Genomic DNA, 142116 nt, shown 5'->3' with positions numbered 1-142116 from the left:
CCGGTTCCCCAGCCGGACCCCCAAACACAGCCCCGTCCAGTTGCCAGCAGGGGAGGGGAGGGGAGGATGGAGCAGTAGATTTTTTTTAAAAAAGGGAAGTGCCAATAGTATTTAGATAGCCCCCCCCCCGCCCCTCCACTGTAGCAGAGAATCCCCTTCCTTCTACAAGAGCATCTCCGAAGTACACGCTGGTTGCATCCAAAGGGGGGGGGGGTTCTGCCTCTTATGGACAGCCTCCCCTGATTAAACAGTATAACAATGAGCCGTGTTCCCTTCCTGCCAATCCAACGAGTGCTCAAGATCTCTTGTTCTCGCTACGCAGAGATCATGGGAAGCGTGACCGACCATGAGGAGCAGTAAAAGGCGAGTGAGAGCAGATCAAAACCTAAAAATCTGTGCACGCAACTCCATTTCAGTAGTGGCTTCTGATTGGCTAGGTCGAATTGCATCAGCGCTTAGGGGGGCATGTTGAAAATGGAGCAGCACCAAGGTACAACACACTAGCCTGGCACATCTGGAGAAAAACCATGTTTTTTGAAAAAAGTGTACATACATCCAGGGGCAGGGACAAAGTGAGGTAAACGGTCTCATGTGGAGTAAAGTAGAAAGTGAACCGAACTGATCTGCGTTATGGGGCTCGATAGTGTGGAAAACTCATAGAATAGAGAGTAGCCTCAAATATTTATTCTGGAATAAACCTGTAGTGTGGAAAGGCCCATAGACTCTCAACAGCCCACCATGTCTCTGTACCTTCCATCATGTCTCTGTATCAAGTGTAACTGAAGCATTCAGTCACCCACTCTCAAACAGAGACACACTAGCACTTCCAAATTGCCTGTTGCATCTCTGCATGTCATGGCTCTTCTAATTTGTCCATCCATCCAAATCATGCCGCACATATAAATGGATTGTTCAGAGGGTACACAATGATTTCACATCGCTTGCTAAATAAAACTAAATTAGTGTAAGAGTAAAGTGGGCTTAACTCAGGGGCGTATCTGTCAGGGGACAAGGGGCGCAACTGTTGCCCTGTCACCCAGCACAACTAATCTGGTCACGGGGGGGGCCGCAAAATCGCCCTCCCCCACGGTAACCAGATGCCTTTGCGAAGCTGACGAGGCAGCAGGAAGTCCTGCTGCTTCGTCAACTTCGGGCTCTGTCAGCACCGCCCACTTTCTGGGAGCAACAACGTGGGCGGGGCCAAGGGAGCCTGAAGATGACGAGGAAACGGTGGTGCTCTGCCCCCCTCCCAACCGGCTTCTGCCCTTCCCAGGCCTTGAAGCGAGCAGGAGCTGGCCTCCAGGGACCCGTGGGGGGAGTGCCACCCCTCTTGCCCTCTCCCCCTTCCAGCCCCCCCGCAGTCGGGCCTCAGAACCTGCGGAGAGCAGAAGCCACTGCCAGCCTCCAGAGCACATCTGCAGAGGCAGGCAGGTGGCTTTTAAAAGCACATCTCCAGATGCTGGCTATGGCTTCTGCTCTCCCCAGGCTCTGGGGAGGGCAGAAGCTGGGCTGCAGGGAGCCCGGGGGGGGGGGGGCTTGGGGGTGGGCCCCCAGGAGAAGACTAGTCTCCGGGCGCCATTTTCTCCCCATACACCTCTGGCTTAACTCCCACTAGCCCGGTGGTGTCTTACATGAGGTCTCTAGCCACTGATCTTGTTCAATCTTCCCATCAGAAATTTGGAAGGAGAGATGCTAGGGACTGAACCTAGGAATGTCACGCGCAAATAATTTGTGGTGCTGCTAAACCACAGCGCCTCCTACACTCAAGCTGATGATGGTGCTCTTTTTCAGAAGAGCTTTGGCCCAGCAGTAGAAAATCCACTTTGCACGCTGAAAGTCCTCAGTTCAATTCTAACATCTCCCATTGGAATTATCAGGTGAGGAGGAGGAGGAGTTTGGGTTTATATCCCCCCTTTCTCTCCTGCAGGAGACTCAAAGGGGCTTACAATCTCCTTGCCCTTCCCCCCTCACAACAAACACCCTGTGAGGTAGGTGGGGCTGAGAGAGCTCCGAGAAGCTGTGACTAGCCCAAGGTCACCCAGCTGGTGTGTGGGGGAGTGTATAGGCTAATCTGAATTCCCCAGATAAGCCTCCACAGCTCAGTCGGCAGAGCTGGGAATCAAACCCGGTTCCTCCAGATTAGATACATGAGCTCTTAACCTCCTACGCCTACATTCTTGACTTGAGACCTGCTGCTGTTCCAGCCAGGCAGTTTTGACCTCAATAGACCAGTGGCATTTCATAAGGCAGGGTTTTATGTTCATTTGGTGCATGACACAAACACAGCCCAATTATTCAATGGTCTTAGTTGATAGTTCCATGGGAATGTCAACTCAATGCATGGCAGCTGTGAAAAAGACAAACTCTATGCTGGGGATAATTAGGAAAGGAATTGATAATAAAACTAGAAAGATTGTCATACCCTCATATAAAGCAGTGGTGCGGCCGCACTTGGAGTACTGTGTTCAGTTCTGGTCACCACAGATATCGAAGAGATAGAAAAAGTGCAGAGAAAGGCAACGAGGATGATTGAGGGACTGGAGCACCTTCTTTATGAGGAGAGGCTGCAACGTTTGGGACTCTTTAGTTTGGAGAGGAGACGTCTGAGGGGGGATATGATTGAAGTCCATAAAATGATGCATGGGGTAGAAAATATTGACAGAGAGAGATTTTTCTCTCTTTCTCACAATACTAGAACCAGGGGGCATCCATTGAAAATGCTGGGGGGAAGAATTAGGACTAATAAAAGGAAACACTTCTTCACACAACATATGATTGGTGTTTGGAATAGGCTGCCACAGGAGGTGGTGATGGCCACTAACCTGGATAGCTTTAAAAAGGGCTTGGACAGATTTATGGAGGAGAAGTCAATCTATGGCTACCAATCTTGATCCTCCTTGATCTGAGATTGCAAATGCCTCAGCAGACCAGGTGCTCAGGAGCAGCAGCAGCAGCAGCAGAAGGCCCTTGCTTTCACCTCCTGCAGGTGAGCTCCCAAAGGCATCTGGTGGGCCACTGTGAGTAGCAGAGTGCTGGGCTAGATGGACTCGGGTCTGGTCCAGCAGGGCTCTTTCTTATGTTCTTATATGTCCCAATGAAAAATATGCCATCTTTGATGGTGCGTCTTCAGCACGAAGGAGATGTTTTGCACTTCCAAAGTATGGTGCCTTTCAATCTCAACTCTCCACTCAAGAGCTCAGCCATTGCCAAACTGAGAGGTCATAAGAATATAAGCGAAGCCCTTTTGTATTGGACCAAAGGGCCTTCTATCTGCACAGACACTTTAATAACACATTTTGAAGCAGGAAATAAAATGTTTCTTCCTTGGACTTCCATATAGTTTTTACCCCAAAACGTTTTATTTGCTGCCTTGGAAAAATTTTAAATGAATGCCTTTTACAAAAAGGATTCCGTAGTTGAAATGTTTTCAAAATGTCTTCATCTGCCTGTGCCATCATTTTCAGATGTTTCCCATGCCTCTCTGCCTTCCTTGCACTTCCTCCTTGGCGCCATTTTCTTAGCTCATGCCTTGCTTCTCACCAGTTTCTCCTGCTAGGTTTTCCTGTTTTTCCTGCAGGTTTCTTTATTGGGGGCGGGGGGGGGGGGGGGGCTATTCAGTGGTGGGATCCAAAAATTTTAATAGACTGTACTTTCTGAGACTTTTAAGGAAGCAACAACTAGATGGAAAACTCCTGGTGTCCTTTTACCGCTGTGCTATAGAGAGTGTCTTAACCTACTGCATCTGTGTATGGTTCTCCAGTTGCACAGTGGCGAATAGGAAGGCGCTCCAAAGGGTGATCACTACTGCACAAAGGATTATCGGCTGCCCTCTTCCCTCCTTGGAAGAAATCTATAATTCCCGAAGCCTAAATAAAGCCCAAAATATTCTGAGGGACCCGTCTCATCCAGCACACTCTCTTTTCAAACTGTTACCATCTGGCAGACGATACAGGGCTCTCAGAACTAGGACAAAGAGGCTTAGAGACAGCTTCTACTCTAGAGCTGTGGCTATGCTAAACTCCGCTGCTTCATATTGATGTATTTGGGGCTGTGTAGGGATGGGTGGAGGAAGGGGAAGTGAGGATGATGTATGAGTCTGAAATTGTGTGCATCGAGGAATGCTGCTGTAAATTTCGTTGTGCGTGCACAATGACAATAAAATGCTTATGCTTATGCTTATGCTTATGCTTATGCTTAATAACAGGTTCCCATGGTGGTGGGATTCAAACAGTGGCGTAGCGCCAATGGGGCTGGGCGGGGCACGACGGGGGCGTGGCCGGGCATTCCGGGGGCGGGGCATTAATAATTTCTCTGTGACTGTAAAAAACTCTTACTGTAAAAAAAAAGTTCCTAATTTCCAGCTGGTATCTTTCTGTCCATAATTTAAACTCATCATAGCAAGTCCTATCGTCTACTGCCAACAGAAACAACTACTTCTCCTCTAATTGACTGCCTGTCAAATACTTAATACCTTCAAATACTTAATTTTGTTTCTAGAAATCAAAAGAAGGAGACTTTCCTTAAACCAGGAACTTGACCATATTTCTAAAATATGTTTTTAAAACAGCCCAACAGGGAGAATTATCACGTTTTCTACCTTCGCTAACCAGCCGCATAGGAAACAACAGGACTTTATGATTTTTGGACCCAATGGAATTTCTAACGGAAAAGCAGACCCACTTAGTAACCCCCTCTCGGCACACACAAATAATTAGTAACCCCCTCTCGGGAACTGGTGAGAACCTGCTGGATCCCACCTCTGGGGCTATTCATTGAAGGATGGATTGCAGAAGTTGCAGAGAACTGCAGCACTCTGCTGTGAAGCATATAAGCAACGTTCTCAAGCAAAAAGAGATGGGGGAAAGGGAGAAATCACAACATGGCAGCCAGGAATTGTTTGCAGGGCATGAATGCAGGCACACATCATGGCAAAGGGCGGCCGGGGGGGGGGGGGGGTTGATAACATTTTAGAAATGTTTGGGGGGAATCTGTGCAGAAAGGGCCCTGGTCTAATGTTGTGTCTTCCACAGCGGCCGTCCCGATTCTTCCCAGAAGCTGACTGCCAGGCGATGAAAGCAATCTCTGGCCCAGTCAATTGGACCCCACTGGAGGTTCCTTTTCACCAGAAGGCACAAGAAATGGATCGATACCTTCCTTCAAAGGATGATAATGGCAGACATGAGAATGCGCCTCAAATGCGAAGCATGGTTACTTTTTAAAAAGCTCTTCTTCTGAACTGCATATCCTGAATCCAAAATTTCAACTTGCATATATGTCATCATCGATGTGGGCAGGGCCAAGAAAGCCTGAGGACACCACCACCCAAACCTTGACCCCCTGGCTCCCGGCTCCCGGCTTCCAGCCGGCAGCCCCTTCTTCAGTGGCGTAGTGGCTAAGAGCAGGTGCACTCTGATCTGGAGGAACCAGGTTTGATTCCCAGCTCTGCCACTTGAGTTGCGGAGGCTTATCTGGGGAATTCAGATTAGCCTGTGCACTCCCACACACGCCAGCTGGGTGACCTTGGGCTAGTCACAGCTTCTCGGAGCTCTCTCAGCCCCACCCACCTCACAGGGTGTTTGTTGTGGGGGGGGAAGGGCAAGGAGATTGTCAGCCCCTTTGAGTCTCCTACAGGAGAGAAAGGGGGGATATAAATCCAAACTCTTCTTCTTCTTCTTCTTCTTCTTCTTCCCCTCTATTGTTGCTGGACCAAAGATATGGGGGACAGAGTTGGCATTGCAATTGGAAGTCCTTATCAGTTGTGATTTCTCAGGATTATCCAGAGGCATATGGTGGGAAAATGGCACCATTCTCCGGGTGCCCCCCCACTACACACCAGGGTGCGGGGCTCAGAGGGGTGGAGCCCTATCCCCCTGAGCCCCGCCCACCAGGCCTCGCCCCCCCTTCTGGCTCCCAGCCGGCAGCCGGCAGTCCCTCCCCTCTGGGGAGGGCAGAAGGGACTGAAAGGCTCCACCCTTGGCTCCTTTGCTTTTATAAGCATGGGGGTGGGGTTTGGGGGCAGGGCTCTGCCCCTCAGGGCCCCGCCCCAAGCCCTGTGCTTATAAAAGCAAAGTTGCCAAGGACAGAGCCTTTCAGTCCCTTCTGCCCTCCCCAGAGGGGAGGGACTGCCGGCTGCCGGCTGGGAGCCAGAAGGGGGGGCGAGGCCTGGTGGGCGGGGCTCAGGGGGATAGGGCTACACCACCCCCGAGCCCCGCACCCTGGTGTGTAGTAGGGGGGGCACCCAGAGAATGGCTGTCTCCGGGTGCCATTTTTCCACCATATGCCTCCAGATACTCCTGAGAAATCACAACTGATAAGGACTTCCAATTGCAATGCCAACTCTGTCCCCCATATCTATGGTCCAGCAACAACAGTCCTTTCTGCATGAACCTTTTTTAAAAAGGCAAGAAATAAAATGTTTCCGCCATGTTCAAAACATTTTATTTCCGTCCTCAAAGCATTAAAAAGATTCCAGCCACCGATGCAGATGAAACATTAGGAACAAGATCTACCCGACCACGGCCACATAGCCGAGAAAGCCCACAACAAGCAGTTGAGTCCGGCCATGAAAGCCTTCAACAATACATGAACCCAGATCCACCCTTCTACGAGTAACTTCTCCTGACCACTTTAGTTTGCATTCTGTGCCTCGTGGGGCCTTTCCCCACTCTCGTCGTTCCCCTCTATGCCGCGCGCTGCTCCCAGCGCGCAGCATCCCAGGCGCGCGCCCGGCCGTCCCCACGACCCCGCGCTCTGCGCGGGGCCATCAAAAGGCGCCGTTAAGAAGAGCGCCTGGGATGCTGCGCGCTGAGGGGCGCGACAGCAGCAGCTTCGGGGCGGCTGCGCTGTCGCCGCCCCTCTCAGTGGGGAGTGCCGAGGGACCCCGCGCTACTCTCCTCGAGTAGCGCGGGGCTTAAGTTAAGTGGGGAAAGGGCCTAATAACAAGCGATATTTGATCCAGACTAAATTTTCCATCCATACAACAGAGGTTCTTTCCGCACAGACACTTTAAAACGTTTTGAGGCAGGAGATGAAACGTTTTCTCCATGGATTTCTGCATTGTTTTTGCTCCAAAACATTTTATTTGCAGCCTCAACATCTGTTTTTTTTTAAGGCTTCATTTGCTGTGGGGTGTTCTTAAGACGTTTCCCACGCCTCTCTGCAGTCCCGGGACTTCCTCCTCGGAGCTTTTTTCTGTGCTCAGTCTCCTTTCCCCTTCTCCTGTTTTTGGAGGCTTTCCGTGGTTTCTGTTGTTTGTTTGCCATGTGGCAGGGGGGACAGTTCTTCAACAGACACAACACAAAGTTGTGAAGCATAAAAGGCAAGAATCGACAACATACTAAAAAAAGGGGGGTAAAAATCACAAAAAAAGTGGCCAGGATTTGTTTTGAGGGGATGAGTGCCAACAGAAATTATGGTAAAGGAGCAGCAGTGGCGTAGGAGGTTAACAGCTCGTGTATCTAATCTGGAGGAACAGGGTTTGATTCCCAGCTCTGCCGCCTGAGCTGTGGAGGCTTATCTGGGGAATTCAGATTAGCCTGTACACTCCCCCACACGCCAGCTGGGTGACCTTGGGCTAGTCACAGCTTCTCGGAGCTCTCTCAGCCCCACCTACCTCACAGGGTGTTTGTTGTGAGGGGAGGAGGGAAAGGAGATTGTAAGCCCCTTTGAGTCTCCTGCAGGAGAGAAAGGGGGGATATAAATCCAAACTCTTCTTCTTCTTCTTCTTCTTCTTCTTCTTCTTCTTCTTCTTCTTCTTCTTCTTCTTCTTCTTCTTCTTCTTCTAAAGTGGGATTGAAAATGTTTTACAAATGTTTGGGAGGTTTTGGGCAGAAAGGGCTAGAGTTTTCCTGCTTGCCCCTTTCTACTGCAGCCTTCTAATCTGGCGCAGCCTTCTGATCCCCAAGAGGGGTACTGGGGACCATGAGGAATGACATGGGGGAGGTTCTAATATGCCAGTTTAGCCCAGATGCAACCTGTGGGGAGACCAAAGAATGATAATTCCTTATTTACTCCCATTTTACAGAGAGGGAAACTGTTAATATGCTGCAAGATAATATGTTCAAAATCAGGCCCTTGAGTTCCCGGGGAATCACCCTTCTTGTTTGGAAATGAATTTGGATGCAGCAAAATTGACAGGTGCCTAAGAAACCCCTCCCCACAGTTTTTTGGGTACTCCGTTGGCACACTCTGTCTCTGTGAGCTGCCCTTCTGAGTAGCCAGGTGCTCAACCGAGAGAGGAAACCAGTCTCCGCAAACCTGCGTCCTCTTTTGTTCTGTGAACGTTTTTGTTGGGCTGACTTCCGTCCCTGGTGACCAGCCACCTGAGCTGAACCTGGAGGCTCCCAACTAAAGCAAAGATCTTGGGAGAGAACTGGGTTGAACGGCTCCCATTTCACCAATGCTGTGTCTTTGGGGTAAAAAGTGATGATGCTCATTTCCTGTATCGAGGGAGACAGGGAGGAGGAAAAGCAGCAGGCAGGTCAGCCCAAGGCAAAGACACGTTCCTGAAAAGACTGCACCGTAGACCCTGTGGAGCTACTGGACTGGAGGGACACCGGGATCGCCTTTGGCTTCTAATCAGGTCAGCACAGATTTCTCTTCTTTCCTTTCACCTAGAACGTCTCACTTTCAGCTGCGTCCTGGAGACAGGCATGTATAGGAGCACTAGTATTAAGGATACCCCCGTTTCCTTCTGCTTCAGAACTTTCTCTTCCCTCCTCCAGATGCTCGGGAGAAAGTACACACTTTCTTCCCTGTCTGTGGATGACGAAACGCTTTTTCGTTGCCACAGCCTGAAATATCTCAGTTGTGCTTTTGCCCAGGCCTATCCCAAGGCAGGTTTTTTTAAAAAGCATGAGACAGTTGGAGCCTCGCCCTGGTGCACAGATTGGGAAGGTTTTGGTCCCGCTTCAAAAACCTGGGGAGTCAACTTGGCCACAGATGATATTGTAAAAAGTGAGACTGTAAAATATACGTGCCGTCATTCAGTCTTTTCCAGTCTGTGGGTCAGGTCCCAACACTGGGTTGCAAAACCTCTGCAAGTGGGTCACAAGACAACCTCCCCTGCCATTGGCTTCCCCTGCCCTTTCCATTGCTCCGTTTTGTATCTTAAAAACCAAGATCTGATCCTGGAAAAGGTATACACAGTGGTGGGATTCAGCAGGTTCGCACCACTTGGGCAGAACCGGTTGTTAAAATGGTGCTTGTAAACAAACAGTTGTTAAATTATTTGAATCCCACCACCGGAACCGGTTCCACAATCTGGAAATCCGCATTAAAAAATGTGTCCGTCTCTTCATACCAGAGAAGAAATCTGCCTTCCGCCCCCCTTTTTTTTAATTGTAATTTTTTAAAAAGAAATTGTGTATATTTATGATATTAAAAGAAAAAAATAAGTTGACATTATACAATGCCGTACATATATTTTATGCATTTCTGAGTTTCTAAATTTTTTATGTGTTGTCTGATGGTCTGTGGTTTCCGCAAAACTCCCCCCAAATCCCCATTTAATTTCTTATGCCGACCCATGATAGATCAAAACCACAATGGGGAAAGTCGCAACTGCATTCAGTTTTTTCTTCACTGCCTGTGCATGTTGATTGAGTGAAACTCAGGGTCTCATGAATGCCACTAGAGTGAGATGGAATCCGGGGGGGGGGGGCAGCATTAGGGTGAGCAATGGAGAATAAAAGGTGTGTGTGTCAAAGGCTAGAATGTATCCTCCATATGCAAAGGCTGTGTGTGCTGGAATGGCACTTGGGATTGTGGAGTAGCTGCATCCTTTCAGTGATATTTGTTGATGGATCAAAAAAACACCCGGTTAGCCACTGTGGAAAATGGAATGCTGAACTAGATGGGTGCCAAAACACCTTGGGACAGGTGGATGCATCACCACCCCGACTAAATTTGGACTTGTGGGCAGTGGTGGGATGCAAAAATTTTAGTAACAGGTTCCCATGGTGGTGGGATTCAAACTGTGGCGTAACGCCAATGGGGCTGGGCGGGGCACGACGGGGGCGTGGCCGGGCATTCCGGGGGCGGGGCATTCCTGGGCGGGGCTGTGGCAAGGACGCAGCCGCTGCGCCGGTCCTTGGGCAGGAAACGAACGCACGCAGGCACAGGCTGCCACGCACGCCGGTGCACCTCCTGCTAGACTGCTTCAAGTTCTGCGCGCTACTGCTGAGAGGAGGGGCGTAACTAAGGCAAAAATCACGTGGCAAAATCACCCATTAGTAACCCCCTCTCGGCACACGCAAATAATTAGCAACCTACTCTCGGGAACCTGTGAGAACCTGCTGGATCCCACCTCTGCTTGTGGGCCACCATATCAAAAGGTGGAGGACCCTTGTCACAGTGGGAAGCAAAGTTCCCTTCTAAACATTTGCAGCTATTGTTTGCTTGCAGCCTGCATTGACAATACCTTGTATTCGTTAGGGTAAGTTATCTTTTTATATATATATATATAGAATTCTCCGTTCAGGGAGCTGCAACTGCGCTAGAGGCTTTTAATTCCTACTTGGAGGAAGTGTTCCCTGCCACTCAAAAGTTTGCCACACATTTCAAGAGACAGGGCAATTAGATTGTCAAGTCACGACCTAAGAATAGCAACTTCCCCAAAAGCTTTCCAGGCAATTGAGAAGCAAAAGTGATCCCTTGCCCTTCATGTGGTCTCTCATCCTAGTAGCAGCCCTGCTTAGCTTCTAAGATCGGGCTATACCACGCCGCCGTGCCTTCCCTCCCAACCTCTGTACAGCTTCAGATATTAAATCTTTCTCTCATCATCATCAATAACCTTTATTAGGCATACAAAGTAAAGAATACATAAAATAATGCAGTAATATAAGCAGGTCATGTTCCTTTCTGTTTTCCTTGATTCCATTCCATACAGCAATCACTTGCAGTAGAAATTCAGCCGTCTTTTCCAGTGTCTCCTGTTTCTTGCTGTTGAGAAGGAAGTTCATTTGCAAGTCAGTTGGACAAGTTAGTGCTTTGTGGTAGATGGACTGTGGTAATAAGTATCTGATGTTTGAATACTTAGGACAGAAGAAAATCATGTGGTTTAAGGTTTCTACTTGGTTCAGACAACGGGGACAAAATCTTTCATTGGATGGGATCTCTCTTCAACTATTCCTTTATTATTATTATTATTATTATTATTATTATTATTATTATTATTATTATTATTATTATTATTATTATTTAGCAGCAGTGGCGTAGTGGCGAAGAGCAGTGGCTAAGAGCAGGTGCATTCTGATCTGGAGGAACCAGGTTTGATTCCCAGCTCTGCCGCTTGAGTTGTGGAGGCTTATCTGGGGAATTCAGATTAGCCTGTACACTCCCACACACACCAGCTGGGTGACCTTGGGCTAGTCACAGCTTTCTGGAGCTCTCACAGCCCCACCCACCTCCCAGGGTGTTTGTTGTGAGGGGGGAAGGGCAAGGAGATTGTCAGCCCCTTTGAGTCTCCTACAGGAGAGAAAGGGGGGATATAAATCCAAACTCTTCTTATTATTATTATTCGGTTTGATAAACCGCCCTACCCCCAAAGGGCTCAGGGCGGTGTACAACAAAACAAGAACAACCATAATAAAACAAATAGAATAACCCCCAGTTAAAATACAAATCTTAAAACTATAGCAGCAGCAATCCACAATAAATAGTTAATAATTAATAATAAGGGGCGTCTGGCATCACACCCTGGCGATCAAGACCTGGGAGTGGGCGAATTCTGGGAGGGGGCTGGCAGATGGTCAGATGGTCAGGTGCACAGCCAGTAAACAGGGCAATAAGAAGGGGGCGGAATCAGCGGCCGGTCCCCCCCAAAGCCCGGTGGAACAGCTCAGTTTTACCTAGGCAAACTGGAGCCCTGGGCAAAACCTGAGTTTGATGCCCCCCCATGGGCAGCCACCCTCCCCCCACCGTGACCCCAAACAGGTCGTTTCAAAGTCACCATCACATTATAGAACATGCCCCAACTCACAAATCTGAACACAGCAGAAATATTTTTTGAAAACATTTTCAAAATGCTTCCAAAATAGTAATAATAACCTTTATTAGGCATTGAATAAAAGAAATAAAGAAAACAAGCATTGGCAGGAAGGAGGTGGATTAAAAGTAAAATCTGGGGAAATGCCTTCTGTCAGGGGGTGCCTGCTGTCAGGGGTGAAATTATTAAGATAGCAGCACCAAAATTTCCAAGTATCTTCATGAGACCCTACTCATGATACCACCCAGGTTTGGTGAAGTTTGGTTCAGGGGGTCCAAAGTTATCGACTCTCAAAGGTGTAGCCCCCATCTCCCATTAGCTCCCATTGGAAACAATGGGGGATGAGGCACTCCCTTTGGGAGTCCATAACTTTGGACTCCCTGAACCAAACCTCACCAAACCTGGGTGATATCATCTGGATAGTCTCCCAAACAATCCCTGAAATTTTGGTGCTGCTAGCCTAAAAACTGCGCCATCTGCAGGCCAAAAATTCCACAGACGAACCTGTAGTTTTTGCACCCCCCACCAGGCAGCGCCCAGGGCAACTGCCCACTTTGCCCAATGGGAGGAACACCTCTGCTGGTATTCCTTGGAGGTCTCCCATCCAAATACTTGCTGGGCCGACCCTGCTTAGCTTCTGAGATTTGACAAGGTCAGTCTAGCCTGGAGCTATCCAGGTCAGGGCAAGGATAACATAATGTGTAGCTAGTCCTTGAGAAACAGCTATTTCATCAAGATAGCCCAAATTGTTTCCAAACAGAACAGGGACACGAGGCCTGATCTCCCAGATCCAAGTCCAGTGATAGCGAACCTTTTCGAGGCCGAGTGCCCAAACTGCCACCCAAAACCCACTTATTTATCGCAAAGGGCCAATACGGCCATTAACCTGAATACTGAGTTTTTCGTTTTAGAAAAAAACAGTTGGCTCTGAGGTGTGCCTTACTCGGGAGTAAGCTTGGGGGTAGTTAGTGGCTTTGCTTTGAAGCAACCATGCAACTCTTCCAGCGGGTGAATCATGACCCTAGGAGGGTTTACTCAGAAGCAAGCCCTATTGCCAGCAACTGAGCTTACTCCCAGGTAAAGGATCCCTCTTTAGTACTTCGCATGAAAATCAGTGGGGTTTAACGGCGCTTAACAGGGTTACCTACACTGCTTCCCCAAAACTAGGTCTTAGTTTAATGCTAATAATCGAGCCCAGCGGCCCAGGCCAGCCTAGATGTGTGTGGGGGGGGGACGTGACTCTGTTTGCACGTGCCCACAGAGAGGGCTCTGAGTGCCACCTCTGGCACCCATGCCATAGGTTCGCCGCCATTGTCCTACCAGGGGTAGGGAACCTGCGGCTCTCCAGATGTTCAGGAACTACATGGGGGGGGGGTGGGGGGGGGGGGGGGTGGGGGGGGGGGGGGGTGGGGGGGGGGGGGGGTGGGGGGGGGGGGGGGTGGGGGGGGGGGGGGGTGGGGGGGGGGGGGGGTGGGGGGGGGGGGGGGTGGGGGGGGGGGGGGGTGGGGGGGGGGGGGGGTGGGGGGGGGGGGGGGTGGGGGGGGGGGGGGGTGGGGGGGGGGGGGGGTGGGGGGGGGGGGGGGTGGGGGGGGGGGGGGGTGGGGGGGGGGGGGGGTGGGGGGGGGGGGGGGTGGGGGGGGGGGGGGGTGGGGGGGGGGGGGGGTGGGGGGGGGGGGGGGTGGGGGGGGGGGGGGGTGGGGGGGGGGGGGGGTGGGGGGGGGGGGGGGTGGGGGGGGGGGGGGGTGGGGGGGGGGGGGGGTGGGGGGGGGGGGGGGTGGGGGGGGGGGGGGGTGGGGGGGGGGGGGGGTGGGGGGGGGGGGGGGTGGGGGGGGGGGGGGGTGGGGGGGGGGGGGGGTGGGGGGGGGGGGGGGTGGGGGGGGGGGGGGGTGGGGGGGGGGGGGGGTGGGGGGGGGGGGGGGTGGGGGGGGGGGGGGGTGGGGGGGGGGGGGGGTGGGGGGGGGGGGGGGTGGGGGGGGGGGGGGGTGGGGGGGGGGGGGGGTGGGGGGGGGGGGGGGTGGGGGGGGGGGGGGGTGGGGGGGGGGGGGGGTGGGGGGGGGGGGGGGTGGGGGGGGGGGGGGGTGGGGGGGGGGGGGGGTGGGGGGGGGGGGGGGTGGGGGGGGGGGGGGGTGGGGGGGGGGGGGGGTGGGGGGGGGGGGGGGTGGGGGGGGGGGGGGGTGGGGGGGGGGGGGGGTGGGGGGGGGGGGGGGTGGGGGGGGGGGGGGGTGGGGGGGGGGGGGGGTGGGGGGGGGGGGGGGTGGGGGGGGGGGGGGGTGGGGGGGGGGGGGGGTGGGGGGGGGGGGGGGTGGGGGGGGGGGGGGGTGGGGGGGGGGGGGGGTGGGGGGGGGGGGGGGTGGGGGGGGGGGGGGGTGGGGGGGGGGGGGGGTGGGGGGGGGGGGGGGTGGGGGGGGGGGGGGGTGGGGGGGGGGGGGGGTGGGGGGGGGGGGGGGTGGGGGGGGGGGGGGGTGGGGGGGGGGGGGGGTGGGGGGGGGGGGGGGTGGGGGGGGGGGGGGGTGGGGGGGGGGGGGGGTGGGGGGGGGGGGGGGTGGGGGGGGGGGGGGGTGGGGGGGGGGGGGGGTGGGGGGGGGGGGGGGTGGGGGGGGGGGGGGGTGGGGGGGGGGGGGGGTGGGGGGGGGGGGGGGTGGGGGGGGGGGGGGGTGGGGGGGGGGGGGGGTGGGGGGGGGGGGGGGTGGGGGGGGGGGGGGGTGGGGGGGGGGGGGGGTGGGGGGGGGGGGGGGTGGGGGGGGGGGGGGGTGGGGGGGGGGGGGGGTGGGGGGGGGGGGGGGTGGGGGGGGGGGGGGGTGGGGGGGGGGGGGGGTGGGGGGGGGGGGGGGTGGGGGGGGGGGGGGGTGGGGGGGGGGGGGGGTGGGGGGGGGGGGGGGTGGGGGGGGGGGGGGGTGGGGGGGGGGGGGGGTGGGGGGGGGGGGGGGTGGGGGGGGGGGGGGGTGGGGGGGGGGGGGGGTGGGGGGGGGGGGGGGTGGGGGGGGGGGGGGGTGGGGGGGGGGGGGGGTGGGGGGGGGGGGGGGTGGGGGGGGGGGGGGGTGGGGGGGGGGGGGGGTGGGGGGGGGGGGGGGTGGGGGGGGGGGGGGGTGGGGGGGGGGGGGGGTGGGGGGGGGGGGGGGTGGGGGGGGGGGGGGGTGGGGGGGGGGGGGGGTGGGGGGGGGGGGGGGTGGGGGGGGGGGGGGGTGGGGGGGGGGGGGGGTGGGGGGGGGGGGGGGTGGGGGGGGGGGGGGGTGGGGGGGGGGGGGGGTGGGGGGGGGGGGGGGTGGGGGGGGGGGGGGGTGGGGGGGGGGGGGGGTGGGGGGGGGGGGGGGTGGGGGGGGGGGGGGGTGGGGGGGGGGGGGGGTGGGGGGGGGGGGGGGTGGGGGGGGGGGGGGGTGGGGGGGGGGGGGGGTGGGGGGGGGGGGGGGTGGGGGGGGGGGGGGGTGGGGGGGGGGGGGGGTGGGGGGGGGGGGGGGTGGGGGGGGGGGGGGGTGGGGGGGGGGGGGGGTGGGGGGGGGGGGGGGTGGGGGGGGGGGGGGGTGGGGGGGGGGGGGGGTGGGGGGGGGGGGGGGTGGGGGGGGGGGGGGGTGGGGGGGGGGGGGGGTGGGGGGGGGGGGGGGTGGGGGGGGGGGGGGGTGGGGGGGGGGGGGGGTGGGGGGGGGGGGGGGTGGGGGGGGGGGGGGGTGGGGGGGGGGGGGGGTGGGGGGGGGGGGGGGTGGGGGGGGGGGGGGGTGGGGGGGGGGGGGGGTGGGGGGGGGGGGGGGTGGGGGGGGGGGGGGGTGGGGGGGGGGGGGGGTGGGGGGGGGGGGGGGTGGGGGGGGGGGGGGGTGGGGGGGGGGGGGGGTGGGGGGGGGGGGGGGTGGGGGGGGGGGGGGGTGGGGGGGGGGGGGGGTGGGGGGGGGGGGGGGTGGGGGGGGGGGGGGGTGGGGGGGGGGGGGGGTGGGGGGGGGGGGGGGTGGGGGGGGGGGGGGGTGGGGGGGGGGGGGGGTGGGGGGGGGGGGGGGTGGGGGGGGGGGGGGGTGGGGGGGGGGGGGGGTGGGGGGGGGGGGGGGTGGGGGGGGGGGGGGGTGGGGGGGGGGGGGGGTGGGGGGGGGGGGGGGTGGGGGGGGGGGGGGGTGGGGGGGGGGGGGGGTGGGGGGGGGGGGGGGTGGGGGGGGGGGGGGGTGGGGGGGGGGGGGGGTGGGGGGGGGGGGGGGTGGGGGGGGGGGGGGGTGGGGGGGGGGGGGGGTGGGGGGGGGGGGGGGTGGGGGGGGGGGGGGGTGGGGGGGGGGGGGGGTGGGGGGGGGGGGGGGTGGGGGGGGGGGGGGGTGGGGGGGGGGGGGGGTGGGGGGGGGGGGGGGTGGGGGGGGGGGGGGGTGGGGGGGGGGGGGGGTGGGGGGGGGGGGGGGTGGGGGGGGGGGGGGGTGGGGGGGGGGGGGGGTGGGGGGGGGGGGGGGTGGGGGGGGGGGGGGGTGGGGGGGGGGGGGGGTGGGGGGGGGGGGGGGTGGGGGGGGGGGGGGGTGGGGGGGGGGGGGGGTGGGGGGGGGGGGGGGTGGGGGGGGGGGGGGGTGGGGGGGGGGGGGGGTGGGGGGGGGGGGGGGTGGGGGGGGGGGGGGGTGGGGGGGGGGGGGGGTGGGGGGGGGGGGGGGTGGGGGGGGGGGGGGGTGGGGGGGGGGGGGGGTGGGGGGGGGGGGGGGTGGGGGGGGGGGGGGGTGGGGGGGGGGGGGGGTGGGGGGGGGGGGGGGTGGGGGGGGGGGGGGGTGGGGGGGGGGGGGGGTGGGGGGGGGGGGGGGTGGGGGGGGGGGGGGGTGGGGGGGGGGGGGGGTGGGGGGGGGGGGGGGTGGGGGGGGGGGGGGGTGGGGGGGGGGGGGGGTGGGGGGGGGGGGGGGTGGGGGGGGGGGGGGGTGGGGGGGGGGGGGGGTGGGGGGGGGGGGGGGTGGGGGGGGGGGGGGGTGGGGGGGGGGGGGGGTGGGGGGGGGGGGGGGTGGGGGGGGGGGGGGGTGGGGGGGGGGGGGGGTGGGGGGGGGGGGGGGTGGGGGGGGGGGGGGGTGGGGGGGGGGGGGGGTGGGGGGGGGGGGGGGTGGGGGGGGGGGGGGGTGGGGGGGGGGGGGGGTGGGGGGGGGGGGGGGTGGGGGGGGGGGGGGGTGGGGGGGGGGGGGGGTGGGGGGGGGGGGGGGTGGGGGGGGGGGGGGGTGGGGGGGGGGGGGGGTGGGGGGGGGGGGGGGTGGGGGGGGGGGGGGGTGGGGGGGGGGGGGGGTGGGGGGGGGGGGGGGTGGGGGGGGGGGGGGGTGGGGGGGGGGGGGGGTGGGGGGGGGGGGGGGTGGGGGGGGGGGGGGGTGGGGGGGGGGGGGGGTGGGGGGGGGGGGGGGTGGGGGGGGGGGGGGGTGGGGGGGGGGGGGGGTGGGGGGGGGGGGGGGTGGGGGGGGGGGGGGGTGGGGGGGGGGGGGGGTGGGGGGGGGGGGGGGTGGGGGGGGGGGGGGGTGGGGGGGGGGGGGGGTGGGGGGGGGGGGGGGTGGGGGGGGGGGGGGGTGGGGGGGGGGGGGGGTGGGGGGGGGGGGGGGTGGGGGGGGGGGGGGGTGGGGGGGGGGGGGGGTGGGGGGGGGGGGGGGTGGGGGGGGGGGGGGGTGGGGGGGGGGGGGGGTGGGGGGGGGGGGGGGTGGGGGGGGGGGGGGGTGGGGGGGGGGGGGGGTGGGGGGGGGGGGGGGTGGGGGGGGGGGGGGGTGGGGGGGGGGGGGGGTGGGGGGGGGGGGGGGTGGGGGGGGGGGGGGGTGGGGGGGGGGGGGGGTGGGGGGGGGGGGGGGTGGGGGGGGGGGGGGGTGGGGGGGGGGGGGGGTGGGGGGGGGGGGGGGTGGGGGGGGGGGGGGGTGGGGGGGGGGGGGGGTGGGGGGGGGGGGGGGTGGGGGGGGGGGGGGGTGGGGGGGGGGGGGGGTGGGGGGGGGGGGGGGTGGGGGGGGGGGGGGGTGGGGGGGGGGGGGGGTGGGGGGGGGGGGGGGTGGGGGGGGGGGGGGGTGGGGGGGGGGGGGGGTGGGGGGGGGGGGGGGTGGGGGGGGGGGGGGGTGGGGGGGGGGGGGGGTGGGGGGGGGGGGGGGTGGGGGGGGGGGGGGGTGGGGGGGGGGGGGGGTGGGGGGGGGGGGGGGTGGGGGGGGGGGGGGGTGGGGGGGGGGGGGGGTGGGGGGGGGGGGGGGTGGGGGGGGGGGGGGGTGGGGGGGGGGGGGGGTGGGGGGGGGGGGGGGTGGGGGGGGGGGGGGGTGGGGGGGGGGGGGGGTGGGGGGGGGGGGGGGTGGGGGGGGGGGGGGGTGGGGGGGGGGGGGGGTGGGGGGGGGGGGGGGTGGGGGGGGGGGGGGGTGGGGGGGGGGGGGGGTGGGGGGGGGGGGGGGTGGGGGGGGGGGGGGGTGGGGGGGGGGGGGGGTGGGGGGGGGGGGGGGTGGGGGGGGGGGGGGGTGGGGGGGGGGGGGGGTGGGGGGGGGGGGGGGTGGGGGGGGGGGGGGGTGGGGGGGGGGGGGGGTGGGGGGGGGGGGGGGTGGGGGGGGGGGGGGGTGGGGGGGGGGGGGGGTGGGGGGGGGGGGGGGTGGGGGGGGGGGGGGGTGGGGGGGGGGGGGGGTGGGGGGGGGGGGGGGTGGGGGGGGGGGGGGGTGGGGGGGGGGGGGGGTGGGGGGGGGGGGGGGTGGGGGGGGGGGGGGGTGGGGGGGGGGGGGGGTGGGGGGGGGGGGGGGTGGGGGGGGGGGGGGGTGGGGGGGGGGGGGGGTGGGGGGGGGGGGGGGTGGGGGGGGGGGGGGGTGGGGGGGGGGGGGGGTGGGGGGGGGGGGGGGTGGGGGGGGGGGGGGGTGGGGGGGGGGGGGGGTGGGGGGGGGGGGGGGTGGGGGGGGGGGGGGGTGGGGGGGGGGGGGGGTGGGGGGGGGGGGGGGTGGGGGGGGGGGGGGGTGGGGGGGGGGGGGGGTGGGGGGGGGGGGGGGTGGGGGGGGGGGGGGGTGGGGGGGGGGGGGGGTGGGGGGGGGGGGGGGTGGGGGGGGGGGGGGGTGGGGGGGGGGGGGGGTGGGGGGGGGGGGGGGTGGGGGGGGGGGGGGGTGGGGGGGGGGGGGGGTGGGGGGGGGGGGGGGTGGGGGGGGGGGGGGGTGGGGGGGGGGGGGGGTGGGGGGGGGGGGGGGTGGGGGGGGGGGGGGGTGGGGGGGGGGGGGGGTGGGGGGGGGGGGGGGTGGGGGGGGGGGGGGGTGGGGGGGGGGGGGGGTGGGGGGGGGGGGGGGTGGGGGGGGGGGGGGGTGGGGGGGGGGGGGGGTGGGGGGGGGGGGGGGTGGGGGGGGGGGGGGGTGGGGGGGGGGGGGGGTGGGGGGGGGGGGGGGTGGGGGGGGGGGGGGGTGGGGGGGGGGGGGGGTGGGGGGGGGGGGGGGTGGGGGGGGGGGGGGGTGGGGGGGGGGGGGGGTGGGGGGGGGGGGGGGTGGGGGGGGGGGGGGGTGGGGGGGGGGGGGGGTGGGGGGGGGGGGGGGTGGGGGGGGGGGGGGGTGGGGGGGGGGGGGGGTGGGGGGGGGGGGGGGTGGGGGGGGGGGGGGGTGGGGGGGGGGGGGGGTGGGGGGGGGGGGGGGTGGGGGGGGGGGGGGGTGGGGGGGGGGGGGGGTGGGGGGGGGGGGGGGTGGGGGGGGGGGGGGGTGGGGGGGGGGGGGGGTGGGGGGGGGGGGGGGTGGGGGGGGGGGGGGGTGGGGGGGGGGGGGGGTGGGGGGGGGGGGGGGTGGGGGGGGGGGGGGGTGGGGGGGGGGGGGGGTGGGGGGGGGGGGGGGTGGGGGGGGGGGGGGGTGGGGGGGGGGGGGGGTGGGGGGGGGGGGGGGTGGGGGGGGGGGGGGGTGGGGGGGGGGGGGGGTGGGGGGGGGGGGGGGTGGGGGGGGGGGGGGGTGGGGGGGGGGGGGGGTGGGGGGGGGGGGGGGTGGGGGGGGGGGGGGGTGGGGGGGGGGGGGGGTGGGGGGGGGGGGGGGTGGGGGGGGGGGGGGGTGGGGGGGGGGGGGGGTGGGGGGGGGGGGGGGTGGGGGGGGGGGGGGGTGGGGGGGGGGGGGGGTGGGGGGGGGGGGGGGTGGGGGGGGGGGGGGGTGGGGGGGGGGGGGGGTGGGGGGGGGGGGGGGTGGGGGGGGGGGGGGGTGGGGGGGGGGGGGGGTGGGGGGGGGGGGGGGTGGGGGGGGGGGGGGGTGGGGGGGGGGGGGGGTGGGGGGGGGGGGGGGTGGGGGGGGGGGGGGGTGGGGGGGGGGGGGGGTGGGGGGGGGGGGGGGTGGGGGGGGGGGGGGGTGGGGGGGGGGGGGGGTGGGGGGGGGGGGGGGTGGGGGGGGGGGGGGGTGGGGGGGGGGGGGGGTGGGGGGGGGGGGGGGTGGGGGGGGGGGGGGGTGGGGGGGGGGGGGGGTGGGGGGGGGGGGGGGTGGGGGGGGGGGGGGGTGGGGGGGGGGGGGGGTGGGGGGGGGGGGGGGTGGGGGGGGGGGGGGGTGGGGGGGGGGGGGGGTGGGGGGGGGGGGGGGTGGGGGGGGGGGGGGGTGGGGGGGGGGGGGGGTGGGGGGGGGGGGGGGTGGGGGGGGGGGGGGGTGGGGGGGGGGGGGGGTGGGGGGGGGGGGGGGTGGGGGGGGGGGGGGGTGGGGGGGGGGGGGGGTGGGGGGGGGGGGGGGTGGGGGGGGGGGGGGGTGGGGGGGGGGGGGGGTGGGGGGGGGGGGGGGTGGGGGGGGGGGGGGGTGGGGGGGGGGGGGGGTGGGGGGGGGGGGGGGTGGGGGGGGGGGGGGGTGGGGGGGGGGGGGGGTGGGGGGGGGGGGGGGTGGGGGGGGGGGGGGGTGGGGGGGGGGGGGGGTGGGGGGGGGGGGGGGTGGGGGGGGGGGGGGGTGGGGGGGGGGGGGGGTGGGGGGGGGGGGGGGTGGGGGGGGGGGGGGGTGGGGGGGGGGGGGGGTGGGGGGGGGGGGGGGTGGGGGGGGGGGGGGGTGGGGGGGGGGGGGGGTGGGGGGGGGGGGGGGTGGGGGGGGGGGGGGGTGGGGGGGGGGGGGGGTGGGGGGGGGGGGGGGTGGGGGGGGGGGGGGGTGGGGGGGGGGGGGGGTGGGGGGGGGGGGGGGTGGGGGGGGGGGGGGGTGGGGGGGGGGGGGGGTGGGGGGGGGGGGGGGTGGGGGGGGGGGGGGGTGGGGGGGGGGGGGGGTGGGGGGGGGGGGGGGTGGGGGGGGGGGGGGGTGGGGGGGGGGGGGGGTGGGGGGGGGGGGGGGTGGGGGGGGGGGGGGGTGGGGGGGGGGGGGGGTGGGGGGGGGGGGGGGTGGGGGGGGGGGGGGGTGGGGGGGGGGGGGGGTGGGGGGGGGGGGGGGTGGGGGGGGGGGGGGGTGGGGGGGGGGGGGGGTGGGGGGGGGGGGGGGTGGGGGGGGGGGGGGGTGGGGGGGGGGGGGGGTGGGGGGGGGGGGGGGTGGGGGGGGGGGGGGGTGGGGGGGGGGGGGGGTGGGGGGGGGGGGGGGTGGGGGGGGGGGGGGGTGGGGGGGGGGGGGGGTGGGGGGGGGGGGGGGTGGGGGGGGGGGGGGGTGGGGGGGGGGGGGGGTGGGGGGGGGGGGGGGTGGGGGGGGGGGGGGGTGGGGGGGGGGGGGGGTGGGGGGGGGGGGGGGTGGGGGGGGGGGGGGGTGGGGGGGGGGGGGGGTGGGGGGGGGGGGGGGTGGGGGGGGGGGGGGGTGGGGGGGGGGGGGGGTGGGGGGGGGGGGGGGTGGGGGGGGGGGGGGGTGGGGGGGGGGGGGGGTGGGGGGGGGGGGGGGTGGGGGGGGGGGGGGGTGGGGGGGGGGGGGGGTGGGGGGGGGGGGGGGTGGGGGGGGGGGGGGGTGGGGGGGGGGGGGGGTGGGGGGGGGGGGGGGTGGGGGGGGGGGGGGGTGGGGGGGGGGGGGGGTGGGGGGGGGGGGGGGTGGGGGGGGGGGGGGGTGGGGGGGGGGGGGGGTGGGGGGGGGGGGGGGTGGGGGGGGGGGGGGGTGGGGGGGGGGGGGGGTGGGGGGGGGGGGGGGTGGGGGGGGGGGGGGGTGGGGGGGGGGGGGGGTGGGGGGGGGGGGGGGTGGGGGGGGGGGGGGGTGGGGGGGGGGGGGGGTGGGGGGGGGGGGGGGTGGGGGGGGGGGGGGGTGGGGGGGGGGGGGGGTGGGGGGGGGGGGGGGTGGGGGGGGGGGGGGGTGGGGGGGGGGGGGGGTGGGGGGGGGGGGGGGTGGGGGGGGGGGGGGGTGGGGGGGGGGGGGGGTGGGGGGGGGGGGGGGTGGGGGGGGGGGGGGGTGGGGGGGGGGGGGGGTGGGGGGGGGGGGGGGTGGGGGGGGGGGGGGGTGGGGGGGGGGGGGGGTGGGGGGGGGGGGGGGTGGGGGGGGGGGGGGGTGGGGGGGGGGGGGGGTGGGGGGGGGGGGGGGTGGGGGGGGGGGGGGGTGGGGGGGGGGGGGGGTGGGGGGGGGGGGGGGTGGGGGGGGGGGGGGGTGGGGGGGGGGGGGGGTGGGGGGGGGGGGGGGTGGGGGGGGGGGGGGGTGGGGGGGGGGGGGGGTGGGGGGGGGGGGGGGTGGGGGGGGGGGGGGGTGGGGGGGGGGGGGGGTGGGGGGGGGGGGGGGTGGGGGGGGGGGGGGGTGGGGGGGGGGGGGGGTGGGGGGGGGGGGGGGTGGGGGGGGGGGGGGGTGGGGGGGGGGGGGGGTGGGGGGGGGGGGGGGTGGGGGGGGGGGGGGGTGGGGGGGGGGGGGGGTGGGGGGGGGGGGGGGTGGGGGGGGGGGGGGGTGGGGGGGGGGGGGGGTGGGGGGGGGGGGGGGTGGGGGGGGGGGGGGGTGGGGGGGGGGGGGGGTGGGGGGGGGGGGGGGTGGGGGGGGGGGGGGGTGGGGGGGGGGGGGGGTGGGGGGGGGGGGGGGTGGGGGGGGGGGGGGGTGGGGGGGGGGGGGGGTGGGGGGGGGGGGGGGTGGGGGGGGGGGGGGGTGGGGGGGGGGGGGGGTGGGGGGGGGGGGGGGTGGGGGGGGGGGGGGGTGGGGGGGGGGGGGGGTGGGGGGGGGGGGGGGTGGGGGGGGGGGGGGGTGGGGGGGGGGGGGGGTGGGGGGGGGGGGGGGTGGGGGGGGGGGGGGGTGGGGGGGGGGGGGGGTGGGGGGGGGGGGGGGTGGGGGGGGGGGGGGGTGGGGGGGGGGGGGGGTGGGGGGGGGGGGGGGTGGGGGGGGGGGGGGGTGGGGGGGGGGGGGGGTGGGGGGGGGGGGGGGTGGGGGGGGGGGGGGGTGGGGGGGGGGGGGGGTGGGGGGGGGGGGGGGTGGGGGGGGGGGGGGGTGGGGGGGGGGGGGGGTGGGGGGGGGGGGGGGTGGGGGGGGGGGGGGGTGGGGGGGGGGGGGGGTGGGGGGGGGGGGGGGTGGGGGGGGGGGGGGGTGGGGGGGGGGGGGGGTGGGGGGGGGGGGGGGTGGGGGGGGGGGGGGGTGGGGGGGGGGGGGGGTGGGGGGGGGGGGGGGTGGGGGGGGGGGGGGGTGGGGGGGGGGGGGGGTGGGGGGGGGGGGGGGTGGGGGGGGGGGGGGGTGGGGGGGGGGGGGGGTGGGGGGGGGGGGGGGTGGGGGGGGGGGGGGGTGGGGGGGGGGGGGGGTGGGGGGGGGGGGGGGTGGGGGGGGGGGGGGGTGGGGGGGGGGGGGGGTGGGGGGGGGGGGGGGTGGGGGGGGGGGGGGGTGGGGGGGGGGGGGGGTGGGGGGGGGGGGGGGTGGGGGGGGGGGGGGGTGGGGGGGGGGGGGGGTGGGGGGGGGGGGGGGTGGGGGGGGGGGGGGGTGGGGGGGGGGGGGGGTGGGGGGGGGGGGGGGTGGGGGGGGGGGGGGGTGGGGGGGGGGGGGGGTGGGGGGGGGGGGGGGTGGGGGGGGGGGGGGGTGGGGGGGGGGGGGGGTGGGGGGGGGGGGGGGTGGGGGGGGGGGGGGGTGGGGGGGGGGGGGGGTGGGGGGGGGGGGGGGTGGGGGGGGGGGGGGGTGGGGGGGGGGGGGGGTGGGGGGGGGGGGGGGTGGGGGGGGGGGGGGGTGGGGGGGGGGGGGGGTGGGGGGGGGGGGGGGTGGGGGGGGGGGGGGGTGGGGGGGGGGGGGGGTGGGGGGGGGGGGGGGTGGGGGGGGGGGGGGGTGGGGGGGGGGGGGGGTGGGGGGGGGGGGGGGTGGGGGGGGGGGGGGGTGGGGGGGGGGGGGGGTGGGGGGGGGGGGGGGTGGGGGGGGGGGGGGGTGGGGGGGGGGGGGGGTGGGGGGGGGGGGGGGTGGGGGGGGGGGGGGGTGGGGGGGGGGGGGGGTGGGGGGGGGGGGGGGTGGGGGGGGGGGGGGGTGGGGGGGGGGGGGGGTGGGGGGGGGGGGGGGTGGGGGGGGGGGGGGGTGGGGGGGGGGGGGGGTGGGGGGGGGGGGGGGTGGGGGGGGGGGGGGGTGGGGGGGGGGGGGGGTGGGGGGGGGGGGGGGTGGGGGGGGGGGGGGGTGGGGGGGGGGGGGGGTGGGGGGGGGGGGGGGTGGGGGGGGGGGGGGGTGGGGGGGGGGGGGGGTGGGGGGGGGGGGGGGTGGGGGGGGGGGGGGGTGGGGGGGGGGGGGGGTGGGGGGGGGGGGGGGTGGGGGGGGGGGGGGGTGGGGGGGGGGGGGGGTGGGGGGGGGGGGGGGTGGGGGGGGGGGGGGGTGGGGGGGGGGGGGGGTGGGGGGGGGGGGGGGTGGGGGGGGGGGGGGGTGGGGGGGGGGGGGGGTGGGGGGGGGGGGGGGTGGGGGGGGGGGGGGGTGGGGGGGGGGGGGGGTGGGGGGGGGGGGGGGTGGGGGGGGGGGGGGGTGGGGGGGGGGGGGGGTGGGGGGGGGGGGGGGTGGGGGGGGGGGGGGGTGGGGGGGGGGGGGGGTGGGGGGGGGGGGGGGTGGGGGGGGGGGGGGGTGGGGGGGGGGGGGGGTGGGGGGGGGGGGGGGTGGGGGGGGGGGGGGGTGGGGGGGGGGGGGGGTGGGGGGGGGGGGGGGTGGGGGGGGGGGGGGGTGGGGGGGGGGGGGGGTGGGGGGGGGGGGGGGTGGGGGGGGGGGGGGGTGGGGGGGGGGGGGGGTGGGGGGGGGGGGGGGTGGGGGGGGGGGGGGGTGGGGGGGGGGGGGGGTGGGGGGGGGGGGGGGTGGGGGGGGGGGGGGGTGGGGGGGGGGGGGGGTGGGGGGGGGGGGGGGTGGGGGGGGGGGGGGGTGGGGGGGGGGGGGGGTGGGGGGGGGGGGGGGTGGGGGGGGGGGGGGGTGGGGGGGGGGGGGGGTGGGGGGGGGGGGGGGTGGGGGGGGGGGGGGGTGGGGGGGGGGGGGGGTGGGGGGGGGGGGGGGTGGGGGGGGGGGGGGGTGGGGGGGGGGGGGGGTGGGGGGGGGGGGGGGTGGGGGGGGGGGGGGGTGGGGGGGGGGGGGGGTGGGGGGGGGGGGGGGTGGGGGGGGGGGGGGGTGGGGGGGGGGGGGGGTGGGGGGGGGGGGGGGTGGGGGGGGGGGGGGGTGGGGGGGGGGGGGGGTGGGGGGGGGGGGGGGTGGGGGGGGGGGGGGGTGGGGGGGGGGGGGGGTGGGGGGGGGGGGGGGTGGGGGGGGGGGGGGGTGGGGGGGGGGGGGGGTGGGGGGGGGGGGGGGTGGGGGGGGGGGGGGGTGGGGGGGGGGGGGGGTGGGGGGGGGGGGGGGTGGGGGGGGGGGGGGGTGGGGGGGGGGGGGGGTGGGGGGGGGGGGGGGTGGGGGGGGGGGGGGGTGGGGGGGGGGGGGGGTGGGGGGGGGGGGGGGTGGGGGGGGGGGGGGGTGGGGGGGGGGGGGGGTGGGGGGGGGGGGGGGTGGGGGGGGGGGGGGGTGGGGGGGGGGGGGGGTGGGGGGGGGGGGGGGTGGGGGGGGGGGGGGGTGGGGGGGGGGGGGGGTGGGGGGGGGGGGGGGTGGGGGGGGGGGGGGGTGGGGGGGGGGGGGGGTGGGGGGGGGGGGGGGTGGGGGGGGGGGGGGGTGGGGGGGGGGGGGGGTGGGGGGGGGGGGGGGTGGGGGGGGGGGGGGGTGGGGGGGGGGGGGGGTGGGGGGGGGGGGGGGTGGGGGGGGGGGGGGGTGGGGGGGGGGGGGGGTGGGGGGGGGGGGGGGTGGGGGGGGGGGGGGGTGGGGGGGGGGGGGGGTGGGGGGGGGGGGGGGTGGGGGGGGGGGGGGGTGGGGGGGGGGGGGGGTGGGGGGGGGGGGGGGTGGGGGGGGGGGGGGGTGGGGGGGGGGGGGGGTGGGGGGGGGGGGGGGTGGGGGGGGGGGGGGGTGGGGGGGGGGGGGGGTGGGGGGGGGGGGGGGTGGGGGGGGGGGGGGGTGGGGGGGGGGGGGGGTGGGGGGGGGGGGGGGTGGGGGGGGGGGGGGGTGGGGGGGGGGGGGGGTGGGGGGGGGGGGGGGTGGGGGGGGGGGGGGGTGGGGGGGGGGGGGGGTGGGGGGGGGGGGGGGTGGGGGGGGGGGGGGGTGGGGGGGGGGGGGGGTGGGGGGGGGGGGGGGTGGGGGGGGGGGGGGGTGGGGGGGGGGGGGGGTGGGGGGGGGGGGGGGTGGGGGGGGGGGGGGGTGGGGGGGGGGGGGGGTGGGGGGGGGGGGGGGTGGGGGGGGGGGGGGGTGGGGGGGGGGGGGGGTGGGGGGGGGGGGGGGTGGGGGGGGGGGGGGGTGGGGGGGGGGGGGGGTGGGGGGGGGGGGGGGTGGGGGGGGGGGGGGGTGGGGGGGGGGGGGGGTGGGGGGGGGGGGGGGTGGGGGGGGGGGGGGGTGGGGGGGGGGGGGGGTGGGGGGGGGGGGGGGTGGGGGGGGGGGGGGGTGGGGGGGGGGGGGGGTGGGGGGGGGGGGGGGTGGGGGGGGGGGGGGGTGGGGGGGGGGGGGGGTGGGGGGGGGGGGGGGTGGGGGGGGGGGGGGGTGGGGGGGGGGGGGGGTGGGGGGGGGGGGGGGTGGGGGGGGGGGGGGGTGGGGGGGGGGGGGGGTGGGGGGGGGGGGGGGTGGGGGGGGGGGGGGGTGGGGGGGGGGGGGGGTGGGGGGGGGGGGGGGTGGGGGGGGGGGGGGGTGGGGGGGGGGGGGGGTGGGGGGGGGGGGGGGTGGGGGGGGGGGGGGGTGGGGGGGGGGGGGGGTGGGGGGGGGGGGGGGTGGGGGGGGGGGGGGGTGGGGGGGGGGGGGGGTGGGGGGGGGGGGGGGTGGGGGGGGGGGGGGGTGGGGGGGGGGGGGGGTGGGGGGGGGGGGGGGTGGGGGGGGGGGGGGGTGGGGGGGGGGGGGGGTGGGGGGGGGGGGGGGTGGGGGGGGGGGGGGGTGGGGGGGGGGGGGGGTGGGGGGGGGGGGGGGTGGGGGGGGGGGGGGGTGGGGGGGGGGGGGGGTGGGGGGGGGGGGGGGTGGGGGGGGGGGGGGGTGGGGGGGGGGGGGGGTGGGGGGGGGGGGGGGTGGGGGGGGGGGGGGGTGGGGGGGGGGGGGGGTGGGGGGGGGGGGGGGTGGGGGGGGGGGGGGGTGGGGGGGGGGGGGGGTGGGGGGGGGGGGGGGTGGGGGGGGGGGGGGGTGGGGGGGGGGGGGGGTGGGGGGGGGGGGGGGTGGGGGGGGGGGGGGGTGGGGGGGGGGGGGGGTGGGGGGGGGGGGGGGTGGGGGGGGGGGGGGGTGGGGGGGGGGGGGGGTGGGGGGGGGGGGGGGTGGGGGGGGGGGGGGGTGGGGGGGGGGGGGGGTGGGGGGGGGGGGGGGTGGGGGGGGGGGGGGGTGGGGGGGGGGGGGGGTGGGGGGGGGGGGGGGTGGGGGGGGGGGGGGGTGGGGGGGGGGGGGGGTGGGGGGGGGGGGGGGTGGGGGGGGGGGGGGGTGGGGGGGGGGGGGGGTGGGGGGGGGGGGGGGTGGGGGGGGGGGGGGGTGGGGGGGGGGGGGGGTGGGGGGGGGGGGGGGTGGGGGGGGGGGGGGGTGGGGGGGGGGGGGGGTGGGGGGGGGGGGGGGTGGGGGGGGGGGGGGGTGGGGGGGGGGGGGGGTGGGGGGGGGGGGGGGTGGGGGGGGGGGGGGGTGGGGGGGGGGGGGGGTGGGGGGGGGGGGGGGTGGGGGGGGGGGGGGGTGGGGGGGGGGGGGGGTGGGGGGGGGGGGGGGTGGGGGGGGGGGGGGGTGGGGGGGGGGGGGGGTGGGGGGGGGGGGGGGTGGGGGGGGGGGGGGGTGGGGGGGGGGGGGGGTGGGGGGGGGGGGGGGTGGGGGGGGGGGGGGGTGGGGGGGGGGGGGGGTGGGGGGGGGGGGGGGTGGGGGGGGGGGGGGGTGGGGGGGGGGGGGGGGGGGGGGGGGGGGGGGTGGGGGGGGAGGGGGGTGGGGGGGGGGGGGGGGTGGTGGGGGGGGGGGGGCGTGGGGGGGGGGGGGGGTGGGGGGGGGGGGGGGGGGGGGGGGGGGGGGGTGGGGGGGGGGGGGGGGGGGGGGGGGGGTGGGGGTGGGGGGGGGGGGGGGGGGGGGGGGGGGGGTGGGGGGGGGGGGGGGTGGGGGGGGGGGGGGTTGGGGGGGGGGGGGGGGGGGGGGGGGGGGGGGTGGGGGGGGGGGGGCTGTCCTCCGACCCCTGGAGGTCGGAGGGCAGCGTGGGCGGGGCTTAGGAAGACAGCAGGGCGACGACGGCGACAAGGCAAGTAAGAGAGGGACAGGGAAGAGGCGGCTCCATGCGGAGCCGCCTCTCCTGCGCCGGCCTCTGCTGGGGCCGCTCGCACGCTTGCGTGCGAATGGCCTCCACCCCCACGCCGGCAGAATTCTTGCCGGCGTGAGGGCGCCCGGAGGCCTGTGCGGAAAGGGCCTCTGAGAAAGTAGACAGACATAACATATAAAGCTAGATTTGAGTCCAGTAGCACTTTCAAGAGCAATACGATTTCCAACATGTAAGCATTCAAGAGTCGAAGCTTCCTTCGAAAGATATCTGACGCATTTCTGGTACCTCTCTGCCCCGCTCTGCTGCCTGAGCTGTGGAGGCTTATCTGGGGAATTCAGATTAGCCTGTGCACTCCAACACACGCCAGCTGGGTGACCTTGGGCTAGCCAGTGGTTCTCAACCTTCCTAATGCCGCAACCCTTTCATACAGTTCCTCATGTTGTGGTGACCCCCCAACCCTAACATTTATCCATTTTACAGATGGAGAACACTGATGCAGAGAATCTTAGGCGACCCCCAGGTTGAGAACCACTGGGCTAGTCACAGTTCTTCACAGCTCTCTCAGCCCCACTCACCTCACAGGGTGCTCGTTGTGGGGGGGGGAAGGGCAAGGAGATTGTCAGCCCCTTTGTGTCTCCTACAGAAGAGAAAAGGGTGATATAAATCCAAACTCTTCTTCGTTTTCTACCTGGGAAGGGAGCTTTGACTCTTGAAATCTTATACCCCGGAAATTTTATTGGTCTCTCGCTGGCTACTGGACTTGAACCCGGCTCTTCCCCTGCAGACCAGAAACTGGCATATATAATGTTGTCAAACATGGTCCTTTATCTAGCTGTGTGGACCCAACCTCCATCCAGCGTCTCAGAAATAAAATCTAACACAGGATTTACCACCAGTCTTCCCTTTTCCCCATGCTTAGGCCAAGCTATGTGCCATTCCCATTTAAACAGCATGTGTATGCTCAATCATTTATTCATTTATCAGGTGCCATTCAAGAGGAGGGCACAGTAAAATCCATCCGCCAAGTGGATTGGAAGTGGATTGAAAGTGCATTATTCTGCATGTGCGGAAGGGGCCTAAAAGCTGAAAAGTTGTTTTGGGGATTGAAAAAGCATATGTCTTGGCACGCATTAGCGAACTGATGCTATCCACGGCCATTTTTCGCTGAAAATGTAGGGCTCTATTATACCATCTTTACTAGATCATCTTTCATTTAAAAGCAGTGACGTTTTATTTGGACTGTGGCCATGGTCTGGAGTTACCCCTTGCCCACAGTTCTGTTTCCCAAAGAGAAATTCATTTCACCCATTCAGCTATTTGGGTGCTGTGTGGTTTCCAGGCTGTATGGCCGTGTTCTAGCAGCATTCTCTCCTGACGTTTCGCCTGCATCTGTGACTGGCATCGCTAGGATCTGATGTTTAAGGAAGAAGCAAGAGTGGAGTATATATATCTGTTAAGGTGTCCAGGGTGGGTGGGAGAAACATTGGCGTCTGTGAGGAAGTAACAAAGAGCGAAACCAGGTCAATAGTTGAGGGCATCTGAATAGAAGTATGAGTAACAATGAAGACTATAGCATGGGAGTAACAATGGAGATAGCAAGGTCACTGGTGGGAGCATCTGAATAGAAGTATCCTGGCCTTTGTTTCCTTTGTCTATAGTCATCCTTTCTGTGTTTACAATATTAGACTGGTTAGACACTGTTTTGTTTCTAGTATTTTTACCCACTGGCATCCAATTTCTCTTCATTTTCACAGTTTCTTCCTTTCTGTTAAAATTGTCCATGTGTTTATGGATTTCAATGGCTTCTCTGTGTAGTCTGACGTAGTGGCTTTCAGAGTGGTCCAGAATTTCTGTTTTTTTTCAAATAATATTCTATGTCCAGGTTGGTTTATCATGTGTTCTGCTATTGCTGGTTTCTTCACCCACCCTGGACACTCCAACAGATATATATATACTCCACTTGCTTTCCCAACATCAGATCCTCTGAAGATGCCAGCCACAGATGCAGGCGAAACGTCAGGAGAGAATGCTGCTAGAACACGGCCATACAGCCCGGAAACCACATAGCACCCAAGTGATTCCGGCCGTGAAAGCCTTCGACAATACATTCAGCTATTGTTTTCATTTATTATTTATTTAAAACATTCTTATGCCGCTTCCCACCCAAAAAGGAATCTCCAGGCAGAAGTTCAACATCAATCATCTTCCACTATTCCCTATCATGGGTATTAGCCCTGGTATGGAAAAATCTGAGCTGCGTTATTTTCCCCTCCTATAGGGACCTACTGAGAGGCGTGTCCAGTTCTGATCCCAATTGCTCCACCGTCTGCTTTCCAATGAAATTAAAGATACCGAGAGATCTGGTCATAGATCTCTCATATCCTGTCTAGCTAAGGCCCCTTCCGCACATGCAGAATAATGCACTTTCAATGCACTTTCAAAACTGTTTGCAAGTGGATTTTGCTATTCCTAGAACAGGGGTAGGGAACCTTTAGCACTCAAAGAGCCATTTGGACCCGTTTTCCATGGGAAAAGAAAACACTTGGAGCCGCAAATAATTTTTGACGTTTAAAATAAAGATAACACTGTATATATTGGGGTTTTTTACCTTTTACTCCGCTCATTCTGAGAAGCGCATGGATGCGTCTGCCCTGCTGCCTGCAGGGCGGGCAAGGATGGGGCCAGTGGCTCGGCTCGTGGAGCCACAGTGCAAGGGCAGAAGAGCCGCATGCGGCTCTCGAGCCACAGGTTCCCTACCCCTGTCTTAGAAGGAGACTCAAAGCAGCTTACAAATGCCTTTCCCTTCCTCCCCCCACAACAGACACCTTGTGAGGTAGGTGGGACTGAGAGAATTCGGAGAGAACTGTGACTGGCCCAAGGTCACCCAGCAGGAATGTAGGAGCAAGGTCAAGTTCCATAGGTCAGGTAGCGATGGATGCAATAGCTGTACCATATGATCACGTTTTCCCTGGATAAACCTCTGCCCTTGGACAAAAGAAATGGAACACCCCTCCGAAAAGTGCTGTTTCGAGAGAAGAGATCTGAATCCCCCTGCACATCACAATGAGGTGGGAAACCACACCTGGAAAGGCCCTAAACATTCCATTCCTCCTTCTAGAAACTTGTTTTTAAGGCCACAATTTATTTTAAACACTACTTCAAGGAAGGTAACTGGCACGCTGTCCACACAGTGATAGCAAACGCCCCAATGAACTCAAGGTTTTAGACATTCGCCTCTCTGGTAAAAGCCTGCACTGGCATTAAGATACTACTGAAGGAGGTTTCATGCCCTAGGAACATTTCTTTTTAGAAAAAGTCTACTGAAGTGTAAACACCACTGACAAAACCAGCTAACCACGCTCAGTGCCAAAGCTAGGGTAGTTCACGGGGCACAATCCGCCTCCCATCCATGTTTGGCCAAACATTCCTCATCTGTGCCCTTCCACCCCCACCCCCCCACCCCACTCGTGAGACCTCTTTCTTGTTTCGTTTCCCTGGCTCTAAAGTGGAAGCTTACAAATTCATGCACATATTCCATGGCAATGGGAAAAAGGAAAACTGAGGCAGGGTGTAAGATTGGATTGACACACAAACCCCCTAATAAAGTCCCAGCTTTGCTATTGTGCCATTACGAGCAGCATGGTCAACAGAAATCAGCAAATGACACTTTTCACATGCTCAGATCTGAAGACTAATTACTATTAAATGCATACGAGTAGGTACTGGTTTTAGAAAACCTGGCAACTTTAGTGCAAGGGAAATACAAATTTCTCTAGCAAGAAGCTAAGGCTACAATGGTGCTATCCTATGCATGTTTACTTTGAAATCCTGTTATTCAATGGTGAAATTCTTAGCACTGCAGCGTAGGTATCTTCAACACACAAAGGCCTCTTCCACACATGCAGAATAATGCACTTTCAGTCCACTTTCAGTCCACTTTGCAGCTGGATTTTACTGTGCGGAATAGCAAAATCCACTTGCAAACAATGGTGAAAGTGGACTGAAAGTGCATTATTCTGCAGGTGCAGAAGGGGCCCAGGTTGGGAGTAAATGTTATTAAACAAAGCAAGACTTACTTCTAAGACTTACTTTTGCACATGCAGAATAATGCACTTTCAATCCACTTTCACCATTGTTTGCAAGTGGATTTTGCTATTTCGCACAGTAGAATCCAGCTGCAAAGTGCATTGAAAGTGCATTATTCTGCCTGTGCAGACGTGCCCCAAGTTAACTTGCTCAGGGCTACACGCTAAGTTCTTGTACTGCATAACCTCCCAGCAGCAGCATCAAAACACCTCCCTTTTCATCCTGCTTTCTCCCACGCGATTCCCGTCTATTGATGTGTGTAGCATCAATATATCTTAGCAGCATAAATCTTTCAGTGATCTCAGAGAGTGGAGGAGGGGGGGGGGGAAGCAACCACCGATGGGAGGGGGAGTCTATCGCCTAGATTACAGACAACAAGCCTTGGAGTCGGCAGGAGGTAAACACAACAGGGGTTCCGGAGAACCACATCACACGGAGCGTGCTGTTCTTTTCACAGGACAGCCATTTAAGACTCCCCCAAACAAGGCAAAGGGAATTAAAGAATGATGATGACGCCTGACCATTAAAAGTAATGAACTGAAGCGAGCTACACCGCGAGTACGGCCTGCCCCCAATTCTGGAGAATCAGCTGTCTGTGTTTTTCTCCGTATCTTTGGAATGAATGATGTACATGAAAGTTTGTTCGATGGTGAAATCAGGAGGGAGGCTGCCTTTGTGCACTCCTATGTGCTTGCTCATAAGGTTAAGGGTAGAGCTGTAGTGGCCACAAACCGTGCACCGGTACATGAGCGCCCCAGAGTGCGTCTTCAGGTGGCACTTGATCGTGGAACGTCCCCGGAAGAACTTGTGGCACACTTTGCACTGGTAGGGCTTCTCCCCCGTGTGGATCCGTCGGTGATAGTTGAATTCGCTCGTGTGGGCGAACCTTTTCCCACATATCTTGCAGCTGTATTTACTGTTCCCGGGCTGGCTCTGGAGAGCCACGTCCTCGCTGAGGAATTCCTCGGACAGCTTCCGCTTCTGCAGGGCTGGCGGGTGGCGGCGATTCCCGAAACTGGGCCGGACGAGGTCGAAGCTGTTGCTGCACTTGTGCTGGCTGACGTGGTAGCGGTAAGCGGCTTCCAGCTTGAACGCCTGGCCGCAGTAGTGACACCGGAAGAGGGCTTCCTCCATGCTTTGGTGCACCGCCATGTGCTTCTCCAGGAGAGGCCTGTCCACAAAACTGTTGGCACAAATGGAGCAAGAAAAAACCGAGATCCCCAGGTGGGAGAGCGTGTGCCACATCAGGCTGCAGAGGTTTAGATGCCGCTGGTTGCACAGGTCGCACGTGTGGCCTTTCAAGCTCACGTGGTCCAAGACATGGGCCCGGACCACGTGGAAATCTTTGGCCAGTGCCTTGCCGCAGGCAGCGCAAGCCAAGTCCCCACTAAACAAGCTGACCTTCCCCATCAGTGGGTCGCTGGGATGGACAATGACGTTGTTATCAAATATCCCCTCCCGGCGGTGGAGGTTAAGCTGCCACTGAGTGAAAAACTTCGTCTCGCACATGTCACAAGAAAAGAGGAAAATCCCAATGTGGGACAGGACGTGGGTGACCCTCGCGTTCCTGTCTTGGAAGTGGGTCTCGCAAACTTTGCAGTTGCCGGTCAGCAGATCGACGTGGTCCCTGGCGTGCTGGCGAATCAGCTGCACGTTAGGTTCTAGAACTTTCTTGCACACTTGGCAGGGCATGGCCTTGCTGTCCCGGCTGTCGTGTTCAAAAGGCAACTCTTCCTCGCTATCGTCGCTCAGCTCGATGACTTCTTCGGCGGCCCCCAGCTCCTCGGTGGGATCTTCAAAGGTCAGCTCATCCTCTCCCAGGTCTTCCAGCTGCAGGTCATCCATATGGCCAAAGCCCTGGTCCTTGGAGTGGTCACTATTGCTGGGGCAGGAGTTACTGCCTGTGGAGATATCCAGCGAGGCGTCGCAGGAAAAGAAAATGCCTTTGCTGAAGTCCCCGTTGTTCTGGATCTTATAGGGCTGGCAAGAGCCCACAGTGTTTTGTGCGCTGCTGAGACCAGCCTGAGACACCATGTTCACGGCAACGGCGAATGAGGCAGGTGATTCTTGTTCTTCCGTTTTGGGAGTCTGCGGAGGCATCAAATTATGACTGGCTTCGTTCCCAGGATCCTCTTTATAACCACCTGCTGCTTCACCGTGCGCAGTAGAATTCCGTTCCGGTCCAGGCTGCTCCGCACTGTTCCGAATTTCATGGTTCGGTTCGATCAAAGCCCCACTCGGCTGCCTTTCACCGGACATGGAGGGCTGTTTAGTGACAGCTGAGCTCTCCAAATCGGGGAAGGTCGAATGGCAGGCCTTCAGCAAATCGTCCATGCCCAATTTTTCGGCAACCTCATAAATGACACCTACGTTGATCAGGTCCGTGAAAAGCTCCGAGGTGTAGACAAAGCTCAGGATCTTTTCAAAGTTGGCCGGAGTGATGAAATCCACCACGTAGGTGCGGGCGGCATCAAGCCCCGAATTGAGGAAGAGGCTCTGGAAATAACCAGCTGCACACGCCAGAACCGCTTTGTGAGCCGGAAAAGAACGGCTGCCCACCACGATGGTCACGTCGCACATGGTTTCCGACAACCTGCATTTGTTCAGTTCCTTTAGTAGGTTGTTGGGGTGATCCGTGCTGTGTAGTTTAATCCTCATGCCCATCTTGGCAGCTGCTGGCAAGCTCCTTCTCCTGAGCACTTCACGTTTCCACGTTCTTCAGCTGCGTAAGTTACTGGGGAGCACAAGGATCTGAGTCACGCTGGGCAAGAGGCTCTAAAGAGAAAAGGCGAGTGTGAATTCTCATGGCCTTTTAATAAAAGAACTTTGATTATTTAGAAGAAGAAGAAGAGTTTGGATTTATATCCCCCCTTTCTCTCCTGTAAGGTGACTCAAAGGGGCTTACAATCTCCTTTCACTCCCCCCCCCCACAACAAACTCCCTGTGAGGTGGGTGAGGCTGAGAGAGCTCCAAAGAACTGTGACTAGCCCAAGGTCACCCAGCTGGCATGTGTTGGAGTGCACAGGCTAATCTGGTTCACCAGATAAGCCTCCACAGCTCAAGAGGCAGAGCGGGGAATCAAACCAAGTTCTCCAGATTAGAGTGCACCTGCTCTTAACCACTACACCACGCTGGCTCTATACCACCATTTAGCTAATGAGAACACAGCAAATTTACAACAAATGCTCTTTCTGGAAAAGGGGGAATAACACGCACTAAAGAAACTTAAAAAGTCAGAAGGAAGCATTATCTCATGAGTTAAACCAGTGGTTTCCAAAGTGGATAGAGCTGCCCCTTGGAGAGCGGGGTTACCTAGAGGGGTGTTAAAAGGCAAGGGGGGGGGCACCAGGGTGCTAAAGGTGGCCCCTTTGGTTGCACTGTACTGTACACCTATTTACAGTAGATCAAGCTATGGAACCATGCTGGCAAATTTGGTGGAAACTATCAGAATTTTGTACTGTCGAAGGCTTTCATGGTCAGAATCACTAAGATGTTGTGGGTTTTCTGGGTTGGATGGCCGTATTCCAGTAGTATTTTCTCCTGATGTACTGGAACACGGCTGTTCAACCCGGAAAACCCACAACATCCTATTAGAATTTTTTTCCTGGCTGTGAAAAGCTGGTATCCCTGGGTCACAAGAGACCACAAGGCCCATCAAGTCCAATCCCCTTCCATGCAGGAACACACAATCAAAGAACTCCCAACATTTGCTCATCCAGCCTCTGTTTAAAAACCTCCACAGAAGGAGACCCCACCACTCTCCAAGGCAGTGAATTAATTGTTACTATTTTTGGTTTAATTTAATCTTTCTTAGTGAGTCATGCAAACCACTTTTTTGAGTAATGCTTTTTATAGGGTGGGGTGGGGGGGGCACTAGGGGTGATGTTACGGAACCAAAACATGGGTAGCGAGCCCAAAACATTTGGGACCCACTGAATTAAAGCACCGCAGTATATCAAACTTATTCATCTCAGCGCATTTGTTCCTTCGTCCGATGCACTTGGTGGGACTGGCTCTGCATTTCTCCATATTTAGAAATGTTTATTAGTTTGTTAAAAAGAAAAGTAACAGTATAACAATAATAAAATTAACAATATAACAAAGATATCTAACGTTGATATCTTCTGATGGCTCTGCATTTCTGATGACAAAAACAATTCCTGCAAGTGAGAAAACACATAAGGGAATAATAGCCGCAAGATTCCTTGCGGCTATTTTTTCCTTCACGTGCTCAGTCTTCCTTTCAACTACTTACTGCACTGTCTGAAAACCTTTTTTTTTAGTGCATATTTTCAGCGAAAGCTTTAACAGTTTTCACTGAAGTCCCAGGAAGTTTAAAAACTAAGCTGGTAGCAGGCCAAGGATTTTCAAGTCCCTACCACGCATTTCCTTCAAACGCAACCTGTTGCATTTTTTGTTTATGAGCCTCTGGGAGGCTTTAAACTTTTCACCCAGCCGAGCGAGAATTCAACAAACCTGTGAAGCGCAGTGTTCGAAGTAAAACTCCACTGCCTGCTTTTCTAACAGAACAAGACACCAACAAGAATCCTGTTCAAGAACTCTGGCGGTCTTGCACCCATCCTGAAAATGAGCAGGACAGAACAACAAACAAATCTAGGTATCAGAGTAGGCCAGGAGGACCCTGAAAACAGTGCGCTGGGCTTAGGTGCTAATTGTTGATGTGAGAAAGTTAGGCTGATTCCGCATGGGCCAAAAAAAGCAGTGTGAAACCGGTGTGAAAATGGTGTAAAAGGGTTTAAAACGTTGTAAAAGGGTTTATACTGTTTTCACACCGTTTTCACACTGCTGTTTTTGGCCCATGCGGAATCAGCCTTAGATACTGGGGATCTCTTTATAACCCAACGAAACAATAAGAAGACACATACCATTCATCACAATGTTATTGTGGGGCAGGGGAAATGCAGAGGCACGCACATTGGTATGGTGGTCTATAATATGCGGGAATCAGACCCTCTAAGACCCTTTATTGAGTAAGGCAGGTCTAGATCATTATTTTATTGGTAGGATAGACAAATGTAGAAACATCCCACCCTTAAAAAGAGCATTGAAGAACACCAAACAAATTCAGCCATCAGAGTAGGACGGAAAGACACTAAAACATGTACGCTAATTCTCGATGCAAGAAAAATTAGGTAATAGGAATCTCTTTATGTCCAAGGGTTATAATAAAAAGATACACATCCCTCATCACTACATTACTGGGAGCAGGGGAAAGACAGGAGCACGCACCATTGCACGGTGGCATATAATATGGGGGAACTAGCCCCTCAGAGACCCTTTCTCAAGTGAGACAAGCCTAGATCATTATTTTATGAGTAAGACAAACAAATGTGGGAAGATCCCACCCTGAAAAAGAGCATTAAGGAACACCAAACAAATTCAGCCATCAGAGTAGGGATGGAGGGACACTAAAAAATGCCAGCTAGCTTCAGTGCTAATTCTTGGTGCAAGAAAATTAGGTGATGGGAATCTCCTTATAACCAGGAAACAGTGAAAAGATACAGATCCCTCATCACAACATTACAGGGGAACAGGGACCCCCATGCGGGGAAATTAAGTACTAGGGATCCTTTAATAACCAAAGGAAACAATGACACATATCCCTCATCACTACATTACTGGGGGGCAGGGGGAAGTCAGGAGCATGCCCCATTGTATCGTGGCATATAATATGGGGGAGCTAGCCCCTGAGTCCCTTTCTCAGGCAGGTCTAGATCATTATTTTATTGGTAGGGCAAAAGGAACCTGGAAAGATGGTCAACAAGAAGAAAAGAAGGGCAGAAATGGCTAAATAATCATTTTTAAACGTCCTTCTGAAACGGCAGGACAAACGAATGAGGAAGCATCATAAACAATAGGATCAGAATGGGAGATGTGGCTAAAAGAGTTTCTCCTTGGCAGTGGGGGTTGGGATTTCGGGAGGGGGGGGGGGAAAGCACACCCCCAAAAGTTTTTTTTATTTTGGAAAGAACCAGTGAGAGGAGGGGGAGACTGAAAGCATGGAACATGAAAGGCTGGGGGAGAGGGGCGTGCAATGGGAGGAGGGGGGGGGGATGCAGCAAAGCGCAGGGGGTCCGGGAAAGGCTGGCAGAGAGGGGCTTGCAAGCGGCAAAAAAAGCGGGGCGCGCAAACGGAGCCCCCAGGGGCGAGGGAGAGCGCGCGAGGAAGTTGCGCACGGGGCGCTCTGGCTAAAGAGGACCCGGGAATGCCGTGGGTTGAATAGGTCTGGGGGGGGGGGAGGGGGCTGCGATGCACTCAGGGAATGGGAGAAGGGGTTGGGGGGGGGGGAGGGGGCCCCCCAGAAGGGGAGCGGAGCTGCTTTCCCCGCAGGGGAGACGGGGAAAGGGCTGCCCCTTACCCGGGCGGCTGCGGGCACCATCCCCGCTCTGGCGCGCACACAAAGGGCTCCGGCTCGCCCGGCCCGGCCTCGCCGAGGAGGTGCCGCTCCGGCCCCGGCCAAGAGGCTCCATCCGGCCCCGAGACGGCCGGGGCCCAGCGCCGCCCCCAGCCCCGGAGGGGGCACTGCAGCAGCCCCGGCTGCAGGGGATGGCGCGCCGGAGGCCAGGAGCCCGCGGGCGCGCTGTTAGCTGAGCCTGCCGGGGCGCAGGAGTGGAGAGGAGCCCCCTGGGGGAGCTGGGGGCGAGATGTGTGTGTGTGGGGGGGGGGGGGGGGGGGTGGTTTCCCCAGGGAAAGAAACAAGCCAAGGCGAGGGAGACTCCTCATCAGGCGATAAAAACGTCCCTAGGAACCTGCGCGGTCTCGATCCTTGAATCCATAAGCAGGCTCTGGATTGCGGATCCAGTCGCGTTTCTTGGAAAGGAAACAGAGCGCCCGGCTTGCAAGAAGCCAGTTCTGCCCGACCTGGCTTGACAAATTTGGCTCCTTCCGCACGTGCAGAATAAACGCGCCCTCAAACTGCTTTCAGTGCTCTTTGAAGCTGTGCAGAATGGCAACATCCGCTTGCAAACAGTTGTGGAAGTGGTGTGAAAAACGCATTATTCTGCGCGTGCGGAAGGGGGCCAAAGAGTTATATGGGAGCCAAAGCGGCCCCCAAAATCAGCATCTGATAGAAATAGAGCCACCTGGCCTCCTGCCCCCCCCCCCCCCGCAGAGCAACGGGGAAATTCCCCGCAGAGCAACTGGAGCAGTAGTGGCGTAGGAGGTTAAGAGCTCGTGTATCTAATCTGGAGGAACCGGGTTTGATTCCCAGCTCTGCCGCCTGAGCTGTGGAGGCTGATCTGGGGAATTCAGATTAGCCTGTGCACTCCCACACATGCCAGCTGGGTGACCTTGGGCTAGTCACAGCTTCTCGGAGCTCTCTCAGCCCCACCCACCTCACAGGGGGTTTGTTGTGAGGGGGGAAGGGCAAGGAGATTGTCAGCCCCTTTGAGTCTCCTGCAGGAGAGAAAGGGGGGATATAAATCCAAACTCTTCTTCTTCTTCTTCTTCTTCTTTCCATGGGAAAGCCAACCCACCATGTTGCACGCCTGCCACTCCTTCATTAGTTCTGCACAACCTCCATTTGGGAAGGTTGTGACGGCCACCTTTTCCCCGGCCATCTTTGGTCTAGTGCGGCCGTTCCTAATCCTTTTCACTCCTGTACTCCTTGCCAACCCATTTGCCTAAAATTGTACCCCCTTATTAGCAAACCCATTAAATATTATTATTATTTTTGCATACCCTTGGGTATTCCAGGTTGGGAACCTCTGGTCTCATGTTAGTTTGCAAGACCATGTCAAGATCTTCTCAATCTCGCTGGGTCTGTCACTTCTGTGATAGATCTTCAGCATGAAAATAATTTTTTTTAAAGCCCTTGGCTTCTGAAATGGTGGTTCAACAAGTGGGGGAAATTGCTGTTGTGTGGGGGAGGGAACGGAAGGGAAGAGAAAGAATACCCGGAGAAAGCTAAACACATGCTGATCTCCTTTGTTTTCCCTGCAAAGGATGGGGAAAATCACACTTTCAGAGCTTTTAGAAACCACCGGGATTCTCTGATATGAAGTCGAGTGACTGCCAACAGGGAGAAACTTGTGCGTAACTGAGAATCAAACCCAAAGTGAATGTACGCTCAATGTGAAGGATACCACAAGTGCATAAATGGCCAAGGTATTGCTCAAGAGTGGAGATTTATGCTGCAATAGATCCCCTGATGAAGCCACAGGCAAAATGCATTGGGATCAGCCTCAGGAAATAACAGTAAAGGATTTATTCAATACCTTGATTTTTTTCTTGTCTTTGTTATGAAGTTCATGAAAATCTGACAGATTAGCAGTACCCTCTGCTGGCAAACAGATATTTCCAAGCCTCCACAAGCAGATCTTGCTGGCTACAAGCAGTCACGGGAGGGCACATCTTCATTTCCAACCATGGAGAGTGCCTTAGGGCACTGAAACTCTAGAACTCTCTCCCCAGGGAGACTTGAGTGTCTCCCATTGCAGTCTTCTGCTAGTGGGCATAGACTTCTTTGTTTTCTTTGGGGATCCCTCCTCCCTAACAAATATTTCAATTGTTATTTTTATGTCTCTGTATTCTAGTTCTATTTTTGTTTTAATGATATTGTTGATTGTTCGTGGGGCGGGATTGGCCTTAAATGGTTTTAATACGTGCTTTCATTATCTATGCTTTAATTCGTTAACCACCTTGGTGACCTTGTGGAAGCAGAAAAGTAGAATATAAATAATCTTTACTCTGATCCCTTTCTTGACCTCTGAGGCCCCTTCCGCACCTGCAGAATAATGCACTTTCAGTTCACTTTCACAATTGTTTGCAAGTGGATTTTGCTATTCCGCACAGCTGCGAAGTGCATTGAAAGTGGATTGGAAGTGCATTATTCTGCATGTGCGGAAGGGGCCTCATTGTCTCAGTTCTGCTGAAAGCTGGTCGGGTGGAGGAGGACACCCAAGAGTTTGAACTGACTGTAGGCACAACAGAAGGTTAACTGGGTGTTTCTTCTTCCTACTGTTAATTATCCCCCATGTGAAACTCTCTAAAAATGAAACCAGCCTATAAACGGGAATGCATTCTAGCTAGCTGGTCACCTGAAATATTAATTTTCTCCTTGCAGAGAATTACAATTCTAGAAGAACTTCATAAAATGTAGTACCTCATTGAATGTCTAAAATGGTAATGTCCACTCTACTGTCTCAGATCTCTGCCTCATTGCTTCCTCATTCTGCTATATGTAAGACCTAGGCCCAGAGATGGAATGCAGCCTATTCGCACCTATTCGGTAGAACCGGTTACTAAAATTTTCTCAGTTCGGAGAACCGGTTATTAATGATTAACTTCACTAGGGACGAGGGTGTACTATCTGTCCCTGGGTACAGCAAATCTCATCAAGTGGGGGATGCAAAATAGCCCCCCAGGGCCCCTGCAGCCCCCCTGCAGCCCCCCTGCCCCCCCTGGCACCCCCCCCCATGTGTGTATGAAATAATACAATATATAGTAATTCTATTTTTTTTGTTCATTGGTATAAAGGTTGGGAAAGTATTATAGGTAAAGATTTTTCATTTTCTTTTTCCCCCCTTGAAATTTACATTGGAAAAAGAGGAGTTTAAACTACCCTTTTAGATTAAGGATTTTGGATCTCTCCCTCTGTTAGTTTTCTTTCAAGTGGAATAGATAAGTAGTTATAGGAATCTGAAGGGGAAGTAGAAAGTAGGGAGAGAGGGAAATATGGGAAGGAGGGAGGCAATATAGGATGTTTTAGTTGGAGGGGTTGAGAGAGATAGACAATTAGATATGTTTATAATATGTTAACAATTGTAAACAGTTTTTGGTTTCTCTCCTTACTTATGTTATTATTTAAAATCAATCAGTGTAATTATATAAAAAAGAAATAATACACTACCATACGGTATGTTGCTTTTTAAATACTTTAAACAGTCATTATTTTAATCTACAGGCGGGGCGAAGGGGAACAGCACCTGGGGCGCGTGCGCCCTGCGTCCTTGCCACAGCCCCGCCCAGGAATGCCCCACCCCCGGAACACCTGGCCACGCCCCCTTGTGCCCCACCCAGCCCCATTGGTGTTACACCACTGCTTGAATCCTGCCACCATCGGAACCTGTTGCTAAAATTTTTGAATCCCACCACTGCCTAGGCCCCTTCCACACATGCAGAATAATGCACTTTCAATCCACTTTTTCCATTGTTTGTGAGTGGATTTTGCTATTCCGCACAGTAAAATCCAGCTGCAAAGTGGATTGAAAGTGCATTATTCTGTATGTGTGGAAGGAGCCCAAGCCTTAGATACCCCCTTTAAAAATTAATGGTGGTAAAAAGGGGGTCATGATAGGGACCAAATGCCCTCCACCTCCAGGATGGGGTGGGGGTGAGGTTCAAAAGTCTAGCCACCCTATTGGGAATTTAGGAAATGCCAACTTCAAAATCCACAATTGCCAGAATTCAACATTCTGTTCCCTTCTCGCCCACCGAAAACCAATACAAAACTGGGATTCATAATTTTGTAAATGTGCACATTTTGGATGTCCTACACATTTCACTTTCCAAATGTAAAGAACTTCACAGCGGGCTGTTTTTAAGGTGTGTGCCACCTAAAGCGTTTCTACAGGTGAACCTACAATTAGCAGAAGCGTACCAGGGGCAAATGGCGCCCGGAGACAAATTGTCTCCAGGATGCCCCCCAGGCTCTGCCCCCCACCACCCTAGCTCCACCCCTGATGCCCCCAGGCTCCACCCCCACTGCCCTCAACCCTGCCCATGTCACCATGGACATGGGCAAAGTCTAGGGTGCCCACCTCCCCCCCAGACTCCCCCTGCTGGCTGGGTTCCCAGCTGGCAGCCTGCAGTCTCTTCTGAAGAGAGGGGGGAATCCAGGGTGGGGTTGAGGGTGCTCATCGTTTTTTGCGTGCCTCGGACGCGGTCGAGGCACGCGAAAACAATGAGACAGCAGGACTTCCTGGTCACGTGGGGGGCCGATTTTGCGCCCCCCATGTGACCAGAAGAGTGGCGCCCGGGGACAAGGGGTACCCCTTGTCCCTAGGCAGATACGCCATTGACAATTAGAGTTTGGCAAGCCCAAAGCAGGAAACCAAAATGGTGTTTGTGGGGCGGGACTGTTGACACTTTGTTCCCCTTGAATTATACTTTGAAAATTATTGCCTGAGGTCACACTTGAGTGGGTGGAACTGCTGGCCTATGACATTTGGGAAAACAGTGCCAAATTATGCAAGTGCAGATGAAGGATGTGCTGGAGTGAAAGAACATGATTTCTTTTTAGCGGCTACTTCTGTGCAACTGCAGGAATTCAGATTTACGGTTAGATACTGGAGAGCTGAAAAGGGCTCTGGTCATGGGCGCACGTGAAGGCAAAATGTGTTTCCGATTGCCTCTGCAACAGGCAAAGAAGTTGAGCAATACACTTTCCAAGCAAAGGAAGTAATCATTTGCACACCAGATTCAGTATGACTGGCAAGTTGATTTCAGCATTAGGGATAAATCCAGTGCAGTGCAAACTGGCAATTGTACATGAGTGGTAAATTATTATTATTATTATTATTATTATTATTATTATTATTATTATTATTATTATTATTATTATTATAATATACATAACAACACAGCACAAGTGTCTGGAATTCATCTCTGAATATCGAGTCCTTCCCAAGGACCTAGGATATTAGAGGTATTTGAGTAGAATATGTGCAGTTCCTAGAAGTGCTGCTTTCTGCAGCAGGTGGACTGATGTTCTGTCCAAGTTTAGGCTTTCCAGATGTTTTTCAAGATTTCTTGGGATTCCTCCTATGCACCGACTACCAGTGGGATTTTACTGTTGTTCTTTTTTGCCACAATCGCTCAACTTCACTCCTTGTAGGTCCTTGTATTTTGTGATCTTTTCCAGCTCTTTGTCCTCTACCCTGCTGTCAACTGGCACAGCAACATCTATGATCCAAACATGTTTTTTCTCTACCACTGTTATGTCTGGGGTGTTGTGTGCCAGGTGTCCGTCTGTCTGTATTCTAAAGTCCCAGAGTATTTTTGCTTCTTCATTTTCTGTGGTCTTCTCTGGCTTGTGCTCATACCAGGTCTTGCTACAGGGCAGGCCGTACTTTTTGCAAAGGTTCCAGTGCATTGCTGCTAGCCTATTGTGACGTTCGAGATAGTCAGTTTGGGCTATTTTCTTACAACAGCAGATGATGTGCTCCACAGTTTCATCACCCTCTTTGCAGAGACGGCACTTTGGGTCATTGTTGTTGTTGTTGTTGTTGTTGTTGTTGTTGTTGTTATTATTTATTGGGTTTATAGACTGCCCTCCCCCGAAGGGCTCAGCATAAAGGGGTCAGCATAGAAAAGGTAAGCCTGTATGCTTATTAAATAGGATATTCAAAATTCTCCTTCATAAGAGAGAGTTTTGTGTCCGTTTGGGGAGGACAGGTTTAGTTTTCAGCTGTGGCACATGATCATTTACGGGATATTGAACTGAACAAATTTATTTTTATAAGTGGTAAATTGGATTTTGTCTTTCCCATACCCTATAACTCAACTGTAAAACCCTATTTGGCTACCATGTATCTCACATCCATAGTTGCTGATATAATTTCTAAAATGTCTACCATTTGTTAACATGGACTGTGGCAAAATAGCAACAGAGACAGCACTTGCCAATAGGCACACAATCTAAAGAAGGCAAATAAAAAGGCAGAACAGAAGAGGGACTGTGCCTCAGACATGTAGAGCAGAGTTTTTAAAAGTTTCTGGGTCTCTTAAGGTTGAAGATGAATTCTGCTTTTTTCCCCCCCTCTTTTCCTCAAGCATACACAGTGCACAGTCCACAGATTAGTAAAAATAAGTACTAATGAATTCAAGAAAAAAATATTCTCTAACAGATGTGCATAGAAGTCAATATTAGTCCATTCAAAATTCAAAGGCAAAGCACAGTCATTTTGACTCACAGTAGGAGGATGGTCAGTGCTTGTAGGATAAGCACATCCTGCAACATTCTTGACTATAAAGAATTATAAAGGGGCTCACCTACTTTGAGAAGTATGGCAATTACTGTCAATCTCTATACCAGGGGTCTGCAACCTTTATCCTTATACTGCGGCTCCGCGTTGCCCGGAGGTCGGAAAGTAGCGTGGGCATGTCCCTCCAGCCTTCCATAGCAGCACTGGAAGGAAAGGTGAGTGGAGGGACCGAACCGGAGGCAGCTCCGTGCAGGAGGGTGCCACTTTTCGCATCCCCTCCACTCACCTCTCCTTCCAGCGCTGCTCTGGAGACCTGGAGGGACACGCCCACATTGCCCTCCGACCTCTCCAGAGCAGCTGCCATCCCCCCTCTGCCATCCCTGGATGCCTGCTCTGTCGGGCAGAGGGGGTTTCCCTGCCTGGCACCGCTGTCTCCTGCAGCGCAAGAGGCAGTGGCACCGGGCAGGCCGCAGCCGCCACCCTCCCTCTGCTCCACGGAGGAGGCGGTTGCCTCCATGTGGAGCCGCCTCTCCGGCTCGGTAGATCTTCGGGACCGTGGAAAACAGGTCCAAATGGCTCTTTGGGTGGTAAAGGTTGCCGACCCCTGCTCTATACAGAAGTGCTTACTTCAGCTACCAGAGAAATAACTGTTAATTTGTTGTAAGAGAAAAGGAGGAGTCTGGTGGCCTCTTAAAGGCTAACAAGTTTTGTATTCAATCTTTCATGAGCAAGATCCCACGTCATCAGATGTGTTTATGAAGCTTCATCAGTTATGTATATGAAGCAAAGGGAAAATGTGAACAGCAGTCAAACAGCCATTAAAATGTAGGAAATACATGGTGAGATGTAATCATGTAAAAAAATGAAACATAATCCAGAAAAGAATGGAGACCATTCACACTTGCAGTAAGTGGCTATCTTGCTACCGTGTTTCCCCGAATATAAGACAGTGTCTTATATTAATTTTTGTTCCCAAGGATGCACTATGTCTTATTTTCAGGGGATGTCTTATTTTTCTGTGTTCTGTTCGTCGGGCATGCTTCCAAACAAAAACTTTGCTATGTCGTACTTTCGGGGGATGCCTTATATTTCGCACTTCAGCAAAACCTCTACTATGTCTTATTTTTCGGGGATGTCTTATATTAGGGGAAACAGGGTAGTTTCACTGTTTGACAAGCTAAGAGCCCTGACCCAGATAGTTCAGGTTAGCTTAATCTTGTCAAGACCTTTGAAGCTAAATTAGGACTTGGATGAAGAAGAAGAAGAAGAAGAAGAGTTTGGATTTATATCCCCCTTTCTCTCCTGCAGGAGACTCAAAGGGGCTTACAATCTCCTTGCCCTTCCCCCCTCACAACAAACACCCTGTGAGGTGGGTGGGGCTGAGAGAGCTCCGAGAAGCTGTGACTAGCCCAAGGTCACCCAGCTGGCATGTGTGGGAGTGTACAGGCTAATCTGAATTCCCCAGATAAGCCTCCACAGCTCAGGCGGCAGAGCTGGGAATCAAACCCGGTTCCTCCAGATTAGATACACGAGCTCTTAACCTCCTACGCCACTGCTGCTCCTATGGGGGAACCACCCAAAAAAACTCCCAGCCTGAGCAGAGGGAATAACAAATCATCTCCGTTTCTTGCCCTGAAAATCCTCCTCAGTTGCAATAATTGCAGTTTGATGACATTTTCCACCACCTATGACTAAGAAATTCCAGTTCTGGTAAGCTGTTTTTCTTTTAGGAGGTCTCACTACATACATCTGACAAAGTGGACTTCAGCTTCCACACACAGTCCAGGATTTATGCTTGGATAAAAGCTTTTTGGAGGTCATTGATTCATAGGATACCTGTAAGTCAGAAGTTACTTGAAGGCACTTAAAACACACATGCACACAGAGAGAGAGAGTTCTTAAATTGCTGTTTTTATTTTTGCGATGGATAATTATAAAGCTGCCCATTACTAAATTCTGGAGGATTTAAAAACTCCTCAGTAGTATAGTGAGCATTTTCCCACCAATCAATGCTTTGATTATTATACTGCAGTACAACCCCCTTTTTTGACTTGGAGCCAATTTTATGGTCTATTTCAGTGATGGCGAACCTATGGCACGGGTGCCAGAGGTGGCACTCGGAGCCCTCTCTGTGGGCACGCACACACAGAGTTCGTCATGTGGGAGGCGGAAAATCACCCCCCCACACACACACATCTAGGCTGGCCTGGGCCACTGAGCACAACATGTGCGCACCGTGGTGACCAGGGAGGACTCGGCTGGCGGGCCTGGTGCCTGTGCTCCGGGTGGCTTCTGCCCAAGGGGGGGGGGCACAGAGGAGGCAGAGATCCTAGAGAGGCACAGAGCGGTGCACGCAGGACTTGCTGGAGACTAGAGCAGGCTGGCCCCTGCTCGAGCGGGCGGGGCGGAGGAAGAGGGAGCCAATCGGTTTTTTCTAAACTAAAATCTCAACATTCAAGTTAAATTGCCGGGTTGGCACTTTGCGATAAATAACTGGGGTTTGGGTTGCAATTTGGGCACTCGGTCTCAAAAAGGTTCGCCATCACTGGTCTATTTAGCAGTTTAATACTTAGTTCCGTGATGGGTGCCATATAACTGCATGATAAGCATCGTCCACAAGATGGCAGGCTTCTTTTATTCAATATCTGGCTGATCACTTCTCTACTCTGAAAATTCTCTTTTCATATGAAGTTTTGAGCAAATGCTGCAGAAAATCTTGACTTCTAGGGAGGTTTCTTGAGTTTTAAGATGTAATGCACTTTTTTTTCCCAGAGCAGAGACCACAGGTAGGCATGGCTTCCAGGCAGTGGTGGGATCCAAAACTTTTAATAACAGGTTTAATAACAGGTGAGCAGCAGTGGCGTCGGAGGTTAAGAGCTCGTGTATCTAATCTGGAGGAACCGGGTTTGATTCCCAGCTCTGCCGCCTGAGCTGTGGAGGCTTCTCTGGGGGATTCAGATTAGCCTGGGCACTCCCACACACGCCAGCTGGGTGACCTTGGGCTAGTCACGGCTTCTCGGAGCTCTCTCAGCCCCACCCACCTCACAGGGTGTTTGTTGTGAGGGGGGAAGGGCAAGGAGATTGTAAGCCCCTTTGAGTCTCCTGCAGGAGAGAAAGGGGGGGATATAAATCCAAACTCTTCTTCTTCTTCTTCTTGTTCCGATGGTGGTGGGATTCAAACAGTGGCGCCGCTGCACACACGCCCCTCCGGTCCCTATTGGGCAGGGAGGTTGCTTTAGTAACCCCTTCTTGGCACTCAGAAAAAATTAGTAACCACTTCTAGAGAAGTGGTGAGAACTGGTTGGATCCCACTTCTGCCTCCAGGCATTTTTCCTGTTAAATTACCTTGTTGTTTAGCCAAGCTGAGATGTTCCATTCTTTTTGAAGGTAACTGCTTCTGTGTTCCAGTAGAGTATCTGTAAACAAATGCAGTTTTCTGTGGGGACTGATGCTTCTGATTCATTCTGACCCAGTGCTTCCTCTCTGAAGCTCATGATTATTTTATCATTTGAACTCACTTTATTATTTCAAAGCCACAAGCTTGTTTATTTTGTTTCGTTTCAGGGATCCTGAGCAAGCTCTGTAGAGAAGGGGAGAAGGAAGACTTTTCATGGGGAGGAGTACAGCCACTGCCCTTCACAACTTGGAAAGATGGAGGGAAATGTACCTTCACGCTGAAGGGTTTATCAAATGTCCTGTCTGTTTGCTTTCAAATCAACTTCTTTAGCCTGTCAGATATAACGACCCAGTTTGGTACTGATAATTTTTCATCTGCCCAGTCTTCCTTTTCCATAACTGTTTGTTAACCCTAACTTTCCTTCCTCGTCTTTGTCCAGCCCTCTCTCTGCTCCTGCCAACACAACCAAGGGGAAGAGAAAAGAAGCAGGCAGGTGAGCAGAACATGATGAAGCCGGCTTTGACTTCCCGTCCGGGTGTGCTTCATCACCACCACCATGATTTTGTATGCAATTTTGGATCGCGACAGGAAACTCAACATGCTACACACATTCTACTGTGCTCTTCATTATCTGCCCATGCCCAGACAATTCTGTTACCATTTTTTAACATTATTGCTTATTTTATGAACATGTTTAAAAACTGTAGCAAAACCCCACCCCCTTTGATAGGTTTTTCAGCTGCCTAGAGGGTAAACGTTATTTCCCTTTAACAGAGGTTTAATGGGATGTGGTGCCACAGGACACATTATGTATTTCCATGCTATGGAAAGCTTCAGCTGTCGGTTTCCACACATTAAGGCTCTATTAAAGTCACAAGACATTTTTCATAGCCACCCTTCGTGATCTGATGTAATCTCAGCCTAGCCTGACAGGAGGTTTGTGTCTAGTGACTGAGATGCATTCCTAACCCAATGTAACTGAACATAAGAACATAAGAACTAGCCTGCTGGATCAGACCAGAGTCCATCTAGTCCAGCATTCTGCTACTCGCAGTGGCCCACCAGGTGCCTTTGGGAGCTCATATGCAGGGTGTGAAAGCAATGGCCTTCTGCTGCTGCTGCTCCTGAGCACCTGGTCTGCTAAGGCATTTGCAATCTGAGATCAAGGAGGATCAAGATTGGGAGCCAGAGATCGACTTCTCCTCCATAAATCTAATATCCAAGCCCTTTTTAAAGCTATCCACGTTAGTGGCCATCACCACCTCCTGTGGCAGCATATTCCAAACACCAATCACACGTTGCGTGAAGAAGTGTTTCCTTTTATTAGTCCTAATTCTTCCCCCCAGCATTTTCAATGGATGCCCCCTGGTTCTAGTATTGTGAGAAAGAGAGAAAAATTTCTCTCTGTCAACATTTTCTACCCCAGGCATAATTGTATAGACTTCAATCATATCCCCCCTCAGACGTCTCCTCTCCAAACTAAAGAGTCCCAAAGAGAGTGCTACAAGATATATGTAACCAGCCTGCTATATGTTATTGCTCGCCCCTGACACTTTAGTCGCAAGGGAAACAGGGTTGTTTCGGTTGTCCTGTGGGGGTAGGATGTCAGGTGGCTTGATCTATTGTGGATCTCTCTGCTCCAAACTAACTCGTTCTCCCATTCCGTGGGGAAAAGGGAAGGCGAATTAATATTATAATAAAATGGATAACAAAAGCCAGGATTGCCAGAACTGGCTGTGCCAAGGTGGGTGTTTCGTGGCCGATCAATAAACGCTGCTGCTCAACAATACAGAGTCCGTTTATTGCTTCAAGGTTTGAGACCTGACGGTGCCATTTAGGATGTGAGGACAAATGGAGGACAGGAAGACAATGCGCCTCACCCACAGCATCTTGAATGAAGGGCAGAGTAAGCCTAAACGAAAGAAATAAGTAGATTGACAAAGCCACTGCTTAAAAAAAACCTATGATCCTGACAAATGTGGACCCACAACAAAAGGTAGCAAATTGATTATATCTCTCCTGAGGATCGTTTAAAAGATGGGATTTCCCCTGCCTTGTAGCCTCCCTCGGAGCTGAGAGAGCAAGGCCTTACGCGGCTTGGGACCCACGTACCTGCGGGACCGTCTTACCCCATATGTCCCGGACCGGGTTCTGCATGCCGCAGAGGCTAAATCTACGGCGGGATTCTTCGGCCCTCAATGATACGGGTTGGAGTTTACTCTGGCCAGAGCCTTTTACAGCTCTGTCTCCCGCCTGGTGGAACGCTTCCTCCCACCAGCTGTTCGGGCTCTGCGGATTCTGGCTGAGTTCCACAGGGCCTCAAGATAGAGCTGTTCAATGGCCTTTGTGTATTTCCTAGCCGTTGATAGGGGCCCCCTCCCTCTCCCTCTCTCCTCCCTCTCCTTTATAATAACATCAAGTGGATTCACCCCCTCATCCCCCCTCTGGGGCTCTGTGTTAACTGAAGCTGCCGCCATCTTGTTTTAATGTTAGTTTAATGCTAAGTTTAATAATGTTGTATTTTTAATAAGATAGGGTTTATTATTAGAGCCATATTAACTTATATTTATTGGATTTTAATTTATTATTGTGCTCTGTTATATGTTGTTCACCGCCCTGAGCCCTTCGGGGAGGGCGGTCTATAAACCCAATCAATCAATCAATCAATCAATCAATCAAGCAAGCAAGCAAGCAAGCAAGCAAGCAAGCAAGCAAGCAAGCAAGCAAGCAAGCAAGCAAGCAAGCAAGCAAGCAAGCTGCATTATCCAAGCATACTCTGTCTTCCAAGGGTGGCTAGAAGGATGTGAAGTGTCCCAACTTTCAAGCCTTCCTTGAGGTTGAGTGAGCAGTTTCCCCCCCTCAAAGTCCCTACATTTTATTCTCCTTCTCTCAGGCCTGATAGCCTCTCCCTCGGCCACCTCTTCTTGCCCCATGCAGTGTTGGACAGAATTTTGGGTTGCACCAGTGAGGAATTTTTATTTTTTTTCTATAAGCCTCAGGGAAAGGCTCCAGGAAAGGGCTCCAGGCTTTTCAGAAAACTCTGCCCTAGCCCCAGGTGGATCTTTTTTTTGCAGATCTTTTGATCTTCAAAGCAAGACTACTGATAGAAATTATATATATTCTGTTGCTGTTGTATTGTGAAAGTAGTAAACATGATTTTTTTAAAAAAAATGAGCCATGGCTTTGACTAAAATGAGAAATAATTTATTTATGCCCTCACTCAGTCCCAAAGAAATGAAACACGAGAATGAATCACTGGTTCACAAGTGCCGGTGAACTGAAATGTAAGTGGAAGTAATTAATTAGCCAGTGTAGGGATGAGCCCAGCGAACCCAGCAGAGCCTCAGAAAGAGCGCATGGAATGCCTGTGCCATCTGTGACCTTCTGGGCGCACACGCTCACCCATCCCTGGTGAACCCCGCGGAGTCACAGGTCGGCGAACTACCTGGACTCATCGGGTCACCAGGTGTCCCAGACAAAGGGACAAAGGGGCTCCTGCCCCCAGGTATGGATTTTCAGAATTTCGCAGATTACCTAACGCTTCTCTCCCACACGAAGCGCAAACCCCATGATGTCATGTATCATATGATATTCTCCCGCTCTCCCGCCTCTCCGTCCGCCCCTATTGTAAACTCTAATAAAAGGTGCCAGGGACTAGCACACGACAAAGTTGCCAGATCCACGGATCACACGCTTCCTGCCGCTGGCTCTCTCCACCGGATGATATCACCGCGTCTCGCCTCTTCCTTGCAACCCCCGCAGGCCGGCTTCAGCCAGAAAATGGGGGGTGTTAAGAGAAATTACAGAGGAAAGCAAGACCTTTCCTGAAGGGGACATATTTCTGAGTTGACATATGATAGGTGTTTAATTAGGACGTTGTGCTGCATTAATTGCCTTGTGGATCGCCAGTTTCAAATGCGCTTCCAGTAAATTGCAAGATGGTAATAACTGGTGCCGGCACAGAAGATAACCTTAACCTTTAATAATTCGGAAATTGGGAACAGTCCTTGTATGCGTAGTCCCACAACGCTGGCAGCCGAAGCAGACCATCTCACACTATTTGCTTTTGCCAAGCAACAAAAACACACCGTCTTCCAAACTGTTGTGCAAGTTGCATTTTGTTAACGGCCAGTGCCACAAATGGCCAACGTAGCAGTCTTTAGCTCAAGGACAGACAGTACCTGGAGCCACTTCTAGATGCAGAATGATTAATTTGTTAGAAATTCAGTGACTCTTGTGGGCTTTATGATACTTACTTCCTGACCTGCATAATTTGGGAATGAAGGGCAGAGGTAGGGAAAATGTAGGGGAAATGTAGCCCGGTTCAAAATCTGAGTTTTCCACCCTACTCCCGCTCCCCAGTATAGGCGGCCACCCTCCCCCACCATGACCAAACAACTTCTTTTGCACCAGGTCATCTCAAAGTCACCATGTCTTGAAGTCAGTGTATGGAGCTGGGGGGGGAAGGAGGAGGGGTGACTAAATGGCTGCAGCCCAGGGACATTTGACCCCATATGTCCCCCTGAGCAGTATGCCCCTGTTGAAGGGAAATGTTGACATTCCTCATCTGTCACCGAAGCAGAACTGGTGCTGCTCTACAGGAATTGTTTGTTCTGATGGTGTGATCCTAAGAACACTTCCTTTGGAGTGAGCTCGACGGAATACACCTGACAAGCATTGCAGGTGGAACTGCTTAGGATGCTACTGTAAGTGGTTTTGCTGTTGGGGCTAGACAGGGATAGGGGTTGACACCTTACAATGGCAGAAGGAAGGCTACAATTCATTGGTGAACTACTGGAGTGCCACGTCTCCAGCAAAATGCCTAATTCTTATTGTCCAGTTACTGACCTGCAGTGGGGCACGCGGTGGGACCAGAAGCGTATCAGGGCAAGAATCTACAATCTACTAACATCTTTCTATGAAACAAAGTATAGCTTTAGGGCCTTAGAAAAAGACCATGGCTTGCCTGCATCAGGAAACTCCAACCATTCATTCACCCATGATGTGGTGGCGTTGGGACAGTTGTGTCACTGAATATCTAACCTGGATAACATCCTACTGCTGTTGCATAAATGAAAATCTGCCCCGGAGGGAAGGGAAGCTTGGTACAACAAGAAGCCCTGTGCATAAATCATCTATGTTCATTTCATATGTTGTCTTGGGTCAATTACCCACTGGCGGAATCGATATAGGATAGCCCCTGCAGTTGTCCTGGAACTCCCCACAGCTCCTGTCTCAAACTCGTGTCTTCCCAGTATTTTTTTAAATCCACCAGGGAGGTACACCTTTTTCTGTGGTTCTCTGGCAAACACAAGATGAATCCAGTATGGTGGGGAATCCTAACCCGCCATGACTCTCCTGTTCGTGCCGTCAGCCAACCACGGCTAAGTATCTTGGGCACGCGCAGAATGGGAAACTCACGGCAGGCAGCATGCGAAGCCACAGCCATGCAGCTAGACTGCGCACATTTATGCGCTGCTTCTATCTCAAAGCTTTGTGGTGACACGGCCATGTAGCCATTATGTAAAAAAAAAATCAAAAAAGCAACACACATTCATGTTCCCACAGTAAAACAACAGCCAGTCGGGAGAGAGGAGCAGAAGAGGTGCCGAGGTGATCCTGCCCTCTGATCACGGTTCCAACACGAGACCTTGGCTGTCATGGGGATCAACCAGGTACTGTAATTTGTGATCCCAGTTCAATCCCAGAAGGATTCCGCCCGTGGGGAATCGACCATAGAGACTTAAGTGAGGTTGGCTTGTTTTGACTAGCTCTCCAATGCCTTCACAAGACCCATTTCATGAGATCCTTCTACTTAGAAATGCCAGGGAGTGAACATGGGACTTTGTATCAGTATCAGTGCGCCACAAAGTTATACCATTTTTACACTGTTTTATTCTGTTCAAACAGAATCCCTTCGACAATCTACAGGAAACTGCAAACAAAGAATGAGAGATACACAATGGCAGGTCCTACGTAAAAACCCTGTTATTATTGAAGATTCTGAGGTGTTCGTAATTCGGGCCACAAAAGGGAAGGCGGAGAAGGTGATTTTGTGTGCGACATGAGCAAGATATTTGCAAATCCATTAAATATATACACAGAGGGGAGCTTAAGTTTCATAATTTACGTTTCATAAATAAGCTGATGAAGGGAGCTTGCGTTTCATAATTTCCAAACAGTAAAACACTAGAGAGTTACAATGAGGAATGGGTGGAAAATATCGGGTGGCATCAAGGAAATGGAACAGGGGAAGAAACGGCAGGAGACAAGCTGCCCCGGAGTACATCAAAGGCTCTGGTCTGGGCTTTGGTGGATGAAATGGGCTTTGTCTGAGTGGCTTGAGGTCCTGCGGACATTGTGCTTGTCCTCAGTTCTGTAGGGGTACCTGCATGAAAGAAGAAGGGGAGTATGACAATTAGCTAGGCTCACAACACTTGTCTATCTCGGAATCAGGTCTGGGCAGGGATGAAAATGGCGCGGGCTGTCTGTCACCCAAAAAGCAAGGTAGATCTTACCAGAGATAGGGCAGGAAGAAAAAACAGTTGTGGAAAAGGGCCCCGCCCACTGGGCCATCAGAATGCCAACTCTGGGATGGGAAATTCTTGGAGGTTTATGGATGGAGCCCGGGGGGGAGGGGGGTTCAGGGAAGGACCTCGACAGGTATAATGCTACAGTTTGCCTCCTCCAAAGCAGCCATGTTCTCCAAGTGAATGGATCTAAACAGTCCTTGCTGCAATAATAGGGAACTTGAGTAATACTGTACTCCTCTGGAAGAAGAAGAAGAAGAAGAGTTTGGATTTATATCCCCCTTTCTCTCCTGCAGGAGACTCACAGGGGCTTACAATCTCCTTGCCCTTCCCCCCTCACAACAGACACCCTGTGAGGTAGGTGGGGCTGAGAGAGCTCCGAGAAGCTGTGACTAGCCCAAGGTCACCCAGCTGGCGTGTGTGGGAGTGTACAGGCTGATCTGAATTCCCCAGATAAGAAGAAGAAAAGTTTGGATTTATATCCCCCCTTTCTCTCCTGCAGAAGACTCAAAGGGGCTTACAATCTCCTTGCCCTTCCCCCCTCACAACAAACACCCTGTGAGGTGGGTGGGGCTGAGAGAGCTCCGAGAAGCTGTGACTAGCCCAAGGTCACCCAGCTGGCGTGTGTGGGAGTGTACAAGCTGATCTGAATTCCCCAGATAAGAAGAAGAAGAGTTTGGATTTATATCCCCCCTTTCTCTCCTGCAGGAGACTCAAAGGGGCTGACAATCTCCTTGCCCTTCCCCCCTCACAACAGACACCCTGTGAGGTAGGTGGGGCTGAGAGAGCTCCAAGAAGCTGGGACTAGCCCAAGGTCACCCAGCTGGCCTGTGTGGGAGTGTACAGGCTAATCTGAATTCCCCAGATAAGCCTCCACAGCTCAGGCGGCAGAGCTGGGAATCAAACCGGGTTCCTCCAGATTAGAGACACAAGCTCTTAACCTCCTACGCCACTGCTGCTCCCTGAAGTACTCAGAGGAAAGGCATTCTACAACGTCGTTCACGATAACAAAGCATTTTTCATAAAAAAATACTTCTTCCGTAGAATGCTGCTGAATGCTCAGTGTTGTAAATAATCTCTGCACTGTGATAAATAAATCAAAATATTACTCAATTATCCACACAAGGAGTACAGTATTACTCAAGTTCCCTATTATTGCAGCAAGGACTGTTACTAAGGGATTTTTTTTTTATTCTTGCATGTGTTGTGTACAGTTGTATAGTGGAATGTTTTGCATGTTCACACAGTCCTAGATAACTGGGTACCTTAACTACCTTTTCCTTCACTGAGTAAATGGTTTAGCTTAACACAGGATTATTTTTTTTGCATGTGTGTCTATGGTTGTAGCAGTAGGACTGGCAGTGTTTCCATATTTATAATTTGCTACCTGTACATTAGTCCTATTCAAAGTAGTTACAGATCCTAAAGGCCCCTGGTCTCTTCAGGCAGAGAGTTATACCAGGCAGGGGCCATAGGCGAAAAGGCCTTGTCCCTGGTTGAGGACAATTAGACTGCTCTTGGCCAATGCCAAGAGACACATTCAGACTGTCGGTGTCTGTAGATCTAAGTGGAGCAAGCAACCTCCCCAAATAGCTTGGCTGATGGTATAAACATGGGTATATAAAGACCTGCTCCTTTTCCGCCTGCTCTAGAGAAGACATTACAACTGTCAGACTTCAGATGTGTCTGCTGCGTGGGCACTTTTACACACACAGAAAAATGCTCTTTCACAATTGTTTGCAAGTGGATATTGCTATTCTGCATAGTAAAATCCAGCTGCAAAGTGCAATGAAAGTGCATTGAAAGTGCATTATTCTGCATGTGCAGAAGTGCCCTCTGACGTGCGTTGTGTCAGGATGCCTAGTAGTTGGATTGCTTCTGGGGCTGCTTACTGCCTTCATTGGGTGGGGAAAGGGCTCTCTTTCTATGCTCTGTGCTGCCAGGTGCTGGCCAAGGCCAGCCTCCTGTGGTTTCAGTTTTTGCTATCTTACTGCCTGCATATTTTCACAGTGCTGTTCCCATGGGGGCAGGGCCGGGGGGGGGGGGGGGATTGCGGAAACATATTTCTGTTCACTGCGCAGGAAAAGTCAATCTTGGCTTTTCCGAGCTGTCCTCCAGATCAGGATTTTTTTACATGGAGTTTGTTTCCGTTTTGGGGGATCTGACCCGTTGTCAAAACTGAAAAGTGCAATGGAGCCATGTGACTCATGACTAGGCTCACAGGGTATGGAGCTTCATCTTAACCACCAAAGGCAAAAAAAAATATGTGTGCAATACACCATAAGGGTGCAGGTGCACTTGAATTTGTGCACCTCTGCACATGACTGTGTATGATGGGCTTATAAATGGGAAACATATGGAAGAGCAGAGTCCTTTACCTTATTCTGCATTCGACGAGTACTTCAGGTTGCCAAAGTCAGGAAGCATTCCCTTGTTCCCTTCTGTGGGATCATCTAAAATCAGAGAAGAAGGACAGTTGTCTTCAAGTCGGAGCATTTCTTTCACATCCCTTCACTAGATGCAGCTGCCCTAAACTGAGTCAGACCAGCGGTCCATCGCACTCCATATAATCTGTTCCGAATAGAAGCAGCTCCCCAGATCTCAGCAGTGGCGTAGGAGGTTAAGAGCTTGTGTATCTAATCTGGAGGAACCGTGTTTGATTCCCAGCTCTGCCGCCTGAGCTGTGGAGGCTTATCTGGGGAATTCAGATTAGCCTGTGCACTCCCACACACGCCAGCTGGGTGACCTTGGGCTAGTCACAGCTTCTCGGAGCTCTCTCAGCCCCGCCCACCCCACAGGGTGTATGTTGTGAGGGGGGAAGGGCAAGGAGATTGTAAGCCCCTTTGAGTCTCCCTCAGGAGAGAAAGGGGGGATATAAATCCAAACTCTTCTTCTTCTTTTTCTTCTTTTTCTTCTTCTTTAACTGGCAACGCCATGGATTGATCTTGGGAACTTTTGGATGGCCTGTACCCACAGCTCTTATGTTAATAGGGGTTAGGGGAAGAACATAAGAACATAAGAACAGTTAAAAGTTAGAACAGACCAGAGTTCATTTAGACCAGCTCTCTGTTATTAGAACAGAAGCCTTTGGGAGCTCACCTGCAGGAGGTGAAAGCAATGGCCTGCTGCTGCTGTTGTTAAGCTGTCGAAGACTCCGGTCTAAGGTATTTGAAACCTCAGATCATGGGAGGATCAAAGATTGAAGTGGTCATATGATTCTTCCTCCATGGGAATCTGTCCAAGCCCCTTTTAAAGCTATCCAGCTATCCATCCTGCAACGTGTGATTGGTGTTTGGAATATGCTGCCACAGGAGGTGGTGATGGCCACTCACCTGGATAGCTTTAAAAGGGGCTTGGACAGATTTATGGAGGAGAAGTCAATCTATGGCTACCAATCTTGATCCTCCTTGATCTGAGCTTGCAAATGCCTTAACAGACCAGGTGCTCGGGAGCAACAGCAGCAGAAGGCCATTGCTTTCAAATCCTGCAGGTGAGCTCCCAAAGGCACCTGGTGGGCCACTGCGAGTAGCAGAGAGCTGGACTAGATGGACTCTGGTCTGATCCAGCAGGCTAGTTCTTATGTTCTTATGTTTTATAAATGTTTTAGTTAGAAGGTTTGTGCGGAAAGGACCGGAGTCTCCAGCAGAGGAAGATCTTTCTAGTGCTGGAGGATAGAATTGCTTGTAACTGAAGCTAGAACTTGCCACTGAATCCTTCCCCCACCTTTTTCCATGGCTCAGTGATTAGAAGGAGGAGAAGGAGAAGGAGGAGGAGAAGAAGAAGAGTTGAATTTATAGTTTCTCTCCTATAGGATATACAAGGAGTCTTACAAACTTCTTTCCCTTCCCCCTTCACAACAAACACCCTGTGAGGTGGGCAGGGCTGAGAGAGCTCAGAAGAACTGTGATTAGGCCAAGATCACCCAGCTGGTGTGTGTGGGAGTGTACAGGCTAATCTGAATTTCCCAGATAAGCCTCCACAGCTCAGGCGGCAGAGTGGGGAATCAAATCCGGTTCCTCCAAATTAGAGTACATCTGCTCTTAACCACTACGCCACTGCTGCTCCCCTGCCCTGTTTCCCAACCTCTGTCAGAATGTAAAATGGCAGGCATTACTTCACCCTTAAACCTTATTATGACGTGGTTTGAAAGGATATCGCTTAATAGGAATGCACCGGAGAATTAATCTGTGCTTGAAAATCTGTGATGTTGAGGTACGTGGGGCTGAGAGAGTTCTGTAGAACTGTGCCACATCTCAAAAAGGATATCGAAGAGTTAGAAAAAGTGCAGAGAAGGGCAACGAGGATGTTTGAGGGACTGGAGCACCTTCCTTATGAGGAGAGGCTGCAGCGTTTGGGACTCTTTAGTTTGGAGAGGAGACGTCTGAGGGGGGATATGATTGAAGTCTATAAAATTATGCATGGGGTAGAAAATGTTGACAGGGAAATGTTGACGCAACGTGTGATTGGTGTTTGGAATATGCTGCCACAGGAGGTGGTGATGGCCACTCACCTGGATAGCTTTAAAAGGGGCTTGGACAGATTTATGGAGGATAAGTCGATTTATGTCTACCAATCTTGATCCTCCTTGATCTCAGATTGCAAATGTCTTAGCAGACCAGGTGCTTGAGAGCAGCAGCAACAGAAGGCCATTGCTTTCACATCCTGCAGGTGAGCTCCCCAAGGCACCTGGTGGGCCACTGCGAGTAGCAGAGAGCTGGACTAGATGGACTCTGGTCTGATCCAGCAGGCTAGTTCTTATGTTCTTATGTGACTAGCCCAAAGTCACCCAGTAGGCTGAATGTATCAGAACAGCTAAACAAATCCAGTTCACCAGAGAAGTCAGCTGTTCATGTGAAGGAGTGGGGAATCAAACCCAGTTCTCCAGATTTGAATCCATCTTTCTTAACCACTACACCACCCTGGCCCTCAGGAACTTGTATTCTGCTCTGAGACGGAGAGGGCAAAGAATGGACTGAGACGGAGAGGGCAAAGACTGAACGGAGAGGGCAAAGAATGGAGAAGCCATACCATAATTTCCAGTTTTGCAACCTTATTAAAACATCATTCTAGTTTCAAGCGGAAGCCCTCTTTCGCTTACAGTCACACAGCTCAGCCTTGCACCTACCAAGCTCTGAGGTCCTTTTGCCCATGAGTCCGACAAAGAAGTCATGCATGTCCCCTGCAGAGATGAGAAGAGCATTAGCCAAATCCAATACAAATTGGTGCAAATCTGAGAATTTCAGATGAAAAACAACCTTGTTTTAATTAATGGTTTCTAAATATGCCAGGCTGGTGGTTCTCAAACTTCAGGCTGTGACCAGAAGTGGATTGTGACTGTCACAGATGGGTCACAAACCCATTTCATGTGTCAGGCCATATGAAAAATACCATTATAGGTTTAGGCCTAGACTATTTGGTTAGGAAATTATTATTATAGGTTAATTCATCAAAACTGATTAAAATGTCATCGGAAATATCATAGATACATTTTTTTTGCTTTTCATATCTTTTGTCTGATATACTCAACTAAGTAAGACAATTGTGTTCCAGATATGGATTTAATGTTCTATCATGGCCCTCCAGATGTTATGGACTACAGTTCCCATCATCCTCTGCCAGAACCATGCTGGCAGGGGATGATGGGAACTGTAGTCCATAACATCTGGAGGGCCGCGTGTTTGACACCTGTGATCTAGGCGAATCAATGTATAAGATAGGATTTGGAATTAGACCGTGTTTTTTACAGTATAGCCCAGGGGTAGGGAACCTGCGGCTCTCCAGATGTTCAGGAACTACAATTCCCATCAGCCTCCGTCAGCATGGCCAATTGGCCATGCTGGTAGGGGCTGATGGGAATTGTAGTTCCTGAACATCTGGAGAGCCGCAGGTTCCCTACCCCTGGTATAGCCGAAAGCTCTATGTATTGGTTCTTCTTTTGTTTTCATTGGTAATTTTCAAAATAACCTCAATTTCCATTGGTTCGATTGTCTGTTTTCTTTCTCTTTTCTCTTTCCCTTTTCTTATTTAATTAGAATTGATGTGTTTATTAGCAATTTTGTTATCTGTCTTTGTACTTGGAATTTTGTTTACTTGATGGCGTATTTTAAAGTTTGTCTTTTCTTAAATAAAGGTACTTTTAAATAAGTTTGAAATAACCCAAACCCTGAAAGGAGAACAGACCTGATCTAGGAAAGACAACCTGAAGGCAATGCAAGGGAGGCATGCAAGGGAGGAGAGGGAGGGGGCCCGACATCTGGACATGGCCCACCTACCCTAGCGGAAGAAGGGGGAGGGGAGGGAGGGGGAGCTGTGGCATGCAAGGGAAGGGGAGGGAGGGAGGGGAGGGACGGAGGGGTGGCATGCACGGGAAGGGGAGGGAGGGAGGAAGGGGTGGCATGCAAGGGAAGGGGAGGAAGGGAGGGAGGGGTGGCATGCAAGGGAGGGGAGGGAGGGCCCCCGGCATCTGGTCATGGCCCACCCACCCTAGTGAAGGAAAGGGGAAGGGAGGGAGGGGGAGGGGTGGCATGCAAGGGAGGAGAGGGAGGGGGACTGGCATCTGGACATGGCCCACCTACCCTAGCGGAGGAAGGGGGAGGGGAGGGAGGGGGAGGAGTGGCATGCAAGGGAAGGGGAGGGACGGACGGACGGACGGACGGACGGACGGGAGGGACGGAGGGGTGGCATGACTCTGCATGGTATATGAAATGGCCATGAAACGCAGTTTGTTGCTCAACCATCCTGTACACGTATAAACATGAAAAATGGAATATAAATGTATCATTCAATGCTGAGGAAGGAGAACGTGGTCAGGAGCTGATTGGCTGTTGTGGGTTTTTCAGGCTGTGGGGCCGTGGTCTGGTAGTTTTTTGCTCCTAACATTTCACCCGCAACTATGATTGGCATCTTCGGAGCATATCACAGTGACAGGACAGGGGTAGCCAGAGTTGGCCCCCCTTCCGTACATGCAGAATAATTCACTTTTGATCCACTTTCAATGCACTTTGCAGCTGTGCAGAATAGCAAAATCCACTTTCAAACAATTGTGAAAGTGGACTGAAAGTGCATTATTCTTAAGGTGACCAGATTGTCACCTTTTAAAACCGGGACGGGGGGGGGGGTGCGCATGTGCGCGTGGCTGCAGGAGCGCACTGCCTTTTGGGGCGCTCCCCTGTATCCCGCCCTGTCACAGGGGGTCCAAAGATGGGTGCCCCATCCCCCATTGTTTCCAATGGGAGCTAATAGCAGATGGGGCTACTCTTTTGAGGGTCCATATCTTTGGACCTCCTAAATCAAACTTCACTAAACCTAGGTGGTATCATCAGGATAATCTGCTGCTGATACCACCCAGGTTTGGTGAAGGTTGGCTCACAGGGTCCAAAGTTACGGACTCCCAAAGGGTGTGCCTCCATCCCCCCTGAAACAAACTTCACCAAACCTGGGTGGTATCAGCAGGAGAGTCTCCTAAAGATACCCTGAAAGTTTGGTGCTGCTAGCTTAACAATCAGGCATCCCGCAAATTTCCCCAGATTCTCTTTTTAAATCCACCCCCTTCGGCATGGATTTAAAGTGAGAATCTGAGGTCCCCAGTTCAAACGTTGAAAGTGATGCTGTTTCAGGGTGGGGGATAATCCACCCCAAAACACCATCACTTTCAATGTTATTTTTACTGGAGACCCCAGATTCTCCCTTTAAAATGGATTTAAAAGGAGAATCTGGGCTCCCTAATTTAAACACCGTTGAAAGTGATGCTGTTTGGGGGTGGATTCCAGTCACAGCAGCCGCCCATAGTGTGGAGGGGGTGCGCAAACCTCAGATTTTGCACTGGGCTCCATTTTCCCTAGCTACCCCTCTGCCTGGAGGGGAGAGAGAAGGGACTGCCGGCTGCCAGCTGGGGAGCCCAGCCGGTCGGGGGAGGGGGGGGCAGGGGTCTGCCATCCCTTGCCTCGGAGAGCTGCTTTTTAGAAGCACTGAGGCCATGGGCGTGGCTTGGGGAGGCATGGCCACACCCCCGAACCCCCCCATTAAAAATCTATACCTACGTCACTGGCTGGTCCTGTCCCTTTCACTCCCTTCCCTTGCAGGCGAATTATCTAGTGTAAAACACGTTGGGAGGCATGAGCTACGTTGTGTTCAAATTTCAAAGCGTTTGGTCTAGCAAACCCCTGGACCCTCCCTCACCTTCCCCTTCCTCCGCTAGGGTGGGTGGGCCATGTGTAGATAGCCCGCCCCATCCTTTTCACTCCATAAGGCAGTGGTTTTCAAGGAAGGCATGGTTGGTTCCCTTGTATCAGAGGGTGTTGCTTTGATGACCAGCAGATGGCGCTGTTGCGGAACAGAACTGTGGTTCCAACTGTCACAGGTGTGGCATGTACACAATAATGGGCACAGTTGTGACATGTACACAACAGGAGGTGTGGAAACAGTATGAAAACTTGGCCGCACGTGAATGCGACGTTGTGTGAAAATTTCAAAGCAATCTGTCCAGTAGTTTGGGAAATTACCTGTCAGCAGAAAAACGAACTGTTAGATTTTTATATATATAGATTGCCAGGAGCTGGTGACCCACAGAAACCATGAGGACGGGGACATTGTGGGTGCTGTCAGGGCAATGGAGTGATATCATGTCCACATTTTCCCCAGAAGTGATGTAACACCATCACGCCAATAGCTTTTAAAAAACTGTTTCCAGGAGGCTAACAGAGCAACCTTACTTTAAGAGATGCTCATGAGAACTGGGTCAGTCATTTCTAGTGTAATTTTTCTGTTTTTAGCTTGCAGGCTGGAAGCCTATGGGACCTAATAAAACCATCCAGTGGCAAAGCTACAAGGGGGTAGGGGGTGCGCCGTACACCGGGCGCACGCCTGGGGTCACAGAAAATCACCCCCAGGCCCCTCCCCCTTTCCCCCACCCCTCTGCAGTGCCCCCCTTCCCCCCTTCCCCTAGTTCCTTTCCTTTTTGAGAACTTTTTCAGGCTGCAAAAGGCCTGTTCGCAGTAAAAACGGCCTGAGGCACTACAGCTCCCAGGAGACCTTGGGGCTCACAAGGGAAGTATAGTTCCCATCAGGACGTTTTTACTGAGAACAGGCCTTTTTCATCCTGAAAAAGTTCTGGAAAAGGAAAGGAACTAAGGTAAGTGTGGGAAGGGGGGGAAGAGGCGGTGCCGTGGGGGGGGCGCCGCATGGGGTGGTGGAAAATATAGCATGCACACCGGGCACAGTTTGGCCCAGCTACGCCTCTGAAACCATCCAAAGTTTCCTATCTGAGTAGTCTTTATAATCACAAACACTACAGAGTTCCAGGAGTAACAGAGTGAATAACAGAAGGCGCCATTACACAAAGAGGCAGGTTTGCCGTCCCTCTGCCTGGAAATCCGGGGGGGGGGGGTTGGGAGGTGGAGGTAGGAAAGGGGAGAAGTTACATGAATGCTGTGACATTCTGAGAAGCAGCAGCCACTGCAACACTCTAGGAATTTCCCCAATCTCTATTGCAAAGATCATAGAAATTATGAGAAATTCCTAAAACATTACTGTGAAATCCCCCACCCCTCCCCACACACACACCATTTTTTCTTCTGCTGCTCAATTAATTGCTACAGTTCCCATGACACTCTAGGAACTTCCATAATCTATAGTAAACACTATAGAGTAGACGGAATTTGTAGAGCATCATGGATGCTGTGACATTGTGTCATCCCCCCCCCCCCATTTTCTCTCAGTGCTCAATTAATCAAGCTCTGACAATTGAGGGCAGGGATGGGAGTTTGCCTGCTGCATGAGTGCAAATGGTAAACCTCAAAGGAGGGCAGTTGAAAGGGAGAAGTCACTTACGTTTTTGGGACAAGGCAAGTTCCTGGGGACCTGAAAAAAAAGAGAGAACAGAATGAACAAGGAGAGTGTGCCCGTGCAATGCTGGCTTAGTCGAATATTTGGCCCACCAATTATTGTATTGCCCCAGGTTCAAGGAAATCAGATCCAAGTATGTGACTCTAATTCCTTTATTTGCAACTGATCTCCCTGATTTATTTAGATTACTCTACTTGCTGAATAACCCAGATCCTTCCTTCTGTGTGATAGTGGCAGACTTCCTTTTGGAAATTATCAAAAGCCAGCAACATTTTTTTTACTTAACATTTCATTCTTTGCTCTGTGTTTCCATGTTTTTACCAGTTTTTTTTTCTCTTGCTGTATTTATATTTATTGTTTATTATGTCAATAAAGGGTTGATTGATAAAAGAAGAGGAGGAGTTTGGATTTATACCCCACCTTTCTCTCCTTTAAGGAGACTCAGAGGGTGATTTCTCACTGGCAATTAATCCTGGGAGAGTCACCCAAAATATCCAGGTTTCCTCGCGATCTCCCCACTGCTAAACCGCAGAACACATATCAGTCCCATTTCTGGCACTCCCCCCCCCCCCCATCACGGGATTTTCCTGGATTTTCTTGTACAGGGATCTTCAAACTATGGCCCTCCAGATGTTCATAGACTACAATTCCCATGAGTCCTACCACTTGGCCATGATGGCAGGGGCTGATGGGAATTGTAGTCCATGAACATCTGGAGGGCCATAGTTTGAAGACCCCTGTTCTTGTATATTTTCCACGGGATTTTCTTGTATATGCACCTTTTTGAAAAAACACTAATAGGAGATGGGGGCTACACATTTGAGGGTCTATAACTTTGGCCCCCATGAACCAAACTTCACCAAACCTGAGTGGTATCATCAGAAGAGTCTCCTACTGATATCACCCAAGTTTTGTGAAGTTTGGCCCAGGGGGTCCAAAGCTACGGACTCCCTAAGGGCGTGCCCCATCCCCCATTGTTTCCAATAGGAGCTAATAGGAGATGGGGGCTACACAGCAGGCACCCTCCCAAGGGGCAGGCCTAGATGTCTTCACTAGAAACATGCTGCAGTGAGAATGTTGGAACCTGGATGAAAAGGTGCCGATTCTTTTGAAACTTGATTGTGTCTAGATTAAATTTTCAGTGGGAATTGGGTCAAAGGGACTTGCAAGCTCCTTTCTCTTCTTCTCCCCACAACAGACACCTTGTGAGGTGGGTGGGGCTGAAAAAGTTCCGAAGAACTGCGACTAGCCCAAGGTCACCCAGTGAATGAACAAAGTATTGAGGGAAACTACTACTTCTGGTCTTTCCAGGCAGTACTTATTCAGTTTGAAAACGGATATATACAGTTCTTTACTAAAACTCATGTTGCTTGGCATCTCGCTAATATGAGATTGCTTCTCTCCTTTTTTGTCCCCCCCCCCCCCGGCGAAATAATTCACCAAAAGAGCACTGGCTGTTAAAAGATGCCTCTGATTTGCTAGATTACTTATGTTACTTGAGAGATGGTGCGGCGGCACAAGGGTACTGCTCTCTCTTTTGAGCTTGCTTTTTTTTCACCCACATTGTGTGCGTTTATGTGTATTAGGCTGCGCTCCACATCTTGCTTAACTGCTAATCCTCTGCCATCAATACCAAAAGGGATTTTCTGAAGTTTGTCATTTTACTTAAGTACGTTGTCTTCTGTATGCTTAGAAACATTCCTGCCTGGTGGAATGCTCTCCCTCCAGCTGTCCGGGCCCTGCGGGACCTACACGAGTTCCGCAGGGCCTGTAAGACTGAGTTATTCCGCCGGGCTTTTGGGGAGGCCGGCTGCTGATAGGTGCCCATTAACAACGGGAGTATACCCCGGCTTGTTCCCTCTCAGAGGGAATCTAGAGGAGTTAAGGGTTGAACGCTTCAATCTTTGTTTTAAAATGATTATGATCTTTCATGGAACTTGCATTTTTAACTCACTGATATTAATTTTTAGCATTTTTATCTTATTTATCCACTTGTTTGTATTTATGTTGTAAACCGCCCTGAGCCCTCCGGGGGAGGGCGGTATAAAAGTGGAACAAATAAATAATAAATAAATAAATAAATAAATAAATAAATAAATAAATAAATAAATAAATAAATAAATAAATAAATGTCACTACAAAATCCTTCCTTGCTGACAGGCAGTGGCGAAGCTACAAGGGAACAGGGGGGGTGCCGTGCACCGGGCGCACACCTGGGGGCACAGAAAATCACCCCAGGCCCCTCCCCATTTCCCCCACCCCCCTCCACGGCGTCCTCACACCCCAAAGTGCCCCCCCAGCGCCCCCCTTCCCCCACTTACCTTAGTTCCTTTCCTTTTTGAGAACTTTTTCACGCTGCAAAAGGCCTGTTTGCAGTAAAAATGGCCGGAGGAACTACAGTTCCCAGGAGACCTTGGGGCTCACCTTCTTCCGCACAAACAGTACAGGAGCGGCAAAATGACTGATTACCCTTTTTATGAAGCCCCATTTCAACTTTTTGTCCAAAAACTCCTGAAGCGCTGGGCTTCCGACGGACTCATGGGGTAAAAAATGGCTTTTCGGGAGCTTAGCACCGGGCAGCAATTCGATCTTACAGTCAGTCTTACGGTGGGGCAGCAGTTTGTCGCACTCCGTTTCCTCGAACACCCTCCGGAGGTCTCGGTAGGGTCGAGGGATGGCCGAGATGTCCAGTGCACTCCCACCCACCTCGTGGGAGCCACCCGCCCGCAGTGGCAGGAGACCGGACAGATGGTGGCTGCAAGGGGGGGGGTGTCAACAAATCAGATAGAGTTGGAGGACCAGGAGATATCGGGGTCGTGGTCCCTTAGCCAAGGCACTCCCAGCACCAGGGAATATTTGGCCACCTCGGTGATGATGAACCTCCGCTCCTCCCAGTGCTCCCCGCATTGGAGAAGGACTGGTTTCGTCCGATGTGTGTCCGGTGTGCCCCCCAATGGGCCCCCGTCCATCTGCTTGAACAGGGTGGGGCAGTGCAGGGGGACCCGCTGCAGCCCCAACTGGGCCACTAGGAACGGCTGCATTAGGCAGCAGGTGCACCCCAAGTCAACAAGTGCCTGAGTCTGCACACTAGTCCCACAAGTCTGATTTGATACAATCACGGAAAGGAAGAATGGCCGTTGGTTCCACTCATCCTCAGTTCCGTGCCCTTAGAAGGAACCTAGCATCAGGCACGCTTCAGGCCAGGTCGCTGTTGTTTCCTGCCAACTCCTCGCTGGACTCGGGGCCACCTGCCTCCTCAAAGGCCGAACTCACCTAGTGTGGCTCCACTTGCTGTCCCGAGCCCTTCTTGAACGGGGATGTTTTCCCTGGACCCTTAGCCATCCCGGCCTTTATTGCGCCACTGGCAGGGACTACCAGAGGGTCGGGTTTCTTGCTAGGACACACAGCCACCTTGTGCCCCTCTCTGCCGCAACTCAGGCAAAGTCCCAGCCATCGCCGCCGGGCATACAGAGATTCCCCTGCCTCCTTGCCACTGCGAGCTGGAAAAGTGCCCTCCAATGGGGACAGGGGGAAGTCGACGGGGGGTTGCCCCGCTGTTTCAATAGCTGCACTCTACGTAGACGGACCTCTGCCTCGGCTGCCCGCGTGTACCACCCCGCCAGGGAGGTTGGCTCCGCGGTCACCATGGCCCACTGTGCCACCTCTGGGTGAAGCCCCTCTCTAAAGAAGTGGATCTTCACCTGCTCCGGCCAGCCTTGAACCACCCCGGCTAGCTGGTGGAACTCGGAGATGTACTCACTCATGGACAGGGACCCTTGCCTGATCTGTTGCAACCTGGCATGGGCCTTCTCCTCCTCGAATGGGTCCTCGAACTGCTGCCGCAGTGCCAACATGAAGTGGGGGAAGGAACGCAGCTCAGGCGCCCAGCCTTTGTAAAGTCCCATGTACCAGCCGGCCAAGTTGCTCACCCCTCTCCCAGGGAGGGGTCCTCCCCCACCTCATGTACTTGCTCGACCTCATCCTCGTAGTCACCACCATACTTCTCCATATGTTCCTCGACTCCGGGTAAATGGGTAGGGAAGTAGGGGCAGCCGCCTCCTCGTCGTCCCATTGAAACGGGCCTTCAAACATCAACACCAATGCGGGGGCTGCGGCAGCTGTGGCCCGGGTGGCCCTGGCTGCCCAGGCGGCACATCGTTAGGGGCACGGGCACCGGCTGGCCCGCCGGAGGTGGCAGTGGAGGCAGCTGTGGCGGATCCTGGCAATCCCGCTCTGCTGCCTCGGTGTGGGCCAAGAGAAGTTCCATGTTATGCTGTAGGAAGTGTATCTCCTGCCGCATCTTGTCTCGCTCCCACCGCCAGGCAACCACGCCTCGCTCAGGGGCTCACACCCACGCCCATGCCCCTGCCTGGACCTGGACCCACGACCACTCGCTTTGCGTAGCCGGGTAAATGTCTTGGTCCATGGGTTGCGTGAGTCAAGTGGACTCACGCCGCCCAGCCACCTTGGCCCCCCAGCACGGTCACCGAGAGGGGGCCCAAGGGTAGGGCGATCCCATGCTTGCCTCATGGTTGGTGCTTCACGTGGCACCCAAGTGTCGGTCGGGGACAAGGGTATCCTTCTCCTTGTCTCCCAAGTCTGGGTCACGCGGTATCTCGTCCTTGTATGGAACTTGCCCCATTCCCTCATTAGGTTCACCAACAAGGGGCCCACCTGTAGCTCCATCCGTGTCGGCCATGGATCCGAGTGCGGGTCAAACTGGGAGATCCTGTTTAATGTCAGACTCTCGAACGTGGAGATAACAGAGACTGTAGGAATGTCCTAAAGCAGTTTATTCCAGGTGATATGAAGAGTAACAAAGTAAAGCAGGATCTGAGGTAGAGAGCTCAGATCCAGGACCTATATCCGTTAATCCCCCCCGTTTCGCCCCACACCAAATGTCCACTACAGTTTCTGCTACAAAGACACTACAAAGCTTCAAAGAACCTGGGAACCTTTTACACCTCTTTGAAGATGGGCTGGTGCCAGGAGATTGCTAGGAAAGGAAGAGGGAAACAGGGAAACATTTGCAAATCACACATCAAGGTACTGAAAGGTTGGTCCTGACAATAGACACTTACTTGAAAGTAAATCCCACTGATCTCAATGGGACTTGCCCTCAAGCAGGCATGGACAATGTCAGGCTGCATGAACTTGCATACTTTCTAAAAATGTTATTAGTGTCTGTGTGGTACCACTTTAGATTGGGGCCTGCGGGGTGGGGTGGAGCTTAACTGTCTCCTAGGATTTTCCCCCAGTTTCAATCTCCATCTTGACCCTGGAGGAAATTATGCACATTTGCTTTCATTCACCTGTGATGTAAATAGCAACTCCATAGGGGCAACTTGCATTGAGAAATGGCACTGGACAAATGGGTAAATGCAACCGACCCACCGTGCTGATCTGCATTAGGATCCTCTACAGTTGTAATGAGCAATTTTAAAAAAAACATAAGCAATCCTAATCACAGATCCCCTGATACCAGTCTAGTTTGGCCCTAATTCCAAAGATTATTAATGTGAGTGAAGCAGGAAATGCTACACATGGCCTTTCCTGCATGCACAGCTTACCTCAGATTTCCCCAGTGGTCAAACTTCGTGTCTTGGAAACGTTTTCTATGAAATCAAGCTGCATACCTCCATCCCCCCCCCCATTGTTTTCCCCCTTGTCTCTTCAGTTGCATTTATTCCCCATGCTACTTCTGAAAATGTACTGTTCCTAATGGTGGTGGGATGTCATCTGTGATGCACAAGAACAACTCTCCCCTTCAGCCATTTTCTCCTCTCCTTCTAACAATGGTGCTTTACTGCAGCACTCCCTTGTCAATTTCCTCCTGCAAAAGCAACTTTCATTGTCAATTTCACTTGCTCCTACGGCTGACCTAGCCTTAAGGTGATATTGCTTATTTGGGATGAAATTGATAAAACTTATACAATCCACCTGCCTTTCTATTACATCGCTACATTTTGAAAATGGAGGACAAGAGGGAGGAGAAAATGGCTGAATGAGAGGTTGACCGAATACATGGGGGTATGGATCAGGACCAGGTAATTGGTGGGGCAGAGAAATAAAGACCATTTCAACATGATTGCTTGCTCAAGGAAAGTTGGCTTAAAAATTATAAAACACCTCAGTAAAAGTGCTTGGAAAAACAATGGAGGAAAAATCAGGGGAAAATGTTTCCACAACCAAACTGTCAGGACCATGACTGTCAGTGCCTAGATGTCTTGCTGTGTGGGAATTGCAAATGTTTTCCTGTAAATGCTTTTCCTGTTTCCCTCTTCCCTTCCTGGCAACCTCCTGGCGCCAGCTCATCTACAAGAAGGTGTGAACGGTTCCCAGGTTCTTTGAAGCTCTGTAGTGCAAATGTTGTAGAAACTGTAAGGGACATTTGGTGTGGGGCGAAACGGGGGGGTTGAAGGATATAGGTCCTGAATCTGAGCTCTCTAGCTCAGATCCTGCTTTCTATTGTTGCTCTACGTGTTGCAAGAAATAAACTGCTTTAGAACTTTCCTACGGTCTCTGTTATTTCCACGTTCGAGAGTCTGACACAAACAGAGGGGGGAAAGTGTGTAATTAAAAGCTACAATATAAATTCTGTGCATTATGTGGAAAAGGCCTGCATTTTGTTTGGTTTTGAAATATGTTCCCAAAAGCCACTGTAAATTCTCTCCTCCTACAATGTGTCACTGGTTCACTAGTTATACAGAGGGAATCACCTACCCTTCTGTTCCATATCACATTTGTCTTGGCTTGTTCTGTATTGCTAGACCTTCAACTGAAGACGCTGGTCCTACATTATGACATCTTGGCCTCCAAATTTACACCACCTCCTTTTTTACTCATAAATTTCAGAACTACGGTGAGAGTGGGACCGCTGTGGGTGTGGTTTGGTCAAATCACCATCTTTGGTATACCCTATGGCAGGGGTGGGCAATTATTTTTTCCATGCATAAGAAACAGAAAATATCGTGGAGGGCCGGGCCAAAAGGCAGGGGGGGCGAGGCGCTTTTGAAAGCCCCGCAGAAGCCGGCAGCCAAGGCAACCGGCTTCTGCGGGGCTTTCAAAGGCGCCTCACTCCCCAGCACGGCAGGGGGGCCAGTCAGGGTCATCCGGTGGGCCGGATGTGGCCCGCAGGCCGTATAATGCCCAGGTCTGCCCTATGGTATACTGGAAGATTTTAATTTATTAATTTATAATATTGTGATTGTTTTTAAATCTGTGTGTCAGTCGCCCTGAGCCCAGCCTTTGGCTGGGGAGAGTGGGATATTAAACCAGAGCAAATCAATAAAATAAAAAGGTAGATTTTACATCCTACACTTAGAGTGAGAAGCACAGATATTACACATTTTCAAACACCACTGGGAATCAGGACATCATGAATTGTTTGTATAATAAATTCTACCTTTCTTCTCTGTTATAGAAGTATTTTAATACTTTAAGGTAATTCACTTACTAATGTCTTCCTTGCCTGTCAGTCTGAGCAGAGCCTCATAAGAAATCCCTTGACCATCATACAATCTCCGGAGCAGGGACGGGGACAGCTTGTAGAGATCTGAGCTCTTCTGTTGGAAAAATAGAAGACTATTAGGCAACATGAAAACACTCAAGCTGATCTGCCAGGAGACATTGTTATAATTGGTTATCATTGTTCTGTGGAATAAAGAGTAGAAGTTTACGCAAAGACTGATAAATCCATACATATTTTACTGCAGAGGATCCCCTGAGCAGGGGCTGATGGGATTTGTAGTCCATGAACATCTGGAGAGCCGCAGGTTGCAGACCCCTGCCCTGAAGAACAAGTGGGTTGTGGCACAGGACTGTACAGTACAGTAAACCTTTATTAGGCATAAATAATTCTACATACAGTATGTTTGTATGATAAACAGCAATACAACGAGGAATCCAGTACACAAAGTTAGGACAAATCATACACAAACTCTCCGGAGACACACCGCAACATCCATATGTTAATCAAAACCGATTTGAATGACTTCCCATGTTCACCACAATGACCTGAGCCTCAGACATCAAATCAATGTAATTTAGATGATGTGATACATTGAGGGACACATTTTAGTACCGTCTTTGAGATATTACTTCTGCTAGATATGTAGCGACCCTAGAGGTTATCTCAGAAGATGCATCACTAAGTAAATACTTCACTACATAAGCCGAAGGCAGATTTGTTTTAGCTTTAATAATCGGGATTATATAGTGACTACGTAATGCAGAGTGTAGCTGACATTCTAGGAGGATATGCTGTATTGTATCCACGGCATAGTCTGTCAGCAAATAAAACACCTTGAAATCTCCCGATTGTAACTTTAGAAGGAAAGGCATGCTATCATAAGTATAAATGCTCTAATGATTGGACTGTCGGTGATCTATAGAAGTATTTTTTGCTATCTCTCCCATGTAGGATGGGTAGGTTTGAGAAAATCTGGGGAACATAATTCGTAGGTTGTACTGGGTGAAGGGACTGAAATTCCATATCAATCAGTCTTTGGCTGAGCAATCTAAATATATATTCCTCGTTAAGAGGTTCGAGAAATTCCAGAGAGAATCCTAGAGTTCTTATTTTGGATTCAATGTGGAATAACCAGGATATGCTCAGTCGGTCAGATTTAAAATAGGAGAATAACGAATTTTCCTTTACCCTAAAGAATATTTTTAGCCAAAATTTAAAAAGCATAGTCCAAGCTTTTGTTTCAATAGAGTGTATACCCAGTTCTGCACAGATGACCCTATTTGGGGTGGCACAGGACTGTTGATAGAGTTCTAAGTCCAAAAGCCATGATAATTCTAGCATAGAGGCTGGCCCTTCATCACTAACATGGCAAGTGACTGAGGGTGGATTTGCAGTGGCAAGTGAGGGTGGATTTGCAACTAACAGTTTGTTTTCTCTGGTTCAACTTCTCATGGAGGAGAGAAGTGATAGCTTTGAGGAGTAATGCTCCTTCAGAAGCGGTGGGGCAGCCAGGAGAGCTGCAGACACCTCAAGTGTGTCAACATGTCAATTCCTGCCATCCCCTCTGGTCCCTCTCAGCTTTCATCCAACTGTTATCTTCCTGACAGAGTTCCCAAAAGCCCACAAAGACAGAAAGTAATCAAACTGATTCAAAAGCCAAAAGGAAGGTGAGCAGGGCTGTGCATTTCTTTAAATACACAAATGAAAATAGCGAATGAGCCCCATTCATTTCTGCAATAGGCACGAGAGGTGGAAAACAAACCCAAGAGGCAACAAACATCTCATTTGCTGCCCCTTTTAAAATGATTCTTTCGCCTGAAATGTTTTCAAAACGTCTTCACCTGCTACGCAATCATATTTACTACATTTTATCTTCCTTGCTGCTGCTTTCCTTGCTTCTCTGCAGTCCACAAACTTCCTTCTCAGTGCCATTTTATCTTCATCCCCAAGATCACTCCATTCCCCCTTGCCTGTTTAATTTTTTGGAGGTGGGGGAGGGGTAAAATCTTCAAACATCAGTTATACGTAGCCAGCTAGGAAGCACTGAAGAATCAATTTCACAAATAACTGAAAGAAGGCAAAAAATACCCTCCTCACAACAGCAATGAATTGTTTCAAGGGGGTGGATGCATGCAAACATTGTGGTGAAGAGGGGGGTGGTGTTAAAAACTTTTTACAAACGTTTTAAGTTATTTGTGCAGAAAGGGCCACTGTGTATTTCACTGGTTTGACAATGCAAAGCCTAACCTGGAGAGAACGTCCTTTCTGCATCAAAATCCCTACTTCGAGCACAGAACTGTGCTCTAGAGCACATTAAAGCCACTTCGATAGAAAACACCAAAGGTAGAGGCACAACATGGTGCGCTGGGCAGCCTCCAATGAACGAGGGCAAAAACCAAGGAATGAATAATTAATGAGATATTAGTAATTCAAAGTGAAGGACTATGATGACATGCACAGCTTTCTTTAGAATGGGAAAAGGAGGAAGGAAGGAAGGAAGGAAGGAAGGAAGGAAGGAAGGAAGGAAGGAAGGAAGGAAGGAAGGAAGGAAGGAAGGAAGGAAGGAAGGAAGGAAACAAACTGAAAAACATGCACATTTATGCAGAGAAATCATGATGGAATTCATCATGATCCATACATCAACAAGAGAAAAAAGTTGCCAATATCTTAGCTCCTATCAGTGGTGTAACTCATGTTTGGGATTCTGGGACAAGGTATATCATTGTCTCCCCTATCCTCACTCACATCCTCTGTGCATGAGGAAAGCAAATATTCAGTTCCAAAAGTGCATCTACATTCAGTGGCATCCCTTATCTTCTCTTCCTTGATCTTATAAGTTTTCAGTGAAAAATACATTATTTCAAAATTGTGTCTAGGTCTCACTTACTTTGCATAAATATGCATAATGCTCCTAGCTCTTCTGACTTACCCAGCATCCCAGATCTATGCCCTTGTCAGCAAATGAATCAGTTATCCTACCAACAATTTATTTTCCTAGCATATGCTTAATGGATAAGATAGCAAGACTTTTTTGCCTGTCTTTAATGGATAAGATAGAAAGACCTTTTATGGTATTTAGTCAAATGCAAGGCTAGGGTTTTTCCCTCAGGTATGCCATCAAAGAAAAGAGGGAATGGTCTTATATTCACAAAAAAGTTTCAGTTACGTCCAATATTGTTTTAAAAATACTTTTTGTGTATTTTTAAAAGGGTTCTTATATTCACGGTCACCTTTTCATGTGTGTGTGTGTGATTTTTTATCCAGAAAAACTTCCTATTTTAGTTCTTGTAAATAAAAACATTTGATTCTTTGTTTAACTTTATAAGCCTCTGGTGCCAGTTTTTTACTATTGTATGTTCTACCATTAAGGAAAAGGTTATTTAGGTGTCCCTAAAGAGCTGTTAGTCTTCTTATCTCTGAAGTGCCCAAGATGAATAGCTAATGAACATACTTACTGTTTGATTTAATTTATAGAAGTGGGAAAAGACAGTAAACCTATTACAGCAGAAAAAGACAGCAAAGGTGTGCTTCTGTCTGTCTGTCTGTCTAAGTGGGAAGGCAGAAAAGATATATAAAGGTTTCAAGATTTCAGAAGGATGGAAGGGGCTTCTAAAAAGAAACCCCTCCACTGATTTACTTTTCTTTGTTCAGACTGAGAAAACAGCAGAAAGTTGAATGGATTTGCAGCACTCTGTCCCTGCAGCTTTCCCCTCGGGCTTGGGAGACAATGGCGATTCCTGCACAAACCACCAGAAATGTGTGTCAACCCCCCCTTAACACAATGTATGTTCACACACACACCCTCCCAAAATTCAGACTGTCAGAAAAAACTCCCCCTCTGTGCCTCTGTGTAATCAATTCCTCAGAGATTAGCCCACAAAATTCACAGAAATGACCAAAAAACTAGGCAAGGGGGAACAGAGAGTGAATTGAGAAAATGGTGCCAATGAGGAAGTGAAAGGGAAGGCAGAGAGGCATGGGAAACATCTAAAAGGGACCGCACACCAATGAAGCCATTTTGAAAATGTTTCAGCCAAAAGAATAATTTTTAAAGGGCATCCACCAATGGTGGGACTTAACCTGCTGAATCCCACCAATGGCATCCACTGAAAGGGTTTTGTGGCTGGAAATAAAACGTTTTCAAAACCAAAGGGGGTAAATACAATGTGGAACTCCATGGAGGAAACATTTTATTTCCTTCCTCAAAACTTTTCAAAAGTTGTGTGTGGAAAGGGCCAGGATGAAGAAGGGAGGGGCAAAATGCTTCTCTTCATTGCTGCTATGGTCTTTTTCACCTTTTGAAGAAATAGGCAGACAAGTGAAGAGCCTGCCACGATGCCTATGGCCAAAGAGGAATGCATTGCAATTAAGTACCGGTAATTGTGAAGCCCTCTTCCCTTCATATTCATAACAATAATAACTACAAACAGACCATATGCATAATGGAATGAAGGCATTGTTCATTCTTTATCGCTTTGGTTATGTATGGTTATGGTTATGAGAAAGTAAGTAATTGAGGCTGCTTCTATTTAGTTAGATTAACATTTAATTAATTTGTTGGCTATCCTATGTAAGGACAGGAAAGGATCTTTAGCCCAGAGCATCACAAAGAGGATTAGAGTCTTTTAGATCCTCTCAACTAATAACATTTTCACATGCAGAGCCAATTCAGCGAGGTCCCACACATTTCAGTGCCTCACTTTTCAGGTGTAATATTTGAAATGTAATATTTTACCCATGTCAATTTGAATTGTTGCAGAATAAACACATTTTGGGACAGAAATCCATTTCCACAGGGATACAAAATTTGGTTTCCGAAGCCTGAAAAAACACATTACGTGCAAGAATATCAGCACCACGTCAAGTAACAGTAATTCACTTCCCCAGCTGTTTTGCAAAATCAGCATTGGCAAGGGAAAACTGGAGTTCACAACGTTTTTCAAAGGTCCCCCTCTGATTGCCACGGCTTCATTCACAGATGACTAATATTTGCGTCATTGATGGGGGTGGGAGCAATCGATAATGTAATGTAAAAAGGGCTGAGTACAGAATTTGTACTGAGAACTTCAACAGCCAAGTTCACTATATAGTCTCATTATCCTGGAAATAATAGCTGGAGAGGCAGAACCAGAGAATAAAAGATCAGAAATGAGAGTCGGGCTCAGCTGGACTTCCAGTTTGAAGTGGGTGGAAGGGGAGGGGGTTAATGCTTTTGCATCTGCTTGGCCCCTCTCTCAATCCCTCATGCCTTTTGTCAAGCTAGAAAACAAATCCAAATTATTTGAAAAGTAAATCAAAGAAATGCTATCAAACATCTTCAATGACAAAGAGCAGCTCTGACCCATTCCCCCCAGACATCGGCAGTGGGAGGGTGGTCCCGTTGAGCCTTCTCTTGTGGGGATCGTAACTATTTAGTACTTATTAATTAATTTACATCTCTGCTTATTAATCTCTACTTATTAATTAATTTACATCTCTGGAAGGAGGAGGGGTCTGGGGGAATTTTCCACCCCCCACGTGACCCAAAACCATGCACTTGGTGCACGGCGCACGGCGCACCTCCCCTCCCCCTGTTAGCTTCACCACTGGTGACAGGAGAACAAAGTCGCCACCAACTCAGATTCTTGTTTCATGGGGTCTTGTACCCACTTCATTAACTTTCTGGGAATATTAGAGCTTCCTGTAGCTCCAGATAAGCAATATCTGGAGCCACAGTTATGAATAATTATTTAGCTTATTTTCTTATGACATACAAGGGTCTTGGTGCGTACAAGGGTCTTGATGTTTTCTGTCTCTAGCCGCTTGTTAGAATTTACATGTATACATGTGTTTGTCTATATCTGATCACATTCCTGTATATGACTTTGATTGTTTGTTACACTTTATATGATCGTGCAGAACCAAGCTGCAAGCGAGTGTATTTCTTTCTTCTCTTAAAATATGAAATTCGCAATTGCTAAATTGGACTGTTGTGGGGTTTCCAGGCTGCATGGCTGTGTTCCAATAGCATTTTCTCCTGATGTTTTGTCTGCATATGTGGCTGGCATTTCCCAGTAACTCTTCCTCCAACTGCTCAGGTAGGACACCACCTAAGAACATAAGAACAAACCTACTGGATCAGACCAGTCCATCTAGTCCAGCTCTCTGCTATTTGCAGTGGCCCACCAGGTGCCTTTGGGAGCTCACGTGCAGGATGTGAAAGCAATGGCCTTCTGCTGCTCCTGAGCACCTGGTCTGCTAAGGCATTTGCAATCTCAGATCAAGGAGGATCAAGATTGGTAGCCATACATTGACTTCTCCTCCATAAATCTGTCCAAGCCCCTTTTAAAGCTATCCAGGTTAGTGGCCATCACCTCATGTGGCAGCATATTCCAAACACCAATCACACGTGAAAAAAGTTTCCTTTTATTAGTCCTAATTCTTCCCGCCAGCATTTTCAATGAATGCCCCCTGGTTTTAGTATTGCGAAAAAGAAAGAAAAATTTCTCTCTGTCAACATTTTCTACCCCATGCATAATTGTATAGACTTCAATCATATCCCCCCTCAGACGTCTCATCTCTAAACTAAAGAGTCCCAAATGCTGCAACCTCTCCTCATGAGGAAGGTGCTCCAGTCCCTCAATCATCCTCATTGCCCATCTCTGCACTTTTTCTATCTCTTCAATATCCTTTTTGACATGTGGCGACCAGAACTGAACACAGTACTCCAAGTGCGGTCGCACCACGGCTTTATATAAGGGCATGACAACCCTTGCAGTTTTATTATCAATTCCTTTCCTAATTATCCCCAGCATAGAGTGTGCCTTTTTCACAGCTGCCATGCATTGAGTTGACATTCCCATGGAACTTCCGAACTATCAATTAAGACTATCAACTATCAACTATCAACCTGTCTTCTTTCAGATGTTCTAGTGCCAGGAAGTAGTAGAGGTCTTCAGTGACGGCCCCAGTAATTAGCAAATCCCCCTCCTCAAGAAATCTACTCCTCTCCTTTTGGAGCTGAGTACAATTGATTTCTTCCACTGATCTTTAGACAGCTGCAATGCATTCCTCAACAGTTATGCACTACTAAACTCCTCTGAAGTCAATGAGCGGAGAAAGGTGTTATTCTGCTAACAACGGCACAGCGGAGTTCCTAAATTACTGCCGCTGCTTAATTATTTTTTTTTCTTCTTTGATAAGGTTTTAATTATTTTATCAGCTGTTTTGGAAGATATTCGGGCAGTAAAGTGGTATATACATATTGCAATTAAATGAAACCTGTAAATGATAAAAGGATCTCGCTGGTTGTTCTCTCTCATCTTTTTTTTCATGACAGTGAACTGGTAAGCAGCTGATAACTGGCGAGATGGAATTCTTAACGCCCACAAATTCTAAACGCATCTATCCCGCCCAAATGCAAATTCTATTGTAATTCCCTATAATCAGAGCAGACTTCCAGCTAAAAAAAATTGCCAATTACACCTTCTTGTAGAAGAAGCGTTGAAAAAGAACGAGATGCAGTAGGTGTCTATGTGTATGTGTGTGTGGGGGAGCTCTAATTTAATCTGGTTAAAGCTGCTGCTGAAAGTGAGGTAATTTCAGAAGATAAAAAAGCAAAAAAGACCAGGGGCATCCAAAACCACAGAATTACCTTGTAGGAGACTTGAAACTGAGATGATTAGTGACATTTGGGGCCAGTAGTGACGTGACGGCAGGATCTGCAGGAGAGGGTGGAATTGGATTTCTCAGAGCTTTTTATCCTCTATGGATCTAATTCAGAGAGGGTTTAACAAAAGCAATTTTCACCACAGAAAGCTCTTTTCAAGCAAAGATGGGAGGAGGGGGAACATTCTACCTCTTCCCCTATTGAACCTCCCCTTCTCATACCTATGAAAGGATACCTTTTTGCCTGAAATGAAACTCATGCTCCCACACCTTCGTCATTTGGGCTTGAAATATGAAATTATGGTTGCAGTTTGAGTGAATGAGAACTCAGACGTCTGGAACTGAAAAGAACATTCCAGAATCAAAGAGACTGCTTTTAAAGGGGGAGCAGAAAATCGCATCATCACATTACTCACTGAATTGGGACATTGTGTATTTATCAATTGTTTGTTTATTTGCAGATGACGGGTTTAGAACGATGACATGCTGTGGCCAAGGGATCTCACCCAGCAACCCTCAGTCTGGAAGATGTTCCGCCTGTTCTCCTAACAAAAGGCATTTCCATAGGAAAATGAGCCGACGACAAGGGAGGAAGGATTCAGGCAGCCCAGTGCCTGGGGGTAGGGCGGGGACAACTCACCACAACAGTCAGGGCAACTCTGGGCCTTTCCCCACTTACTGTAAGCCCCGCGCTACTTGAGGAGAGTAGCGCGGGGTTCCTCCTCCCTCCCCACGGCAGGGGCGGCCACAGCGCAGCCGCCCCGACGCTGTCGCTGTCGCGCCCCCTCAGCGCGCGGCATCCCAGGAGCTCTTCTAAACGGCGCCTTTTGACGACCCCGCACAGAGCGCGGGGTCGTGGGGACGCCTGGGCGCGCGCCTGGGATGCCGCACGCTGAGAGCAGCGCGCGGCATAGGGGGGATGGAAGGGAGTGGGGAAAGGCCCTCTGAACCTGCCAAGTGTGGGGAAGGGGCAGAATGTCTACAATTTGTATTTGATCAAGAAAGATTAAGTTGTATGAACCAAAGATGCTAAGAATCAAAATGGGTGCTTCTGTATAAGACACCAGCAGGACTGCATGTTTAACAGGTCAAAAGGAATGTTATAAGCTTGTTAGTGATTATGCAGGCAAGCAAAGATAACATCTTTCAGATCTTGTCAACGTGACAGAAGACATATGCATTTTATAACTTTGTTTTGTCAGAACCAACTACACGGGTTAGAAAAGAATGTGATTAGTTAAATTAAAAAGCGTTTTTATATATAGTTAAATGAACACAGAAATGATAATGAGAGATTCACATGTGTTAGTATTTCACTATAATTCTATTGCATTGGAATCGAGGGAATAATTGTTGTGAGAATCATGTTTTAATCTTTTAAAGTTAAAATCATTTAAACTGGGAGTAGAAAGGAAAGTTTTATGATCTAAAGGAATGTCAAACCTACCCCTGCCCTGAGGAAATATCACTCTGGGAGCAAACTTAGAAAACTAAGAAAACAAGTTTTTCTTGGAGACAACAAGCTAGTTTTATTGCTGCCTTTTGCATATGGGTAGAGGGCCACAAGCTAACAGCATGCAGCGTTTGAGTAACAGAAGGAATGTGAACAAGTAGAATAAGAGGCTGTCTTACTGTGACAACGAGACAGATCTATCCAATGGGATTTTAAGATTCATGCTTATAGCACGTGAAAGAGGTATGGATAATGTACGTGGAACTTAAGAGGATGAACTGTATGACGTCTGTATTTCTGTATCTATAAAAATTAAGGTTCTTCCTATGTTGGGTGTGTCTCTTTCGAGAGCCACCCAGAAGGGAGAGTTCACCTTCTGTAACTTTCTAAATTTTGTGTCTATAAAAATTGGTTCTTTTGTATGAAGGGGGTGTGCCTCTTAAGGGGACACCCTGGTCAGATGCTTATGCTGTCCAGTAAACTTATCTTCTGTTTCAAAACTGTTTCTTGGGTGTTTTCTAACTTAGTCTTAAAACTAATTCAGCTGTGTAGGACCAGAGACGCGGTCCTGGCCCCACACAAGCAAGAAGCAAATGCGCTGGTGGAGGGGGCAGATACATGGGCAGGTGCCTCACAGCTTGCGGGGCCTGACCCCAGAAGCTGCTGCCGTTTTCTAGCCCCACCAGCACAGAAAGATGCTCCAGTATGGCTATGGGCCTTCTGGGGGCGTTCCAGGGGGTGGAGCTAATTTAGTCAGCTTCCACTGGCCTTCCAACCCCTGCATCAATGTCGTTAGCTTCGGACATATGCCATTTTTTGTGGTGTATCTCCATTATCCCTATGGGGATTTTAGCTGGCTGCAGAGAAGCTCTTTAAAGGCAGCGGGGTGCAGGGGGAGGACACTGTAATGCTGCTGTCCCCGTTCACCCAGAAGACCTGGATCGAGCTGTGAGACAGGAGAAAAGCCAAACCGAACTTTGCTCAGAGGCATGCTAGGCGACAGCGGCTGCAATACACTATGTGAGGCTAACTGAAGTGGCAATCCCTATTCCTAGTACTACGAATGAAATGAAACATGCCTGTGGTCTACAAAGCCCCTTAGCGGAACAAAGCCATTTGTTACTGAACATTGTGCTGCTGAGGACCAAAGTGGCTTCTCCAGAGGAACTATTTCCCTTGAGACTTTTCTTGGACCTTTCCCTAACCAACGAGCCATCCAGTTAGTGAAGTCTGTGCACAGTTGCCCAGGCACATTCTGCTAAGGTCGGCAACCTTCAGCGGGTAGCCAGAGATCTCCTGGGATTGGAAAGTATAAATCAGTGATGGCAAACCTTTTCAAGACCGAGTGCCCAAACTGCAACCCAAAACACACTTATTTATCGCAAAGTGCCAACACGGCAATTTAACCTGAATACTGAGGTTTTAGTATAGAAAAAACACTTGGCTCCAAGGCACGCGTTACTCAGAAGTAAGCTTGGTGGTAGTCGGTGGCTTTGCTTTGAAGCAACTGTGCAATGCTTTGAATGGGTGATTCACGAACCTAGGAGGGTCATTGCCAGCAACCGAGCTTACTCCCAGGTAAAGGATCACGCTTTAGTTCTCATGAAAATCAGTAGGGTTTAACAGCACTTAACAGGGTTACCTACACTGCCTCCCCAAAACTAGGTCTTAGGTTTAGTGCTAATAATCTCCCTGAAATAATTGCACTATTATCACACGGCGAACTCTGTGCCCACAGAGAGGTCTCTGAGTGCCACCTCTGGCACCCGTGCCATAGGTTCGCCACCACTGGTATAAATAATATAAAAATAGGAAAGGATGCAGAGATGGAAAGAAAAATAATACTTAAATGGTACAGAACTCCAATACAACTAGCTCATATGATTAGAGGACTTAGTCCAAAATGTTGGCACTGTGGAGAACTGGGGGCATACGACACTCGCATGTGGATGGAATGTAAAGAGGTAAAAAAAATTGGGAAAAATATTATTGTATATAGAGAAACTTGTAAGGATTAAAATAGATTTAAACAAAGGTTTGCTGTTTACAGGAATAATTGAGGATAATAAAATAGATAAAAATATGGTTTAATGTATAAAAGGATGATAAGAGCTGCACATGCAGTAATAGCATTGGGATGGAAAGATAATGGACTATTTTGAAATGGCTTGAGCATATACGGGAACAAAAACAACTGGACATTTTTGAAAGAATGGCAAGAAATAATTTATGGCAAGAGAAACAGAGAGACATTTTGAAGCACTGGCGTAATGCCCATTGGGCAAGGTGGGCAGCTGCCCAGGGCATCACCTTGTGGGGGGCATCAAAATGCTGGGTTCGTTTTGGGGTATTTTAGTGGTTTTCCATTATTGGCCTGCAGGGGGCGCAGTTTTTAGGCTAGCGGCACCAAAATTTCAGCATATCATCAGGAGACTGTCTTTATGCTACCCCCCAAGTTTGGTGAGGTTTGGTTCAGGAGGTCCAAAGTTATGGACTCCCAAAGGGGGTGCCCCTATCCCCCATTGTTTCCAATGGGAGCTAATAGGAGATGGGGGCTACAGTTTTGAGGGTCCATAACTTTGGCCCCCCTGAACCAAACTGCACCTAACCTGGGGGGTATCATTAGGGCAGTCTCCTGATGAGACCCTGAAAGTTTTGAGGGGGGGGGGGGGGGGGGGGGGCGGGGGGGGGGGGGGGGGGGGGGGGGGGGGGGGGGGGGGGGGGGGGGGGGGTTGGGGGGGCGGGGGGGGGGGGGGGCGGGGGGGTTGGGGGGGGGGGGGTGGGGGGGGGGCGGGGCGGTTGGGGGGCGGGGCGGGTGGGGGGGGGGGGGGGTGGGGGGGGGGGGGGGGGGGGGGGGGGGGGGGTTGGGGGGGGGGGGGGGGGGGGGGGGGTGGGTGGGGGGGGTGGGGGGTTGGGGGGGGGGGGGGTGGGGGGGGGGGGGGGGGGTTTGGGGGGTGGTGAGGCATAAGTGGGTGGGGGGGGGGGCGGGGGGGGGGGGGGCCGCGCGGGGGGGGGGGGGGGGGGGGGGGGGGGGGGGGGGGGGGGGGGGGGGGTGGGGGGGGGGGGGGGTGGGGGGGGGGGGGGGTGGGGGGGGGGGGGGGTGGGGGGGGGGGGGGGTGGGGGGGGGGGGGGGTGGGGGGGGGGGGGGGTGGGGGGGGGGGGGGGTGGGGGGGGGGGGGGGTGGGGGGGGGGGGGGGTGGGGGGGGGGGGGGGTGGGGGGGGGGGGGGGTGGGGGGGGGGGGGGGTGGGGGGGGGGGGGGGTGGGGGGGGGGGGGGGTGGGGGGGGGGGGGGGTGGGGGGGGGGGGGGGTGGGGGGGGGGGGGGGTGGGGGGGGGGGGGGGTGGGGGGGGGGGGGGGTGGGGGGGGGGGGGGGTGGGGGGGGGGGGGGGTGGGGGGGGGGGGGGGTGGGGGGGGGGGGGGGTGGGGGGGGGGGGGGGTGGGGGGGGGGGGGGGTGGGGGGGGGGGGGGGTGGGGGGGGGGGGGGGTGGGGGGGGGGGGGGGTGGGGGGGGGGGGGGGTGGGGGGGGGGGGGGGTGGGGGGGGGGGGGGGTGGGGGGGGGGGGGGGTGGGGGGGGGGGGGGGTGGGGGGGGGGGGGGGTGGGGGGGGGGGGGGGTGGGGGGGGGGGGGGGTGGGGGGGGGGGGGGGTGGGGGGGGGGGGGGGTGGGGGGGGGGGGGGGTGGGGGGGGGGGGGGGTGGGGGGGGGGGGGGGTGGGGGGGGGGGGGGGTGGGGGGGGGGGGGGGTGGGGGGGGGGGGGGGTGGGGGGGGGGGGGGGTGGGGGGGGGGGGGGGTGGGGGGGGGGGGGGGTGGGGGGGGGGGGGGGTGGGGGGGGGGGGGGGTGGGGGGGGGGGGGGGTGGGGGGGGGGGGGGGTGGGGGGGGGGGGGGGTGGGGGGGGGGGGGGGTGGGGGGGGGGGGGGGTGGGGGGGGGGGGGGGTGGGGGGGGGGGGGGGTGGGGGGGGGGGGGGGTGGGGGGGGGGGGGGGTGGGGGGGGGGGGGGGTGGGGGGGGGGGGGGGTGGGGGGGGGGGGGGGTGGGGGGGGGGGGGGGTGGGGGGGGGGGGGGGTGGGGGGGGGGGGGGGTGGGGGGGGGGGGGGGTGGGGGGGGGGGGGGGTGGGGGGGGGGGGGGGTGGGGGGGGGGGGGGGTGGGGGGGGGGGGGGGTGGGGGGGGGGGGGGGTGGGGGGGGGGGGGGGTGGGGGGGGGGGGGGGTGGGGGGGGGGGGGGGTGGGGGGGGGGGGGGGTGGGGGGGGGGGGGGGTGGGGGGGGGGGGGGGTGGGGGGGGGGGGGGGTGGGGGGGGGGGGGGGTGGGGGGGGGGGGGGGTGGGGGGGGGGGGGGGTGGGGGGGGGGGGGGGTGGGGGGGGGGGGGGGTGGGGGGGGGGGGGGGTGGGGGGGGGGGGGGGTGGGGGGGGGGGGGGGTGGGGGGGGGGGGGGGTGGGGGGGGGGGGGGGTGGGGGGGGGGGGGGGTGGGGGGGGGGGGGGGTGGGGGGGGGGGGGGGTGGGGGGGGGGGGGGGTGGGGGGGGGGGGGGGTGGGGGGGGGGGGGGGTGGGGGGGGGGGGGGGTGGGGGGGGGGGGGGGTGGGGGGGGGGGGGGGTGGGGGGGGGGGGGGGTGGGGGGGGGGGGGGGTGGGGGGGGGGGGGGGTGGGGGGGGGGGGGGGTGGGGGGGGGGGGGGGTGGGGGGGGGGGGGGGTGGGGGGGGGGGGGGGTGGGGGGGGGGGGGGGTGGGGGGGGGGGGGGGTGGGGGGGGGGGGGGGTGGGGGGGGGGGGGGGTGGGGGGGGGGGGGGGTGGGGGGGGGGGGGGGTGGGGGGGGGGGGGGGTGGGGGGGGGGGGGGGTGGGGGGGGGGGGGGGTGGGGGGGGGGGGGGGTGGGGGGGGGGGGGGGTGGGGGGGGGGGGGGGTGGGGGGGGGGGGGGGTGGGGGGGGGGGGGGGTGGGGGGGGGGGGGGGTGGGGGGGGGGGGGGGTGGGGGGGGGGGGGGGTGGGGGGGGGGGGGGGTGGGGGGGGGGGGGGGTGGGGGGGGGGGGGGGTGGGGGGGGGGGGGGGTGGGGGGGGGGGGGGGTGGGGGGGGGGGGGGGTGGGGGGGGGGGGGGGTGGGGGGGGGGGGGGGTGGGGGGGGGGGGGGGTGGGGGGGGGGGGGGGTGGGGGGGGGGGGGGGTGGGGGGGGGGGGGGGTGGGGGGGGGGGGGGGTGGGGGGGGGGGGGGGTGGGGGGGGGGGGGGGTGGGGGGGGGGGGGGGTGGGGGGGGGGGGGGGTGGGGGGGGGGGGGGGTGGGGGGGGGGGGGGGTGGGGGGGGGGGGGGGTGGGGGGGGGGGGGGGTGGGGGGGGGGGGGGGTGGGGGGGGGGGGGGGTGGGGGGGGGGGGGGGTGGGGGGGGGGGGGGGTGGGGGGGGGGGGGGGTGGGGGGGGGGGGGGGTGGGGGGGGGGGGGGGTGGGGGGGGGGGGGGGTGGGGGGGGGGGGGGGTGGGGGGGGGGGGGGGTGGGGGGGGGGGGGGGTGGGGGGGGGGGGGGGTGGGGGGGGGGGGGGGTGGGGGGGGGGGGGGGTGGGGGGGGGGGGGGGTGGGGGGGGGGGGGGGTGGGGGGGGGGGGGGGTGGGGGGGGGGGGGGGTGGGGGGGGGGGGGGGTGGGGGGGGGGGGGGGTGGGGGGGGGGGGGGGTGGGGGGGGGGGGGGGTGGGGGGGGGGGGGGGTGGGGGGGGGGGGGGGTGGGGGGGGGGGGGGGTGGGGGGGGGGGGGGGTGGGGGGGGGGGGGGGTGGGGGGGGGGGGGGGTGGGGGGGGGGGGGGGTGGGGGGGGGGGGGGGTGGGGGGGGGGGGGGGTGGGGGGGGGGGGGGGTGGGGGGGGGGGGGGGTGGGGGGGGGGGGGGGTGGGGGGGGGGGGGGGTGGGGGGGGGGGGGGGTGGGGGGGGGGGGGGGTGGGGGGGGGGGGGGGTGGGGGGGGGGGGGGGTGGGGGGGGGGGGGGGTGGGGGGGGGGGGGGGTGGGGGGGGGGGGGGGTGGGGGGGGGGGGGGGTGGGGGGGGGGGGGGGTGGGGGGGGGGGGGGGTGGGGGGGGGGGGGGGTGGGGGGGGGGGGGGGTGGGGGGGGGGGGGGGTGGGGGGGGGGGGGGGTGGGGGGGGGGGGGGGTGGGGGGGGGGGGGGGTGGGGGGGGGGGGGGGTGGGGGGGGGGGGGGGTGGGGGGGGGGGGGGGTGGGGGGGGGGGGGGGTGGGGGGGGGGGGGGGTGGGGGGGGGGGGGGGTGGGGGGGGGGGGGGGTGGGGGGGGGGGGGGGTGGGGGGGGGGGGGGGTGGGGGGGGGGGGGGGTGGGGGGGGGGGGGGGTGGGGGGGGGGGGGGGTGGGGGGGGGGGGGGGTGGGGGGGGGGGGGGGTGGGGGGGGGGGGGGGTGGGGGGGGGGGGGGGTGGGGGGGGGGGGGGGTGGGGGGGGGGGGGGGTGGGGGGGGGGGGGGGTGGGGGGGGGGGGGGGTGGGGGGGGGGGGGGGTGGGGGGGGGGGGGGGTGGGGGGGGGGGGGGGTGGGGGGGGGGGGGGGTGGGGGGGGGGGGGGGTGGGGGGGGGGGGGGGTGGGGGGGGGGGGGGGTGGGGGGGGGGGGGGGTGGGGGGGGGGGGGGGTGGGGGGGGGGGGGGGTGGGGGGGGGGGGGGGTGGGGGGGGGGGGGGGTGGGGGGGGGGGGGGGTGGGGGGGGGGGGGGGTGGGGGGGGGGGGGGGTGGGGGGGGGGGGGGGTGGGGGGGGGGGGGGGTGGGGGGGGGGGGGGGTGGGGGGGGGGGGGGGTGGGGGGGGGGGGGGGTGGGGGGGGGGGGGGGTGGGGGGGGGGGGGGGTGGGGGGGGGGGGGGGTGGGGGGGGGGGGGGGTGGGGGGGGGGGGGGGTGGGGGGGGGGGGGGGTGGGGGGGGGGGGGGGTGGGGGGGGGGGGGGGTGGGGGGGGGGGGGGGTGGGGGGGGGGGGGGGTGGGGGGGGGGGGGGGTGGGGGGGGGGGGGGGTGGGGGGGGGGGGGGGTGGGGGGGGGGGGGGGTGGGGGGGGGGGGGGGTGGGGGGGGGGGGGGGTGGGGGGGGGGGGGGGTGGGGGGGGGGGGGGGTGGGGGGGGGGGGGGGTGGGGGGGGGGGGGGGTGGGGGGGGGGGGGGGTGGGGGGGGGGGGGGGTGGGGGGGGGGGGGGGTGGGGGGGGGGGGGGGTGGGGGGGGGGGGGGGTGGGGGGGGGGGGGGGTGGGGGGGGGGGGGGGTGGGGGGGGGGGGGGGTGGGGGGGGGGGGGGGTGGGGGGGGGGGGGGGTGGGGGGGGGGGGGGGTGGGGGGGGGGGGGGGTGGGGGGGGGGGGGGGTGGGGGGGGGGGGGGGTGGGGGGGGGGGGGGGTGGGGGGGGGGGGGGGTGGGGGGGGGGGGGGGTGGGGGGGGGGGGGGGTGGGGGGGGGGGGGGGTGGGGGGGGGGGGGGGTGGGGGGGGGGGGGGGTGGGGGGGGGGGGGGGTGGGGGGGGGGGGGGGTGGGGGGGGGGGGGGGTGGGGGGGGGGGGGGGTGGGGGGGGGGGGGGGTGGGGGGGGGGGGGGGTGGGGGGGGGGGGGGGTGGGGGGGGGGGGGGGTGGGGGGGGGGGGGGGTGGGGGGGGGGGGGGGTGGGGGGGGGGGGGGGTGGGGGGGGGGGGGGGTGGGGGGGGGGGGGGGTGGGGGGGGGGGGGGGTGGGGGGGGGGGGGGGTGGGGGGGGGTGCCAAACTCCAGGCGGCCCCTGGAGCTTGGCACCCCGACCCCCAGGTTTACAAACAGCCTCAAGTGCGGGTGACTCGCTGCTCATTCCAAGCGGCCGGAGGGGACCATACCAATGCGGCAAAGGGGGGGGAGAGAAAGGCGGCGGAGCTTCAGGGCCGGATTGGAAGGGGACCGTGGGGGTGGGGGGCTCAGCCAGGGGCGGGTCGAGGGCGGATGGATGGCGCCCCCTCCCCCGCGGGCAGCACTTGGTCCGGCCCCCGGCTGGGCTCTGGCCATGCGTGAACTGGCCCCCTGTTTAAAAAGTTTGGGGACCCCTGCTTTAAAGTCACCCTAAAACAGCATCACTTCCAATGTTGTTTTAACTGGGGACCCCAGATTCTCCCTTTGAGGTGGATTGAAAAGGAGAATCTGGGCTCCCTAGTTTAAACACCATTGAAAGTGATGCTGTTGGGGGGTGGATTCCAGCATCACAGTGGCGGTCCATGCCCCCCCCCCCGCCCCCGCAAAACTCAGATTTTGCACCAGGCTCCATTTCCCCTAGCTACGCCTCTGCCTGGATGGGAGGGCAGAAGGGACTGCCTGCTGGGAGCCCAGCTTGGGGGGGGGGCAGGCAGGGCAGGGGAGTCTGCCATCACTGGCCTCGGAGAGCTGCTTTTATAAGCACTGAGGCTGGAGGCAGGGCCTGGCCACACCCCCACGGGTGGGTGGGGGCATGGCCACACCCCCGAACCCCCCTCATTAAAAATCTATACCTATGTCACTGGAAGGAAGGTGGGGAGCACAATTCTGTGTTTGGGTTCTGCTCCCTTCCAGTTGCTCCCGGGGGGAGATAGGGCAAGGGTGGGACTGGCCAGGCAGCAAGGAACATGGTGGGGCCAATCGGTATTGCCGCATTGGACTCGCCTCCACGCTTGACTTGATTAGAACTGAGTCTTGTATGGTGATTGGTTGGAAGTGAGTCATCACATGTTCTAAATCTTAGGCAATTATGTTTTAGGATTTAGATTTAACTTAAAAAAATTCTACTAGGACTAGTGGTTTCAGAAGCACCATCTTTCAACAAGTATTGGATCACAGATTCTTTATGGACAGAATCTCTAAACTGTGAAAGAGTCACCAATAATTATCTTCGAAGGTCATTAAAAAAGGGGACGCTCTAAAATTATATAGTGTATTGCATCAGGTTTATTCAGACTGCATAGGCAAAGTCTCTCCTGAAAAGGAATTTGTTGGCACCTCCCAGGCAGTGCAACTGAGGGGAAGGCATTTAGACCAGCTAACATAAAGACACCATGGTTAAAGGAAGAGTCTAGGTCAGGGGTAGGGAACCTGCGGCTATTCTGCCCTTGCACTGCGGCTCCACGAGCTGAGCCGCCGGCTTCATTCTTGCCTGCCCTCCAGGCAGCAGGGTGAGCGCACCAACTGCCTGTGGCCGGCTGAGCAGTGCCGCGGGCTTCCCCTCTCGCCCACCCCGTTCGAGCGGGGCGGGCGCTTTCCCGGCGGCTGGCAAGGCCAAGCCGTTGGCCCCATCCTTGCCTGCCCTGCAGGCAGCAGGGTGGGCGCACCCATTCGCTTCTCAGAATGAGTGGAGTAAAAGGTAAAAAAAACCCAATATATACAGTGTTATCTTTATTTTAAATGTCAGAAATTATTTGCGGCTCCAAGTGTTTTCTTTTCCTGTGGAAAACGGGTCCAAATGGCTCTTTGAGTGTTAAAGGTTCCCTACCCCTGGTCTAGGTTGTAGAAAAAGTGAGGCATCGTTCCATGATGGTTTTGTTAGCCCAGAGTAGCAGATGAACACACAAAGGGCTGAAGAGGACATAGTTTTTGAAATTCATGATCCAAAAGTCTCTTCTTAATAATATGAAAGATGTGCAATTCATTTGATAAAAAGAGGATATTGATTTCAATCCCAGTTTGTTTGAGTTTCAGGGTGATTGCGGAGGATCATGTAGAACTGAGGTCCTTCCGCACATGCAGAATAGTGCACTTTCAATCCACTTTCAATGCACTTTGCAGCTGGATTTTACTGTACGGAGTGGATTGAAAGTGCATTATTCTGCATGTGCGGAAGGGGCCAGAGTGAATCTCTCATTAAACGAGTTAGAAGCTTGTTCTGGAATTGTAACGAACTAGCAAAGTCCAGGCCAAAGTAACCGTTCTCAGTTCTTTATTGTCCTGGCAGTCATACAGGCAATGCAAAGTCTGAGAGCCTCAGACCTCTGATAGTAGATTTTACACAGTAGCATTTCACGTTCCCACCAATACAGAATAAACAAAGCAAATACTCAAAGCAATACAGAATAAACAAAGCATAGTTTCACACAGGCAAGTAGAGATAACTTACAAGCAAAAATCCCCATCCCAGGCAGAAAGCCAGAAGCAGCCTGCGGCCACCTCCCAAGGACAGATCACACACTAACCACATCCTGACATTCCGCCCCTCTTAAGATTCCCCTCCCCCCGGCTTGTGAGGGAAAGCTTTATGAAATGCAGTAACTAAGGTAGGGGCGTGAACATCCGAAGCATTGACTCACTGATTATGACCAGTGGGAAACCCCACCCATGAAACAAGATATTGTAAGGTGCATGCGGGAATCCAGGATAGCGTCGATCTCGTAATGCTTGTGGCCATCAGTCAAAACTGGCGGAGGACGTTCCGGAGGGCCGTGCCAGGCATCGAAATCTGGAGCCCGTTTGAGCAAACTGGAATGGAAGACAGGGTGAATATTGCTAAGAGACTTAGGCAACTCAAGTTTAGCAGTTACATTATTAATAACTTGTACAATTCTAAAAGGACCAATACATTTTTTTCCCAGTTTGGAATATTTATGAACATCATGGAGATTTTTTGTAAACAAATACACCCAATCATCAACATGCAAATGGAAATCACTCTGGTGTTTGTCTGCCTGAGTCTTTTGGGCTTCCTGAGCCTGGCGGAGAGCTATACCAATCGAGTCCCACCCCTTGACTATGGTTTGGATCCAGTCATTTAGTTCAGGGGGTTGCAAGGGATCGGAGCCCAACAGAGGGAACGTTGGGACAAAGCGTCTAGAAACAACTTCAAAGGGAGTTTTCTTGATGCTATTGTGCACCGCATTATTGTATGCATATTCCGCAAAAGGCAGTAAGTCAGCCCAATTATCCTGATGGTAATTGGTGTAGCAACGCAGGTATTGTTCCAATGTCTGATTGGTCCATTCTGACTGGCCATCAGGTTGCACGTGATATGGAGAAGACAACACGGGTTCAACTCCCAAAAGCATTAAGAAAGCCTTCCAAAACTTGGAGATAAACTGAGGACCTCTATCCGAAATTATCTTAGCAGGGGCAGAGTGCAAATGGTAGATATGTTGAATGAACATTCTCGCCAACTTGGGGGCTGAAGGGATGGTGGACCAAGGTATAAAATGAGCTTGTTTGGAAAACAAATCCACCACAACCCATAATACAGTACTGCCATGACTCTCGGGTAGGTCCGTTATAAAATCCATGGAAATAACTTGCCACGGATAGGAGGCAGGAGGAATGGGTTGTAATAAACTGTGGGATTTGCCAGGAATGGCCATGGCCTCTGCACATGTAGGACAGCCTTTGACTTATGTTTCAATATCTTTGCACATAGAACGCCACCAAAATTGGCGGCGCAGTAAATGAAGTGTTTTCAAAAGTCCGAACTGCCCCGCCTGTTTAGCATCATGCCCGGCAAGGAGTACCTGCTTACGTAGAGAAGGTGGAACGTCATCGGTAATTTTGATAGATGCTGCATTTTAATGGGGGTCGATTTTAACTTATAGAGCCATATTTAATAACTATTTAAAATTTTTGATTTTATTTGTGCTCTATCTATTTGTTTGTTCGCCGCCCTGAGCCCTTCGGGGGAGGGCGGTTTATAAATATAATAAATAACAATAACAACAACAACAACAACAACAACAACAACAATGGGGGGGGTACCCCCAAGTGCATGTCAGACCAAACATTCCCCTCTATGTGCTGACACCCAGCTTCTTTGGTTGCACCAGTTAAGACCAAAGAAGAAACATGACTTGTGGAGAAAGCGCACAAGGAAGGAGTAACTCACACTGGGCTCACACACAAACCTACAGTTTGCCTTCTGGGAGTTGCCGATGATGAAATGGAAATTCACACCATTGGAATATGGCACGTTCTTGACACTCACATGCACAAGTCTCCCTTAGACACTCAGTGGGCAGATGATATTTCCTGGGGTGTCAACTGTGTTCCCATTTTTTGTTTGTTGAGTCCATGGTCCTGGCTAGATTAAAAATCATGAATATCAAGAATGAGCCAGAGACAGTATGGATATTAGAAGAAAATAAATTGCTCTGCCTGGCTTAGATGCATTTTGCTTGAGAATCTTCTGAAGTTGTACTTTTGGGCTAGATGCCTTGTTACCTTCTGCATATAATTGTTGTGGCTGAAGAAAACTAAGGTCGAAAGTGTTTAACTTACCCAGGTTAGCACTACTATTTGATATTTACAGATGGCCAGCTTGTCTCCTGACATGACATCCAGCTGAACATCTGGCAATTAGAGTACTTCCAACTTTCTATGGCTGTTTCCGCATGAATGCGGAAGCGGCCGGGTCGGCATACTCGACGCCGACCCGACGACGCTGGGACCGTCTACACGGATGGTCCCAGAAAGAACCGGGGAGACGGCACCGCTGGGCGCCATCGCCCAGTCGCCTTACCTGCTCTCCGGCCCTCCGGCGTGTCGCCGGGGCCTGGGGACACGCCTCCCCTGCCCTGCACGCCTGCTTACGGGTCACAGAGCAGGGGACCATGTCCCCAGGCCCCGGCGACGCGCCGGAGGGCCGGAGAGCAGGTAAGGGAAGCGAGGGGGGGAAGCGCCGGGAAGCCGCTGCCGTTTGCACGGCAGCGGCTTCCAGCCAGCATTTCCCCAACAAGAGCGCTTCCCAGCGCTCTGGGAAAATGCCGGCATGGGGACGGGTGGGCGGCGCGAGGGCGGCGCGGTTGTGATGCAGCTGCGCGCCTCAGGGTGAATGTGGCGGCCTGGGGACGGCGCACATCTCCAGGTCGCCATATTCCCACGGCGCGGAAACGTATTTTATATTTTTTCATGCTTATGCATGGCCAATTTTGATATAACTAAGTGAAATCTGGCAACTGGAGTATTTATTTATTTATTATTTCACATTTATAGTCTGCCCTCCCCCGAAGGGCTCAGGGCGGCTTACAACCAGCAGATAACTAAAATCACAACATCAAATAGACAAGTTAGTAATTCAGCAACAGATTAAAACAGTAATAAAAGATGACGACAACCCACCCCCAACTACTGCAGCCAAGGCAATAGATGGAGCACAGCATCACCTCGGCTGGCCAGATGGAGAAGCTTGGGTGAACAGGGTTGTTTTGCAGGGCCTGCAGAAATCTTGCAGATCTCGCAGGACCCTAACTTCCTTAGGAAGCCTTTTCCACCAAATGAGAGGCCGGGCTGTAAAAGTCCTGGCCTTCGTAGAGGCCAGCCGGGTGGGTTTTGGGCCAGGGACCTCTAACAGATACTTCAAGCCTCTATCATCAGAGCAACAAGCAGCTTACTATTTGGATATTCAAATGTTTTGATGAAGGACAAGCATTCATTTCATCTCAGTTGATTTAATTCCTGGAAGTCTGCTTGATGCTTACAACTGAATTGAAAGCATTTCACTGAAGGGATATTATTTATACAGAGACTCATTACCTTTTGTGTATATTTTGGGGTCCCTTTTCTGTCTGTGAATGTTGTCCATGTATTGCATTATTTTCCATTGTTGATATTTGGGCTATTGGATATAGTGCTTTTAATCATTTCTGTTAAAGGTTATGGTTTAATTGCTGTTCTTTTGAACCAGGTAAATTAAAAATCATCCTCACTGGAGCACCTGCCTACCTATTCCCATTCCATTTTCGGACTCAACCAAGTTACTTTTAATTTTAAAAGAAATCACATATACCCTGCCCACAATTTTCACTCCACCCTCATCTAAATTGAATTCAAATTTCTTTATATGTTCTGCATATTTATAGAACAGATAAGGAAAATAAAATGTATCTTTGTCTAACACCTTTCCAATTGGAAACCATTCTGTTTCACCATATTCAGTCCTAATAGCAGTCTCTTGTCCAGAGTACAGGTGACACATTAAAATGAACAGATGCTGACATCCATTTTCTTTAAAACCAGTCATACCTTTCACGAGCCACTTAGTCAAAAGTTTTACTACAACCTGTGAAACACAAGCTGATTTTCTTTTGGAACTCTCCCCCTCCGGGGGAGGGCAGTATAAAAATGCAACAATAAATAAATAAATAAATATGCTCCAGTAACCAAAATAAATTTGCAGTTTGATTTCTAGTGCCCCTTCTGATTCTGAGTCCAGCTTGAACAAAAGTTATTTCTCGTTCTAAATATGACAACAGTCTCTGTTGTAAGATGTTGAGCATCACTTTACTCATCTGAGAAATTAATGTGATGGTCTAATAATTGCTGCAGCATTTAACACACACCTTCACCTCAGACAGCCCAATCCAAACCCATTGGTGATGGGATGCTATGCCGGTTCCCCAAAACTCCTTTGCCACTAGAAAATCCCATAGTGTTAGACATAGAAGAAGGAGGTGGAGGAGGAGGAGTTTGGATTTATAGCCCACCTTTCTCTCCTGTAAGGAGACTCAAGGTTGATCCTTTCCTCTTCCCACAATAGGCACCTTGTCAGTTGGTGGGGCTGAGAGAGTTCTGAAGAACTGTGACTAGAGGCATCCCAAACAAATGATACAAGGAAATTCTGGTCAATAATAAACAGGACAAACTACCCACAGGGACCATCCAGGGCAGATATCACCTTAGAGAGATGGGGTGAGTACTTCTCAAAAGTGTTTGCCGAAACCAATCCCACCCAAGCCAATGGTGACAGCGAAATCCCAGTGGGACCAAGCTGGGATCCAGTTACTTGTCAAGAGATCGTCCCCTTGATACAAAACCTAAAGTCAAACAAGGCCCAAGGCAGTGGTGCCATTATCCCCGAAATACTGAAAACAAACCCACTATGGTGGGCAAACTTGCTCGCTAATCTGTTTACAAGGATTAATGAAAAGGGGATAATGCCAAAGGCATGGACCTCCTGCGTGCTGGTCTCAATATTCAAAAAAGGCGACCAAAATGAACCAGCAAATTATCGACCCATTAGCCTGCTTTCTATCATAGGGAAGATTTATGCTAAACTTCTCCTGATCAGATTAGAGTCATGGGTCAAGCAAAACAACATCATTGGCCCCGAACAAGTGGGCTTCTTCAAGGGGAAATCAACATTAGACCAGGCCCATGTCCTGGCCCACTTAGCCAATAAATACTCTAAGAACAGTTCTACTAAATTAACTGTGGCCTTTTTGGACCTCAAGGGGGCATTTGATTCTGCAAACAGAGAAGCCCTTAATATCGATTCAAGACTCCTTTTTCTGATTAAACAACTGCACACCCAAAACTCATGCCAGGTGAAAGACCACAGGGAATTTCTGTCAAACTCAGTCCAGGTAAAAAAGGGGGTCAAACAAGGCTGTGTACTAGCCCCCTTATCTAACATCTTCTTGCATGATCTCCCTATAGCCCTGGCCCGGGTGGATGGGCACAGCCCTAAGATAGGCCCAAAGCATGTCCCTCTCTTGCTATTTGTGGATGATGCAGCCCTACTATCCCTTTCTCGTGTGGGTTTAACAAGACTCCTGCACAGTTTTGTAGACTTTTGTGAGACAAACGATCTGCAGGTGAACTATGACAAAACTAAGATTCTGGTTTTTGGAAAAAGCTGCAAAAAACAAATTTGAAAGATAAAGGGTCACCATATTGAGCAAGTTAAAATTTTTAAATATCTAGGTTTCTGGTTTAGTAACAACTTGTCATGGTCCACTCACCAAAAATATATATATTGGCTCGGGCCCAATCAAATGCTAATGTCACCAGGAGGTTCTATCATTCCAGGGGCAACCAATATATCCCCCCAGCTTTGCAAGTTTTCAAAGCAAGGGTGAGAACACAACTGCTTTATGGAGCTCCTATTTGGCTAACCCCCAGCAACAGTGCCATTAGATCATTCCATTCTAAATTTCTCCACAAATTATTTGACGTACCGAATTGCGTCCCATATGCAGTTCAATGTTTAGAATCTGGTCAATACTCCATAGACGCCACTATCTGGTGAAACATAATAAAATTCTGGCTGCATATCCATTACCAAAGCTCTGAAAATTCATTGACCCAACTCACCTTGAGCGAACTCCATCATTCTAAATGGTGTACAACAGTTCTAGCAAAGATCGGGGAATTGGGCTATGATAGTGACTCCTTGAATATGTTAACTTTCACTGAGTCATTTGCTCTTATCAAAGAGCGTCTACTAGCAACAGATTACCATCAATTGCAGAGTTTGGCCAATAAATCCTGTTCGCCAATGAATGTGGCAATTCCATTTCTACAGGGTAACCCAGCCAACTTGCAGCGCTTACTAACCCCACATATAGGAAAGCCTACATGATGGCTAGATTTAATATTATGCCATCCCCGCTCCATAGAGGAAGACTCAAGGGTCTACCGAGTGATAAGAGGCTTTGCCCCTGCAGTCCAGGGCAGCTGGACTCCATTTCGCACATCCTCCTCCACTGCCCATTTTATCAGAAACTAAGATCGTTATCACAGGTTATCGACTCTATGAAAACCCATACAGAGCTAGACAAAGTAACCATGCTTTTAAACTGCAATGATTTTAACTGTTGTCCACTGGTGTAATGCCCATTGGGCAAGGTGGGCAGCTGCCCAGGGCATCACCTTGTGAGGGGGCATCAAAATGCTGGGTTCGTTTTTGGGTATTTTAGTGGTTTTCCATTTTTGGCCTGCAGGGGGCACAGTTTTTAGGCTAGCGGCACCACAATTTCAGCGTATCATCAGGAGACTGTCCTTATGCTACTCCCCAAGTTTGGTGAGGTTTGGTTCAAGGAGTCCAAAGTTATGGACTCCCAAAGGGGTTGCCCCTATCCCCCATTGTTTCCAATGGGAGCTAATAGGAGATGGGGGCTACAGTTTTGAGAGTCCATAACTTTGGCCCCCCTGAACCAAACCTCACCAAACGTGGGGAGTAGCATAAGGACAGTCTCCTGATGATGTGCTGAAATTGTGGTGCTGATATGTCTAAAAATGCCCCCCTGCAGGCACCAATGTCCTGGTGCAAAAAAAATTGGTCGTGGTGGAGTGGCCGCCCATGGGGGGGGGGGGGATCCAACTCAGGTTTTGCCCAGGGCTACAGTTTGCCCAGGGCTGCCTCGTTATGCCCCTGCTGTTGTCTCATAGTCGCAAAATTCCTGGCTGAAGTCTGTAAACTGAACTCGTGATTCAATGTGAAGTTCAATTTTATAATTTTAACTGTATTATATACTGTTTGGTTTCATATGCCAATAAAGGCTTACTGAACTGACCTGCCAATTCCAGCGCATCAAGCTGCTATTAAAAGTACAAGAACAGCACAGGGTGTATTTTTTCTCTCTTTTATGACTGGCTGGCATTTTTTCCTACCTGCTGTTCCTGTTTCCTGTCCTCCGCCACCTTCCCTTGTCTGTGCCCTGCCCACGGCTCGGCTCAGCATGTTTGTTTTTCCACTTCAGCTCCATTTCAAGTGTTCGACCTTTTTTAAGCACAAAAAATAATAAAGGGACACCTTGAGCACACAGCCTACACTGGCAACGAAACTGCCAAAAGACCACAACTACCCAAAATTCTCCTGGGGGTTTCCAGGAAAGCCTGGACTCTTTCCAACAGAACTGACGTAGTGTTTCTAACACAGTTTATTTAAATGATAATTCCTACCACACAAGTATAAAAAGAGGGGGCCACGCTGAGCAATCTGTTCACTATAATGTGCTAACCTACCTCTAAAGCTGGCGGAGATTAATTCCATCTACCACATAGGGGCAAAAGCAAGACGAAGTCATAAAGGAATGTAATTTCTCCATCACACTTACTGTGTTGTCGCCTGATTCAGTGCTCCAGGGCAGTTCATTTGGCAACTTCCCAACTGATCCCTCCGGCTATTGGCTTCATATCAGTTGGATCTGCAGCAGTTAACGTGATATTGTTTAACTTCGCATTGTGGAAACTCCACACCCTTCCACTACCACTCATGAAACCTCTGTTAATATGACATGAAATTTCCCTCCCTCGTGCTCAAGTCAGGAGTTAACCAAGACGAGGGGTAGGGAACCTGCGGCTTGAGAGCCGCATGCGGCTCTTCTGCCCTTGCACTGTGGCTCCACGAGCTGAGCCGCCGGCCCCATCTTTGCCCGCCCTGCAGGCAGCAGGGCGGGCGCACCAACTGCCCACAGTTGGCTGGGCCGCGCCATGGGCTTCCCCTCTCGCCCGCCCCGTTGGAGTGGGGCGGGCGCTTTCCCGGCAGCCGGCAAGGCCGAGCCGCCGGCTTCATCCTTGCTCGCCCTGCAGGCAGCAGGGCAGGCGCATCCATGCACTTCTCAGAATGAGCGGAGTAAAAGGTGAAAAAAACCCCCTATATATATAGTGTTATCTTTAGTTTAAATGTCAAAAATTATTTGCGGCTCCAAGTGTTTTCTTTTCCCATGGAAAATGGGTCCAAATGGCTCTTTGAGTGTTAAAGGTTCCCTACCCCTGACCAAGACAGTAGAATTGCTAACTTCTGGTTGGGAAATTCCTGGAAATATGGGCGTGGAGCCTGGGGAGGATATTTCCCCAACCAAAGAGGGTCATTGCGTCCCACCATTTTGGGTAACAGTAGGGACCAGCCATTTTCTCCAGAGATCAGCTGTAATTACAGGTGATCAGGGCTGAAGCGAGGGGAACTGCCCGGGGCATGTGTGTACCCCATGCCCCTGCCACGCCCCCTCCTGCCCCACCACACCCAGGAACGCCCAGGAACGCCCGCTGCATCATGCACACCAAAGCCCCTTTGGCACTACGCCACTGCAGGAGACTCCGCCAGAAGGTTGTGCAAGTTTGGCAACACATTTCAACAATCAATTTTTATCCGTCAAAGCAATTTGTATTGATATAATAAAATCTGCCACAGTGAAGTAGCACATTTTTACAGTTCTGTCGGAATAGTCGTACATCTAAACATAAGTCTAAATATGCTGTGTGGCCTCTTTAAAAACTATATCTGTCGGCTTGTTTTCTTGACAGGAGCTTTCTTTGGAATGCTCTTGAAGACATGACTCCTCAAAGTCACTAAGAAAAGAACAAAGTCTCTGCAGTGTCACAAGATGTGGGGTGGGGGGAGATTGTCTACAACTTCCTACACACATCATAGCTCATCATCCCACTCACAGAGTCAAAAAGCAGTGTACCAAATGAAATGTCTAGACAGACAGCTCTGTAATGTCTACAGTTCTTAAATCTGCTGTGATTTCTCCAAAGTTCTACCTTCCCACATGTACCTGTCTACATGTTATTCAGTCTAGGAATCCCAACCTCCTGGTGGGATCTGGCAGTCCCATGGAATGACATCTTAACTTGCAGAAGATCGATGTTTTGACAATGTACTCCACAGATGTCCATCTCCTGGCCAGGCCCCATCCCAAATCTCCAGAAGTTTCCCAAACTGGATCTGGTGGCCTTACCTCCATCCCCCACCAATGCCCAGAGGAGACCTGGAAACCCTATTTCTGTCACATTTTACCCTATTCTTCTGACAAGGATCTCATTGTGTCTTCCATGTTTCTCATCTTCCCAGCAGTGGCGTAGGAGGTTAAGAGCTTGTGTATCTAATCTGAAGGAACCGGGTTTGATTCCCAGCTCTGCCGCCTGAGCTGTGGAGGCTTATCTGGGGAATTCAGATTAGCCTGTGCACTCCCACACACGCCAGCTGGGTGACCTTGGGCTAGTCACAGGTTTTCAGAGCTCTCTCAGCCCCACCTACCTCACAGGGTGTTTGTTGTGAGGGGGGAAGGGCAAGGAGATTATAAACCCCTGCAGGAGAGAAAGGAGGGATATAAATCCAAACTCTTCCTCCTCTTCATTCTCATATCAACACTGCAAAGTAGGGTAGGCTGACAGAAGCCCAAAGGATGCACAATGAGCTTCATGGCTGAGTAGTGACTGAACCCCCATCTTCCCAGCCCTGAAGTCCAACATAAGTCATGTATGTTCTACCAGAGTGCAAGAGGGAAGTAACTACTAGAGGGAATTCTCATTCATCCAGATGAGTGGCTCTTCACAAGTTCATCCTAAAATGACACAGGAGAGAGAAACAAGGGGGGGGGGGTAAAACCACAGAAAGGTAATAGTCCCACTCTGTCTACTGTCCGCACGCTACACAGTAGATACTACTAGACAATATCTCATTGCCTGAATAGATTTTAATTGGTTGGTGTCTCAATGCACTGGCTGAAGATTAAGAGTAATAAAGGGGGAATGTGTATGTTATCTTCGGGGGGCAGAGAGAATGGAAGAGAATTGAAAAGCTTTGGGGACAAAATAGTAATTTCCCATTACGTCATCAGTGCTTACTACCATTGATGTTTCTTCAATACTTAGAAAAATATGGGTATGGATTTAAATGTGAAGCTCTCAGACTAATCTATTGGTTGTTGCTTTTTAAATAGTTTACAGACTTGGAATTTAATGTCGTAAGACGCATCTGGAAGAGATGGTTTTAACTGATTGCATGAGTCACTCACCAGAAATGCACTCCAATCAAAGAGCTGCAAACCACCAGTGAATCTATCTTTTTGTTGAGCTGTGTCTGGGCACTAAGCAACATTGATGTCTTTCTGACAAAGCTCCAGGGATAGCTCAGGGGACAGATGAATGTCAAAGGCAGGATGGTGGTCTACAGATGGTGGTCAGGACTCAGAGACATAGCTGGTCTTGGACTCGAGGTATGACAGGCAAGTTTTGCATAACTTTGGTTGCCCATAATAAAATGCATTGGGGGGAAAGACAACTTGGTATAGCCCAGTCTTATCAGATCTGAAAAGCTAAGCAGAGTCGGCATGTAGATGGGAGGGAGTGGTAAACCACCTCTGCTTCTGATGTCACCATACATCAATAGCTACTTGATGACACATACATACATACCTAATTATAATACCTTTTAATTAGGTGGTTCCCAAAGTGGGTGATACCACCTCCTGCGGGTGTGGGATTATATAGGGGTGGCTAAGAGGCAAGGGCATGGCACGAGGGGTGCTGGAGGTGAGCCCCTAAAACCACATTGATCAGTTATTTATGACTGACCAAGATACGGTACAGGGCTGGTAAATGGCACCCTAGGTTTCTGCTTCCACATAGTGCTGAAATCTGGTGGAAAATCTTCCACTGGAAAATCTTTCAGTGGAAAAGAGTATAAGATGCAGTGGAAAAGAGTATAAGATTAAAGTGTGGTCAGCTGTGATGCGGCCGTAGAGAAAACAGTATGCTTCCGCATTGGAAAATAGTCCTGAATGAATATGAGAATTCAGTTTCAATAAGCCTTTATTGGCATACAGAACATACAATATAAATACAGTTAAAATTACTAGATAAAACTTCACACTGGATCATAAGTTCAGCTCGCAAACCGCAGCCAGAAACTTTGCCACTGCGAGACAACAGTCGAGGTCATTGCAGTTTAAGAGCATATTGACTTTATCAAGCTCTGTCAGGGTTTTCATAGAGTCAATGATTGGTACTAATAAGCTGGATCTTGGTTTCTGGTAAAGTGGGCAGTGGAGGAGAATGTGCGCAATGGAATCCAACTGCCCTGGGCTGCAGGGCAAAGCCTCTTATCAAGCTTGGTAGGTGGACCCTCTGAGTCTTCCTCTCTCTCTATGGTTTTGCTGATGGCATAATATTAAACCTAGCCAGCATGTAGGCTCTCCTATATATAGGGTTGGTAAGCGCTGCGATATAGTAGGCTGGGTTTCCCTGCACAAATGGAATTGCCACGTTCATTGGCGAGCAGGATTTGTTGGCCAACCTCTGCAGTTGTTGATAATCCATTGCTAGTAGCCGCTCTTTGATGAGGACAAATGTCTCAGTACTGGTTAGCATGTTCAGAGAGTCACTATCATAGCCCAATTCCGAATATGAGAATTATAATTCATTATTAACCACTGCCTTTGTCAAAACCATTATTTTGTGGATTATTTAACATGGTACTTTGATACAAGAGCATTTATAGTGCATTGAGTGACTATCACCAACACTTGCTTTTTTCAAACTGCATCATACTTTTCCTTGGCAAAGTGGCTGACGGCACAGCAAAGGCTGCTAGCGCCGAGGAGGATTCGGGAGGAGGAGGACAGGAGAGAGGTGGAGGAGGAGGCACAGGCAGTGGAGGAGATGCAAAGGATGAAGTGGAATATCCAGGGAGCCTCCTGCTCACTTGCATGCTGAGCACCACCTCTGTGGGCCTCAAGTGCTTCTCCCTGGGCACCAAACCGAAGGGGAAGCTCTTCCACCTCATCACTGGCACCTTCTACTCTATAAACCAAAAACCTTATATAAACTTCTCTGTATTACCATCTTATATTAAAGTTGTCAATTTTGCCATTTTTGAGTATTCTGTAACTTTCAATACCCAGTCTGCCTTTGTCTGTATTGTATTATCTCTCCATTTCTGTGCATACAATGACCGTGCTGCAGTTGGCAGGTACATGGATTTATGATATCATCTCCCAATTATTCCAATTAAAAAAAACTTCTGGTTTTCCCCCACAGTTGTTGTTTTCAAAATCTTTTGTATTTCTTTTAGTATCATGTCCCAAAAGGATTTGGCCTCTCTACACAACCATCACATATACCACCTGAACAGAGCAACAGGCCTTGTGGCCCCTCAAAGTGGCCCCTCAAAGTCATCCCATCCGTGGCAACTCTGCCACTGGTGCTCCACCCCCCCCCAACCCACCCATCCCCAGCAGGAGTCCAGGGTTCATCCCAGAAGCCAAGACAGGCAATGGGCTTCTGGCATCCCTCCTACATCTTCAATATGCCATAAATTAGCTATTTGATTTTCTTTTACAAGTGTTATGGAGTATTTTCCAATATTCCCAATCAATACTCACAAACGCAGCAGTCAGCAGTAAGCAGTTTATTCAGGAACACGTCTATAGAGGTGGAGAATGCCAACCGTATCAGGGTGTGGCACTCTGAAGTCTGCATTGCAGTGCAGCTCAATTTAAAGCATCCTCTCTCTGTCTCTTGAACCAATCCTAAGACACCACATGGCTCCTAGGGCTGACTCAAGGCTCACAATCTTCCTAAAAAGGCAGTATTACAAATTTTGCTAACCCACCCCAAAAATCCCCGTATCTTGTTTTTCTGTTAGGTTCACCAGCTTAAGCAACAGGTTATTGAGTAAGGTTATTTCCAGCTAAAAGCAACGGTACTTTCCATGTAACGGTAACTTTGTACTAATGTACCCGTGAATAATCCTCACACGATGGTGCCGGTTCCCTTTTCTTTGCACGCAGGCACACTACTTCTTCTTTCCATGCAAGCTAGAAGCATCCGGTTTAATAAACATCCTGAAATAGCTAGGGCAAAGTTTGAACTTATATCTGAAGCATATTTGAAGCATTTTTCTTAACACCACCCAAGCATATAGCATATAGTCTGCATATATATCTGAAAACCTCACAACTTATCAATATATTCCCATAACACAAGCCACACTTGTCTCTATGGACACAGGTTGAATGCTCATGTTATAGTGTCACAATAGTGCCACAATAGTGCCAAATCAACTGATTTGTGGATACTGCAGTGAGGCAACTATCCAAGACTAGGGGACGGGGGTAAAGCTTTGTGTGTGGAAAAAACATGGCCTTAGTAAAAAAAAATGAGAGCGGAGAGCAGAAGGCAGGGTTGACCTGGTGAAGGCTCCACTGAATTACAGCTGTGTTTTGAATCCAAACAGTCATCAATTCCCCCCTCTGCCATTAAATAAAAATCAGTTTGGTGGCTGCACAGAGCCCATCATGAACTCCTAGTAATAGGGAAAAGAAGATTGTATGTGCAAGCAACAGAAATGCTAGCACTTATGCCAGAAGGATTTTCTGTCCTCTGTAGAAGATGCATAGTACCTGTCCCCATACAGTGTGAGAATCAATCATAAGAACAAAAGCAGAGCATTGTAAAATCACCATCCTTAAAAAAAATTAAAATGTTCATTAAAACATAACTATATAAAACCAGTAAAACTGACAAAAATAAGCACTGAGAACAAAACTTAGCTTAATTACAATTCAGCATTCTGTTTCCCATAAACATATGTTTCTAGGAAGCCCATAAACAGGACATGAAATTAAAGGGGTTCACAATGGTTTGACCACAGCTATGTCACATCTGAACCTAAAGGTTCCATTTACTGTTTAACAACCCAATTCAGATGGGGTGGGGTGGAGTGGACTGTGGAAGCAGCCTGGGCCCATGCCAGTATGTTTGCCCATCCCACCGGTGTAAGGGGCATCTACACTGGTGAGCAGGACAAACAGGGCAGCAGGCAGGCACCACAAAGCTTCACAGCAAAATCAACAGCTGCCTATAGACGTGCATCCCCATTGTAGAGGAAGAGATAACTTCTCTCCTCTCTGCATGGGTCAGGACTTTGATAATACTCACAACTCGGAGACAGAAAATCCTTTTAAAATATTTTAGAGGTTTTTATTGGCTTCATAGTCCATTTACTGAACCACAAAATACTGGCAGGCAATGAGTTCATCAAGAGACAGCAACTTAAATCCAACACATATAACACATCCGTGGACATACAAATGTTAAGTCCTTAAGCAAGCAAGCACCAAAACATAGTTGCAAGATAAGCAGCTGTAAGCAAAAGTAAAGGAAGGATAGCTCAATTCCTCTTGAAAGGCAGTTAAGTAAAAATTACCTCTAAAGTGATCTATATCACCCAATCAGGAATTTGAGCCAATTAACCTAAAACAGATTGTATGATCATTCCTATTGAGTGCCAAACATATCTTTTGTTACAGAAACTCCATGCAGCTGGTCCATGGTCTTCAATTAACTGTTGCCTAGTGCTAAGTAAAAACAATGGGTGAAAGTAAAGACAGAATTACTGCAAGAATTTCAGCACCAGAACTCACAACCCTCATAACTTTAGCTGGGCTAATAAGGGCAATTCCTCCACACCCACCTTATGGAATGACCTCCCTAAGGAAGTTGGGGGGGGGGGGTTCCAACTACCTGGCTTTGCACAAACCATGCAAAACTGAGTTGTTCAAAAGGGCTTTTTACACAGGTTGAACTGTGTAAGATGCTTGGGGTTCAGCACTATTATATGCAGACGATGCAGCACTCCTATCACACACAAAAATAGATCTTACTCAACTTCTTCATGCATTTCCTATTTATTGTAATCAGAGTGCTTTGGAAATAAACTACTCCAAACCATATTGGTTTTTGCCAAATCTTGGAGATCTAATATTTGGAAAAATCTGGTTACCAACTTTGAAATATTGGCTACACCTCCATTTTAGAGCTAAGCCTGACAGTTTAATACAGCTCATGCCAGCTGACCCTTTCTGTTCCACATGAGACCAGCTAATTCTTAACAAAATTAACACTTTAGGGTTTTCCTTGGACCACTTTATGAACTTGGATGATCTTTTAACATTTTAAAACAAAGACTACTCAATCTGGAGAATCAAACACTTTTATCTCAGGCAAACAGAGTTTGTTCTCACTTAAGTTAGAGAATCCTTCCTTTGAGAAGAACGCTGCCAGCATATTTCATCAACCTCACTTCACCAGCTATGAGACAATCATTTATGCAGGCCTGGCTAAATGTCCTTCCTTCAGCCATCACAAGGGGAAGATTCTCTCAAGTCTCTTTATGAGAAAGACTATATAAATGTCCCCTCAAGCAAGCCGAGACCACCGAACATATTCTATTGCACTGTATTAATCATATCAGGCAGAGAAGATTATTCATCAAGCCCCACATAAATAAATGTCTACCCATCTCTGATTCAGATAACATTAGGCTGTTTCTAAATGACTACAATTTTAGATGAACTGAAGACGTGGCAAAATTTTTCGTATCTATTTCTTCATGTACATGCAAACTGAATAACTGATTTCAATACCTTTGACTTTTTTTCTTTCTTTCCTTTACTTATGCCATTAAAGGTTGGAAAGAAAGAAAGAAAGAAAGAAAGAAAGAAAGAAAGAAAGAAAGAAAGAAAGAAAGAAAAAGTGTATGATTTGCATACCTAGTACATAGGCCCTTTTACCTGTTTGTAGCAAAAGTCTGGAGAATCATTGATTCAGCCAGAGATACTAAGACTGATTATAGGCTGGTGCTCTGCTCTGCACTGAAGGGAGATTCTTTTGGGGGCAGAGATTCTATTGCAGATGCCTTACTGTACGGCAGATCTCATAATCTCTACTGTTTCTGAGAGTGAACAAAGAACAACCTTTTCCTCTTTGCAAGGAAGATGAAAGAAATGGCCCTGCGTTATTCTTTGCTTCAAAACTGTTTGCTCCACCCTGCCTCCCCCATTCTATTTCTGCCCTCCCCAATGATCGAGAGGGCTTTTCAACTTCAAGCATTTGTACCATATTAGATCTATCAAAATAATGATAGATCTAACACAGAAATATTGAAATACCAAGGAATGCTGAAATAACAAGCTTGTCTGTCCTCCTGCATCATCATCATCATCATCATCATCATCATCATCAGCAGCAGCAGCAGCAGCAGCAGCAGCAGCAGCAGCAAGAAGTGTGTGTGTGGTGGGGGGGAGAAAATATCAGTTCTAGGAGATGGCTTAGTATCTCTTTAGCAAAGTGTGGTTCCAGGAAGTTGCTTTGCCTCTTTCATTTGTGGGGGGAATTATTCTGGGAAAAGGGATACGATATCAATGTAACAGCAATAACATCAATATCAATATAACAGTAATTTAAAAGGCTTTAACAAAGCCAGCAAACTTGTGACTACCGGGTGTGCTGAGATGTGTGCCTTTAAGAGTGAGCTGATGAATGGAGTTGAGAAAACCTGGAAAAGCCATTAGAACTGAGAGCTCAGCAAAGCTCAACAGGTCAGCTGCACAGCGCGCAGTGGGGTGTCTCCTTGCATGTAAACAGATGAATGCAAGGAGACCCTACTACAACCCCACTGCACAGCGAGGAACCCTAAGGAAAGTGTTTCATGCATAATGGGCCTAGTACTCCAGAGGAATAACGTTGTGAGATACAAAACAGATGGATGGAGATTCTCCGATCCCCTAAAATTGATTGGTTTCTCTTCTAATAAAACTTTGATTCTCCTGCACCTTCATTTCCCAAAATGCTTCAACTCATTTCCCATCCAGCCATTTGATGGACTACAATCAAACAACAAACGAGCGACTTGCAAAATGTAATATTTTGTCCTTATTGCAACACTGCTTGATTTTGTCCTCCTGCTGTTTTCTTTACATTTGACATAATGTAAGGCCCAGGGTACACATTTGAGACTCTATAAACAAAAGTCCATTTTGCCAAAGATTACCATTCTCTTCTGTGTGTACTTTAGAACAGATCAAAAAGGAACAAGGGGTGGATATAAAAAAAGAACATTACAAGCATGTAGCATAGATTAGGACTTGATTGTTTTTGTTGTGATTAAAATCTTATTTTTATATCTGAATATTGGAGCAGGGTGTGTGAAGGACATACAAAATCCAGAAACTGCATCCCATGCTGTCCTCTAGTTTTATAAATACTGCTGACAGGCTTTTTGCTGCATCCTTCCATGTCTCTTTGGAAGAAGGACCAGATTTGCACAATATATATATTGTGCAGGTTTCAAAGCTTTGGTATACTGGTGATCAACCTACTGGTGATTCCTGGCCACTCAATGATACGGCTGGCTTCCACTCGGGCCAGAGCCTTTACAGCTCTGGCCCCCGCCTGGTGGAATGCTCTCCCACCAGCTGTTCGGGCTCTGCGGGATCTGGTTGAGTCCCGCAGGGCCTGTAAGACAGAGCTGTTCCACTGGCCCTTTGGGGAGCCTAGCCGTTGATAGGGGCCCCCCTCCCTCTCCTCCCTCTCCTTTATTATAACATCAAGTGGATCCACCGCCTCATCCCCCCTCTGGGGCTCTGGGTGAACTGAAGCTGGCGCCATCTTGTTTTAATGTTAGTTTAATGCTAAGTTTAATAATGTTGTATTTTTAATAAGATAGGGTTTATTATTAGAGCCATATTAACTTATATTTATTGGATTTTAATTTATTATTGTGCTCTGTTATATGTTGTTCCCCACCCTGAGCCCTTCGGGGGAGGGCGGTCTATAAACCCAATAAATAATAATAATAATAATAATAATAATAATAATATACACACACACACACTATATATATATATATATATACACACACACACACACACACACACACACACACACACACACTATATATATATATATATATATACTATATATATATACTATATATATATACTATATATATATAGTGCAGGTTTCAAAGCTTTGGTGAATGCTGGCATTAACTTGGAGGATTATTTAAATAAAATTGTAAGGAAAATCAAGGAAATAAATAAGTATGTACTGGTAAAATTCTCAATGCCAAATGGCTAGGATTTTGTCAGGCACCACCAGGGCTCAGTCACTCCCTATGTCACCACTCTCCAGGGCTAGAAAACTCAGGTCCCTTCCGCACAGCCACAGTACAACGGGTCGCATCCATCATAAATGAAGCCATCTTTCCTGTGGGCCATTCGCATCAGCGAGTCCTGCAGTCAGCGAGTGATTGCATGAAAAAGCTTTATGGACTTTAAAAAAAAATCCCAGTTGTGGCTGCATAGCTACGCAGGGACAGCACACAGAATACAAAACAAAGAAACCACTCAGGGCCCGTCTGGCCATCGGCTGCCAAGGATCCTGCTGCCAAACCTTGGGGTATGCCCTCGGGCACTCACAGAGCCAAGCCCGAGGATTGGCAAGGCAGTCACATGAGCAGCCACCCTCGGAAGTGCCGTGGCAGGAGGGGGAAATAACAAACCCATCTCCTGCCTGGCCATTGCTGGGCAGCGGCTCACAATCAGGTTTTTCTGAAAGAGTCACTTTTGAAAAACCTGGTTTGGCTGCTTAAATGCAGCCCTGACTTGTTGTGAAGGCAGGAACTGTGCTAAGCCCCCCCCCCCCACACACACACGGGAAGCCATGTCAGTCTTTAGCAGCAAAATGAAGCAGAAGCCCAGTGAAACATAAAATCCTATCAGGTTGATGGCGGAATAGATTTTATTCAGCATTATGGTGCCAATGGACTCCTGCTTTATTTTTATAATATAAAACTTCCCGATTTCCCTTGGTCTGGCCAGTGTTGCTGAGGGAGACCGCTCGGCATTCTTTCTGGGCAAGCATCCAGCCTGCCAACTGTATTACTACCCTACCCTTACTTACCTGGTTGTCCAAGGTACATCCCCATTTTTAGACTTGAGCATTTGATTACTATCAAGGAATATCACAAACGGTATCACAAGTATCAGAAGGGAGTTTGAGTGGTACAGTGGTTAGAGTATTGGATTAAGATTTGGGAAACCTGCATGTAAATCCCTACAATGCCATGAAAACTGCTGGGTGATCTAGGGTCAGTCAGATGCTCTCTATCTAGCCTACCTCACAAGGGTGTTGTCATCATGATAAAATGCAGGAGGAGAATAGATATTTATGTACTGCCTTTCTTGAAATTAAGGCTACTCTGCCATGAAGCAATACATTCAGGTGAGCTTAGCTCCAGTCATCACTCTTGGCCCTTTCTCGCGACTATTGGTGGCCTCCGAGGATTTCACGCTCGCAAGAATTCCTGGCCGTGGCGCAGTGGAGGCCGCTCGCGATCGCAGTTACGCGAGGGGTCCCAGCAGAGGCCGGCTCAGGAGAGGCGGCTCCGCATGGAGTCAGCCTCTTCTGTTCTCTTTTCAGCATTTTTTGCCTTTTTCGCAGTTAAACCGCTTCACTGCCCTGCTCACGCTGCCCTCCGACCTCCAGGGGTCTGGAGGACAGTGTGGGCGGGCTTAGGAAGACAGCAGGGCAAACGATGGGGACAAGGCAAGTGTTTAGCGAGGGTAGGGGGAAACAAGCGTGCTCCCGGCGGTGCCGCTTCAAGCACCACCGCGAGGGAACATCGCTGGTTTTCTCAAAAACACCCCTTTAAAGCGAGTAAGTTTTTGGAGGACGGCCTGACGCCGCCCCTGAGTGGGAGGGAAGGGGAGCCAGGTCGTTTCCGCTGCTGCTGCTTTCAGCAGCCGCCGCTTGTGCGAACGGGCGCGCCTGGGGTCTGCTGCCATCGGGTCTTCTCTCAGGTCAGCCGCTTTTGGCCCATGCAGAAACGGCCTCTCTTTTCCTAACCTACCCTATAGGGTTGTTGTAGGGATACGATGGAGGGAGGAAGAATAATACCCTGAACTCCTTGGAGGAATACCAGGAAAAATATATATTTTCTGAAGTGCATAGATCTTTTAGAAAGCAGCACTGAAGTGCATAGATCTTTTGGAAGACTTCTGTTTCAAACAAAAAATTGTGTGAAAAAGAAAGAATCACGCCTTCAATTTGCATAAGAAAAAAGCCAGATCAAAACAGGACATTTCAGGTCAAAACATCAGAGCTGAAAAATTAGCAGTCATCCCTGATTAAAGTTAAATGACGGTTAACTAGAATTACATTTCTTCCCCAAGAATATTATTCCCAGTGTGGCTCTCACTGCTGCTACGAATAGTCATTCACAGTTGCAAGACAGCATGCACACAGCCATTTTCACCCCATTTTCTTTGCCTGGGGCCCCTGCAGCTACTACTCCCTGCCCCTGCCCTCGCCTCTACTGGAGAACTGCTTTTAAAAAAATGGCAACAGTTGGATTACTACAGTGTTCTGATATCTTCATGATCCATTATCTCAATCTACTAGTTCACAGCTTTCATTCTTTCAGAAAAAAAAGTATTTAGTCCTGGTGGTATGCCATAACCCTGACCTGGATGGCCCAGGCTAGCCTGATCTTGTTAGATCTCGAACACTAAGCAGGGTTGGCCCTGTTTAGTTCTTGGATGGGAGACCACCAAGGAATCGCAGGGTAGCTATGCAGAGGCAGGCAATGGCATTAACATCAGCTCCACACAAACACAGGATGACTATGAACAGTAAACAATCAAAGGGAACAAAGGCCAGTCTACTTCTATTCAGATGCCCTCACCTATTGACCATGCTATCTTCATTGTTACTCACAGGTATATATACTCCACTTGCTTTCCTACTATCAGATCCTCTGAAGATGCCAGCCACAGATGCAGGCGAAACATCAGGAGGAAGTAGCAGAGCAATGGATATGGTCCACCAACGTCTTACTGACATTGAGATGCAAACAGATTTTCCCCGGCTACCTGTTCTATATAAACCACTAAAATCATGGATAGGTATTTCAGCTGCACCTTATCTATCTGTAATAACATCAGCAAGAAGCCGATGGGCTTTTTCTAGGGCTCGCCTTCTGATGCCTTCCCTGGCCAGCTAATCTGATGGGACGATTCCAAAATATTCCAAGGCACAGGAGAACCTGTGTGTGCGGCTCAGGGGAAGTAGACTCAATGTCACGTATCTTACTGCATTGCAAGTTACATGAAGGTGAAAGGAAGCTGTTGATCCAACCATTGTTAACTCGTCATGTATGTCCAGTCATAGATAACTCAGATACGAATTCTGTAAGAATATTATTAGAAGATCGTGTTTCTGCCATTTCACAGAAGGTAGCTAAATTTTGTATATTGGTGCACAACAAGCGTAGTTCCTTATTAAAACAAAGAGCCGCACTGTGTGATGAGGACTGTAATAATGCCTGAAGCAAATGTTATTTATTAATAGATTTTACAATGGATTTTAATTTATATTATATTTTTGTATAAGTGGAGTGCTATGGATTCACATGTACTCTGATTTTAAACTATTGGCTGGCCAAAAGGCCGTAATAATAAATATCTATCTATCAGGAGAGAATGCTGCTACAACACGGCCATACAGCCCGGAAACCACACAGCACCCCACCCATTAACATCTCTTGCCTTGAAGATCCTACAGGGTCTCCAGAAGTTGGCACTTTCCATTTGGCCTTTTGGGTCACACATGCTGCGAACCAGCCATACATCTGAGTCATAAGGACACAGTTTCAAAGGCTTTACTTTATTTTTAGACAAGCAGATTACAATAATGTAAAGCACGGAATAGCTGATTAGCAGAATATAAAATAATGTCAAAACAACCGTAGGCATAATGGAAATCCACAAGTAACATGAGAAATATGGCTAAATACCTTAGCCATTAAGGTTAATAGGAGATTAAAAGGCTGTAACAATAATTTTAGCTGCATTTGGATTTGATATGAAATCTTACCAATCCATCAAATTGGTTTCAGCTTTATCATCCTAGCCAAGGCTTTCTATAGTTATTAATAAGGTACTGATGGTTTCTTACTGTTTGATTCAAAAGAACCCTGGCATTTGCTGTTTGGTTCAAAAATGACTGGTTAACCATTCTTGACATATTATCTTAATGGATAAAAATCTCAAAACATTATATTCATATTCAAACATTATATTTAAAGTTTTAATGGATGTAACTGTGAATTAAGATGTCCTTGATTTGAATATGAGTCCATTTCAATGTAGAAACATTGGGTTGGATCCCATAGAAAAGATGTGTTCATGGAAGGATTTCTATGCATGGACATGTGACTTTCCCACCATTTCCCTCCCGCAGCAGCCCAAAATGGCCCTGAAAAGTTGCTACTGGAAGACAGGGAACCCAGAAGCCGCATGAGGGGGTAACTGGCCAAATTTGCACATGCATCATGCACATGCAGATATTTGGAGGATTAGCCCAAAATAATTTTTAAACAAAATATTGCTTAACATCTAAGGGTTCTCCTGGGTTAACAGAACTCTTATAGCTGTGTTTGGCTCCATTGTGTGGGCTTGGCCAAGCTTCCTCGCGATGGTTTTCCTTTCAGTCACCTTCACGCCAAGAGTTCTGGCGGCGTGGGGGCGCAAGAAACGCTTCGCGACGCAAGCGTGCAAGCGAAAGCAGGCAAAGCGGAGGCCGGCAGATCTTGCATGCGGCTCCGCTGACAGAGCCGCTTCTTCCTTTCGCCGCCCGACTCACGGTGTCCTCCATTAAGCCGCCTGCTTAAAGGCGTGCCGCAGCCAGTTGCCTATGCTGCCCCTCCCACCCCTGGAGGTCGGAGGGACAGTGTGGTGAACTCGGGGCTGCTGCACGCTCCCAGCAGGCAACGACGAGGACACCCGGTGAGTGGGGCGGAAGTCGGAGAGAACAGCGTCTTCCGGCGGCGCTTGATTACGCATCAGCGCCCGCCGGAAGACGCACTTTTCCAACAACAACCCTTTAAAGGGTTGTTGTTTAGGGCGGCCTGACGCCACCCTGGGGGGAGGGAAGCGGAGTCAGGTCGCCGCTGCTGTGCGAACGGCGGCCTGGGGGCGGCGTTTTTACCGCCCCCAGGCTGTCGTTTATGGGCCGTGCGGAAACAGCCCTTGTTTATCCGCACAGGGTCCTGTCGACTGTTAAACATGAGATGACAACCCAACATTGGTTCTTCTTTTCATGGGAGTCATTTCATTTTTATTTTCTAGGCAAACTAAGAATTATCTTCCCAGCACTCAACTGACTACTTCAGCTTAGGTTTCCAACTTTTTGCACAGGTATAACAATCTACCAAATGGTAGCACTCTCTTCAAAATCGCTAAAATATGTGCCTGAGGCAACGGAGGTCACCTGTTTTAGAGTTTTGGAGAAGAACTAGATTAGGAATTCTAATCAGTCTTTTCCACTCCCCACCAAAAAAAAAAAGCTGACCAGCCCTTCTCAGTTCCTAACTCCTGATATTTCAGTGAAAATTAAATCAAGAGAAGGATGACAAGAAACAGAAATACAATCACAAAAGAGACATTGGGAGCAAGCCTAAGCAGTAGCTAGTCACTTTGCATTCAATGGGGCCTACTCCCAGAAAAGCCTTCTTAGAATGGCAACCATAACACATCCAGTCCACAGCTAAGACAACTATACTTTCAAAGCCTACTGGCCCACAGGAGAGCCAGTCCCAATCATTGGGAATGACCGTTTCCTGCAAATTATTTATTCTCTCAAATTTAAACCGGCCAGATCTGATCAGTTTCAGGCAAATAAGCCCAGCCTTGATAAAGCCCAGTGGAAGAGGCAAAGAAGTTTCAGGCAAATAAGCCCAGCCTTGATAAAGCCCAGTGGAAGAAGACTGGGGTGGAGGCTAGGTAAATGATACTCTACTTTCTCCAATAGGTTATGATCATTCATCTTAAGAGAACTGGCATGCTTGTAAATGTAAAGGTTTTGGAGGACTCCAGATTTACTGCCTGTCTTGCAAGGGTTAATAGGACACAGTGATCTATCAACAGGAAGCAAGCATCAGGGAGCAGACATGGTGTTTTATTTATAGAGTTCACTTTCCAGATCATCACCTGCAATGAAAATAGGCTTATTTTTAAAACAGACTCTTCTCTTCCCTGTCAAAACAGCAGCACATTAACTGAACTCTAAAGCAGGCTGGGTGGGGAAAGATCACATAAAAAGATCACATTTAGCAAACCTGTAAAAAGAATGTTAGGAAAGGACCAAACTCAGCTTACTGGGGGAGTGCAGGCAAACCAGGGGCAACAGTGGCAGATGGGCCTCTCAACATTCAGGCCTGCCACAATTGTTATAAGCAAAGTGGTGTGTGGACCTGAAGTAGTGGTGTACTATGCCTAAATGGCTCCCAGGCAGTGGCGTAACTAGGCAAACTGTAGCCCTGGGCAAAACCTGAGTTTGATGCCCCCCAGGCGCGTGCCCAATGCAATGCGCACCCCCACCTTGTAGCTACGCACAGTGGCGTATCTAGGCAAACTGGAGTTTGGCGCCCCCCCATGGGCAGCCACCCTCCCCCACTGTGACCAAGCAATGATTTTTTACACCAGGTTGTTTCAAAGTCACCATCACATTATAGAACATGCCCCAACTCACAAATCTGAGCACAGCAATAAGCCATGCCACACAGCAGAAATAATTTTTGAAAACATTTTTAAAATGCTTTCAAAATGTTTTATTACTGCTATGAAAACATTTTATGGTGTTGTATCCAGTACCCCCAATTGGGGAAAACAGCATCACTTTCAATGTTTCAAAGGAGAATCTGGGCTCCCTAGTTTAAACAAGTGATGCTGGAATCCACCCCCAAACAGCATCATTTTCAATGGTGTTTAAATTAGGGAGCCCAGATTCTCCTTTTAAATCTACCTTAAAGGGAGAATCTGGAGTTCCCAGTTTAAACAACATTGGAAGTGATGCTATTTTGGGGTTGATTCTCCCCCACCCTGAAACAGCATCACTTGCAATGTTTAAACTGGGGACCTCAGATTCTTCCTTTAAATCCATGTCAAAGGCGTGGGGATTTAAAAGGAAAATCTGGGAAAATTTGGGAGGTGCCTGCTGGCAGGGGTGCAATTGTTAAGCTAGCAGCACCAAACTTTCAGGGTATCTTTAGGAGATTCCCCTAATGATACCACTCAGGTTTGGTGAAGTTTGGTTCAGGGGGTCCAAAGTTATGGACCCTCAAAGGTGTATCCCCCATCTTCTGTTAGCTCCCATTGGAAACAATGGATGATGGGGCACCCCCTTTGGGAATCCATAGCTTTGGACCCCCTGGACCAAACTTCACAAAGCCTGGGTGGCATTAGTAAAAGATTCCCCTGATGATACCTCCCAGGTTTGGTGAAGTTTGGTTCAGGGGGTCCAAAGTTATCGACCCTCAAAGGTGTAGCCTCATCTCCTATTAGCTCCCATTGGAAACAATGGGGGATGGGGCACCCCCTTTGGGAGTCCATAACTTTGGACTCCCTAAACCAAACCTCACCAAACCTGGGTGATAGCATCAGGAGAGTCTCCCAAAACATCCCTGAAATGTTGGTGCTGCTAGCCTAAAAACTGCACCCTCTGCAGGCCACAAATGGAAAAACACTGAAAATACAAAAAAATCCCACAAACAAACCTATGCCCCACACAGGGCTGCGCCCAGGGCAACTGCCCACTTTGCCCAATGGGAGGAACGCCTCTGCTCCCAGGGGCATGACCGCCTCCCCACCCGGCTCCCTGTCCACTACTTACGGGAGCCAGCTGGGAGGCCAGGGGAGGGTGGGGGCAGCTTAAGGGGGCACGGTGGCAGCAGGCCAGCTCCTGGGCTCCTTGACCGGACTGCACTATGGCTTCCCGCACTCCCTGCAACCCGATTTCTGCCCTCCCCAGGCCCTGGGGAGAGTAGAAGCCGGCCTGTAGGAAGGGTGGGGCGCAGCAGCTGCCTGCTGCCGAGCCCCTCCTCCCGCCTCCCCACAGGCTGGCTTCTGCCCTCCCCAGGGCCTGGGGAGGGCAGAAATCGGGTTGCAGGGAGACTGGGAGGGGGGTACAGTGGGCTGCCTGGGGACATGGGATACCCCATGTCTCTATAAGCGGTACATCACTGGCCTGAAGGGATGTGTGGTTGAGAGGTGCAGAATCCTCCCCACACCTGTCACTCCCCCCCAACCTGGCTCTCTATTCTCCCTTAACAGCCCAATCCTATGTGGGGGTGAACAGGATATTTGAGAGGGTGTGGGGCATGCCAGCACATTTGCCCTCTCCACTGGTGTAAGGGGCCCTCCTGTCAGCAGAGAGGGCAAAAGCACTGAAAAGCAAGGTGCCTCCAGCTCCATGGCCCTGAAAACCAGAAGGGGGTGCCACTGTTGTAGAACACTGGCATCTGATAAGACACCGGTGCGGGCGGGGGCAGCCGAGCCATTCCTGGGGATGCGACACCATTGAGCCCTATGGAAGGTTTCCCAACAACTGTTTGCTTTTCTCCTTTTAGCTGCTTCCCCCACCCCCTGGAAACCCTCTGGAGGTGGCACCGCAGTGCAACAGTGGCGCCATCCCCAGCCACCCCAGGCTTTGGATTGATCTGCCCAGAACTTTTCTACCACCTGGGCTCAGTTCTGATATTGGGAAGAGGGCGCAGGTGTTTCCCAGCCTTTTATCAGGCAAGCCTGGTCTCATCCACTCTCAGAAGCTGAACAGAGTTAGTTCTGGGAAGTATTTGGATGGGAAACCATTAAGGAAAGCAATGGCAAACCATCACTGCTAGTCTCTTCAAAGACTGCTGTTTTGTTTGTAAAATCTAATTTGCAACACATAGATGTGCTGTTTGAAATTTTTATTCTCATCTGCATCAATTGTTATTGTTACTTATGTAAAATTTAAGCATCAAGCACTTAGACACATATATTATATTTCTTTATCTGTTCTCCACACATATTACACTGACTTATTACTATGTACGTTACCTCATTTTGCGAACTTTGCTTCTGGGGGGGGACAGATTGAGAGAGTTCTGAGAGAATTCACCCAGCAGGCTTCACGTGCAGGAGCAGGGAAACAAAATAAGCCTTTTGGTGGCCCATAAAATTGTACTCCCAGAAGCAAAGTTCACCAAGTCTGGATGCTATTACCAGGAGGACCTCCTGGAGCCACCTTGAAAGTCTGGTGCCTCTATCTTCACAAATGTGCAGCCTGCTTACACACTCAGAAATTCCCCATTGGCTACAATGGAACCATGGCACTGCAAAACAGAGAATCCGAGCAAATTTGTAGGGTGCCTGTCAGGGGTGCATTTTTAAAACTAGTGGTACCAAAATTTCAGGGTATCATCCAAAGACTACCCTGATGATACCAGCCAAGTTTGGTGAAAGTAGGTTCAGGGAGGCCAAAGTTATGGACCCTCAAAGGGATAGCTCCCATCTCCTGTTAGCTCCCATTGGAAACAATGGGGATCCATACCTTTGGCCCCCCTAAAACAAACTTCATCAATCTCAGTTGGTTTCATCAGGACAGTCTCTGGATGAGATCCTGAAATTTTGGTGCAGCTAGCTTTAAAAATGCACCCCCTGAAGGCCAAAACGCAAGAAAACACCAAAAAATACCCAAAAAAGCCCGAATACCTTGCATTTGGATTCGTTCGTATTCGGGCAGCACATATTCAGCCAATTTTTCCCCGAATATGCCCAAATTCACCCAGATTTGGGCCAAATTTGGTACTTGTTGCACCCGAATCTCCAAGCCTAATTCTAAGTGTGTCTGTGCCTTGGACAACTGAAACAGGACAGAAATATCTGGATTAAGTCCCCTGGTGTGCAAGAGAGATAATTCATCCACAGGAGATACCATGTGACCAATAAACCATTAATGCTGCATATAAATATACCAATATATATATTGTTGAAGGCTTTCACGGCCGGATTCAACTGGTTGTTGTGGGTCTTCTGGGCTGTGTGACCGTGGTCTGGTAGATCTTGTTCCTAATGTTTTGCCTGCATCTGTGGCTGGCATCTTCAGAGGTGTATCACAGAGAGAAGTGTGTTAATTCTGATAATTGTAGCTAGCAATTATTTAAATATAATTTCAGACTTGTCCTTCATTACATGCTTCAGGTGGGTCTAAGCTTTTTAACGTCCTAAAATTATCAGCCTTGCAGTTTAAATTCTCTGAGTTCCCAGTTTTGTTTGTTTTTTTCAATATGAGGGGGATATCTCCACAACAAAAGAGGCCGGAGACTTATTTTTAAAGGAAAGTGGGGAATTCAGACAACCTGATAGACAGATGGTTATAACACTATAACAATGATCAACTGTCAATTTAAAAAAAAAATCTGAAAAGTCCCTGTGGTTTTGGGCTAGGAGACTGCTGCTACCTAGGGATTGGACCAGCAAAATTTCAAGGGGATTTACCACATGGAAGCCCAGTTACCACAAAACTGTATCAGCAGCTTCAGCAGCAATGGAGAAACTATACAAGCCTGACTCCATGCAGAAAAGGCGCCTGTGAATTACCACGAGGCGGAGTTGCTGATCGGGGTGGGGGATTGGAACGAGCCTAGCTGACACTGCCCAGACAAGGGCGGAACTGGAAAGGGAGCCACTATGGGAAGGGGCAGCGTCACCGGATGAAAGGAGGAGCGAGCCGAGGCTTTAAAGGGACTTGCCCTCCTTTGTGCAAGCCATGTGCTTGCCGGCCGACGATTTGCCCACCCACCTCACCCTGCTTTTATATGTTAATGCATGCTGTTCTGTCATAGCCTAGTTCACGGCGGTTTGGCGCATGGGTATTGATCTGGAAGGGCAAGGGGAAGGGGGCTAGGGAGCCGTGCCTTCCCCTTGGGAACGGCAACAGTGACAAGAGTCGACTGCCCTGTCGAACCGGGCCGAAAGGGGGAACATCTCTGGCCAGGAGCGGCCGCCCGGCAGAGCCCCACAGTAGATCGAAGCTCGGGACTGGGCACCCGCCCTGCCGAGCTGTAGCACGTACCTGCATGACCAGATCCAGACCCATGCTTAGCCACACGCTTCTGCTCAATAAAATGGCTATGGCCAATTTATTACCCCAGCAACGGTGTGATGTGTATCATTATAGAGGGGCCTCGCACAAGAAGTGATCCACCCTCGGGCAGCAAAACACTCTGAACTTCATTCAGGATCTTTCCCAATTGACATTTATACTCACAGGTTTCTGCAATCTAAATATGAAGGCTAATTTGGTTGCAGTTCCCTCCTCTCCCCATCACTACTGCTAATAGGTTTGAAAATGGTAACACCCTTTGCATTTCTTGTCATGACCTAACTTTAAGTAAAATTAAATATAATTACAATGTTCTGATTCATTCCTACGGAATGGTGGTACCTTTTTTCATACCTTTCACAAGATACCATTTCTTCAAGGACAAGAACTTCATGGCTTCTAATTATCTGCTAATCTAATAATTCCTGACAAAAGCTTTTAGAAGAAGAAGAAGAAGAAGAAGAAGAAGAAGAAGAAGAAGAAGAAGAAGAAGAAGAAGAAGAAGAAGAAGAAGAAGAAGAAGAAGAAGGCGCACGGTTTTACTCCACGACGACGACGCATTTAAGAGCGACGACGGCTGACAAGACGCACGACGACTCCACGGTAAGACTCACCATGTACGACGAGCGAAGACGAAGACGAAGAGTTGGATTTATATCCCCTCTTTCTCTCCTATAGGAGACTCAAAGGGGTTACAAACTTCTCTCCCTTCCCCCTCACAACAAGCACCCTGTGAGGTAGGTGGGGCTGAGAGAGCTCCGAGAAGCTGTGACTAGCCCAAGGTCACCCAGCTGGCGTGTGTGGGAGTGTACAGGCTAATCTGAATTTCCCAGATAAGCCTCCACAGCTCAGGCGGCAGAGCGGGGAATCAAACCCGGTTCCTCCAGATTAGAGTACACCTGCTCTTAACCACTACGCCACTGCTGCTTTGGCTGCTTTGGCCCAATTTAGTATCTTATCTTCTGTATTCTTGGGAGATACCGAAGTGTACCATGCCAGGAATGTTTATGTCCTTGTGCAACTGAGGAAGTTGAAATTGTTGGGCATGTTTTATTGCATTGCCCCTTTTAGCATGATCTTATGATTTCATTACTCCTATTGTTCAAAAAATGTCAAGTGGATTAGAAGAATCATATGTCTCCTTTCTCCTCTAGGATCATGAGAACTGGATCACAGACAGAGAAGCAGGGGTGCAGAGGTTTCCGAAGTGTTCATGTGATATGACTACGGTTGAAACACTTGACCATTCTTTGTTTCTATGCCCTAAATACAATAAGATACACATGAAATACATGAATTCCATGTTCTTGCAATGTCCTCAGTGGCAGGAGTGTGATAAAATACCCAATCTCCTGAACAGCTCTGATGTGCTCTTTTGTGAAACTGTTGCAAATTTTATACTGGAAATTAGTAGTTTTAACTGCATTTCTTAACCTTGTTTTGTTTTAAAATTTTGTCCTGTTTTATATGCCAATAAAGGCTTGTGTTGGTGTTGGTGTTGGATTCCCATTCATGTACTGACCATGCAATCTATCTCCCCCACATACCCCAGAACCTGAACCCTTTTCAACTGGAGAGGCTGGGGATTGATCCAACATCCTCTGATTCCTCCTTCCTGGGCTTGGATCTCTGCATTACATTTAGATGACAACAGAGGCGTTCCTCCCATTGGGCAAAGTGGGCAGTTGCCCAGGGCGCCACCTTGTGGGGGGCGCCAGAAATGCAGGTGGGATTTTTTGAATTTTCAGTGTTTTTTCTGTTTTTGGCCTGCAGGGGGTGCAGTTTTTAGGCTAGCCGCTAGCAGCACCAAAATTTCAGGGTTTTTAAAAGAAACTATCCTAATGATATTACTCAGGTTTGGTGAGGTTTGGTTCAGGGAGTCCAAAGTTATGGATTCCCATAGGGAGTGTCCCCATCCCCCATTGTTTCCAATGGGAGCTAATAGGAGATGGGGGCTACACCTTTGAGGGTCCATAACTTTGGACCCCCTGAACCAAACTTCACCAAACCTGGGTGGTATCATCAGTAGGGGTTCATGAAGATACTCTGAAATTTTGGTGCTGCTATCTTAATAATTGCATCCCTGACAGCAGGCATTCCCTAAATTTCCCCAGATTCTCCTTTTAAATCCACCTCTTCCCAGCCAATGCTTGTTCTCTCTCTCTCTCTTTTTTCTTTCTTTCTTTCTTTCTTTCTTTCTTTCTTTCTTTCTTTCTTTCTTTCTTTCTTTCTTTCTTTCTTTCTTTCTTTCTTTCTTCCTTCCTTTCTTCCTTTCTTTCAATGCCTAATAAAGGTTATTGTTGTTGGGGGGGGCATCAAACTCAGGTTTTGCCCAGGGCACCAGTTTGCCTAGGTACGCCACTGGATGACAAAGTTTAGGGGGTAGCAAGCATCCGACAACCAAGGGGCAAGTCGGCTTGTAATTCCCCCCCCCATTCATTTGTATGCTAAAGTGCAAGTTCACTATCATAATTTTGAAAACAAGCAACTATGTAAACTCATTGATGCAGGGGTTCTGCAGCTAGCAACCCCGTCCAAAGTGGGGCAGGATCATGCTGGTGGATTTGCCCTCCCTGAGGCAGTTGCCTTGGCGGAGGGGTACAATCGCCAGTGGGAGGTGGCGCTGAATGCCATGCCACCCTCCGTGCCCCCATCACCACAGGTATAGCAGGAGTGGTCTGGAGAGGAAGGGGCCGACACTAATCAGCTTCCACCCAGCCATTGCTTCTGTTACACCGCTGGCTGGGACTTTGGACGCATGTCACCTTTTGGATGGCGCAAGTCCATTAAGCACCATTTTAATAACCGGTTCTGCCAAACTGGTGCGAACCGGCTGAATCCCACCACTGATTAAGCCCAATGAGGGCTTTCTGGCAGTGGGGAGACTTTTTTTGTGTGTTTTGCCTCCCCATAGTGGGGAGAATTGAAGTCGACCCACGTGGTCAGCGCAAGAACGAGCCGAGACGCGGAGATAACATCTGGTGGAGATCGCCAGCAGCGGGAGCGCGGAGGTCCGTGTTCCTAGCGAAGTCTCCAGCGTGCTGGTTCCTGGCACCTTTATTGTGATTCTATCGGGCGGTAGAAGGGAGGAACGGAGGGAGTTCCGGGAGAGCTGGAGGTCGGGAGATCATCATGTGATGCATGATCTCACCTGGGTAATGCGGCGCGGAGAGGAGCCGTAAGCTGCCTGAGCCTAATCCTCACCTGGGGCAAGACCATTGTCCCTGCTACCGGTGACTGAGCCAGACAGTTCATGACCCGTGACTCATAGGGGGGGATGAGGAGGGTGCGGTCTTGATGCGACCAGAAGGTCGTGAGCGTAGGGTGTTCCAGCGCCAATTCACGGGTGCTGCTGGGTCAGCCCGGTGCATTACTACATCTCCTCCTTTTTTACATTTTAGAAGGGAGGCCGAAATGCTGAGGGCTAATGCATTTAGGGGACGCTTTGTCTCCTCCGCTGTTTGGTCGAAGTTGACCGAAGCTGCTTGTGCAACATTAGAACTTGGTTGGCGGGCAGGGGAAAGTCGAGGGGCTTCTACACACGCTTAGCAGGCAATATTAGATACACATTGAACGTGAAACAAGACCGGCGCATGAGGCATACAATCAAACCAATGCAGAGCTGTATGATAAGCACTCAACCATCCTCCGCAGCCAGCTCCAGAGGGCTGACCACCAATTGGGCAATACATCATACTTTTAGACTGGATACAACTTTGCAATTCACGCACTTTCATATGAACTCAATTGGGAGTTATCAGGAGAGATTAAAACAACACATATTATGTACATTCTCACCAACCTTGGTGATGTAATAACAATAAGTAATCAATAGCGCACGATTATCTAGGGTCGCTGATCGAAAGTTCCTGCTGCTTTCGGAGGCCAGAGCATCCAGAGCAATGGAGGTAGAGTTGATGGACTTCGCCAAGAAGGGCACAGGCCAGCCGGCCAATGGTCTTAGCGCTTGTAAGAAGCGAGTCCGGGACTCCCACTAGGGAAGTTGCGAGGGAGATGAACTCCGCTTTGGAGAGGGCAACCGCATCGCCCGCAAGAGGGGTCGAGGGGCAGAGTGGAGCGGGCGGGCGGCGGCTACCTCGGCTCCTGGGGTGGAGCCTGAGGCAGGACGATGGTGAGGCGACACTAAGGCAACAGAGAGTCCCGCAGAGAGAGCCGAAAGCAGGGATGTAGCTGAAAGTTCTCTCCCCGCAAGTCCAGGAACCAACCCTTCGGGAGCAAGAGATGTTCCCGCATTAATCGCGGGAATGTCCTCTGTGCGCTGCAGTAGTTCCAGTTGACCTAACCGGGTGAATGGGCCCGGTCGGTTCCTTTCGCCCTCGCTACCGGAGATGCGGGCTTAGGTGTTGGACCCGTGATTAGCGACAGTCTTTGGTGACAAGGGAGAGAGCTACCGGCGGAGGGTTTGGACGACAGGTCCCCAGTCAGCCATAGAGTACTTTGATGGATGAAGCATTCATAAAGGCTTAAGCCAGACTCCGCTTAGAAGTCTCCAGGGCTTTGGTAAACGGGGAGCAGGCAGGAGCTTAGCAGGCTCCTAATTCTTAGGTACTGGCCCAGGCAGAAAGATGAGACGCTGGCAGCGGCAGCAAACTGCTCCCAGATGTTGGTCTGGTGAAAGCTCGTCAGGGTGGCCGATTGCCATCGGCAGGAGGCAGCAGAGCAGGCAAGGATGGTGGCCGCCGAAGCATGTGATGATCGCAAAGAGATGCACAGAGGTTCTCGGTGTCTCGGGTGGTTTTGCTGGCGCAGCAGCTCTTGAGCTTGGCTGGCGGTTGCTTTGATGTTTCCCAGGTCATCCGGGTCTTTGGACCGCCTACAAGGCCGGGCGTCATGCTCGTTGAGGTCAGCTGGGCTGGATCCTTCAGAGAGATGTGTTCCATCTCTGGATGGGGTTGGTTTCCTCCCATGGCGCCATTCCATGGGCTGGCCCGCCATGGCGAAGTCGGAACCACAGGAGCCTGTAGGAATAAGGACTGAAACACACCCCTTCCCCAGGTTATTGAGGGGGGGTCGGTCCCGGCCCAGGCTCGGTTCCTAGAGCCGGGTGGCGGGAGATTAAGATCGAAGTTTTTTTATTCGAAAGTTAGAGTTTAATGTGTGAGGCTATTTTGCAGACCGCGCAGTAGTTGAAGGTTGCTATTAATGCAATTCTGCTGGGGCAGCCTATCCCTCTTCTTAAAATTCATTTGACAGGGAGGGCAGGGGTGGGCGACCCTGGGGAATCTGTGGGTATGCATGCTTAAATCAGTAGCAACGGTAAAGGGCTTTGGAGCTCTTTTGGGGGGATGGGTGCGTCAGGGGAACAAGGCATTCAGGCGGTTGAAGGCAGAGGACTCCACATGCAGAGGGGGGGGTTTTTCCTGTAAGGAAATGTACTTACCGCGACCTTTGGTGGCCAACGCAGGGGCTGGATGGTGCTAAAATTTTGTGATCGAATTATCTTAGAGATTACCAAAAACCACTCCCTTAAGGGGCGGTTTCGCTGCCGCCTTAGAAGTGATGATGGTGCTATAATACCATGACCACTGGAGGCTTCAAACTGGTTTGTGAGTGAATTTGCGCGGCAGCCTCCTTTTAAACTGGGGCCTGTCCTGGCAGTGCTGTGGTATCAGGACGGGCCCAGATTTTAATCCAGGGAGGGCCAGTCAGCCAATTGGCCCTCCCGCCTCTGCTGGTTGAAAGATAGAGAGGGAAAAGAAAAAGAGAGAAAGGGGGGGTAGTTTCCCCGCGGAAGTTCAAGGCAATTCGAGGTACAATCGGGATTAGTGATCTGCGGATGGATTTATCCATCCCAGACTAAGGTCGCTTTGGACTCGGCTCATGAGGTCTCTTCCCCAGAGATTAACCATGGATGTCCAAGACGATAATGCACTGCGGAGCTGTCGCCTCCCAGTCCTGGGCTGTGGACCGTGAGCTGGCTGGATGCTCCGCTCGCTGGTTTGTTTCCCACCCCCTGGTGGTGATGTGCGGCGCGCCTCGGCTCGGCCACTGGTCGGGCCACCGCGGCTGTCCTGATGACAGTCACATCAGCCGGGTGTCTACCAGGCCCTTAAACATGCATCCCTCTATAGCAAGCTCCAGGTACGGGCGGAGCTTCCGATGGGTGTTTCCACCGCCAGCGATGGTGGTGCTGGCTGGCGCCATGTTGGCTGCCGGGCTTGTCGCCTTTATTGGGTCGGCAGCGGCAGCGCATGGGGCAGGAGAGGATCAGCTGTGCGCAGCTGGTTCCGGGTGGGCAACTCCTGCGGGATGTTCGCCCAGATCTGGAGGTGGATGGGTCCCTGGTGCGGGAGTCGCATTACTTTGGGAATGATGAACACTCCCTGCTCAGCGGGCGAGGCCTTTAGGCAGCACCAGCCCAATAGTCCCGGTAGGGATGGAGTCGCCATACTGGGTTGGGGCCAAGGACCTCGTGGGGAACTTGAAGGAGATGGGCTGTGCACGCGGAGCCAGTGATGCCACGAAAGTGGGGCGGCGGTTTGGGCGGGTCTTGCGTCTGGGTCTGTTCTAATATTCTCCTCCTTGGTCCTGGGCTGGGAGACGCCGGGCGAAGTTTCCCGACAGGCAGTCGCTTCTCCAATGGAAGCCTCTCTGGCATCGTGGGCACCGGTCTTGGCTACGGCCTTCTCCTCTTGGGGAGGACCCTCCTCCATCGGGTTATAGGCCCCCCACCGGCTGCCTACATTCCCTTCGGAAGTGTCCGGTCGGCCGCAGTTAAAGCAATCATCCTGAGGCTGTCCCCTGGCGGTGGAGAGTGCCGGCGCAGAGGCTAGCTTGGTGGGCGGAAGATCCGATGTCCTGGCAAGCCTTAAGCATGTCGGCCAGTTCAGGGTCTTTGCCCAGGCCCGTGATTGCTCTGCGGCACTCGCGCGGGAGGTGTTCTCCTTAGCGCAGGCGCATGAGGAGCCTCTGCTTTGGGCCTCTTCGCCATCTACCTGCCTCTTTGAGTGCTTCCTGGAGCCTGTTCACAAACTCGGCATAGGGCTCTTTTGGGGCTTTTGGCCGTATGGCGGAGTAGGCTCTGTGTGGGCTGGCCAGAATTGGGGACCTTGACAAACGCCTTGTAGTTTACTCAGAGGCGCACCGTAAGGGTGGCCTCAGGTAGGACAATCTGATTGTTGGGGTTACTGAAGGCATCGGCCGTAAAGTTGCAAGCGGCGGTGTGGGCGCCGCCGAGGCGGCTGCCCTGCTAAAGCATTGCTGCCGAACTCGCCTCCCAGATCACAAATTGTGCAGGGCTCAGGAGCATGCGGAAGGTGGTCTTCCAGTCGTCCGGAACCATTAAGTGATTCTCGCGATTGCCTCTAGCATGCCCTCTCCTCAATGCGTAAGGGCTAGTGATTCCTACGCCCCGCGATCGCTTATGGAGCTCCAGTGAGGATGTTATAGCTTAAGGGGCGGTATCGACAACCCACCAATGCCGCCCTCCCCTCGGTATCTATGAAATGGACGGGCACAATGCGCAGAATATCGGCATCGCCTTCCGCCAGGGTTTCTTTGCAGATCGCGGGCTAATACGCCTGGCGAGTTTTGAAACCCGCCATTACGCCGGCGCTTCGACGGAGGCGCGGTGGCTTCGGGAAAAATGAAGGCGGAGCAGGAGGGGCGGCTGAGCCAGCGGGAGAATTTGAAATGGGCGAGGAGCAGGGTGAAGGGAGGACAGGGCGGCCCACGAATGGATAGAGAAAATTCGGGTTGAAATTGAAGGTGAAAAGATCAAAGGAGGGCGGCCTACAGCAAGGAGCCATAGGGTCTGCAGGCTGGATGGCTTACATAACATTGTCTCCATCGCCAGTAGCAGTGACATCGGGCGCCAAGGCTCTGTGCTTAAGAGTGCCCATGTTTTCCCAGTCCTGGGTGATTCAATGTCCCCCTTCTGGCAAATTATGGACATTGAGCTTCAATCTCCTCAACCAATTTGGCGCAGCCCCCTCTTACGGAGACTCCTGCCGCATTTCTCGCTAACGCTTTCAGTTCGTTAACGTTGTCATAAGCCCTGCTTTTGCAAGCTCCCAAAGTTCCGGTGTTCCGTCGACGAGAGTGTCCTAGGACACGAAGCCCTGGATGCCCGAATCCAGAGGACAGGCGATATCAAACGGTGGTCCCTGGATGCCGATCCAGCTGGACTTCGCACCGCTGCCCTTTCCCAGGCCACGGTGAGCAGGTGATGGAGGTTCGAGGATTCCCGGCTCGCGCACCAGCTTGAAGTCCACTCCACGTGGTCAGCCGCCAAAGAACGAGACGCAGACGCAGAGATAACATCTGGTGGAGATCGCCAGCAGCTGGAGCGCTGGAGGTCCGCGTGTTCCTAGCGAAGTCTCCCGCGGCTGGTTCCTGGCACCTTTATTGTGATTCTATCGGGGGCGTGTAGAAGGGAGGAACGGAGGGAGTTCCGGGAGAGCGGGAGGTCGGGAGATCATCATGTGATGCATGATCTCACCTGGCTACGTGCGGAAAGGAGCCGTAGCTGCCGTCTGAGCCTAATCCTCACCTGGGGGCAAGACCATTGTCCCTGCGCCCGGTGACTGAGCCAGACAGTTCATGACCCGTGACTCATAGGGGGATGAGGAGTGGGGGTGCGGTGCGACCAGAAGGCCGTAGGAGCGTAGGTGTTCCAGCGCTTCGACCACGGTGCTGCTGGGTCAGCGGTGCATTACTACAGAGAATAGCAGAGCGGAGCAGATACAGTGTTTCAGCTGGGTACCTGGCTCTCTAGATAGGGCTCTAGGACTTTCAAGCAGTACTCCACTCCCCCTCTGCTATGGGGGTTGACACTGTGGGTTCATAATGGAGGACACACAGTGGTGGGATCCAAAAATGTTAATAACAGGTCCCGATGGTGGTGGGATTCAAACAGTTAAGGGCGGAAGCTATTTAGGGTTTTACTTGGCTATTACTGTAGCCATTTTTGTTAAGGGGAAAAGCTATCGGCTGCAGAAAAGAGACAAGTTAGGGATTGTCTGCCAATTCCCATCTCGCTCTGAAATGAAGGTAAGTGTGTGGGGTGGGGATGGGTGCCATGGGGTGGGGGGTAGGGGTGGGGGGTGCCGTGGGGGGAAGGGGGGCCCTGGGGGCGATTTTGCATTCCCCACTTGATGAGATTTGTTGTACCCAGGGACAGAGATTACCCCCTTGTCCCTAGTGGAGTTAATCATTAACAACCGGTTCTCCAAACTGAGAAAATTTTAACAACGGGTTCTACCAAGTAGGTGCGAATAGGCTGCATCCCATCTCTGAGGACACAGTATTGTCTAAAGTAGTGGAAGACCCTACTGTATTAGAATTGCTTCCAGCTGATGGGAGATCAATTCCTTAGTAGTATTAAACAAGTCCAGTTAAGTCCAGCTTTATCGCAATAAGCAATAAGTACCTCTTCACTGGTGATGCCAGAGATTGAAGACAGTGCTGTTTGCATTTGAAACATGTTCTCTACAAATAAGCTGGATCTCCTCCTTAAAATCCCTCAGGTGCCTCTCTTTACTCCTGACCCCAGCATGCAGTGGTGCAACCACACTTGGAGTCCTGTGTTCAGTTCTGGTCGCCACATCTCAAAAAGGATATCGAAGAGATAGAAAAAGTGCAGAGAAGGGCAACGAGGATGATTGAGGGACTGGAGCACCTTCCTTATGAGGAGAGGCTGCAGCATTTGGGACTCTTTAGTTTGGAGAGAGACGTCTGAGGGGGGATATGATTGAAGTCTATAAAATGATGCATGGGGTAGAAAATGTTGACAGAGAGAAAATTTTCTCTCTTTCTCACAATACTAGAACCAGGGGGCATTCATTGAAAATGCTGGGGGGAAGAATTAGGACTAATAAAAGGAAACACTTCTTCACACAACGTGTGATTGGTGTTTGGAATATGCTGCCACAGGAGGTGGTGATGGCCACTCACCTGGATAGCTTTAAAATGGGCTTGGACAGATTTATGGAGGAGAAGTCAATCTATGGCTACCAATCTTGATCCTCCTTGATCTCAGATTGCAAATGCCTTAGCAGACCAGGTGCTTGGGAGCAGCAGCCACAGAAGGCCATTGCTTTCACCTCCTGCAGGTGAGCTCCCAAAGGCACCTGGTGGGCCACTGCGAGTAGCAGAGTGCTGGACTAGATGGACTCTGGTCTGATCCAGCAGGCCAGTTCTTATGTTCTTATGTTCTTATGCAGGCCTTGTCGAAGATTCCGACATGGGATCTCTCACACCCTAAGCAAGAATCATGCTGCTAGACAACAATCCCATCTACAAAATGTTCAGAGGTGGTTCTGGACTCCCAACCTCCTGGTCCAAGCTGGCCTCCAGCCACTGGACCACATAAGATGCATAGGGCCATCAAGGATACACTATTAGAAGCCAAAAGGTATTCACCTCCAAAGAATGAGCCACAGATATGATCTATTTACGTTTCTATGAAACAACACACACAAAAACAACCAGAAAGGAAAATCTGGGCAGAGCCAGGCATCTCTGTTGCAGGCAAAAGGTTGATAGATAGGTTCTATTTAAGGCATTCTAAAACCAGCACTCTGTTCAATATTCCACAAAGTGATTCATCCACCCCAGGTAAGCAGCCGTGATCTTCAGACCTTTAATACGCGCTCTTAAAATATGCAGAACACTGTGGAGGGGGACAGGAAAAAGTGAAAAAGCGGGCTATTTTCTTTGCAAATTAGGTGGCCGTGGATAATGTTGGGAGAAACATGTATTTCACTGAGGAGAGCAGACTTATATATAATTCAGACTTTTTATATAATTTGGTAGATTGAGGTGTTTCCTTAATGCGCCATTAAAGCTTCCTTTCACTATAGTCCGGAATGCAAATAATACCTAACTACCAGAATAAAGGCTGAGAGCAGCATTCTGTCTATGAGGGAACCCAAAAAAGCAGTTTTATACAGTGTTACTGAAAGAAACTAAAGGCCTCTTCTGCGAATGCAGAATAATGCACTTTCAATTCACTTTCAATTCACTTTGCAGCTGTATTTTACTGTGCGGAATAGCAAAATCCACTTGCGAACAATTGTGAAAGTGGATTGAAAGTGCATTATTTTGCATGTGAGGAAGGGGTCTAAGACTTCGTAACCTGAATCTATGGCCCCTTCCGCACATGCAGAATAATGCACTTTCAATGTACTTTGAAGCAGAATTGCACTGTGCGGAATAGCAAAATCCACTTTCAAACAGTTGTGAAAGTGGATTGAATGTGCATTATTCTGCATATGCGGAAGGGACCTGAGAGGTAGGTGGCATAAAGCAGCCAGGAGGAGAGTTGGTATTAATTTCATTATTTATTAAAAATATTTACCTGCTGCTTTCCCATGTGGCTTAAGGAGGCAGTTTACAAATGACAGCTTTAAACGTGGTAGAATAAAACCCCAGATCACTCTTCCTAATTTTTTTTTAAGTCTATAGCTTTATGGGGTTGCCAATTCCGTCTTGAGAAATTCCTGGAGCTTTGTGGGGTGGGTCTGTTTTGTGGAGGGCAGAATTTGGGACTGGGAGGAGCTTAGCAGGGGTATAACTCCAGGATTTCTGTTTCTCATTGGCCCTTTCCGCACATGTGCGGAAACGAACCTCCACTGGCATGAATTGTGCCGGTGGAGGCTCGGAGGCCATTCGCACACTAGCGTACGATTGGCCCCAACTTCCCCCACAGCCGGAGAGGCAGCTCCGCACGGAGCCGCCTCTCAGTTGGGAAAAGCGGCGTCTTCCCAGTGGTGTGGTTCGCACCGCGCTGACGGGAAGACACCGCTTTGCAAAAACATTGCTCAATGAGCATCAGTTTCCTGTAGGCAAATGTTTGTAAAATGTTTTCAATCCCCACTTTTGTTCACACACATATCCTTGACATGATTCCTGGCCACCATTTATGTGATTTTTGTAGTTCTGCATTGAATCAATGCATCAGTGCTTCACAGCCCCATGCTGTATTCTCTACTCCAAGTATACTTGACGCTTCAAAGATTAGCCCCCCCAAATATAAAAGAACAAGCAGACCTATGGAGAATCTTTCCATCACCAATGGATGCCCAAGTCAAACATAGTTTTAAAGGGAGGTGGGAATTTTAAAAGTTGCTGCTATTAAATGCTAATATTATTTTGATCAACTTGATTATTTTAATGCGCAATTCTTCCATTGTTCAGCATATGAGGACACAAAAGAGGGAACAGCTAAATGGTAACATGCCTAGTTAAAAACCTTGGACTGCTCTTCTCCACCCATCTGTCTTAAAAAGAAATGCAGCTTTGAATGGGGGATTTGACATGCAATCCTAAACAGGTACACCCTCCTAAACTCATTGAAGTAAATGAGTTTATAAGACTTTTTAGGACTTCATGGTAGCCCCATTCACAAGTTGCAGCGAACACACTATAAAAGGTGTACAATGTACATGATTTTTCAAAAAGTGCATTGAATCTCTTGTTATACTCAATGAATGTACAGTTGATCAAACCCATCAGTTATTCATGTATTGGTCCCTGGTTTCAGCTGCAAAGTGAAAATGCTTTGGCTTTTTTCTTTTACAAAAAGATGTACCCTTTTATATTCTGCATGTATGGGTGTTCAGTGTAACATGTGAATAGGGCTTGTTTGAAAGGAATAAGAGGTGCTTAGTGTCAGGACCATGCCTGTCAGTATCTTGATGTCTTGCTGTGTATGATTTGCAACTGTTTTCCTGTTTCCCTCTTCCCTTCCTAGCAATCTCCTGTTAGCAATCTCCTGGCGCCAGCCCATCTTCAAAGAGGTGTGAAAGGTTCCCAGGTTCTTTGTAGCTTTGTAGTAGAAACTGTAATGGATATTTGGTGTGGGGCGAAACGGGGGGGGGATTAAAAGATATAAGTCCTGGATCTGAGCTCTCTAGCTCAGATTCTGCTTTACATTGTTGCTCTTTGCATCACCTGGAATAAACTGATTTTGGACTTTCCTACGGTCTCTGTTATTTCCACGTTTGAGAGTCTGATACTTAGCCCCATCCCACCTACTACTTCTAGTAACTCCCCAATACCACACCCTGCACAATTTCCAACTATTAGGACAATGGATTCCCTTTTCACTGTACTTCTCATCTTTTAAAATGCCCATCAGGATTCCGGGTGCTTGACATAACGTGCTGTTTAGCTCTGTGTCTTGGTGATACAGCACATGGTATTTAATTCAAAATATTCCAGGTTCAATCTCTGCCATCTGCTATTCTCTTAAAATTGGTTGTGTGTCCACAAAATAGGACACACTCTCAGCATGCACAAAAATCTAGGCTCAGTGTCTGACATCTCAGTCTGACAACTGAGATGGACAAGATTTCTGCTGAGATTCTGAAGAGCTGGTGACAGTGTAAAGAGAGAGTTCCCCATATCCTATTAAGTGGCCTGTGCTTAACAATTATAATGGCTTTGCCTGTGCAAAAACGTTCAGCCACAGAGTTGTCCAGGATCTATCTATTAAAAGTGATTAACAACTAATTCTGATAATACAAAAAAAAGGTTGTTGAGTTCAGTTCTTTGCTCTCTTAACCAGGCAGAACACCTGTAGAAACTTTTATCTTTTAACATAAGAAATTATTCTTTTATTGAGCAAGATGGGGGGGAAAACACAGACATGAAAATGTTACTCCTACAATTACTGTGAAGCAAAATGCTAAAATTATCAAAGTTCCTTAATCATGTTATAGCAAGTAATAGTTTTAAAAGTTTTCAAGCAAGTATTAGTTTTAAAAGCAAGTAATAGTTTTAAAGCAAGTTTTAAAGCAAGTGAAAGTTTTAAAGCAAGGAAAGCAAGCAGAGCCCTTCAGCTCATTAAATCTAAATAACAATATCAACAACAACAACAACAATAATAATAGTTTTAAAAGCAAGTAATAGTTTTAAAGTAAAAGTTTTATAGCAAGTAACAGTTTTAAAATAGTTTTAAAATCAGGTTTCAGCTTTCGTCTCACTGCTTTTAGGGATTATCAAAAGGCCAAGTTATCTCACCTAGAGACAATTCTAAAAGAGGACACATCTGCCCTTGGGAACAGGACAGCAATCCCACCGATGTGTGGCCACTGCTGCCACTGTGCTCTCCCCTCCCCCACCCGCCCAGCACTGGAATGCAGCACTGAATGCCATGCCAGCATCACAGGGCCCCTGGCAGCAGTGCCAGCATAGTGCGGATGGGGAAGGGGCATTGCCAAGGAGGCTTCCTAAGGAGACCAGGGCCCTGTGGGACCTTCAAAGTTTCCACAGGGCCTGTAAAATGGACCTTGTCTGCCTGGCTTTTGGCCAGCCAGGATAGCCATCAGACCCTCATGTCATCCAGGCCCCCCGTGGATGGGGTTGGGGGAAGGGAACTGTCGCCATATTGATTGTTTTAACTTACAGACTGAATTACTGTTTTATGTTTTATTTTATATATTAAATTATGATGTACACCACCCTGAACCTACTGGGGAGGGCGGTCATAGATAGATAGATAGATAGATAGATAGATAGATAGATAGATAGATAGATAGATAGATAGATAGATAGATAGATAGATAGATAGATAGATAGATAGATAGATAGATAGATAGATAGATAGATAGAGAGGGAGGGAGGGAGGGAGGGAGGGGGGGGAGGGAGGGAGGGAGGGAGGGGGGAGGGGGGGGGGGGGAGGGAGGGAGGGGAGGGGGGGAGGGAGGGGGTGGGTGGGTGGGTGGGTGGGTAGAGAAATAGAGAGATAGAGAGATAGAGAGAGTTGGCTTCTCTCCCAGACTTTGCCAGCATTCCACTGGTGGCCAGTGTGTCAGATTTAAGCCAACCCCTTTTGGGCAGTATAAGTACGTTGGGGCCCATAGAGGCTTCTTGGCAGAAGTGAGGCTTTTTGACTTTTCAAGCCTCCGCCAACTGCTGGGAAGCCTCTTTAGGGGTGGCAAGATAGAAAATAAAAGTTGTACCACAAGGCTACAGCTTATTGCTGACGATAATGAGCCTCCAACTGGAGTGCCAAAAAAGAACTTATTGTACTATATAATTCTTTTACATTTCGATTACATTTCAAATGACAAAGCATGGAGTATACAAGTATGTAACAAATTAGCTATTTACACAAGAATGAGCTAGTCGGTATTCTAGATTCAATGCCGACCTCGTAATGAGACTTCAAGGTTTAATCTGTAAAAAAACCCCAAATAAATAGATAAATAGAACAGCCCATAAAGCAAACCCCTTTTCAGTGGCAAAATATTTATACTCACATAAGAAAAGGGGGGGTGCAACAGTCAATATTAACAACAATAGAACCACCACTACTGTTGCACTCTGGCTACAACCAATATTTCAAATACGTATATTTATGAGTTTATATACATGAGTTTATATCATTGTTCATATTTTTTACATATTTCATTGGTTGTAAATACAATCATTTCTTGTTGACTACATCCAACTGTTAAGTTCAACTTATTTGTAACAATTATAACAAATAAATTCAGGTTGGATGTAGTCGACAAGAAATGATTATTATTATTATTATTATTTATTAAACTTGCTATACCGCCCTATCCCCGGAGGGCTCAGGGCGGTGAACAACATAAAATCATACAAAAAACATAAAAATCTTAAAACAGGTACATTCTACAATAGGGCCCGCGAGACCCATATACCACCCTCTTCCAAAAATGAGGAGGGGTCCCAATGATGTTAGGGGACCCTACTAGCAGGGGGGGCGGGGCATTATCGGCGGCTGGACTCTCCAAAGGCCCGGTTGTATTTACAACCAATGAAATATGTAAAAAATATGAACAATGATATAAACTCATGTATATAAACTCATAAATATACGTATTTGAAATATTGGTTGTAGCCAGAGTGCAACAGTAGTGGTGGTTCTATTGTTGAAAATATTTATACTTACAAACTGAAAAATACCGGTACTGAGAAACACAGCTGTTATAATAAGGGACTGCGCTCTGCTTGCTATACTCACACTTCTCGCAAAGTCCTTAATGAGAACAAAACACAAGGTTAATTATACAGTTCACAAGGAGGAGGCATGACCAGATGCAATAATTAACGTATTACAGAAATGGTCAAAAGTCAATTACTTGTTTTAAACCAGAGGAGTGAAGAGTTTGTAAATGAAAGATAAAGACATTCTCGAGGTGGCGTAGTTTACGATCCACATCTTCCTCATCAGAAATGATGGTCAAAACGTAGAGAATTCCAAGGATGATTCATATGCACAAAATATTCAAGAAGTATTCATATGCATAAAATATTCAAGAAGAAGAAGAAGAGGAGGAGGAGGAGGAGGAGGAGGAGGAGGAGGAGGAGTTTGGATTTATATCCCCCTTTCACTCCTGTAGGAGACTGAAAGGGGCTTACAGTCTCCTTGCCCTTCCCCCCTCACAACAAACACCCTGTAAGGTGGGTGGGGCTGAGAGAGCTCTGAGAAGCTGTGACTAGCCCAAGGTCACCCAGCTGGCATGTGTGAGAGTGCGCAGGCTAATCTGAATTCCCCAGATAAGCCTCCATAGCTCAGGCGGCAGAGCAGAGAATCAAACCCAGTTTCTCCAGATTAGATAGACGAGCTCTTAACCTCCTACGCCACTGCTGTCTTTCTAAAAGCAGTCATTTCTGCAATCATTTTTAATGGCATATAGCAGCTGGAGGGGTTACTAATGTACCATTAGAGCTATTTGCATATTCACCGTGATCTGTACACTCTCCCACTCTCACCCTCAATCCACTGCATAAATGGCTGCTCCACACTATTTCTCCCAAGTTTTGGGACAGGGGGTTTATTGCATGCTGAGTCACAGCAGCCCTTTACAGTCCATTCCACCAGGGGTGCTATATAGTACCATAATTCAACCCTAAGCAATAGGGTTTCCAGTGGCTGCTTTGGACCGTAGATTCTGTGACAACCCATCCCCACTGAGGTCACACCCCTCCTCAAACCCTCCCCTTCCCAGCCTCCACCGAAAAATCTCCAGGAATTTCCCAGTCGGCAGGTCTATGCATGATTGAAAGTAATGGGTAGACCTGTCCTCCACAGAGGACATGGCTACCCATTGCTTCTTAATGGGACTAGCCTCTGAGCCTCTGAGACTAGCCTCTGAGCAGCAGCAATTCTCAGATGGTGTCATTGTAGGTACAAAGCTGCAAAGACACCTTCCTCGACACAAAAAGAAAAAAACAACCCAGGCAAAACAAACTTTGCTCCTGAACTTTTTAGATTGAAACAGCAAATGAGATGCTGGCAGAGGAAAGCTCCGTGGGAACAGTCTGCCAATGGTGACGGCTGCACGGAGGCTCCTGAAGCTTCCAGGAAATGGCAGCCACAATCTGCTGCAAAAATAAAAGTACGAGCTGGAGCGGTGGGCGTGTGGAGGAGGAGGCTGAAAAAGGACCGCTTTGGTTGGCAACACTTTTTTGGTCTGTGCTGTGCAGACCAAAAAAAAGCTTAAATGTTTTTTTAAACATCTGCAAGACATTTTATTTGTGCTGTGCAGAAAGGGCCAGCTAGGAGTTGTTACAGAAGAAGAAGAAGAAGAAGAAGAAGAAGAAGAAGAAGAAGAAGAAGAAGAAGAAGAAGAAGAAGAAGAAGAAGAAGAAGAAGAAGAAGAAGAAGAAGAAGAAGAAGAAGAAGAAGAAGAAGAAGAAGGAGGAGGAGGAGGAGGAGGAGGAGAAGGAGAAGGAGAAGGAGAAGGAGAAGGAGAAGGAGAAGGAGAAGGAGAAGGAGAAGGAGAAGGAGAAGAAGAAGAAGAAGAAGAAGAAGAAGAAGAAGAAGAAGAAGAAGAAGAAGAAGAAGAAGAAGAAGAAGAAGAAGAAGAATTGGTTTTTATATTGCACTTATTTCTGTAGGATCCAGTTATAGGATAAGGGATATTGTTTTCTATAAGTTTGCTTGTTCTCACTTTAGACTTTAAGGCTATGGCTAGGTTTTGTAAATTGTAAGGCTTAGAGCCAGGAAGTAGGCTGGCAGCCATGAGTTGCGAGTGAGCACATCATGTACAATACGTACCCAATTCCAGATATTCCAAAAAGGCTGATGTACTATATCTGTAAACGCATGTGTATCTGTAGTGCTTGGTGTAACACAATCTGAAACCAATAAGTGCTTGTAGTGATAAAATGTGACGAATAATCAGTTACTGGTGCTGGAGGGGGTCACTCTACCATTGATCCCCTTAGCCCAGAGCCTGGGGGTCAACTGGGACTTGTCTCTCTCCATGGAGACCCAGGTGGCCCATGTAACTCAGCTAGCTTTTTTCCATCTGTGCCAAGCCCTTATTTATTTATTTATTTATTTATTTATTTATTTATTTATTTATTTATTTATTTATTTATTTATTTATTTATTTATTTATTTATTTATTGTTTCAGCTTTTATACCGCCCCATCCCCGGGGGGCTCTGGGCGGTGTACAACACAAAATGTAGATAAAATGAATTACTAAAATCTTTAAAACAGCGATACAAAAACAATAATAATAATAATTGTTGAGGTTCTATTTTAACTGAGTTGTTTTAATTGTTAGTTGTGATCATATTGTGTTTTATTCATTGTACACTGCCCAGAGCCCTTTGGGGGTGGGCGATTTATTAAACGACCGACCGACCGACCGACCGACCGACCGACCGACCGAACGAACGAACGAACGAACGAACGAACGAATAAATAAATAAATAAATAAATTTTAAAAAGCTTTGGGTATTCATTGGGAGGTGTTCTTGGCTGATTACCGTGCACTGACCCCGCTTTATTGAAAAAAGTCTCCTTGCTTTCACCAATCTCTTTGTGTGCTAGTGTCCTTTATTTTGGGATCTGGAATTTTTCCAACATCTCTACCAAAGGGAGTTTCAAAGACACTTACAATCACCTGCCCTTCTCCTCCCTACAACAAGCACCTTGTGAGGTAGGTAGGACTGAGAGAGTTCTGAGAGAAGTGTGACTAGTCCGGTGTCACCTAGCAGGCTTCAAATAAAAGATGGGGGAAACAAACCCGGTTCTCCAGGTTAGAGGCCACTGCTCTCAGCCACCGCTCCACACCAAAAAGCTTTGAAGCTTGGTTTGCTGTTTCCACAATTTAAATAGACCCTCCTAGCTGCAGTTGGCTCTTGGGTGAGAAAAAGCAGCTCAGAGCTCTTGGAACTTCTCCTTTTCTCCAAGACATTTGATTGCGGCTTCAGAGGGGCTATTTAAATTGTAGGTGAGCCATGGGGAAGAGAGGGGTTAATGTCCCCTCAACAACTCTTCCTGATCTTCAGCTGTTAAAAATGTTTTTAGGGCCACAGAAGGTCTTTATCCTTTCAGCAAGCATGGTCTCCACAATTTTCCCAGTATGTCAAAAAGGCACTTATGTTCCAGGTTCACAGCAGACAAGTGTGACTGATACATTAGTTGGTTCAAAGGTGGGGAAATGATGAAAATTATCCTGTCAGTCCTATTTCTCCTTGCTGGTAGGGTTTATAAGAGACAAAAACATGGACAGTTTCCTTAAGGACTGGAAACCCTTTGTGTGTCAAGCCCTGAATCTGGACCATAAGAACATAAGAACATAAGAACTAGCCTGCTGGATCAGACCAGAGTCCATCTAGTCCAGCATTCTGCTACTCGCAGTGGCCCACCAGGTGCCTTTGGGAGCTCACATGCAGGATGTGAAAGCAATGGCCTTCTGCTGCTGCTGCTGCTCCTGAGCACCTGGTCTGCTAAGGCATTTGCAATCTCAGATCAAGGAGGATCAAGATTGGTAGCCATACATCGACTTCTCCTCCATAAATCTGTCCAAGCCCTTTTTAAAGCTATCCAGGTTAGTGGCCATCACCACCTCCTGTGGCAGCATATTCCAAACACCAATCACACGTTGCGTGAATAAGTGTTTCCTTTTATTAGTCCTAATTCTTCCCCCCAGCATTTTCAATGAATGCCCCCTGGTTCTAGTATTGTGAGAAAGAGAGAAAAAATTCTCTCTGTCAACATTTTCTAACCCATGCATAATTTTATAGACTTCAATCATATCCCCCCTCAGACATCTCCTCTCCAAACTAAAGAGTCCCAAACGCTGCAGCCTCTCCTCATAAGGAAGGTACTCCAATCCTTCAATCATCCTCGTTGCCCTTCTCTGCACTTTTTCTATCTCTTCGATATCCTTTTTGAGATGTGGCGACCAGAACTGAACACAGTACTCCAAGTGCGGTTGCACCACGGCTTTATATAAGGGCATGACAATCCTTGCCGTTTTATTATCAATTCCTTTCCTAATTATCCCCAGCATAGAGTTTGCCTTTTTCACAGTTGCCATGCATTGAGTTGACATTCCCATGGAACTATCAACTAAGACGCCCAAATCCCTTTCCTGGTCTGTGACTGATAGCACTGACCCCTGTAGCGTGTATGTGAAGTTTGGATTTTTTGCCCCTGTGTGCATCACTTTACATTTTGCTACATTGAACTGCATTTGCCATTATCGGATTAAATGATTGTGATCAGAAATCTTTATTGGCAGACGGCAGCATGGCCTAGAAGAAGCCAATTCTAAACACTGGCTCCAGTGGTGTAGCTACCATGGGGAAGAGGGGTGCACGTTGCACCGGGCGCGCGCCGGGGGAGGGCAGCAAAAATGCATTTTTTATATTTTTAGTGTTTTTACTTTGTCGGCCGGCCAGCAGGGGGTGCAGTTTTTAAGATAGCGGCTCTTCTAGCACCCTTTTAATGTCTCAAAGATGCCCCCCTCCCTTCCGTCCCCAGGAACATCTAAGTAAAGCATTACAAAGCAAGAAGGTGACAATTGTTTGTTCTCAAGCTGATAGAGAGGGTTCTCAGCCCAATTGGTGCTTGGGTACAATCTACATACTACAGGTTACAAAACACAAAGGTGGCAGGAAGCCACAAGTCCGGGAAGCACATTATAACTGCAGAGACCGTAGCCCTGTTTGATGTCAGGTGCACTTTGCTGCCAGGGGCGCTACCTGACATTCTGGACTACCTATTGAAAACATACACAAATAGAGAAATAATGGCAGGATTCCAGATTTAAATGAAAACAGCTGATTGGACTAAAGTAGTTTTATATGAAGGACTAAAAGTGAAAGGAATGAAGATACTTACTATGAGCACGAAGCTAGATTTGTGTTTGGATCCATAATGAGGTAGCTGGAAGTGACCATA

At 53.4% G+C, this 142116-nt stretch overlaps 2 protein-coding genes across 2 annotated transcripts; both read right to left on the bottom strand.

The window, feature by feature from the left end:
* Positions 1 to 32658: 32658 nt before the first annotated feature.
* ZBTB39 (zinc finger and BTB domain containing 39) lies at positions 32659 to 39021 on the bottom strand. The gene is made up of 2 exons (XM_048490783.1): positions 38916 to 39021; positions 32659 to 35311 (listed from the first exon to the last, which is right to left on the bottom strand). The coding sequence occupies exon 2, from the start codon at positions 35198 to 35200 to the stop codon at positions 33122 to 33124; it is 2079 nt and encodes a 692-aa protein (XP_048346740.1). The 5' UTR covers positions 35201 to 35311; positions 38916 to 39021; the 3' UTR covers positions 32659 to 33121.
* Positions 39022 to 54755: 15734 nt separating this feature from the next.
* Positions 54756 to 103987, bottom strand: TAC3 (tachykinin precursor 3). Its single transcript, XM_048487478.1, has 6 exons — positions 103907 to 103987; positions 72710 to 72818; positions 65239 to 65268; positions 60536 to 60589; positions 57789 to 57863; positions 54756 to 55268 (listed from the first exon to the last, which is right to left on the bottom strand). Exons 1-5 carry the CDS (start codon positions 103985 to 103987, stop codon positions 57790 to 57792), a joined length of 348 nt encoding a protein of 115 aa, XP_048343435.1. The 3' UTR covers positions 54756 to 55268; position 57789.
* Between the last annotated feature and the right edge of the window lie 38129 nt (positions 103988 to 142116).

Source organism: Sphaerodactylus townsendi, linkage group LG03 (assembly GCF_021028975.2).
Source record: "Sphaerodactylus townsendi isolate TG3544 linkage group LG03, MPM_Stown_v2.3, whole genome shotgun sequence".
Taxonomy (NCBI): domain Eukaryota; kingdom Metazoa; phylum Chordata; class Lepidosauria; order Squamata; family Sphaerodactylidae; genus Sphaerodactylus; species Sphaerodactylus townsendi.
This window is presented reverse-complemented; position numbering and strand designations above follow the sequence as displayed.

What these genes read in the sequence shown, in the direction of transcription:
- TAC3 (XM_048487478.1), bottom strand. Translation starts at nt 103,987, where the DNA reads ATGAGGTGGAAGAGCTTCCCCTTCGGTTTGGTGCCCAGGGAGAAGCAC. An exon ending in AGGTGGTGCTCAGCATGCAA is followed by an intron (nt 72,819 to 103,906) that starts GTGAGCAGGAGG and finishes TTTTTCCAACAG; the next exon opens with AAGAGCTCAGATCTCTACAA. An exon ending in GACAGGCAAGGAAGACATTA is followed by an intron (nt 65,269 to 72,709) that starts GTAAGTGAATTA and finishes CTTTTTTTTCAG; the next exon opens with GTCCCCAGGAACTTGCCTTG.
- ZBTB39 (XM_048490783.1), bottom strand. Translation starts at nt 35,200, where the DNA reads ATGGGCATGAGGATTAAACTACACAGCACGGATCACCCCAACAACCTA.